The following is a 141684-nucleotide window of genomic DNA, read 5'->3' on the forward strand; positions in this document are numbered from 1 at the left end:
GACAAGTGACAGGACAAGAGGAAATGGCCTCAAGTTGTGCCAAGGGAGGTTTGGGCTGGATATTAGGAGAAATTTATTTACGGAGAGAGTGGTGAGACACTGGAACAGGCTGCCCAGGGAGGTGGTGGAGTCACCATCACTGGAGGTGTTCGAGGAACGTGTGGACGTGGCATTGTGGGTCATGGCTTAGTGGGCATGGTGGTGTCAGGTTGATGGTTGGACTTGATGATCTTACAGGTCTTTTCCAACCTTAGTGATTCTGTGATTCTGTGATTCAGTAAGCTTGAAAGATGTAGAGGAAGCGCTGGGAGAGGCCGGTGCAGGCAGAGTGTAGGAGTCTCCCTCCTTCCCATCTTGTCCTTAGGAGGATACAGCATGATCTCAGGAATGGAGAGACTTGCTTCCTATCCTGCTGAACAAGAAGTGTAGCTGCATAAATGGAACAAATTTCTGTTTGCTGTGCTCTCAAGTTTGAGTTTCTGGACATCCTTACTCTTGTTGAGCTTAAATCACTTGTGTTGACCTGTGCAATTTAGTTTCGTCTCTTGTGAATACTTTGGTCATCCAGCACTTACATCGATTAACACAAACCTCCCATTCAAAAATAGAAAGCATTCTTTTCCTAGAGCTGCGGGGATTACCTTTCCATGTGGACCAGTGCAGCATAGTCTTTCCTGAAGCCTTGCCTCAGCAAGCTTGTGCTGCTATAACATTACTGTTAATTGTTGGTTTCCAAACCTATAGTCATACCTCTACTTTTGATGTAGTTGTAAGGAATAACTATTCCATTCCATTGTGGAGAAAACTCTATTGATATTAAATACCTATAAACTGGGACTCTCTCCACTTTTCTACAGTTCTACATATAAATGGTTTCGGTTTATAAACCAAAGTAATGGTAAATGGTACAAAGAAACATATGTAGAGTAGCCTTTGGGAACTTGCCTCTGAAATTATTTTGAGAAGGGCTAATGTCTTTAATGTCTCTCATAAGCTAACTCTGAAGACTTTTGCTGACAGTTTAAGCATTCTTATTGCTAGAGGATGACTTGCCAGGAAAAGGATTTTAAAAATCTGAATTTCTGCCCATTTTTGGGGGTATCTTTGTAACTATATTGTCTTGAAAATTTAATTTCCTGGAATAGCCAAGGTAAAGAGTCTTTTAGAAAAATCAGACTTCTTCAGCGCTGGGCACTGTACCGGTTTCACTGTTTTGTTTTTGAAAAAACAGAGCACACCCTCTTCCGCCCCAAAAACAGTGGAGTTTACTGGATGCAGAAACCCACAGGTAGATCCATGGGTTCATCCCCCTCCTTGTCCTCTACTGGTTTGTCCTTTTACAGTAGGAGCAAAGAACTTGTCAATTGTGTTTCCCCTTAAGAATTTATGGATGAATAAGCATTAGATTTATAGCCTCAGACATGTTGAGAAAGTGAATGCTGATTAGCTGAAGGGGGAAATGTGATATGATTCAGACTGCTCACATCCTCATTTTTTTCTTTTTCTAATATCTGGTTGTCTCAAAAATGTGTCAAACCATTGGAAGGGAAGTTCTGCCACTAAAGATGCAACGTTTTCACCCCATCCTTTAATGCCTGGGAAAGCCCCTTCTCTCCTCCTCAGAGGACAAGAAAGGCAACACCAGGCATTCCTCATATTCATTAGATGAATGCTCTTAAAAAAAAAATAAATCAGACTTCCTTCACTCTAGTGAAACAGAAAAGGACCAAACCTATTTTTTTCTTCTTCTTTTTCTTTTCAACTGTTCCATGTCTGATTTCTCCTAAGGAAGGTAACCGCATGTCTCAGTGAATACATATGTGGATGTGTATTCCCACACAAATAAACTGTCAGTATTAAGGAAGCAGAGAAGTGGGATTCCTGATACTGCTTGGTTTTGGACACCTCCGTACATAGAGTTACCTTTGGAATGATTTTTCTGTGGATAAAAGACCCTCCCCCCAAAAAATTGCAGTAAGGAAAGACATGTATAGGTAAAATTCAAAAATACATAAAAAACAATTTGTGAACATCTTATGGGTTCTACCTTTCAAATGATTAAAACATTGCATAGAATTTGATAAACTTTCCAAAAGTTCTCACACACTTTGCTTACTTCTGCCAGGTTTTGTACAAATGTAACACTCTGCAAGTGGCAATAAAGCAGTCCCAAGGAAGTGAGTCCGAGCCATTGTTCGGTCTAGGATAAAAGCCGAACTGTGTCTCTAACATGGCAGGTATCTGAAAACCTGCGCTCGCTGATATAAAACCCCTGGGTGTTCTAAACAAAACTGGCTGCAAGTCTGAGCTCCAGGATGAAGTCACGGGCCAAGAACAATTGCCGCTTTCCAGGCTCTTTGGTGCCAGCAAATGCTCCATGGGCACAGTGCCCAGCCACGTGTTTGTGTTGCAGGCATTTGTGGTAAAGATACTCCCGTGGTTAAGGACAGGTAGCTCCAATGCACTGGAAGGAGAGGAGAAATTTTTCTTCCTGCAGCCAAAAGGAAAAGTTTTCTCAGGTTACTGCTTGCTCTGTGTGCTGCATTCATTTGAGAACTGGCTTCTCAAAGTCTGGGGTAGGAAGAATAGGGGAGATGAACACAAACCCTGAATAAAGTATAGGACATGGAAGGGACCTTTGTGCTGAGAACAGTCTGGAACAGTCTGTTTCAACAGTTGCTTTAATTCTCTAGGGTTGCCTTTTCAAATGCTCATATATGAGCATCTGAGTCAGTGAATCAGGGATTTAATGTTTTATTGTCACTTTGAGCCATATCTGGACTTGTTTCTTTCTGTGCTCACCATAAACCTTTTGACTTTATGACAAGCGTTTCCTACGTGCGCTCATGTTTGTGTCAAATAGATTATGGGCAGATTCAACCTAGTATGAAAGAAGACTAATTCATTTCCTCCTTTGAACAACCATGGGCATGGCTTTGAAAGTAGTGCCAGTTGTCTGTGGCTTCACGGGCCGCAATGGAACTTGCTGTTACCAAGGTTTTAGTCTGGAAGCTGATCGTGCCATGAGCAAAAGAACAGCGCCTGCCCACTGTTATCAATTCTGCTGTTTAGAGCTCTGTGCCCACCTGTGGGATCCCACCCTACCCAGTCGCCATCACGTAGACAAGCACTACTATCAGTTAGCACCTGGTAATAGGGGAGAAAGTTTCTTGACTGGGAGTTCTGGGAAAGGGTTGTTTTGGTGGTGCATGAGAAGGTCTGGGTTTGGTTTCTTGCTCTGCCACAAGATATCCTGGATGATCTGGGATTGTCAGTGTCTCACATTTCCAGATACGTGTAATAAGGATAGAATATCCTCCTTTTGTCTTGCCCCCTATGACTGCAGCTGCCTGAGGTGGGGGCTGTTGAGGGATGTGCTCAGTGAACAGTGTTTTGTAGTGATTTGTTAAAAACTGTTGAGCACAGCTGGAATTCAGATTAAAGCCCAGTGCCCTCAACGCTGAGCACAGGCTTTCTGGTGTGATGCAGTAAAGGTGGCTGAAATGTGCTCTGTGCATGGCAGAGCCATCTGGCCAAGATGGGCAGTGCTGTCAAGCAGAGGTGGGTTTGGAAGACAAGCAGCAGGTTGGTTGGATGCTGTGGCGATGAGTTAGGCCAGCTACGTATCATGCAATGTATGGAAAGATTTTAACTTCTGCCTGAGGACCCTGTGGTTCTGATACCAGTTCTCTCTTCCACCCAGCTTCATAGTTTACGAATCAGACTGGTGAGGTACTACACTTTTTGCAGGAATCATTGTCTTGATGACACAGAGCTGAGGCCAAGGACCCAGAAGCGTCACATCCTTAGCCAAGCTACTTTAGGCAGCACAGGTGAGTTGTGCATTCACCAAGGGCAGCTGTTCTCCTGCAGTCAGTTTGCAAGCCTGATGGTTGGGAGAGCAGCAGGGCAGGTGAGATTATTTCGGGGAAAACATCCACAATTTTCTGTGTTTGCAAAAGTGAGGTTTGTTTTCTGGAGGAGTCTGGTGCCCCTAAGCCCACACCCAACTCCACCATGAGTGTCCCTGTGCTCTGCACTAATGTTCTCTGTGTCTGGAATTTCACAAGTAGAAGTCGTTGTTTGTGTAGCAAGTCCAGTATTTCCAGGAAGCATGAGAACTGCTTGTGCACAGACAATCCAGTGCTGTCTGGACACATCAGACATGCTACAAAGTCACCCGCCAAGTATGCAGAACATGGGCTGTAGGTGTAACCAGCTCCATTCAGCAGGCTGTGTCTCCTCCATAAGTGCCGGCAACTCACAGCATAGGTAATGCTTCTTGGAAGCCCTGAACTTACCATGTAGAGCTGTACAGCACTGGGGATACAGAGAGTAGCTTTGAACTGGCTGCTGTGAGCCTAGAAAGGTGCCTAGATAGGTGCACAAACTCTTCAATGCCAGCCTGGTGACACCTCTAAGTGGCCAAAAGGAATGAGTCCAGGAAAGTCCATCTGGACAATAACCCTACCTCAGTCAAGTCAGCCTGCGGTGTGGTCCTGGAAATCATGTGGGTCCTAGAAATCAAGCTCTCCCAAAGGAATGGACACATCTCAGTGGGTACTTGGACAACATAGTGCCACACACTGTGTGATGAGGTGCTGTGAGCTTTCTCTCTTAACCCTTGGAGATACTGAGCAAGGCATTGTGGAAATGCACTCACTGATAGCTTAGTAATTGTCACTGCCAGCATAATACACCGCAGCTGGAAAGCAAGAGGCTGCTTGGGTTAAGCGCTGTTCCTAAGCCTTGTAACGTTTGTTGCATGGGAATCCCCAGAGGGTAAGAGGGAGGGAGAAGCAAGGGGGGGTGTTTGCCTGGAGCAGTAATGAATATATTTTTAGTGGAAGGGAATGGACAACTCTAGTCGTGGGATAACAGCTGCACAATTTCAAAATTCCTCTGACAAGATGTAGCCAATTCCAGGGCTGCAGGGTTTTGAGGGGTTTGTTTTGTTTTTTGTTTTTCCAAGCTTCAAGTGCCTTCAGCCAATCTCTTGCTCCCTGAGTGTACTTTTCAAAGCACAGATGCTGTTTTGCTGTGTTGATGAGGTCTGAACGTGAGCAGTTCCCTGCTACCATCCATGCCATGCCCTTAGCATCCCCGAAGCATTCAGCAGGATCCATTGCTGGAGAAACCTTTTTATCTCTCAAAATCAGCTGAAGCCCTCCCTCATTTCTGGAAGGAGGATTTCAGTGTCTTTTGGGTACTGGGAATTGTGTGGTTAGCTCCCTCACCCACTCCCTCTTTTCTGATTTTTGAAATGCAACTGAGGAAGGGAGACTCAAGCCTGCCAGGTCTTGTGTGGAGCCAGGTTTTTTCCAAGGCCCATTAGCAGGGATTTAAAGCACGTGCAGGATCTCCATTCTGTATTGTGCCCGGCAAAAGCAGCTTCTCTCCTCCCCTGTCTTGAACTTGCATTGGGATAGGAGCATTAACCTGTGGGAGTAACTATTTCATTGAGAGATGGAAAGATTTCTATGGCTTGTTGGATTATTTATTTTTTTGACGTTTGTTTGCTGAGAGAATTCTGGGGACAGAGGGAGCAGGAGCATTGCGTAAACACTGGGAGCCCAGTGCTACCATTCTGTGATCACAGACACATGGGGTCAAGTACAGTGTGGGACCCATGTGGGACAATGTGGGAATCCGGCCATCTACTTTCTATGCTAAGCATTACCAAGGGAAGGAAATTGCATTGAAATGTTAAACTGTTGCCCTGATTCACATTTTCAGAGAGAAGAACTGGTGGAGTCAGCTCAGGACTCACAGTAACCTGTGAGGCCTTGGGAACCGGCCGATATTTCAGACAAATAACGGTCCCTGGTTGCACTGTCAGGTTCTTACCATGTTGCTTATTGTCTCTTTCAACAGATCTTGGAGAACTTACTGCTAAGAGCACTGGCTTCAGCCAGGCATATCAATACCTCCACCACTGAAGTCCCCTTTGGTGTGTGCAGTGCAGCCCACAGCACACTTGTAGTCAGAGCACTGTCCTCAGCTTAATTCCTCCTTTCTGAGAAAGACATGGGGTCAGCTTAGCCGGGCTGGTGAGGAAAACTGCTGACTTGTCTCAGTTATTTAAGGAAGGTGGTGGTGCTGGCCTTTTTGAAAGTGCCATTGTAGAACAGAGTGAAGTGCTGTGCAACGGAACGCCAGCCTGGCTTCTGCAACTCAGTCAGCAGAACTTCCCTGGTGCACACCTGAACATGGACACAGGGCTGATGGCACTGTGCCTCCAAGTTCTTTTGTGCTTTTTGGCTTACGGATTGACTGCAAGACAGACCTAGCAATTCCATGTTACAAGGCTGCTCCTTTGCCAGAAATTAGGAACTACCTCAGCCTTCGGCAAGAGAGCCACGGTGGTCTTCATCACCAAGAGTCAGAGCAGAGCTGTTGATTATCCAGGCTGCAAGGTCTATGTGCATGACCAAGTGGACCTGTGGGGTGAAGGAACACAGATGAAAACTGTATTAATTTTCATGTTTTTCTGTCACCTATTCACTGCCTAAAGGAAAGGGGAGGGAAACAGGTGGCATACAATGTCACCATAGAGTCCTTGCTGTGCTGTGTTGTGCTGCGTGGGTTCTGCACAACAGGTCAAAGGCCCATCTGAAGAAGCAGGTGCCTTTCTTGCTGTCTTCTGGGCCATTGGGAAGTTGCTTGGGTGTCAGGGGCTTGCTGAATGATACTGATGTAATTCCCATTTCCTCTGCTTTATAGGTACAATGGCTTGGTGACTGGCTCTCGAGCTAAAGGTATCATTGCCATCTGCTGGGTATTATCTTTCATCATCGGCTTGACACCAATGCTAGGGTGGCACAATCGCTCCCAGATCGAAGAGCTGGGTTCCAATAAGTCCTCTCCCATCAACTGCAGCAACAGTATGGTGGCATGTCTCTTTGAGGCTGTGGTCACCATGGAGTACATGGTCTACTACAACTTCTTTGCCTGTGTGCTCTTGCCCCTCCTTCTCATGTTTGGCATCTACTTGAAAATCTTCATGGCAGCCCGGCGACAGCTCAAGCAGATGGAGAACAAGATGGTACCCGGGGAACGTTCTCGCTCCACTTTGCAGAAGGAAGTCCATGCAGCTAAGTCTTTAGCCATCATTGTTGGGTTGTTTGCAGTCTGCTGGCTTCCACTACATATTATTAACTGCTTTACCCTTTTTTGCCCAAATTGTGCCCATGCTCCCCTCTGGCTGATGTATCTGGCTATTATCCTGTCTCATGCCAACTCGGTTGTAAATCCTCTAATTTATGCCTACCGAATCAGGGAGTTCCGATACACCTTCCGTAAAATCATCAGCCAGCACATCCTGGGCCGGAAGGAGCCGTTCAAGGCAGGAACAGCCAGCTCTAGGAATTCCACTCATGGTGGGGATGCAGAGAACGCCAGCATACGAATCAGTGAGTATGCATTAGAGGTATACACCAATGGAGAGATCCCCAGGGATCCTGAAAAGCAGGACTTAAACAAATGCAAAGCCAGCTTGGAATGGCACCAGAATGGAAATGCTCTGGACGTGGAGACAAATGGGCATCTCCCACATTCCTGCAAAAATGGGATTCTCTCAGATGCATGCATGAACAGGGAGCTTCACAGTGAAGAGCTAATTGATGCCCATATGTCTTACTCTGATCTAGAAAGAGCAGCCTTTGCGGCAGCTGATGTTTCCTGATGAGACATTCAAAGTCTTCCTGGTAGAATTATTTTTTTCCATTGGTGACCTCTGCCATGGCAGAAAGGGAGGTTGGGGGGCGGGGGGAGAGGTGTGTATTCAGATTGCTGTGGAGAAAGGGGTCCCTACCCAGGACTGTTGGAAGGACCCTAAATACTAGACTGGAGAAAAGCCAAAAGACCACTGAAACGCACTAAGGAAGGAGGGACATGTTACCCATCAATGACCTGTCGCCAAGAGCAGTGCCAAGGTCAGAGATGGCATTCCAAGTTCAGCACTGGGAGACTCTGCTGATGCAGGGCATATCATGACATTATGCTGTACTGTGTGTCTGTGGTTGTATGTCGGTTTTGCTGTCTTTACCAACAGAAATAAAAGCGTGGCTGGAAGTATTCACTGAATTGCAAAGAGCAACAGGGAGGGGCCTTTAGTACTTTGGCCCTGCAACAAATGGAAGGGGGATAGCAACATCTATTGGTCAGGAAGAATGCCAGCAGCTGCTTGGATAGGGAAGGAATTTACCTGATGGGAACTCTGGATACCTTCAACCATGGCATTTTGTCTTTCAGTTCATGTTTTTAAAGCTTATACTGCAACAGGTTGCTTGAATGTTTTTTTTTCTTGTCTTGATAAGATAACTTTATATTAAGTTATAAAAGATGGGCAAGAACTCATATCCATTCCCTGAGCGCTCAATGTTCCAGATGCACAAGACAAATATAACCTCATAGCTCTCCACTTTGTCTAACAAGTAATGAAAACAGAGACTGTAATATGGATTTCCCTTAGCGAAAGGGCTGTTAGCAGGACTTGGTGCTGCAGACAGCAGACAAGCAGCCCAGGTTGTGGTCTGTTCACCAGGGTGGTCGTGGCCGAGGTGTTGTGAAGAGCTGTTGGATGTGTGAGCAGTCTGTAGGCTGGTGGGCACTGTCTGCTTTTTCCCCCTATGTCTGTGCTTGTCCTTCTGGGCTCCTAGAATGAAAATTCTTTCCATGGCCCTAAATATGTGTGAGGGGAGCTAATTTTCCATGTTTTGGTTGTTTTCACCCTCACTCAAAAGGCTGTGGGATTTTTTTCTTCTTTCTTGGTGTAGGGAGGAACACACACACATACCTAACACTTATTTTTGAAATTCCAGTGAGCTCTATTTAAACATCCTTTCTCCTGTGATTTCAGTTTTTTCCTGATGTGCTTTACTGTGAAACTCAATGTGTCCCTGTGGTGCAGAGGCCAACAGATCTGGGTCTGTCTGGTTAGAAGATGCTCCTACTCTGAAAAGCTGAAAGGTGTCAGTAGTAGTGGAAATCAGCTTAGAAACTGCAAGTAGTCTGTCTGCATAAGGGAACAGGCAAACCTGTGCTGCAACAAGGGTATGCACTGATGTGGTTTGTTGTAGAGGTGTTTCACAGCAGTTTGATAATCTTCTGTATCACTTATGAAGCCTGGTAGTTCAAGGACAGCAGAATGCCACATCAGCTTGAATTCTACCTAAAGATTGTCTGGTCTTTGTTTTCCAGACAAATAATCCATGTCCAATACCACCAGCCTTCTGGAGAGACAGGCAGTAATGGTCGTACTGGAAAACTAAAAGTCTGGTAATTCCAGGGATCTGAAGCTTATTCCCTAGCTGAAAACATGAGAAGTATCATCCCCCAACCCTGCTGGCTCCTCGTGTCTGTCCGCTAATATTTCAGAAGCCAAATAATCTCATTTTCAGAAAGGAAAGGGGAACTGGATTTTTATATTTGAGGAAGAGCAGGTTAGGTTTGTGTTTTCTTATTCCATGTTTATTTTAAATATTGTGAACTATTAAAATGAAAAGTCAGTTTTATTTGAGGAGAATTTTCTTTTTGCCAGTCTCCCTACATGAAGGTGGGGAGTAGTTTATAATGCTGAATGTGTTCAAGTATGTAACTGCTCTAGGCTAGCACAAAGCTTACTGTGAGACGGATAAAAAGATGTGGTTGCCACAACAATCCTTAGCAGAAAGACAGGCAAGTTTGTAGAACAATAGACTTCACAGTTTAATTGAATTGCTGCTTTCTTGGCATGGCTCTTCCACGTAGTCTAACGTCAGAGGAGTGGATTATCACCCCAGCACCGTTAACAAACACTAAGCCATTTCCCTCTGACTGACGTCATAGGTAGTTCCTCTGTAGGGTGACTTGGGATCTTGTTACTCTTGATCTTTCTGGATGGAATATTTCTGTAGGTTATTTGTGGGATGGCTCCTCTGACCTCCTGTAATAGTGGCAGAGGAACTCAGTCAGGAAAATGGGGGTCTGATCTCTTCAGGCCTCAGTTGGGAGCTGAAATGTTTCTAAGAATAACACAAGATTACATCCGGTATTCACGTCAATAACAATTAGGTCCACAAAGAAACAGAGCAGGGAAGGAAGTGTGGGAAAATACCAGCATCGCTCATGTGCTGGAACACACATGAGTGCAGAAGTGTCTCCTATTGAGCTTTAGTTGCCATTGTAAAGGGATGTTTTATGCCGCATTGCATCAGACTTTCAACAGCTGATGTGGGCTGGTTGCTTTCTATTGTTTCCTGAGTGTCTTCACACTCAATTATGGCAGCTTCTTGCTTGGTTGCCACAAGAATCAAGTTGATCTCTGTTGATGCAACAAACTTAGGATTGTCCCTCTGGAAAACTTTCCTGATCAAACAGATCGCCATGCGAGCTTACTGAGTTTCCAGATGTCTTGAAATTAGCTTTTCTGTTGCTGTTTGAGATGCCCCCCAAGTGTGTCCAGCCCCTTTCAATATTAGTGATCCAGATTTGAAATGAAGAGGGTGTGTGAAGGGGCCGGAGGATGCATGCAGGAGGAAGTGCAGTGGGGGTAAGGAGGCAGCGTGTTTTATATAGAATTGGAAGTCTGTAGTCACAGGAAGGAAGGGATGGCAATTGCACCACATGCTGTGTGCCTTCTGGCAAACATATGTCTGAGATGGACCTTCAGAAGATGTTTCCAAAGCAGTTGTTGGGGGGAGCATGAGCCTTTTGACCAGAATTTTGGACTTCTTATTTCTTGTTTCTTAGGGATCGTGATTTCAAGGCTTTCTTTTTTAAAAAGAAAAAAAGAAGCTTTAGGGTCCCATCAATGAAGTGTGCTCTTTCCTTCTCCTGGCAGTGCTCTTCACTCTTGAGAAAAGTACCTGTCTTCCAAACTGCGTAGGGCAGGGATCATTACGTAAGTGAAAGTTAAATAATTTTTTCCTAACCTCTCCACTCATCTCCTCATTTTCATTCCAGCTGGAGAATGTTTAGCTGTTGAAATATAGCTGTTCTGGATAAACAAAGATGGCACCAAGACAAAGGGAAGAATGAGGTGATCATCAGGAGAGGCTGGAGAAGACCTCCTTGGGAATCCAAGGTGCAGTGGGTCAGGGAGTAAGAGCTGGGGTAAGAAGAGACTAATTTCATTGAACTGGATGTCTTACTAAAAATTGCTCAAGACCCATAGAGAGATGCGGTCCTTCATTTGGCATGAGGGCATTTCATGAATTTCACCATTCCCTGGGGACTCTTAGGCTCCAGACTTTATTTGCTTTGTAGGGTTTTGGAGAAAGTTAAGTTTGATCAGTTGCCAGGAGTAATTTTATCAAGAGTTCTTCTTGGGGCCCTCCCCTCAATAGGGCACTGCTTTTTGTGTGTGCAAATAAATGCACTTCCAGCTTTGTCCTGCAGAGTTTCTTTTGGATCAGTAATATTTCAAAGCTCTGTGCAAGCTTGAACTGCAGCTCTTGAATAGAGAAGCAATTTGACATGGTGGAACAGCTAGGGTTACTGTAGACAGGAGGGGTTTGCCACTGATACCAGTTGGTGCTTGGAAGCTTATTGTGCAGATGGACTTGGGAGTTATACGGAGCAGTCTGAATCTTTGATCATTCTTTGAAAAGAGGCTCCAGAGGATGCTGGTGGATATGGAAAAGTCTCTAAGGTGTGGGAGCAGACTGGAGAGTTAGGGTTAGATGGGAAATCTTGGCGGTGAAGGAATATTTGTAGGGTGTTTGGCAGGATTTCAGGGGAGCAGGAATGTGCTGGGAGGTGCTAGGGATTGCACAGATGGTCTCAGAGGAGTGATGCTGGCATGAGATCAAGGTGTGACTTGCTGAGGAAGGAGTCTGGAAAGGATGTACATCTTACAGCTCTCCTGGGATCACTGCAGAGGTGCAACCTTGCCTGATGTGTGTGGAGGGTTGACTTCATATGGTCTACCTGTGACTGGGGTAGAGATGGTTTTTATGGATTATCTCCTTTTCAGATGCATTGTCTCATTTCGTGAGCATGTCCAGGTGTAACAAAAGCCCTTCTGCTTCATGAACATGAGCCCTACCTAAAAACAAATCAATCCAGTCATGTTCTGTGGGAAGGACACACATGCTGTAACAGTGCTGTGATGCATTTAAACTGTAGAATAATCTCTAGTGGTGTTTGCTAAGTTTAGCTGCCTAATCGTCGGTTCTCTCCCAATTTGTGTGGGGCATCAAACTGCACTGAGTCATACCAGAGAGTTTTTTTCTTTCTAGTCCTGAGCTTTTGGCCTTCTTTACAGTAAAACACATCAGGAGTAACTAAAATCACACCAGTTCCTCATTTGCATGAGAGGTGACTAACCCTGACAGACTGAGAATCCCCAAATTGGGACAGTGTTGTGTGTAACTCCCTGTCTTATTTGCCTGCTGGGACTGTTCACACAAGGATGTGTTGAAATCAAGACTGGAACCTGTTGATCTGAGAACATCCTTTGCTTCCCCCACTCTGTCTCAGGAGCTGGTGTTCCTGCCCCCTGTCCGGTGGAGCGGTTGTCTCTGTGGTCTGCAAGCCAAGACACTACGAACACCCTGCTGCACACGCTGTCACTATAAAACAATTACTATTTTAATTTAAATGTTTTATGAATATAGTTGTTGTTTTCCCTCTGTTTGTCAGTTACCAGTGGGAGGGGAGGGAGGGGGGTGGGAGAGTTTGTGCATGCAAATGTATTTAAAGTGCGTTGACCAAAGTTTGTTTTTTTTTTGAATCTGTGAAGTTTTCATATCTGTGAAGTCATCAGACTGCTGGGCAGTGAGGAGCCGCTGGTGCTGCTGAGTCTGTCTTGGTTACATTTCTTAATAAGCATTAAAATAATAAAATATATTTGTAAAAGAGAGTGTGAGTGCCTTTGTCCCAGGAAGATCCAGCTGGCTGGCCCTTTTTTGTGCAAGTGTTTTCTTCTTATTTTATTAGATTTTTCCACAGACTGATCCTTCCGGAGAGCTCTCTCCCTGGTGCTGCCTATTCTTTTGCAGAAGATGTTAGCACGGACTAAGGTGACAGACCCAGGTGGACTAGAAGACCCTTCACATCTCTGACACCCTGACATCTGTCACCTTGGCAATAAGAGAAAATGTTTACAGCTGCGTACTGAACACAAGGTAGAATACTGTATTTGCCCAAACCACTGCAGCGTCAGGAACAGTGTGTTGCATAGCAGGACCTGAAGAGTCCATAACTGGACCATGAAACAATTTTGCCAGCTATGACTGGAGCATCCCAGCCTGCTGGCTCTCCTTCCACATGGCCCTGCCAGTGCACCTCAGACCTCCTCATAAGACCATCACAATTTCAGACCTCTGTCCTGTTCTGCCAAGGCCACTCAGGCTGAGCTAGCCCCAGCCCGATGTCAGCCAAATTAGTCTGGAAATGGAGGCAGTGAATCTAGATGCTACTGTGGTGTCTCTCAAGCCAATTCTGAGCAATGTTGATAGGATGAAGCAGGAATAATTTCCAGCTTTTTCCAGCTGGCAGCCACTGAATGCGTATGAAGAGGTTAGTGAAAGTCTGTACAATCCAGGAGCATTTGGAATTGGGAAGTGATGAAATGAAAGTTCACCAGATAACCATCAACTACTGGTCATTCCCTCTTCTGGTTCACTTTGCAGCTGGGCTAGAGGCCTCGCTGGAGGCCCCAGTTTGTGGAGAGGTGCTGGCACCCTGGTGCTCTGCGGCCAGCTGTGCCCAAGCTGTTCAACCAACTGTGTAATTGAAAAGTTTTTTGATTTTTCCCTCCTTTCACAAACACTGTGCGTTTTGTTCTGCAGCATCAAAGCCCAGGAGCTTGGAGGAACAATGGGTGTCTGCAGGAGCCCAGGGAACAATGGCCGTACCTGGCCCCAGGAAGAAAGCGAATACTTGAAAGAACAGAGAGAGCTCCCAGTTTAACAGCACAATTGGCCTGATCAGGAAATCTCTGCTCAGAGATCCACACCTTGGCTTAGTCACCCAGAGAAACTAGACTTTGCAGGGCTTTTGCTTAGGCTAAGAGCTGTCTGAGGATAATGTAGCTCAATAGTGTAATATTTACTGCAGCACTGGGGAACTGATGACATTTCTGAATGGTGAAGTAGGATGGGGCTGTGGAGGATGGTGTTTTCCCTACAAATGGTTGGATAATGTTTTTGGCTAAAAATTTTTTCACAGTATTTAAAGCAGCAGGATCTTCCTTGTCACTTCTGCCCCCAGACAGGAAGCCTTTGCTGCTAAGAATAGTACATACAAGTGCCGGCTGTGCTCTTGATCATCATGTGTTTCAAGGAGAAGTTTTGGGGAGTTAAAAGCTCTGAGCACCTTTTCTGAGGTCCTGTGGACCTCACAATTTACTTTCACAGGAAAGATTCCCACTGTCTCGCATTTGACTGAAGTGACCATGTGAGGAGTGAGGTGAGATTCCCCATGTGTTCATTCAGGGGAGGGAGAGAGACTTCTGCCAGCTCAGAGTGGTCCTGGGAGGAATCCACTTCTCTCATCCCACAAATAAGCACCTCAGGTTATATGATGTGACTCACTGCAGGTTGGAGTCTTGCTGAATAGTAAGCGGAGCTGTATTCCTCCCTGACTTCCCAATCTCCTCTTCAGTGCTGTTCCAAGAAGAAAGGGGGACACTTCTGAATATTGGAGATGTTTCCTCAGAAATGATCCAGTGGATGGGACTGTTGGAGGGTTTTTGGCTGTAAGATGTGCCACTCTTATAAGCACTATCATTTCTCTGCTGTGTGACTGCAGTAGTCACTGCTGAGATCCTGCAGAGTGACAGGGAAGTACTACTCAGATCTCAGAAAATCAGAAATTAATTTCAAGAATTGTAGTCCTTGCAACACGTCAAATGATCTAAGCCAAGTTTGGGTCTGAGAATAGCATGGTGATTTTTCAGCAAGTGAAAGGTGAGGACTGAGAAAAGAGCTTTCAATCTGCAAGTTCAGAATAAACTGTATAAAGATGAGGTTATTTGGAGTGCAGATCCATACTGTGTGGTCTGAGCCTGTTGTACTGAACTCCAAACCTGGGCCTGTGGTTTTTGGGAGTGTCCAGCTGCAATCCAGAGAGGTGACTGCAACTTCTACAGAGCCCAGGGCAGTCTTTAAACCTGCTAGCTTGGACGCTGACAGCACTTGGAGCTGCAATTGCTCAGGCTTTGTTTGCCAAGGATTTACCCAGAGCCCTAGGCAGCTCTGATTTTTTGCCTTACCTAAGGCAAGGAGATTAGATAACAGCTCATAATGAGAGTGAAGAAAATCCATGTGCATGGGGTATCTTGCTGCCTCAGCTGTTGATGAGGTCATGAGGATGTCTTTTGGGCTGGTATTAGTCCAGGATATTACTTCTAAATGGGAGTTAAGCATATCTCAGTTGGATACTTCATGTTGCTGGAGAACTTGCAGCTGCATCATTTGGGCGTTTGGCATCATCTGGGCTGTGAAAGCTTGTGCCTGTGCTTTGGGGTTCCCAGGGATGCAAGGCTCTTGTGCAGTGTGGTGATTGCATTCAGGGGAAAAGAAAAACAAAAGTCCTAATAAAGAGAATTGAGCAGCCTGGATCGGTTCTACTAAGAATGCAAAACAAGCCTGGGCCATCTCAGGGTAAGCTGCATTCATGGTGCCTCTTGAACCCATGTCCTGTTATTGTTGGTGTGGAACGTGAGGGTCTGGGCCAATGAAAATAAGGAAGGCGGCTTGACAGACACAGATTTTATCTTTTGAGATTCGTCATGACCTTTCTAGTGTATAATAAATAAAGTTGACTCAGGAATTGGCAAGTGCCCTATAACATGCAGTCCTGGTGTTGGGACTCAGCAGAATGTTCTGCTTAGCAATGCACTCTGTTAGCTTTGTTTGCCAAGTTCCTATTTTGGAGGTGTGCTGAAGGGCTGAACGGTGGCAGATGCTGAAGCCTTCTGCAGGGCAGGTGCACTGCACCCGGCATCTCTGACCATACTGATCCAGGCTGGGTGAAGGTCATTTTGAATCCATGCTGATACTGTAACCTTTTACCATTGAGCCATAAAAAGAAAAGAAATGTCTTGCAAGGGAAGAATGCTGTTTGCAGTGGTGTGAATCTTGGGGCAAAGAGGACTCCCATCCTTTCACATTACTGTATAACCCATCAAGCATTTAAGTCAGCATTGAACAGTATTGCTTCCTGTATTGCCCTGCCATGCACGCTGGATCCTGTGATATTAAACAATTCCATCATCCAGAGGTTGTGGCCAATTTTGCAGGTGACAGGAATGGTAGCTCTGAGACTTGCCTGCTGCTGAGTGAATCACTGCCATACCATCTCCTCTCTTAACCATGACTGTGAGCAATCACAGTCAGGTTTTCCGAGCTAGCCCTGGTGGCAGGGGCTGTGATATACAGGGCTCCTTTGCAGACAACTGGGAATCACGTGCTGCTAAACTGAAGCTGTTCTGTGATGGTAACACATCAGATTGTGAAGTTATTCTGCAGAGCCAAAAGACACGGGGGAGAAGAGGACTAATGTTTGCATTCCCAGCCCCAGAGAGGCTACAGGGGGAGAGCTGCAGTTAATTCACAAAGATTGTGGCTGATTCAAAGGCAGAGTCTCAAGAGGAGAGCAGCCAGCACTGGCACTGGGGTGCTGGGCTACATGAGCGCTCAGCACCTTAAAGTAAAGCACAACTGGCTGCCTCATTTCTGAGGTGTCTGCCATTTGGCAGCAGTCCAGTATTCCAAGTGTTTCCTGCCTTTCTTTATTTTCATGCCAAAAGCACTAACAGAATAGGGTGGAGACAAAAAATCTCAGACCCTCCTCAAGATCATCCTCTAATTCCAGAAGGATCAAAATGCTAAAGGTTGCATTAGAAAAACAGAAATAGTCTTTTCTCCCACCACTGGTAACTCAATGCCACAACTAAAGCTGAGAGTCAGCTGCTTGTTCTACAGCTGTGTCCTTTCTGAATTCATGAGAAATAGCATTTTGATTTCCTTCCAGAGGAAATATACAGTAATATCCCTAACTTGCACTGAGGCCTTCCAGTCTGCAGAACTAACCCATGTAACATTCATCTGCAACTAAATTAAACGCAAGATCCCCTGTTCCTTATGGATTGAGCCAATGCTTGGGAATCAAGGCTTTTAATCAGAAACCTTTATAGCTTGCTTTCTCTGAGCACTTGCTTCCAAGGTAAGTTCCCTACCATCCTAAGTTCTGCATTTGCAGATGATCCCTCCTTTCCTGCCATATGATAGACATGGGAAGCACAAGAAGTTTATCTGAGATGCAGGGGCTGTCTGTCCCTTTCCGTGGTTCAGTACCTGGACTTTCAAAAGAACTGTAGCAACAACGCTCCTGTAGACTTTAACTGTGTGGCTGGAGGAGGAGACGTGCTCTCTGCATGCTAGTCTCTAATCAGTCTCCAATTCCCTTGCAGGAGGATCTTCCAATCAGCATTTGATTTGGAAGCGCTGTGTGGGACATACAGTCCTCCCAGGGAGAGTTTAATGCTTTCTTCCCATCAAAAACATGAGGCTGCATCCTGGGGTCAGCATGTCAGTGACATGTGGGTGACACCGAATGCTGAAGCCTGCGTGTCAGTCAGGTCTTGGAAGAGGCTGCGTTCTGTCTGCTGCACAGACACATTCACTCTCTCTGAAGGGAGGTCCTTGTGCACGTAGCCATGAAGCTGGTGTTTTCCAGGTGGCTGTGTTCTCTCTACACCGGATGAATCCCAGTGCTGTAAAACACGTGTCCCTGTTCTGCTTCCTAAAGAGATCCATCTGCTGATGTCAGCTTCCAGGTACGACACACAGGAACCTGCTCTCTCTCAGCATCTGTGGCCTTTGGCCTCTGCTGGTAGTCAGGCATCCTAAGGAAACTAGAAGTGACCTAAGGCTATTTTTTTGCTAATCCTTCGTCAGTGTTGCAGATGGAGAAGTGATGGCAGTTTTCCAGCAGGTGAGACCCTCTAGGCCAGCTAGCCAGACAAGAAAAATAAACACAGGAAATAGCTTCCATGCAATAAGATAACAGAGAAAGGAGAGGCTGGGAGAGCTTTCTACTGCGTGTGTGTCAGAGCTTGGAGCTCTCACTAACAGGAGCAAGTACATATCAAGCCTTAACACCAAGGGAGAGGTTACTGCCTGGACAGAGAGGAAAGGAGAAAAAAGGAGGTGAGGTTTCTGCTTTGGCCAGACAGAGTAGCAGTTGCTCTCCAGGGTACAGGGTCTGTGGAATGAAGATCTCAGGTCTAGATGTGGGGTGAGATAGTGCTTTGCTCAGGGCAGCGACTCTGATTATCTCTGCTCCACCTGGATGTTATTCTTGTCTTTCTGTCTCAAAAGCAGTTCTGAGGGTCTCTGTGTTGGTGGAAACTCTGCTCTGTCTCGTCTGTGAAACCCATTCCCTGAACTCCTTCTCTTGGCCTCTGCTTTGTGTCCCATCCCCCCAGATCCTGTGGGCTTATCAGAGCCTCCACATTGCTCAGTTTATTCCTGATGGTATGGCTGGGTAGTATTGTGGCAAAGCATCCACTAGCTCCATCCCTGTGCTCAGCAAGATGGAGAAGCCACCTGTGGTGCCCAAAATAGCCTCTGCCTGGGCAATCCAATCCAAATGGTGTTGATAGTGATGGGGGATTCCCATGCCTCATAAAGAGGCTTTTGTTGGGAGGATCTAAGCTGAGCTCCAGACCTTGCCAGCTGTGGAGAGGAGCAGATGGATCTGCAGTATAAAAATAGACCGAAGCAGACTTGTTCTGCCTCTTTTCTTCACCAGCTCAAAGTACAGTCCCAGAGGTGCCTGGTCAGCTGAACCAGAGCGGAGAACTGGGCGCTTTGCAGCTGCCAGTCTGCCTGGAGCCCATTAGCTATTGTCAGAGACAGGAATTTATCTCTCTTCAGTCCCATTCGCCTTACAGCTGCTGTGTGGACAATCTTGTTTGCTCACAGCTGTTGGCAGCATGTTACATCCCATTTCCCTGGGGCAACACAAGCCGGAGAATGGGGCATTTCTGTGAAACACCATGTTCCTGAACTCTGCTATACCTTGTCTTGAGAAGCAGAGGTATTAGTCTGTGGCTGTGTCCTCTGGATGAGATCTTTGTACAGCACCTGAGGAAATGTGCTGAAGACATGCACCAGTGTGTCATGGGCACAGTTTCAACTAATTGATTGGTAGATTTTGCAGCATTCAAGACCTCTGTGTATTGCAAGTGGAAATCTCACCTTTTCCCAACCCCAGCTACAGGGGGAACATTTTGGAGTGCTATGGTCTTTGTTGTTGCTCCAAGTGACTTGGCTGCTTGTTCCAATGCCATAAGTTCATACCAAAGCTCTGAGGTTAAAACACCCTCCAAAGGCATCTGAGGCTCATTGTCCTTGGTCTCTCATGTAGATGAAAATGGGATATCTCCTGTGGATACCTCCTGGCCCAGTTGTTCATCCCAGCACTTTCCATCTAGGCCTGGAAATTTTTCAACTCTAAAATATGATGGGTTTGGTGCACAAAACCAATTGTGAGGCTGCATCAGTACTCTGAACAGAGCAGGCAGGATGTGGTCCCTTTGCATTGTGCCTGCAGAGCGCTGCTGGCCCATCAGTCCTGAGACACGTGTTTGCATAAAACCCCCTTCTCAGTTGGCATCCCCACTCCATCCCCTCCTGCTAACTGAATAAGGATCACATAGACGTTTCCTGAACGGGCTTTCGTAAGGCACTAATTTGATACAGTCAGGGCATCTTCCTGTAACGAATGTTCCTGAGGTAATTAAAAGTGAATTTGCAGGGGGTGGGGTGGGGTGGGCAGGATGGACAGGGCAGGACTGCTGGCAGAGATAATGGGAGCAACAGAAGAAAACCCTTTTGTTCCCATAAATCCTGAGTTTCTTGTGTCTGTCTACACTCCCTCTCTCCCCAGCTTCTACCCCTACTGTTTTGAAAGTGGCTGTACTCTTCCTCTCCTTCTCATTTTTTGGGGTATTTTTTCCATTTAATCTTGTGCATCTGTTCTGCTGCTTTTTCATTTTTGTTTTTTGTTTCTTTGCTGGTTTCTTCCCCTCTGCTCTATGTTCTCTTGCTTCCTGAAAAGCTGCATGCTGCGGTATGTGAGGGAGAGGCACTGAGGCTGGCCATACCTCTGCACACGCATCCCAGGGTATACTAGCTGATTCCCTGCTATTTCTTTGAGGCAGCCATATAGGAGCATCAAGGAAAGCGGGAGCAAAGAATAGCACCATTGGGAGAAACCAGGTCAGAGACTGAGAAGCTGGGTGAAGAGGTGGTGTGCAGGCAGGCAGGGCCCTTTAGATGAGACATTTCCAAGAGGCTGCAGATAACAGCTGTGGAGATGACTGCTCTTTCAGTTGATTCCACGCTCCTCTTTGTGCTTTGCACTTCTCGAGTGCCACTGAGGTAGTTTCACTTTTTGACTCAGACGCTGCCTGTTTCTTTGTACCAGAGGAGTCTTTGACACAGAAAGTCTTTACAGTTTGTAGACACTTATGCCACGAACCTGAGATATTGCTGTTATGGCACTGATACAGCAGAGGGGCCCAGGGCGGGATGTGGGATAAGAGCCTAGGCTTATTGCTCCTAAGGTTCATGCTGGAATCACAGCCGTGGTACGTACAGTCCTGGGTCTGGACTCTCCCAATGCTCTGCCTACATTCGCTGCCTTGGCAGATCTGCTTTCCAGCTCACGCCTACTCTTTCTGCATTTTTGTTTTCAGCCTCAGGGAAGTAAAAGCTTTGTAACCTTTGCCTTCCTGCCCTCTTCTTTCTTACCTTCCACCTAAGAAGCACATCCTAAAAGGTCTGCTCAGCCACCAGCATTAAAGCACTCATTGGTCCTTGCCGACAGGTTCCCCATGTCATGGCAGCCCCAGCACCCACACGGTGCCATTCTCCCGTGTGTCCAAGGTCTGCCGCCAGCTGCCCTCTCCGTGCTCCCTTCCAACTGCTCTCTGGTGCAGCTGCGTCCATTCCATCAGCACATGCCAGTCTCAATAGATCCTTGATCCCAAAAGTCACCCTGACTGTCTAAGTGCTCAGCAGATGGCTTCGTCCTAGATTTCCAGGTGCTACCACAACTTAAATCTTCAGTACATGCAGGTTGCTTTAGCCAAGGAAGAAGACAGCACTGTTGTTCAAGTGGAGGGAAGGCCTCCAGCCTCGCTCCTTCTATGACAGTTTCTCTTTGGGAATATTTTCCTTGATCACAGAACCCTGTGCTCTCATTTGGTGCTGGGAATCAGGAAATAGCGGCAGCACCGAGCCTTTCCACTTATTTTCAGCATTTCCTTCTGCTCGCCGAGGAAGCAGAAAAGGGCTGTCTAAAGGGCTTGGTTTTTGTCTGAGCAATTTGGATTTGCAGAGTAGAGGCAATTGCTGATCCTCTAACTTGGGAAGCACATGGTGGGGAAAAGGTAACTTCTGGAGCCTGGGGACTCGGGTTTTTCCTCACAGATCTAGAAACCCTGCGTTGTCAGAACTGCAGACCCCAAACCACCAGTGATGTGCCAGTAAAAAGACTAGGAAGCATCTGCCTTGCATTTCAATAGTGTAAACTTGACTTTTCACCCCTGACTGTTTCTTTCTTTAGCCGTCTTCCTTGACGTTTGGTATTTACATAAATGTTTCAGCCACTAACTTGATGGGATTCAGCTCACAAAATGGCCATCTTGTCTCTAGTGACTGCCATTAGATGTCTCCGTGTTTCACAGGAGAGCTCAGTGTCACACCCACATTCAACAGTTGGAGAGTGTCATGGTGCAGAGGTGGGAGGGACCCTTCATGGGATTTCCAGCAACACAGCAGAAAAGGTGGGACCAAAACTGGTGGCTCCAGCAGTCCAGCCCAGACCTCACTTTCATCTCCGCATCCCCAGTGAAACTCTAGATACAAACCAGACTCTGGACTAAATGCGTGTTTTGATCGCTGTTTTGTGCTAGGTGCAGGCTGTTAACGGCCAGGCTGCACAGCAGGGGAAACAACCTCCAAAACACAGCCCTTCTTAAGGCCCAGATTTGCGCATCTAACTTGGTGTAATAATTCAGCAGTGTTTGTACTGCAAGTGCGGCGTGTGTGTAGTTGTACCTCTCTTTTTTCTGATGATCAGCGAGGGTAATTTTTACTTTTATTTTTGGTTGTTAAACTGACAGGATGCTTGAGCTGGAGGACAGGGAGCAGGGAGAGCTCCCTCTGCCGTCTGTGAGCTTTCAGGTTCCCAACTAATTCGGTCCCCACTCAGATTAAATGTTTTGCCAGGATGGAGAGGACACTGGAAGCTGTTCAGCCTATAGATGACTCTGTAAAGGAGTCATATCAAATACAATTATTGCTGTTAATATGCAAGGCGCAGTGCATCTCACAGCACCCTGCGAGTAGCTCTGCTGGCTTCTGTGGCACAGTGGTCACGGCCTGTGTGCGAACGTGAATTCAGGTTTGGACCCAGTGTAATATACCATTGAGAAGGGATGGACGTTACGGTTTTGGTATTCAGCAGAGGATGGACTAGACTGGGGGACACTGATGCAAGAGGTCTACCCTGATTAGGTAACATCTGTGCTGTGTCATGCTGTGAGAAGACAGAAGAAATAAAATCCTGCTCAATTTTGGGTGGAAAGCTCAGGTCTGTAAAGCAGCTTGTTCTTTTGACTTCCTCAGTCATTTACTTCAGGCAGGTTTCCCCACTTTTAAATGAGACAATGATGGAGACTCAATTGTCTTCACCAGGACACTCCTTCCCAAGGTGATACTACTTGACTCAGCAACACCTCCTTAGGAAGGTGCTAAGGAGTCAGGTGAGAATGGGGCAACCACAAAGGATTTTTAAAAGCAATTAAGCAATTTAAGAGCAAAAGTGCCTCTAAATTACCCTGAATGTTGGGCTTATTAAGGTTATTAGCCCAGGTCCTTATTTGTTCTGGTGTAGCCTGAAAATGTTCTGACTAGTTGAACCGGGCAATACCTTGCTAGAGCGCTTGCAGCAAGCTGGGTGGCAACTCTTCTCTTTGCCTTGGACAGCTCAGTATGGCCTCTCACCTCATGTTTATGAGGTCTCCTTTTTCTTTTGGAAGGTCTTCCCCTTTGCTTGCTCGCTTTCTGGTTTGTGTGTTTGTTTTTTTTTCCCCAGCCCGCTCTCTCTGCAGAACACATTTTGGAATTGTGCTCAGGAAGACATTCCTGAGTTTCTCAGCTGTAACATAATCGATCCTTTGTTATGGTATTTCAGTTAGGTGCCCCTGAAGGGTGAGCAACTCTGGTCAGGAGCAACAAGACTTTCTCGCTCTGACTGTTCACCGGCCTGGCAATTCATAGAAGTGCTATTTTTCTTCACCTCGGTTAAACTGCTAACGTGTCCCAGCACGCACAAGATGCGCAGGCTCAATAAACCCAAAGGGCTCATTGTTAAACAAGGTAAGTCATCCTAAGAGGCTGGGCATTAGATGGTTTTCAATGCTTCCCTCTGTTGTTTGTCAAGGATCAGACAGCAAGGTGATGTGGCAGAACAGTCCATAGCATGAATGGAAAACACTGTATTCCAGTTTTCTGTAAAGGACCAAGAATAGCCACCTTGGTGCTTCCTGTGTCTGGCTGATGCTGAACCATCAGAGAGACATTTTCTGTGGGTTAAAGTGAGCTCTCTGCTTCTTAAATATTTCTTTTGCTGTTAAGTTTGGCCCTCGCTTTGCTAGCAGCTGTACACATTGAACAAACTAAAAAAGAATACAGTGTAAAAAACTTAGACATAGAAATAAGATAAAGGAGTAACAGAAACAAGCACTGATTTGATCATGTGTCTGAGTTCATCCAGACCATATGGAAGCTGTGAATTTTAAGCAGGCAGCTGAGAGACAAAATGGTAGTCATTTTACAAGTTTTGTTTGAGTGTATGAAAGTAAGTGAGAACATACTTACAGGTCAAGCATACATGGGTGAGGGAAGCTGAATCACTGGCAAATCAGAGGCAGGAGGAAAGAATGGGATGCAGAGGTCTAAACTGGGAAGAGATATTGCCTGGGACATAAGTATTTTGTCTAATGCATAAGGAGATGGAAAGGTGAAGAAAGGCCACAGGCATACTAATTATTTGCAAATTGCACGATGTCCTCTTTCCCTCTGCCCAATTTTAGCCATTGTTTGGTGCAAGCTGCAATACATGTGCATGCTACATCATCCATCTTCATGATAGCTGGGTTAAATTGCACAATCATTATGAATACCATTTGCAGGCAACTCTTATTGCTGCTCCCAGCCTCTGTCCAGTAATCTGTGGCTCCAGGGTCTAGGCACTAACATTTTGAAACTGTGGTTAATTGGAGGGTATTTTTATGCTGCTGCTTTTGTCACCTTTTTATTCCATCATTCTGCTAAATCACTGTGTTATAAGTAAGCATTCTTCTAGGACTGGTAATTCAAGATCTTGTGATTCAACATGACTAGAGAATGGTTCTTTGTACCTGTAAGAAGTGAGGAATCCTTCCACTAAGATTTTGCTTCTAGCCCTGGGGAGAACTTCCGCACTGAAAACTACAGCTTTGTGTACACAAAGCTTCCCAGGTAGTTTGGTAGTGGTTTCTAAAGAGGGCTTGCTTACGGTGGAAAATTACACAATGTTAGAAGGAAGCTTTGAAGACCTGTAATAGTTAACATGAAATTAAGCGCATAACGTGAATAGAGAAGCATGGACCAGCAGGTGTGATAGTGTATCATATTTTTGTACACTGAATGCAAGGTCCAAGTGAATCTCAAAGTGTTGCAGTTCCTCAGGACCACAGCCTAACTGATGTTTTGCAGTGCGAGCAGCCCTTTGGTATAATTGCCTCTTCCCTCCCAAAGCCTGAACATCTGGATTTATGGTGACAAAAGCAATCCAATGAGGCAGGAAATGAAAAATGGTACCCCTGTGTATTAGAAAAGAGGCTGGGTATGGTCTGAGTCACAGCATATGTAAGAGACACTCTGGCGTTCCCCAACTGTCTCGTCCCACAATAACAGTACCTCTGCTGGGAACCACTGCTCACAGAGACTGCTTCTCAGCATAAAATCTTTAAAAGCCCCTCTGCCATCATCTGTAAATGGTGATCCACCAGCCACTCTCAATGGGAACTACTGATGTTAACCCCTACCATTCTGCCCTAATATCAGTTTATTTGTTAACTTTCTATGTTTTAGGTGCATGCCTGTTAATTTTCACCTACTACTGCCCACCTCTATGGGGAGAACGTACAACTCTTCTGTTACAGAACCCTAAAAAAAATGTAGCTAGAGGGGATGCAGTGGTAATAGAGATGAACACTGTCTTCCTGGGACAATTATGAATTTTGGTGCCTCTTGAAGGATCTATATAGATCCTACTCGCACATTTTCACCTCTGCTTGAAATGCCTGATAATGGTCTGCTGAGTCAGGGTGAGGAGGGGAAGGTGGATCAGTAAGTAAGTGTATATGTGCTCTTCACTGATTTTTCTGATTAACACAGGAGGAGAAGGCTGTGCTAGAGGAACATCCCAGGGCACAGCCTGGCTTGATGGAGGCTTTTTAAAATTGTTTTATTTTATTCAGTTCCTAGAACTGAGCTGATGCTGGTGGTTGTCATTATGCCAGACCAGGAAGAACTGAACTGAGCGTCAACATGTTTGAGTGACATGCTTGTGACTGCTTCCCATTGTGGAACAAAAGATGTAAAACGTGAGTAAGCAGGTAGTAAAACACGGATATGAAGCCTTTGCAGACTCCCTTTTGCTCTGAAGACTGAATCAAGTAGTGCGTGTGTTGGGGGAAGATGTGCTGTAGCATTGCCTTTTGCCAAGTAGTGCTTTTTTTTCTGCTACCACTGATAAAGGAGAAAAGAAAAAGCTCCTGTATTGTCACCAAGTGCCGCGAATAGTCTGTCTGATCAGTCAGACATTTGATTTGGTAAGGAGGCTCTGGGCTGGCAGTTTATGGGACAATGTGCTATCCCAGCTCTTTATCCCTGCATGCCCTAGTTATCCATCACACAACCCTACCAAACTCACTCATTCCCTGCTCTCCTCTTTCTTATATCTGTGAGTGGACCATGTCTTGCAGATGATCTGTCCAGGGAGCGTGTGTTACGTTTTCCTCCAGTTCACGTGACTCTGGGGATGTCTGTTCCCTCACCACTTATTTATGAGATCCTGTGAAAATGTAGGGCATGAGGTAAGTGGAAATATCCAGGCATGCAAACGAATGTATTGTTTCCAAAAACATTTATTTATGGATTGTGAAAAGAAGAAGGGTCCTTTGCTCAGGATCTTTCTCACCCAGAGTTGCTTCTTGGAGAGAAGCAAGAGCTGGTGCTCATATTGTTGCTAGTGATTTTGTTAAGTATTCCCCCAGGAGATCCTACATATCTTTGATGCAGACTTGTTTGTTTGTGTATTGACTGCCTCCATCCCCATCAGTGGTGCTTTCTCCCTCTCTCTTCTCCCAGTGCCTTCTACCCCTACCAACTTTAAATGGCATCTTTTGAATAATCTTTGCTGACACAAGCTGCCTTAGTTGTAGTTGCTGCAGGGGTTGGGAAGCCTCCTCAAGCAAGGAATGTTCAGTCCTTGGGGTCATGGAAACCAGCCAGGAATTTCTGCTCTCCCATTCCCAGGGGCATGAGGAGCTTGCAGAGGAAAACCAAAGGCAACCATTTCCTCAGTTTAAATGTCGTTGACCTGAATTGGAGATGTTTTCCATGACTTTTTAAGATCAAGAGAGCGGTTTTGGAAATATTACTGATATTTTGATGGAGAAGTGATCACTTAAAACTATAGAGTCCTATAATACAATATAGGAAATTGTCATTTGAAAAAAGAAAGCATCAGACACTGTCTCTTTCAAGCCTTCAGAGCTTTTTTTCCAGCCACTTTACAGAATCATTAAGGTTGGAAAAGACCTGTAAGATCGTCAAGTCCAACCATCAACCCAACACCACCATGCCCACTAAACCATGTCCCGCAGTGCCACGTCTACATGTTTTTTGAACACTTCCAGTGATGGTGACTCTACCACCTCCCTGGGCAGCCTGTTCCAATGTTTCACCACTCTCTCAGTAAAGAAATTTTTCCTAATATCCAGTCTAAACCTCCCCTGGCGCAACTTGAGGCCATTTCCTCTCATTCTACTTGATGTATGTGGCTTGTTCAGTGAGAGAGCTGGATATTAAATGGCCACGTATCATTTCTTGCATGTATGAACACAAAATATCAAGATAGGCTAAAAAGTTAGCTTTATGCCATATGATCACTGAGGATAGTGTGTTATTTGGAAGGAGAAAGGAGGTGACAGTGGGACTAAAGCTGTCTCTTTTCCGTAAGACTGATATTTTAACAACTCTCATGGGAGGAAGGACATGTCCAACCTAATAGGATAATGGAATAATATGTTGAACATATCAGCTTTGACACAGACCAGCTGGTGGCTTTAGACACAAATAACCTAAGGAAAACAAATTTGAAATGCTTCAGGAAATGGCTATATGCATGCAATGCAGCGGGGGAGCAGGAGGGTGCCCTGTGTGTGAAAGATAAAAGCCCCTCTCTTTGGCTGTGGCAGGAGTGTCTCACTCATTCCTGGAAAGGACTACGTTCCATCCTAATGATAGTTGGGGCTATAAATTTAGTACTGTCTTTTCCTCTGGACCCACAGAACTCTGCACTGTGAGGTTGGACCAAAGGTCCAGTATGGAGTCTTGTTGGTAAACAGAAAAATCCCCAAAACCAAACAAAAAACCCTCCTACGGTTACTGTTAGAAATTGCCTCAGAAATTATTGGTACGGTAACTATTGCTCAGCAGGAAAATTATCTCCACCAGTAAGTCCTCCACAATCTCTTCCCCTCCGTCCTTCTGCTGCCTTTGTGTTTCTAATCCATCTTGTCTTTTCATCTCTGTCCAACTAGTTTAAATACCAGTCTCTGCAGACTGCTGTCCAGCAATGAAATGGTTAACACGGACTTTTTATTTCTGTCTTTTTTTCCTTCATAAAGCCAGTCTTTGAGTTTTGGAGCCCAGTGAGATACCTAGGTGGAAGGTAATTACTCTTCTCAGAGCTTTGATTTCAGGCTCTATGCAGACTTCAGCAGAAGCTATTTCAGCTGCTCCATTCTATTCATGCGTGAATTATTTTCTTTGAAACTGTCAAAGATAGAAATGTACTTTTCTTTCTAAATTAAAGCTCAGATCCTGAACTGGAGCATGTCAGGCAAACCACAGCCAGTTGGTGGATGAATGCACAACCATATAGGTAATATGATTCCTTCAGTGCCTCTCTCAGGTCAAGAGTTACGTATTGTATCTTCAGGCAACATGCAAGTCTGTTCTGTGCTTACAACCCAACTGGTATGTTTTGTGACAACCATAATAGATGACTCCAGATTCACTCTGCTGTGGCTAGGAACAAGACAGGAAAGACAGTATCAGTGATGTAAACTGCTAACGAGCCTTTGAAGAGGCCAATCAATCCTCCCCTTCTCCCCTTGGTCACTGCAGATCCACTCTTTCCCTGGCGCGCGTGCACTCCCTCTCTTTTAAAAGACTTTAGCTCATGCCATTACAAGTCAGCAAGAATTTGTATGTGCTCAAGCAGAAGGATAGTGGAGTATGTTACACTCTTCATAAATGCAGCTTCCTTCTTCCTCATTTGCCAGCAGCATGTCAGCAGCAAGTATCACTTTCTTTTGCAAGAATAGCTTTGGTAAAAGGTACACTAACAAGATACACTCCATTGATGAGTTATTTCTGGCACAGACAGAGCTGGAAGGAAGTCAGCATTACACACACTCTTTGGCCTGGGAAGGTCTGAGAACCCTTTAAATACTTGGCTCAGAAATTGCTCTTTTCCTTTTATCTAGGAGATTTTTGCTTTCCTGTTAAGTTAATTAAACTTCTGTTTTGTCTTCCTCATGCCCTTTTGCCAGCATCTAGCCTTTTCATGAAGACACTAGTTCAATAACCATCATTTATGGTGTCAAGCTTAGGTTACTACTGTTTGCCAAGTGCAGCTGCAACAGTCTGCCCAATTTCACATATTGCTGTGAGCCAGAGATATTGGCCTTCACTACACAAATCTGCTGTTGAGGCCTCACAGTGTCCCTTCCATGAGCTGTCCTTAAAAGATGTCATGCTTTGTCGTCTTCCCACTTCTCTGAAAAAAAGGACTTGTTTACAGTGGACAACTGGTTTGGATTGCAGTGGAGTCTGCAGTTCAAGTGAAATATTACTTCTGGTTAGCACCTTGTATAGATACTCTCACTTTGGAATAACAATATGTTACTCAGAAATAAATTCTAAAGCAGATCAAATTATTTTGAAGCAGAAGTTTCCAGGCTGGTTGTCAATGTAAGTCCTCATATATAAACCCCCTGAATGCCTGAAATCTTGAGAAACTGGGTTCCTGAGTGTCTGGGGGTGTGCATCAACTCATTGGACAAATTCAACTGAAGGGTTGAAGCCCCCTTTCCCACTTCTTAGCACAAAACGCTGCTCACACATCATGTTGCAGCAGAGTGATCCCACAGAATCTCCTTTTTTCTTCCCTTCCCTGCCACCCAAATCACACGGCAGCCCTAGTTATTTCTGGTCTGTGTGAGCCGTGAGTTGAATAGCTATGGTGAAGCATTTTAATATGTTCTGTCTTTGGGTCAGTCCATGCAATTTGCACTGGAAGTCCTTTTTTGACAGTGCTTGTATGTAGAGATCTAACAGGTTTTCCATAATAATCCTAATGGTAGGAAGGGTCTCATCCTTTGCGAGGGACAGGCCTTATTACAATTTCTTGGTTCACAGATTGAATGCCTTCCCAGAAATGCAAGATGTTGACTTTTAGTGGATGTTGTTATTCCTTTTGTGCTGCCAAGTGTGAAACTGAAGATTAATGTAGCCCTTTATTGACTGCTGTGTGCAGGCTTCGACCTGCCTGAAGAATATTCAATGCCTATCCTAAAAGTTACCCATTAGGCATTCAGTTCAGTGGGCAGGCTGAAGAAACAAACCTCTTCAACCTCCTTGTTGAGTTGTTTCAAATAATGTCAAACCCAAACCCATACAACTGAGAGCCACAGTGGTGTATTGAATCATTTAATACTACTTTGTTACTGGCCAAGCTGTTAGCCAAAGCTACCTCACCTATAAAATAACGGGGTTTGGGCCATCTAATAAGCTCGCCTGAAACAATTTACAGTTTTTGGCATGAAATAATTTTTCATTTATTTTTTTTTTTTTTATTTTTTCTTAAGGGCAATGTAAGGCTCCTGTATTCTGCATTTGTTTTTCACTTGGATAGCTCTGAGGTAGCTTTTTGGGATTACTTTACACTCAAATCCTTTGTAGAGGGCTAAATGACTGAAAATTGTCCTTTTCAGAATTTCAAATAAGTTCCCATTACTTTCTGTGATATCCCTATCAACCCTATCAAACGCTTTTTCAAAGTGTATAGAATTCACATAGAACCTCCACTCAGAAGTGAACTCCTTAAGGATTTACAAGTTAGCTATGAGATAAACTCAAGACCACCTTTGTCAAAACCAGATTATTCAATCCTAAATTAGATGTCTGTTAATTCCATTCTCTAACAATATTCTTGCCAGAAATCTGGCAGTATGGAAACATCATGTTCGACTGCCTCATCTCTCCAGCTCTTACACTTTGAAATATCTAATTTCTGCAAGGATTGAAACAAAAGACCCTTCTCCTGCTACGAGGGGAGGGACATCTTCCTCTTCCCAGATTATACCTAAAATTCATTCATTTTGGTATAGACTACTACCCGCTTTGATGAAGGATTAGAACACTCTATTTATAGTAGATGCTCAAAGACCGGGCTTCCTGAACCCGTGGAATACAAATGTGCCAGATTTTATTCTTTTGTTCTTTTAATAAACTGTCCGTGAGATTCTTCCCCTCCCCTCCTTTCCTGCTGGTTTACTTGCATTCTTATATGTTCGGTGTTTTTCTCTTCTGTCTTTGTTCCAGTTTATCAGCAATTTACACACAGTTGTTTCCCAGACTCCACGATTTCAACAGCAGAAATAACAGTGACCTTTTGAGCCCATGAGCAATCTTGTTGGTGGTAATTTAGCAGAAAGTTACAGTAATGAACAAGAATGCTGCTCTTAAATGTGATATCATTAAATGTGTTTTATGAATGTTTATTACTTTTTTAATGCACTTCCTGTGCACCAGGGAGATAGCCATATTCCAGGGAAGAATGAAGTTTTTAATTGACAAAAGTGGTCAATTTGTGACTCTCTTCTGATTTAAAGATACATTTTCAGGTGTGATTTAGTCAAAGCAAGCAAGGAGGATGTTTCTAGCTAGAAAGGCAATAGCGCTAACAACAGAAGGACTCTTCCAAAGGTACATTAACTCTTTGAAAACTGTGAGCTGGGCTTTTCCTACAGGAGGGAGGGAGGCGAGGAGGGAGGGGAAGGTGACTGAAAACTTACACTTCACTCCCCAGACCTGTAGCTGTTTAGGGACTGCTTTGGTCCCAGGCATGCCTGAGAGCAGATAAAAATGTATTGTCAACAATAAACTTCCTCAGTTTTCAGCCACTTCCCCTCACCCAGCCTTCAGAACGGCAGGAAGCCAAGAGCAGATGACACAAAGCCAACTATATGAGGTTTAGAATTTGGCTTTCCTACTCTATAGATGATTGTACCTGTGGCTTTTGCAGATTACATAGGAAAGGCAAGGGAATCTAAATGGAGACTAGAATTTTCCATCCACATCAAAATCCTCAACTTCACTTTGGCTTAAGTTTACATACAGACTCATTTCTAAAACTGAGAAGAATACGTGTAAAGATTTAAGTAGAATTAGGAAAAGAGCTCTTTGTCTATAACGAGTGTAAAGGCAAAAAATACCCAAAAAACCCAAACCCCCCAAATCCCACCAAAGTTAAGTGTTATTAGCAAAAGGTCATGGTACAAAGCGTGACTTTAAAACAGAATGTTGGTTTTCCTTCATCACAGCACCCTTAAAGCTCATTTGTCTCAATGTATAAACCAAAGCAGGACAGAAAGGAAGTTTACCGTCTTCCTTCTTCTAGCTGTGTATTGAGGAGCATGCAGCTAGTGTTTTGTCTTTCCCTGGTATTTTAGACCTGTCTCCTCTCTTACAACTTTTATTATGCTAATTACCTTTCACTGCCTGTCTCTTACATTTGACATGTTTTGAATCAGGTATGTTCCAAGATAATTTTTTTATATCCCCATATGAAGCAAGGGAATCTGTATTTGAGGCAAAGTAATGTAAATATCTATTTCAGTGATCTATTTTATAGTACAATTCAGTACTTTATTTTGTGGCCACTGGAAAAGGACTGTGTAGGAGGTCATTTTAAAGGGTGTTGCAGCATGTAGAAAGCAAGCTTAGTCAGAGCATCAGTATCATGTGGCTTTGCAGGACATGTTTGCGTCCACGTCCACCTAAATCCCTTGATAGGTGTTAATAACAAGCAGCATGACCCTGTGGGTGATCTGAGACAGTTATTGCATTAGGGACACGAGTTACTAATTTATTTAGCTGCTCTGGGGAACTCTGTGTGACCCATTTCAAGGAATGACAGCAGAAGAAAGTGTCTGGAAACATGATTCACATGACAGTAGCAGGGTTTGTAAGAAGCTGGGTGTTTCAGAGGGAGTGTATGTACATACTAACAACTTAGGAAGGAAAGACAGAAACGCTGCCTACAATCCTGCCTACTAGCTCTGATACGTGATGCTGTTCAGCCTTTGCTCCTATCTTGGGTTACAGTGGAAAGATTTTGTTTGTTTGTTTAAATATTTTCTTGGGCCTTTCCCAATTTTAGCCTGAACTCTAGATATTTGGCTCTTAAATTCAATCTCCAGGGTGCTTTGACTAATGCCAGGGTGCTATTGTGGGGTTTTACAGGAACTCTTGGGAACAGCCTTGCAGCCCAGAGTGTGTGGACCAGTATTATCAAAACCTAGTTTTAGCTCTGAGATGGTATCTGTGCAACACAGGGTTTCAACACAGAAGCACGCAAGAACTGCTTTCTGTACAGATTACACTGTGTGGTCCTGACTTCTATATCTGAGTTTCTGGACCACCCTGACTGAGGGCAATAGAGATGAAAAGCATGCACATTTCAGAACTGTTCTGTAGGAATTTTCCCTTGTTTTAAAGAATTTTTGTTCAATGAAATACTTATTTTCCTCTAAACCATTATTACAGCCCGGGTTCATACCAAAAGGTTCAGCTATTTCCCAAAATAATTACTTGATCCAGGTAATGCAAAACTGGGAAGAAGTTTAAATACAGAGGTTTGAGGAAGTCAAAACCAGAGCTGGGATCTGGATTCATCATACTTAACAGATAATTGCAATGACTGAGGTGGAACATTCAGACTTAAATCCAAGCTCTTTAATATGCTTTGTCTGGGATATGGAAGGCATCTTCCTTTATTAGGTTACTTTCCTGCTCAACATTAACATTTCATGCTTTGAAGGTTTATTGTGTTGGCTACCTTTATATACGTGTAGTCCCTATGGAACAGCCTAATCTCCTTTCATCGTTATTAGTAATTCTAGGCTTGTGGTTTCCTATTCACGCAGTCTGGACCTCACTGCGTTGTTGCAGGATGGTTGATAGGGTGCACAGGAAATGCACTGTTTTTTCAGGTTTCGACTGTTCGTGAGTATTCTTTTCAGGGGCTTCAGTTTTATTGCCATGAAGACCATTTCCTACATGTAGTACAATTTACTAAATTACAAACAAACAAGGCACCAATAGAGAAGTCAGTGAAAGTTCACACTAAAAATAGAAGCTTGAAGAGAAAAGTTCAGTTATGTGACCTTCTTCAGGAGCTGGATACAAAATAGACCTGCTGTTTTTCCCTTTAATTTGCAGTCCAGGCAGAAAAGAACTTGAGCAGTTCCCAGAGAAACCCAGGCCCTTCTGTTTGTTTCTATGAACCCTCCAGAAATGCTTTATCTGTTAGTTGACATCCTGAGTATGCTGATATGGAAATGAACTTACTTGGTCTCCTAATTTCCCTCCTGTATTGTCAGCTGATTTTTGCATTGATCTCCAGTTCTGCAATGTTTAAAGATCTGCCAGCCATGAACAGAACAAAATGTTACCGATATGTACCTTTAAAATTGGCCATTAAAGCAAATTAGGATCATCAAATGAAAAATACTATATAAGCATCAGTCACTGCTTATTATTGCCCTTTAGAAACATGTTTGGGAAAGAAAAATAATTCCTAAGAACAGGTTTTTGTCACAAACAGGGAGATGCTACACTGATGAGTATAGGGCAAACACACAATGTATGAGCTATCAAGACTTTTTAAAAGTTCCTTCCTTTCAAATGATGGCTTTTTTCTTCTCCTTCATATTCACCATTTTTGTTTTATAGCATACTCGCATCCCTACTTTTAGCTTATCTTGAAAATTCCCCCAAAGATTAAAGGATTTTCCCAATTGCTCTCTAAAGGAGTTAGTCTGCTCTTTAGGACTTACTCCTAAGAGTTCCTGCTGCTAACAAAGCAGCAGAGCAGCGCATGTGCCCTGGTGCACTTGGCATACAGAGCATCGCTGCAACTTCTTGGGTTAAAAAGGGTGGATTAGATCGAAAGAATCACGTATCTCAAAATGCCTTGATGAAACCAGACTACCCCTGGACGCTTTCTGTTTAAAGTTAAATATTAGACACTCTCTCCCTGACATTCTTTATTTATTCAGCGTAAAAGGCTTAATATTTAACTCAAAATACTGAACAACTGCAGATGCTAAGTGCTGAATGTTGTTCCATCCTCCAGAATACACATAAAGCAGTGCTTAAACTCAGTGTGACAGATTTAGACATGTGTAGCCATCCCTGGACTTGGTCACTGGTGTTCTCATTCAAATGAAACACTTATGTTCTGAATTTCAGCTGCATTTTGAAGCAAAAGGTACAGCCAATATTTCAGTGGGAATAACTGGTTTAAACAGGGTGTCTGCTTGGTACCTGCAGAAAGAAATATCCTTTATTGAGATGCACGTACTTCTTTGTCCCAGATCAAGGTCTTAATTTGTTTGATCCTGACTGACTGACATTAACTTTGGTTTTGGGATGAATTCACAATTATACTGGGCCCCAAATCCATGTTGAAGACAAAAATAATTTTTATTATGGGCTCCTTTTCAAAGTCTTATTGCAACTAAAATGCATATCCATGAAAACCATTGCCATTCCATGACCTCCTTCAACTTTTTCTAAGCCTTTTTGTTGAATGGTATCATTATAAACAGCTCCTAAAAACGTTCTGCTTTTAGATGAGTTATTTCTGAAGCCGAGGAGTTAGTCCACAAGTGGCAAGTAACCGGGAATGGCCACATCCATGCCTCTTTAACCCTTTGGGACATCTCAGGGTTAGCCACAGGCCGCACATCCCAACCAGCCCTGCGACAACTGAAGGGGACCGGCCCTACTGCTGCCGCCTGCTCCCGCCCAAAGCCCTCCGTGTGCCGGCCGCCAGGGCCGAGCTCCTGCGCGGCCCCGCAGGTGAGCCGCGCCCGCCAAAACCCCTCTGAGGAGAAAGGGGCGTGTCCCGGCGGGGGCCGCCCGGGGGTAAAGTTCGCGGAGGCGCGCGCGTGCTTAACGGTGAGCGCGTGCCTAGCGGTCTGCGCGCTTCGCCTCGTTCCTCCCGCGCTGCGCCATGGCGGGAGGCCTGGAGTCGCTGGAGTCGTGCTTGGAGCAGCACATCCCACCCGAGGACCTCGCTGAGGTGAAGCGGATCCTCTACGGGGGCGAGGCGAGGTGCGCTGCTAGGACGGGCTCGTCTCCCTCTTCCCTGCGGGGGAGGTCGTGTCCCGGCTCGTCTCCCTCCTCCCCCTCGGTCTCCGCGATGGATGGCCGGGAGTGAGGGGGAAGGAGTCAGTTTGAGGACGGGTGCGCTGGACACAGGGCTGGGCTGAAAGGAAAAAGAAGGGTAGGTCCGGTGGTGCTTGTGGTACTGCGGTGAGGTTAGGCTGTGGTGAGATCACTGGGGTAGTTTGGAGGAAATCCAAGTTTGGGAAGCAGGGCAGCAGAGAGGTCGTATGAGAAGGTGGCTGACTGGAACGAAAGACCTGAGGGGGATAGGGTTTGGAGGGGGGCTAGGGAGGTAGCAGCTTCGGGGTGAGGGTGCTGGAGAGGTGGGGAGCTAACAGGAGGAAAAATACGTTGGAGGGAAAGTGTTTATAATCTGGGGGTGGCAGATGAAAGTTCGTACGTATGTGCTCCTTGATTTCTGTAGCAAGGTAATAGTGTCTGGAAGTCACAATTACAGAGGAGGAGACTGGGAGTTTGCTGCCATGGAGGAGAGCAGTGAGATTTACACATGACCTGGGGCTACTGTCTGACTGTTCCCTTGTCCAATAGTTGCATGTGGGGGCATGGGAGCTTGGGTGTCTCTGCAGGGGTAGACAGTATTTGTGGTCCTTTTGATCTGTTGCATTCAGAGCAGAAAAGGAGAACATCTCGTCTTGAAATGTCTTTGTCTCCTGTTCAATCCAGAAAACTTGATTTGCCAGCTGCTGCTCTATCAGCAGCTCAGGAAAGAGATTTTGAGCTACAGGGCTATGGATTTGAAGCTGCTCCAGAGCAACTGAGAAGGCCACGTATTGTTCGAGTAGGACTGGTACAAAATAAAATTCCACTTCCTACAGACACAGCTGTGACAGTCCAGGTACACAAACTGGGATCTGGGCTGTTTGTGTGTAACTCCTCTTCTACTGGATTGAGAAATAACACACTTCGGTTGTTGATGTCAGAAATGCCATCGTGAAATTGCTGATTGTCTGGCAGTATGGGACCTATCACTATCTTAATACAGCATACTGTAAGAAATTTGAATGACACATTCAGTTTTATTGTTTCTCAGAAGCATCTCTTCTGTCCTTTTTACCTTGTGAATTGCCCAACCTGTTTGCAGTTTTTCCAAAGCTAAATATTTAGTCACTGATTTTGTACATGAAAAGCTTTTGCCTCTAAAATGAAACAAAAAATCATTTACCTGAAATCAAAAGAGATGGCAACCTCAGGTGCAGTTCTTGTTTTAATTGAGAAATGTTCCATTATAGGAAAATCCATTAGAGTAAACACAGATTAATAAAGCTGTGTTCATTATTCTTTGTACAGCAGTAAACGAAATCTTATTACAAGGTGACCATCATCTTCTAACATCTTGGACACAAAATCACTGAGGTGACATATGTAGAAATAGCTTCCTAAAAGTATCTTTAAAAAAGTGAAAGACAATAACCACATTTATTAAATGTGGAGTAGTAGTTTTGTACAGTGACAGGAGAGAACATTTCTGAGGTAATTTGTTCTGGAAAGATTACCTGTCACAGATGCAAGTAATTAATTCAGTATATGGATCAAGTTTGTGGATTCTTTGTAGCATCTGTTAAAAAGACTACCAGTTATATTAATATTTTACCTTATAAATAACCAGTTAACTATTTCTGTAAATCAATGTACAGTTGTTGAGTTCGTAGGTCACTGTTGACCTGTCTTGCATCTTTTTTTTTTATTGACACCTGAAAGTATCGATGCAAAGTGCTACAGCTATGCTTATTTTTAAGTAGAATACTCAAGAAAAAAGTACTTTGAAACAATGTTTCTTCACTAATTAATAAATGCTTTGCTGGTTTTTTTCTTGGCAATAATCTACTTAGCTCTTTGGACAGAGGGATTTAGAAAATAATTTGGAGTTAATAACTTCTAGAGTGTCCCAAGATCCACATGTGTGAGCAGGGTTCAGAGATAACCAAGGAAATGGACTGTCCTTACCTCATATTTTAGGATTCTGAGTACTTGACTTTGAATTCACATTTACTTAACATCGTTCTGTAGGTTGTTTACGATAAGCAGCAAAATTATAATTTTTGCTGATTCTGTTAAGATTTTTAGCTATTTGCAAGTCAGTCAGCAATGAGTTGTCATATATTTAAATGTTGTAACCATGGAATTAGAATTCCATTGGATTGCTTTGTCTATTTTCAGCATCTAAATGCTTCTAAAAATCTGCATCTAACTCTTTCTGTTATCAGTGCTCAGGAATGATAACTTCTTGAGTTATTCCCTCCTGAAAGCAATGGGGCTAAGAATAGAACAAGATAAACTTAATGTGAACAAAGTTTGTAAAACCAGGCTATTAATATTCAAGTGAGTTAGAACATACAGCTTTTTTTATAGTGTGACACTTCTCGCAATCAGGTGGCTGCACTGCACAGACGAATTGAGGAAATTGTGGAAGTAGCTGCAGTATGTGGGGTCAACATAGTTTGTTTCCAGGAGGCTTGGAGTGAGTATTTTCTGTGATTCCTTCTAGTTTGTCAGAGGTCAAGTTCCTTCTATTTTAACAAGAATCCTGTAGTAGAAGTATGTCTTGTAAGTAAACAGCAGAGATGCTCAAGATGTAACAGTTGACTTTACTGATTTGCTTTCTAAAGGAAACAACAAAGAGTCTTAGTTAGCAGAACTGTGTGGAAGATGTATGTGAAGTCTGTTATATTGAAGACTGGTGTATGCTGGAACAGTGATACTTGTAGGTGTGCTCCTTCTTCATGTCATCCTTCGTGATCCTTTCCTCATTTTTTTTTCTTCTAAAACTTTGGTTTATTTCTAGACAGATATTAAAATTTTAAAAATGTAATTTTAATTGAAACGGAGTCTTTCAGGCTTAATAGAGACAAAAACCAAAATGAAGGCCTGAGTTGTGAAAACAGGTTATTCACAGAAAGTGTACACTGGTGACTGGGGTGTGTTTTGTGTTTTTACCTCTGGTAAGCCTTCACTAAGTGCATTCTTTCTCTTCTGCTTTGCTCTGCGTGGGCCTAAAACTCCTTGCCCTTGCTAAAAATATTTTTAAATAGCTTTTGCTTTTAAACAAGGAAAACAGTTGAATCATTCTAAAGTGTTTAATTTTTTATCTGTGTTCATGCAAAACAGCATGTATTTCTTGAGTGGCATGAACATTCTTGTAAATTTTGTCTTGCATTGGTGTTTTCCAGCCATGCCCTTTGCTTTTTGTACAAGAGAGAAGCTTCCTTGGACTGAATTTGCTGAGTCAGCAGAGGATGGGCCAACAACAAAATTCTGTCAAGAGGTAGAAAAACAACCAAGCAAAAAAGACCCCCACATCCAGCCTCCAACCCCAGCCCATAACTGCCACTAGTTAGCATGGATTTCTTCTTTATGTACCGGTCTTGTACCACTGAGAGAACTGAAATAATAAAACATAAATTTTCACCTTGCTTGAAAAATATTATGCTAGTGAGTGAACTAGAAATGGACAACGACAACTGTGCTCACTGTTTATATTTTAAACTACTTTGCATTTATAGACTGCCTTGTAACATGGAAGGCATATGAAACTTCCCATTTAACTATTCCTGAGTTTTACAAGGGAGGAATGATTCTTCATACCAATATTTTTAATTTCCATTTAAAAGGTGTTTCTTGCCTAGAGCAGTTGAGCATTAAACGATGCTTGTATGAAGGTGTGAGAAGAATAGCTAGCCTTTTCTGAGCAGGGAGCACTTTCACACAAATCTTTCGCATTTCCCTGTGAAATGATACAAAATGTAGGGGTTTTTTTATGGACCTAAGGAGATTTGTTATCGTCTGACTCTTATTTTTCCAGAGACTGTTGGTTACAAGTGTGGCAGAGTTTATTTTTGTTTTCCGACAACTTCTTTTTTTAATAAGGAATTTCAATTATTTTCTTTTACAATGAAATTAATGGCACTATGGAAGTTTGGAGAAACAAAAGAAAGAGAAGTGATTTGAAGGAAAAGACAAGTAAACTGGCAGTCAGAAGTTGCTATATTTCTTGCTCATACCTATGTTATTTAACATTTATAGTTAACGTGGAACGCTGTTTTTTTTTTTAAACAGTTTTCAGCTAGCCATGGGATGGGATCTATCTGCTCATATACCTGTGAATAGATAGAGGTCAGCTTTGTAGTTCGACCATTTCTGTTAGGATGTTGTTTTTTCCTGTTGATACCTTGCATTTCTAGTTGAAGGATTCAAATGGAAAGGTCTCTGTGATGTATTCATCTTTGAAGAAACTGTGGCGATGTGGGTATGCCTGTGTGGGTTAAGCATTAGCCCTTGATAACAGTCAGAGTAATGTACCAGATGTAAACTTTTTTAAATCCTTCTTTATGAGTAAAAAATGAAAATAATTACTGCAGGCTTGTATATAATAGAATAACTGTGCTCATTTGTATAGCTGGCAAAGAAATACAATATGGTTGTGGTATCTCCAATCCTGGAGCGAGATGAAATACACGGGGGAACTCTGTGGAATGCTGCAGTGGTCATTTCTAATTCTGGAGCTGTCCTTGGCAAAAGTAGGAAAAATCACATTCCAAGGGTTGGAGATTTCAATGAGGTAAGATGCAGTATTGTGATTATCAAGCTAGTTTTGCTTTGCAGCTCTTGTTTGTGTCAGCATGTGTTGTATCAGAGTCATACTGGCAGGAAATGTAATGTATTTCTAGACAATGTGGTTCATTAAGTGTCAAATCAGTTTTTCTGAGATGAAATTGTAGCAAGTTAATACAGCAAGAATAGAGAGTGATGAATCAAAGGACAAATAACATTGAGTCTTTGTCATGTACTCTTCCTTGGCCTGATGGAAACTACAAAAGTATCGAGGACCTTTAAATGAAGTTCTCTAAGTCACAGCTTTGTTATGTTAGTTGTGCGTGATTGGCTCAGATAGTTTTTGCATGTGTGAGTGTGTTGAGCTTAATTTGGAGGGCAATTGTTTCATGGTTCAGGTGTGAGCATTATTTATAGTCTTGGTCTGTTTCTCTGTGAGGTTGTCATGGAAATGACAGTTCTTTTGCTCATGTTTCTTTGAGCAGAATCCTTTAATTCATTATGTTTCTGACTGAATAGCTGGTTTACAGTATCTTCTTTTTACTAATCACATTACTTCCCCTGAAGCCCCCAGCAGTCTTTGGGCCGTCCTCCAGAATCAGCTTCAGAAACTGAACTGGTAGTAAAGGCAATGTCAGAAGAAAACTGGTAGATCTGAAATGTGTTTATCCATCCATAGAATTATCACAAGCAAAAAGATCAGGATTAAAAATTAACCAAAGTCTAAAAATACATTGTCTTACCTAACTAAATCTCTCCTTGTCAGCTAAAGTGAGTAATTAACAGAGGCATTTCTTCTAAGCACTGGGGGCTATATACCTGCAGTTGCTTTTGTTCCCTGTCCGAATGTTCCAGTCGCTAAACTGGGGCTTCAGAATCCAAACTCCTATTTTATTAATTTTAAAAGGGTTTTTGTGTCTTGAAACTTCATGTTCAAAGACCTCTGGAAGTTTTGACCTGGGCTCCCAGACCCAAACAGACTGGTTTGTGTTTCTTCAGAGGAGGCTGTTAATAGGTTTCTATGCAGTGGATTTCTGGCACAGGCCTGTCAGTCACCAGCGTTGACTTCTATCTTTAACAATTATTTTGATACTAAATATTATTTTATCAGCTCTGTCTTTTAGCTAGAAAAACAGTAACTAACAAACCCATATAAAATACAAGCACTAAAAAAAGGAATTCTGGTTACTTCCCACATTCTTGATTTGTTCCTTGTGTAATCAAAAAATAAATTCCTGTTGCTTGTGCTAAAATAGGATGTCTTTCAGTTTTCCAGACAGTGTTCCGTGGAGCATCAATGATTCCAAGAAACTTTTTGTTTCCAGCTATGAAACTGTAATGAAAGGCACCTAAAAAAAAAGAAAATATTTTTACTTTTCCATGTGAAGTATAAATAGAGTTCCGTTAAGAATTTTGCATAATTCCTGAAAGGCATTAGTTCTTATAATACTAAATGCCAGAATTACCACAAAACAATTGTGTTTATATCTTGCAGGTATGCTATAATGATTTGACATTTCTTGTATCTACCTCATTATAGAAACAAGTAGTATTTACCCAAAACAGTGCTGTCTTTTTAGCTAGTTTTGTTAGTAAAGCATTAAGTCCATTCTTCTGAGCTGAGCAATTCTGATAAAGGAACTTCAGAAACCACCAAGACTACAGGGAAGGATTATGCTCATCTCTGTTACTTTAATGTTGTTTTCTTTATCAACAAAGTCAACCCCCAAGGAAGGGCTGAATTTTAAATTATTTTTTTGTGGATTGTCTCTGTAGAGCAGATGGGGAAAGGAGCCTTGTTAAAATCATCCTCGTTGAATCGGTGAGAACTAAATGAAAAGGGGAAGGAGAGTGGTCTGTAACCTATTCAGCCATGTGTGGGAGGGCATATAAATAAACAAAAATCAATCCTTCTTGAGACATCACAGTTTGTTGCTGTGGAGATGATTGTGACCTCTGGTGAGGAATAAAGAAATAACTGATGAATTCCCTGAAGCAACAGCATTTTTATTGTTCTTCTGCTATTGTAATAAAAGAAAACTGAGAATAGAAGAAAAAATTGAAATATATTCAATCAGCAGAATTGTTTTGAAAAAGGATTGTGTGAGTGCCCAGCATGTATGCTCTCTACAGATGTGAAAGGAGAGAAAATCAGTGCCCAAGGGAATATGCAAATTTATGAGACCTGATAATAAATGAGAAACATGAGATGTCATATTTACTGGGCATACTGAACCTCTAGTCCTCCTTGGTTTCAGAAGATGATCCCCCTGTATCTATTACACCATTCTCCTACACTTAGAGGAGACCCTAGTTTGTTCTTCAGCTGTAGCTGTGCTTGCTTTAGGCTTGATGTGGTTCTCCTTCCTTCAAGACCAATGGCAGTGGTTGTTACAATGGACAGATAGTTTCAATAAAAGGGAATTGTTTTACAACACACCTTTCTTGCATGATAAGAGGCACGCCCCATTGGGTCAGGCTGGTGGATTATGTACCTTGCTTTTCTGTCTGAGATAATCACAAAAAGGTACTATTAGGAATAAGTCTGGCCACTCTGCAACTTTTGTACTCCCTTGGTATCCACAGTCATTGTATTATGGATGTTGGGTGGCATGTTCCTGTCTGTTTCGTTTCTGATCTGTGGTTCTTTTATCAATGACTTTGTCTAATCCCTTCTGAACCTGGTGATAATACCTGCTTTCACAAAGAAGCAAATTATCCACTGCCTTTGTGATTTTGTAAATCTCAGAATATCGCCCTTGGCCTTCTGTCTGTAGATTGAAGAGCCTTTTTAGTTGCTCCTCACGAGGGAGCTGCCTCATTTCCTTCATCATTTCAGTTGCCTTTATTTACTCCATCTCTAGTATATCCTCATTGAGATGCAGACACTAGAATTGCCCAGAGTACTCAAGCCACGGGCACACAGAATTCTTATAAACCAGCAAAATGATGTTTTCTGTTACGTTTCAATACCCTTCCTGTTGATGTCTGAGATTTGCTTGGGTTTTTGACTACCACTGAGCACTCAACAGGCAACTGTCGGTGACTCCACACATACCCTTTTCTTGTATCTGGGAAGAACCATTTCTGTATGTTTCCTTTAGAATATCTCTGTGAATGTTTGTCTCTCTTGACAGCTGTTAACAATGCCCTATCCTCTTCACTAGTGCCTTTTACAGGAACGAGTGCATTTCTAATTGTTTAGAAATGTTTGATATGATAAGGTGAAAGTTTGCAGCATATGGTAAATGGGATCTTTTAAGCCAACAGTTGGCTCCAGTTTCTTTGGGGAGTGTTCTCTAGATTTATCCTGTGATTTTCCTGGTGATAATTTCAAGCCTTCCATTTGTTTAGAGCAATAGGCGTGTAGGAAATTTAAATAACCAATCTTAGCTATACACTGATATTTTCTTACAGCATTCATAAAAATTTAGCATTCATAAAATTACTGCATGTCATTACGTAGCAGCTGAATGTAAAGGAATTCTGTGTTCTTTAAACAGTTTTCATCATCTCTCTCTTTAATTAGAATCAAAGGATCGTGATGACTTAGGTAAATTTTCTTATGTGGTGAAAGTACTAGGAGAGGTGCCTAAAGTTTGGCAACTTATGGATCCCTCTTCAGCTTCTGCAGAAGTTTCTAACATACTAATAGAAGTGTTTAAGTCAGACAGTGCTTAGGTGTAGTGTGAGTGAAGGGAAACAAACGGGCTTGAATTCGATCTCAGCAGCCTAAGAGAGGCACTTCTTGCTATATACCCACTGTAGTGCAGCTGTGTACTAAATGAAAGGTGTTGTCCTCACTCATGGTCTAATGACTTGAAGGTAGTAATCAGAAATTGGGAAGTGTCAAAGCAATGTTGGAGGTACTTCTTTTTGCTTTTTTAAGAGGTCTGCATTTGTGGGTTTTTTTGTTTGTTTGTAGTCTACTTACTATATGGAAGGAAATACAGGACACCCAGTGTTTCAGACACAGTTTGGAACAATTGCTGTGAATATCTGCTATGGGCGCCATCACCCTCTGAACTGGCTCATGTTTAGTATGAATGGAGCAGAGATCATCTTTAACCCTTCAGCCACTATTGGAACGCTCAGGTAAAATACAAACTGATTTAGGGCGTTGCATGCTTTCTGGGTCAACTGAACCTCTGAGCCCCTCACTGGGGCCTCAGGGATACCTTCTGAGGTCTTGGAACCTGAGGTATCACCTCATTGTTTCGCCTTCATAAAGGAATCTGCATTCTTTTCCATCTGGAGTTTTGGGCTACCAGTCTGCTGTCGTCACTAATTCCCTTCCAGAACTTCAGTTGTATGTCTGCAGGTCTTTTGTCTCTGAGGCAGAGTTAACCAGCATCCAGCTGGTGTTCTGAAAACTAATGAGAGTTTATTTAGATTATCTATGTAATATTTTTGTTTTATGATAGGCAGTAGTAATTTACATTCAGGCTTAGCTTGCTAGATTGCATCATCCACCTAGGAGCCAATAACTATGGTATCAGATTGCAGTTTTCAGAGCCAAGCTGAGAAACCCTTTTCTCAGAAACATTTTTTTTTAACTGTTGGCAATTTTGTGATTATCAGGCCTCTTGGACCAGACTGAACCAGTATAAACTATTTCCCTTGAGATTAATCTTCTGCAGATTGACATTAATTGCACCCTACTGACTTGACTTCCTAAAAGAAAACCAGTGCAGTGAGCTAAGAAAATACACTTCTTAGCTAGCCCATAATGATTAATTTGTGGATTAGATCTTGAATATTCTTTGCCTCTACATTATCAGCATCAGTCACATTTCAATATAATAACCTTTGAATGTGCCATGCTTCCAAAGCGTTGTCTGACACAGGCTGTCTATTGCTTGGGATGCTATAATGTGATGCAAAATAGCTGCATTTCTTCGGGGCCGGTGGGGGGCTTTCTTTAGGTAGAAACCTTGTAGAAATGGTTTCAATGATTCTTTATACCACTCTTCTTGACAAAATCACCATGCCTTCCTTTCATTTTCATTGTATTCTGTTCTTTGCTGTACTACTCAATTCTTTCAAATTCCAAATTGGCCTATTTGTAAATTGAGGTGTGGGATTCCAGAATGTGTCTACACAACAGCTTAACACATGATAGAACAACTGTGCTTTTTCTTTTTGTTTTTTCTTTTTTTTCCTGATAACAGTAGGTGCTGAAAAGTAACTTAGTGTTGTATAATGTTTACATACATAGGACTGAGGAAGTGATGGTAGTTTGTGCTTAATTGTAAATACTGATATTTTTAACCCTTTTCAACGTAAGTGGTTAGCTTGGTATGGGGTGGGGGGGAAGTGTGGCTTTGCAGAGTTCTTTGGAACAAAACCATTTTCTTTGTGAATTAAAAACCCATATTTTGGGCTAGCTGAACTGTCTTTGAGTTTGCAGCTCCAAAGATAAGTTTTAGGAAGCTACCAGGAGCATATTTCATTGTTAGTGATGATATTGTAATACAAGTAAAAATATCCAGTAGCAAACAAAAAAAGAAGACATACTGATCTCTTAGAATACTAAAAATTCTTTCTTATTTCTCTTCTCTGTCCCTTCAGCTGGGCTTGTGTGCATCAGCTAGTTGCAGAATACTGTAATTTTTATTTCTTTAGACCTAGAGGAAGAGATTTTTCCAGTGTCAGTTTTGTAAACCTTATTGTATGAGAAGTTCAGGCAATATAGACTTGCTAACGGGGTATACAAGATGATAGGAGAGTTAGAAATGTAAGACAAATACCTTTTTTAGCATTTTCCATTTCTTCAGGATTCACCCAATCCCCTCTCTTTACTTGTTTAATGTAAATTTAGAGTTTTTCTGTCTCTGTAACAAGGTCCAAGAATATTCATCCAGTTTTTGTTGCTGACCAGCTAGAAAATTCTGAGGACATTGAGCATTCATAATAGGGCAGAAATGGTGAAAAAAAGATTAGAGGCATAAAATTTTCATATCCACAGCCAGTTCAGATGCAGAGAACCATGTATTTACAAACCTGGAGAGTAGAACTGTAGCTTAGATGCAGTATTCTGTCATTCAAACTGCCTTTAATAGTTCTTGGTATGAAAGACAATTTAGGTTGAGTAATATTGGAAAATGTCCTTTGAAAAGAGTTGAATGAATGCACAATGCTTTTGGGGCATTTATGTCACTACTAGAATAATATTTGTGATGTTTGTCTACTTATAGCCCATTAACAGGAGAGCAAACAGAAATTACCCTGTTGTCATACAGCACTTCATTGGTACTCTCTCCTAATTATTGGCTTTCACTTGATGGTTTTTAAGCATATAATTTTTTTTTTTGCAGGAAGAGGACTCCTGAGGCCCATGTAAAAACTGTCTCTGGGGTTGCTTCTTGGCTGTAGCCTTTTTTTTTTCCTGTCTCTCCTCTTCTGTGAAATTGTAATTTGCTGGAGCTTTTCAATAAAATCCCTTTTTCTTAGAAAAGCTGGCTGCCAGACTCAAAGCAATTGAGAAAAGAGGCAATAAACCAAGTCCTTTCAATCAGTCCAATGACCGTCTCTTAAGATTCTTGAGTCTGAGTAGGAGATTAATGAGTCAGATGCTTGCAACCTTGTCCTGGTACTCAGAATCTGTCTGGGTACATGCTGTCATAGGAGTGTACAAATGGTATCACCTTTGTTTTGGACCTCTGAGTACTTCCAGACCTCCTATTAACTAGTCTGATCCCTGTGTATCAAACTATTTAATAGAAAGAAGACTATTTCAGTTTTAAACATCAGTCAGAATTGAAATCTCCTTTGGAAAAGAGGTAGAGGCTTGTAAAAGAGAAGGAATTTTTTATTCCTCATTTCTTGTTTTTATGTAAATTGTTTTTATGTTCTTGTTTTTATGTAAATTTAGTGACTGGTTTAATAATAATTACTGGGAAATTATCAGGATGCTTTTGTTAAACATGCTTTCTTTTTCATCAACCCACCGTGGGAAAATGACTTACTGGGAAGTGCTGTGAAAACTGTGGTTGAAGTAACAGAAGTAGGAAATCTTGATGGAAATGCATTTTTCTTTTCCTTTCATTTTTTTATTATTCCCATAATTGATTTTTTTCATTCACTGCTGCAAAAGCCTCTCCTGGACCATTTGGGGAAAAAAGGAGGCAACTTGTATGAATCTTTTACAGCTTTACTGCAGAATGAAGTTTGGTATATTGAAAGTTAATGGAATGAGAAAGCACGTGTGTAAATCCTTTGCATAATTTGGAGAGTAGAACATTTTACACTTTAATTGCTTTGAAAATCTTGAGATGTATTAATTTTTTTCTTTTTTGTTTTTCCATGACAAAGCCATATTTACCAGGTTATCAGATAGAATTGTTTATACCTATATTTGACCAGAAAATAATTATAGTGCTTGGCTGTATCTGGGGGGGAAATTTGTAAGAGCAAGATCAGTCTTAGCAGCTAACTTTGGCTTATTTGATAGAAAATGTACAGTGTGAGACAGTCATAATCTAAATTCAGCTCTGAAGTAGACAAGTAGTGAATACCTGCCTTCTCTCTTGTGTGTTGCAGTGAGTCACTGTGGCCAATTGAAGCAAGAAATGCTGCCATAGCTAATCACTGCTTTACATGTCCCATCAATAGGGTAGGAACGGTATGTATCTTCACCTTGTTATTTCACTTCATAATTTAGGTTTTGTAGTGTGAGTTACTTCAAGGTAATGAACTGAATAGCACTAGAATGCATAGATGCCTCTACTATGTAAGTACTGTATTAGTGTTTATAATATGATTTGAAGATGGACAGTGTAAAGAGATTGAGAGCTGCCTTGTTGCTGGCAGCCTCCTTGGTTGCAGCTGCTTCCTGTTCTTCAATTGCTCTCTTTGTAATAGGCACCCGCCCTTTTGCTAATTCTCCTAGTTTCTATGGTGAAATCAGTAGTCTTTTAGCCAAAATGACTGAAAATGAAATATATCCTCAAGTCAGTGGTACGCAACTGGTTGCTGTTGTACAGATACTGCCTCTTTCTGGATGCCGAAATTCTGTAGAGAAAATCAGTATTGCACACAATAGGTCATTCTTGCTTTCAGATTAGTCTAAATACCCTACATGAGTGTTCTTTTATAAGGTTCCCTGCAAAAATCCAGACTTGTTCTTGCCATTGTGTGAATATATTTGCCTTCTTTTGTGATCTGCAAAGATGTGTTTGGTTAAACGTCTCCTCTTTTGCCTCTTCTTTAGACTTGTGAAACCGATACGAGACGTGTTCCCCAAAGTGTACAAACAACAGGCAGTGATACAAAAAGATCTTGTTTTCTAGCCTATCCATCATAGAAACGAGGCCCCTCTGATGACTCCCTTCAGACAGTGCTGATAGTATGCCAGAAAAAAATCTTAATAGATTTATATAAACTTCCATACTAAATATGGTAGACTAGCAAGGATTTCTTGAATGAAATGGAATTATACTGCCACCTATGGATTCCTCTTATTTCACAGGAATACTACAAAAATGCCTTTACTTCCGGAGATGGTGGAAAAGGTATGTGCAGAAATAACATTCAGTGGTTGCTAGTAATTGTTAACTAGAAAGACTAAAGAAACAGTAGCTCTCTTGCAAGTGTCTATCCCATGACAGCTATGGTAGCTAGTGACTGCCTTAGTTAAGACTGCTGTTTTGTAAGCTGGAGAGAAGCAATACTTCCTATTAAAGGTGGTGGTACCATGGTATGTGGTCACCAGAAGTTCATACCTAAGGTTTCTATATGCTTTCAGAGGACTAAGAGTTTTGGAGTCAATGCGGTATTGTAGGATTGGAAGACAGAAATCCCACAAATTAGCCTGTGTTGTCAGTGCATGCATGACATTTTATTTGTAGTTCTAAGTTTATTAACAGTAATAGCCCTAGCTTGAATCCCTGGCCAAGCCATTTTGCCCTGTTTCACAGATTTGCTGGAAGTTAAAGAAGAGAATGCTAAAAGAAGAGCATTCTCAAAGAAGAGCATGAGATTTGCTTGTATGTACTTCACTTGTATGTCGAAACACTGTAATTTGTCCCGTGACAACCATGACAGCTTCTTGCTTAATCTGGAGTGGGCCTGAGCCTTTTTTTTAGCTAGTTTTGAAGCTAAGTGTTTGTAGCAGCTGCATTAAAAGGGTGAGTGGTATCTGTTGCTTAGTAGTACAATAGATGTGGCTGATTTTTGGCACAACTCAGAATTGTGCGATATGAAGTAAGTTTTTTTTTTCTTTTTCCGTGCCTCAAATCCCACTTCTGACTTTGTATTGAAAATTGAATGGGTGCATCTCTATCAGCTGTTTTGGAAATGTATGATTTGACAATTAGAATTCATTTAAATTCTAAATAAAAAGCAATGAAAGCAAAGCCTTTACTTTAGTTCAGAGACTTAATAATGGGAAAGCATAATAATGCATTATTTAATAGGCAAAGCAGTGAGTTTTTTCCTGTTAATTTGATACATTTGAAAGCTGCACTGTGCATGAAGGTAACTACTGGTCAAAACTGCAGTTACCTTAGGATGGTGCTGTGACTCTTCAGGATGATATCTTGCTTAAAGCACAGTGAGTAAGCAACCACAAGAAATTGAGCCAGGTTTTATGGGACCACGTTTTATGCATGCTAAGTTGTATACTTATTTGCAGATGGCGTTACATGCTTTTTAAAAATTTCTTTAAGCACACCATGACTTGGGCCATTTTTATGGCTCAAGTTACGTAGCTGCACCTGATGGCAGTAGGACCCCAGGGCTCTCTCGCACTCAGGATGGACTTCTGGTTGTAGAGATGGATCTAAATCTTTGCAGGCAAGTCAGTGACAAATGGAATTTTAAGGTAAGCCTGCTTGTAAAGAAACAAACTGACATATAATATTAGAACAAATAAGCTTTCATAATGATCATATAATCTTAGAATAGTTAAAAGGCAGCCTTGTGGGTTTTTAACAGTCCAAAGCTTAAATTGTTGAACTAATTTAACAGGATGTTCTGGAGGCCAAAGGCATAAATGGATTCAGAAAAGGAATAGTCAAATTCAGGGAAAGTAGGCCAATAGCTTTTAAATGAAAGCCTTAGTCTTTGGTCATTAAGTGCGGATTGCCAGGAGCTCCAAGGACTGCTAGGGGAAGTGTGTGCGGTTTCCTTATGCATGGTACCTAGGCATTTGCCACTGAGCTAAGATGGGCCTTTGATCTGATCTAATATGGTAGTCCTTTATATTCTTACAGGCCTTACTTGTCAGTTTTGGTGAAATGTAGTGAAAACCCAAAACCACAAGAATCTTTAAGCTTCTGAGAACTTTCTGTGTGCAAACTTCTTGCAGTGTTAACTCCCTGAATTTATGGAGATGTTGAAGCCACAGAGGAAGAACTGTGTACATTTATCTCTGAAGCATCCTAACATACTCTTAAATTAATCTAAATCAGATTAAGATGACTGCAGGCCTCTCCACATGGCTTTAGCAAACTTACTACTATTTTTTTGCATTTTGAAATAAAGCTAATTTGGATCATCTGTCCTGAGATGTAATTTGATTTAATTTGTCCAGCAGCAGTGCTGGTTTAAGAAATTGCCACCTCAGCACTGCAGTTTGCTAAGCCTGCAGTTGTGCCAGTACAAGTTATGTGGGGTGCTATATTGTATGCTGGTTTAGTGGAGTGACCAGAATTTTTTTAAACAAATAAACAAATGACGCTCTTCTTTTACAGAAGATGTTTCTTCTTTTAATCTGATCAATTTTATGGCAGGCCCCATAAATATTCTGTTGGAACAATACAGGTGGCAAGCAAAAGGAGAAAAGATATGGCAACTTCTTAAATAGGCTTTGTTGATGAAGAAAACATCTTGCTTACTTCTGTGGAGACAGGTCTTTCGTTCTAGTCCTCAGTACTGCTAGACACTAGAGTTTTTTCCTATCCACTCTTAAGATCAGCATGATTTGAATCCTAACAAAGTAGACCAGAACTTCTGGCTAGCAACCATCACAATATATTTAGGTTCTTCAGTGATAATCTAGTATTTAAAATAAGTAATGATTTGCAAGGAGTGCTGATTTTGCACATAATGTTACCACAAGCAGACATTTGTTTTATAGAGCGGGTTTATTTGGAACCACCTTGTACATTACAATATAGTGCAATATATAATGTGTTTTGATTTCAATTTGATGTAAAAATACAAATTTTCTGTGGATTTGAAATGCTGAATAAACTTTTAATTAATATATAGTTATTTCTTAGCTAAAGCTGAATTTCTTTGGTAATGCTGCCAATCCATATATAGGGACTAAAGGCAAAAAGTAATTTCAGGTTGTCTTGTGGAAAGAATTGCATTTGTTACTTTACAGATGCGTGTGGTAGGTATATGGTTGTTGACATAGTGGAATTAAATTGTGCTGAGAGATTCCCAGTTGTTTTTTAAGTCAGGCAGGCATTTAGTTTTGCTTTCCCACCAAAATCTGAGGCCCTTATTGCAGAGTAGGGGAATAGTGTGTCAGGAAGCACATGGAGCATTGCTTACAACAGCTTAGTAGGGGTATCTGAACAAAAGCAATTGTATTGATTAGGAAAAACAAACAGTAAAAGCAAAACACTGACCTTTAGGTGTTTTGTATAGAATTGCTTATTTTTTGTTGTCTTCAATCTTGTGCTTTCAGCACCTTAGTTCTATGCTGATGGTGTGGATTGCTATTGTTGGTCTTTTGGCACATAAGGCACAGCTGTGGCTTTTGTTTATATGACAGGGGATATCTATTTCCTTTTCCTCCCATTTGTGGCCAAGACAGAGGTAGCTCTTGATATGAGGCGGGTGAGGAAGTATGAAGTCATGGTTTATCCACCACTGAAAACCCTTGATAGCAAATAGGGACCTATTTAACCTGCTCTGGTATCTGCATTTTGCATTCAGTGATGCCTGAAAGGGACATTAAGTAGAATGTCTTTGCTAAACTTACAGCAGCAAAATAGTTAAAACAAATTGTCCTCATTACACTCTGGCAAGAAGGAAGTATTTTGCCCCTCTCGGAGCCAGTGTTGTAGACTGTGCACTTCAGAAGAGGATAGTGCGCTACGTAAAGTGCTATATTTCAGCCTCCTAGCTTACTCTATCACCCAAAGCAATGATAGTATTACATATTATTAATGGATAAAGTAGGAGCAACCCAAATACTGTCAGTGGCACATGTGCAAACTTATTGCTGGCAGCAGGGTTCATCAGTTGTCAAGGACATAATATGAAGACATAATTACAGATACACTCCTTTGCCTTCATTGACATAACTTACTTAAAAGAGAATATTGTTGATGCATAAGGAAGTAAGTCCACCTTTCACATTCAACTTTCAGCTGTCTGGGATAACCAAAATAGCCTTAAATAATTAGTCAGCAGATGTGACTGTCAGTGAAGGAGAGCTGCAAAGCAGGAGGGTGTTCATTTTGAAGTTTTACTTTTTAGAGTGGAAATGCACTTCTACTCTTTTTTGGGTAGAAATACAGTTTTAGACAACACAATGTCAGTTCTTTTATAAAAGTATATTAGTTTGTGCTAAGGCACTGGGGGTCTTGCATTTTGAGTGAATTATGATTTTATTGTTTGGGGCAATTAAATAATATGTAGTCATAAAAAAATGGTGGATATAAATATTTTCTACTGAAGTACTTTCATAGCTCACTAAAAGAACTGAAGCTTTGATTTTTTTTTTTTTCTTCCAGATGACTGGTAGATATGAGATGTACGCAGACAAGCTCACTGAAGCAGTCCAGCCTTACTTTATACCCAATATAATCAAAGAGTAAGAGAGTACATCTCATAACAAACAAATGTTACATAACATATTAAAAGGTAGTTGGATGATAGCTTTACTGTGGATCTCAAGTTGTTATTTTAATGTTGTTGTTTTAATTTCCTGTAACCAACTTTTAAATAACAGGATTCAAAACGGTGTGAAGTAAAATAATTGAAAAATGGCTTCTTGGGTTTTTTGTCATTACACTAATGAGTCCAAACTTTTGTTTCTTACTACCAATATATCCAGTAGGAATACATTGATATAAAATGATGATGAAATTTATTCAGTACTCTGTAGTGTGATATAGTTTGGAGATGATGAGTTCAGAGGACATAAAATTTTTACATAAGCTTTGCATTGTGTCTATTTACTTCTGCTTTCCATTTTTACCCTCTACCCAAATGCAAAATTTAGGGAGAAAGGAGGCATAAATTGTTTTCATCTGTTTTTTTTAAATTATGAACTATATAATGCAGTTCTGTTAGAGCTAAGTAATGTCCCAGACACATCCTAGTTGTTTGAAGGTCTGTGGCTACTGTAAAGCAAGACCACTTTGGTTCTATTTCCCTTTACACTACATATTACAACCACTGTTGGACCAGTGTCTTTGATGGGCTCCTTCAAGGTGCAAAAGTAGTGCTGCAGTCAGATGCTTTTAGTATCTTCAGAAGCTCAGTGCTGTGTTGTGAGGCAAAAATAGAAACACTAGCTAAAGCATAGGCAGGGCTGGTGCAGTTGCGTACTCTTCATTGTGAACAGAAAGCCACTGCTATTAGGGATCAGGGTGGGTAATGAAAACTGCTTCCCTGGAGCTGCACTCCAGGAGGATACTCAGTGGTTGTGGAGTACACAAAACAGCTGTTGAATATAGATAATAACAATACATTTTCTATTCTCAGCTACTAGGGTATATTGAAGTTTTGTGTGATGCAGTAGGTGTTCAGGAAGCGCAGAATGAATACAATTTACAGCCTAGCGACTATGAATTTATAGCTGAAATAAATATTTGAACTCCTATTTTTTTTCCCAAATTACAATTTCAGCTGTGCCGTTTCCAGTTAAGTATATAATACATCCTCTAAAGATTTTCCAACATTCTTTGTAATAAGCTAATTAATAAATGCACTTGCTACATTATGTTACGGGGTTATCTGTGACTTTAAACCTTTATTGAGAATGGCTTAATTACAAATAAAAATATATTTATGTATAAAATCCCTGCATGTAAAATACCCCTTCCTTTGCTATTGACATCATGAAGGAAACAAAGTGACAAAACATCTTCAGAATGAGTATTTTGATAGACAATCTTGTAATGGGAAACAAAGTTTCAGAAAACGCGGATGTTCTGAATGCTTGCACAGTGAGCTTCTTTTTAATCTGAATTTGTGTCATATAAATACTCAGTCTTTTCACTTGGCTTTTGCTTCTTCCTTGTGTTGTCATCTCTCATAGCTGTGTTCCCTTTGGTGGCTGTAAGAGATCCTGTTGCAATGGTGGAGCTCTCCTTTTGTCTCTATTAGCGTAAACAGCTTTGCTTCTTTATCTTTCAGTTCTCTTGAAGTATTTAAACCCTGGGTACCAAACATTTAACAGTCAATATTGTTAAACCTGTCTGTGCACTTCAGAACACTTAGCCTGCCCTTAAGTTCATGTTTTATGTATAAGCTCAAGTTTCACATTTGGATAACTGAACCAGTAAGAGGCTAAATGTCAATTACAAGCCTTTTTGTACGAATTGTTTTTACTTAGCTAACCAAGCCTACTCTAAAATCCTGTGGCAGTTTAATGGTATTGAATGAACTACCTACCTGAAAATGCATGGGTTAAGGAAGTACTCTATCAACCTGTAGTTTACATACCTGTTAATTAGTAACATAACTAATACAGTTCTCTCTAAAACAAATATCATGAATTTGGACTTGGACGTAAAAATTCCCAGATCAGTGTATCAGCCTTCTGGTGACTTACTTGAGAGGAGTCGGAAGGCATTACCTATAATAGGTTTTTGTACCTTTTTTCTGGGATTCTGCTGGTGGCACTAATGTACTAGTTCTACTGCTCACAAATCACATCCTAATTTTTACTCATTTTGCAAATATAAGTGCCAGAATGTATTCCAACTTCACCAATGATAAGCAAAATTTGATACACTGAAAATTTCTTGCCACATACTTTTTGTTCAGAACTTTTAAAAGGCTACTGCATTTTAAATGTCTGTTACTATCTTTAGCCTTTGTACAAAGGAGCACTCTTGATTCTGCTAAGCATACTTATTGAACACTTTCCAGATACTTTTCAGTAAATCAACAACTGATAAAGAAAATGTTTTCTCTTTAGAAAAATTTTTTACCATGCTGAAAGTAGATTCCTATTTATTATTTCCACCACTAAATAACAATGTCCTTTTACTGTTATTCCACACAATTCCAGAACTTGGACAGTTCTTTTCCTAAAACCATGCCAACGGTATGGGATCTCTGTCTTAAGTGCAAAGTAAAATTTTGCTAGCTTTACATCAGTACTAACATTGATTCTTCTACCCACTTCAACATAGGCAGGACTGGAGATCAAGACTCGTAGGAAATTGCAATGGATGAATCTGAAATAGGTGGTTATTTCTTATACTTTACAGTGCTCCTCAGCAAAGTAATTAAACCCAGGTAATACATGACAGGATCATGAATGGGCTGCTAACAATTTCACTTGATAATGTCTGAATACAGTAAGTCCAACTTAATCCAATACAGCTGTAGTGCAAGAGCTAGAAAATATGAGTTCCTGCCTTTTTACTTGTAGCAAAGAGACATTTTTATTCCCTCTTCTGAATTGATTTCAGCTCTTCTTAGAATGTCACTGAACTAATACCAGTAGCAAAATTTGGCTCAAATTATGATTCAGCATTTTAGTTACAATCCAGTATGTGCTGTCAGATATTTACAATTTACACACAAAATGTATACCATTAGTGTGGATGATAATTTTCTGTATTTGCTTAATAAGTTTAAAGTTTGTATTTAGAATGGATTCTGCAGAAACTGGCACATGTGGGTGGCATAATGTTCAGAGGTTTTTGAAAAGAGCAATAAAGGCTTCTAGGTACAAATAAAATATCTTCACTTAAACTTTTGGGGAAATACAGACCTCTGAGCAGTCATCCTAGAAGACTTAGCCAAAAGAGATTGAGTTTGTAGTACAAGGGAACTATACCAATAACTATGATTCAAAATTTAATGCAGTGGCATAAATGCTAAATCTGTGTAAGATGAATTTGGTACATGGGAAGTTTCCTTGAGTAAATGTGTTTCATTCCTACAATGCAGACAATACTGATGAGCCAGCAAGGCATTTTTTGTTAAAGTGGTTTAAGTTGTTGTTTTTTTTTTCCTTCCATAATACCCTGCTGAACCTCAAATCCCTAGATTTAGGATGAAGATCAGACCTTGATGCTTTGACAGAGAGAAACAGGTATTTTCTATTTTTTTTTTCCTGGTTTTGTTTACCTAAACCTATGCATGTACTAGCGAGTGTTACAGTTCATAAATTTGATGCTTTTTTTCTTATGTGTTTAATTTGAAAATAAGCTGAAAGTAAACAGGCTCTGGGCCTGTATTGTAAAACTGGTGTCCAATGTGCATTGTTGAAAATGAGGAAAAAAAATGACAAAAAACTGAGACATACATTGCAAAATCAGATACATCATCAGGAAAAAAAACCGTAAAGACAGCATTGCAATATAGTCCTATCAACGTCTATAAAGCCTCCCTTGTTTAAGATCCCACTGCAATTCAGGAGCAAGGTCTCTGCAGGGGGAGTCCTGAGACAAGCAGCCAGCTGCCATGCAGGCTGCACAGGAAAGGACCAGAAGTACCAGGTGTGGATGTCAGCTGTCTGTGTAGATGAACAGAATATCTTCATCAGTGCCGTAACTTGTCCTGGCTTCCTCAAAGTTACTGATGCTGGTGCAGCATGTTCCTGTTAAGGAGGAACAAAATGTCACTAAAAATTCAGAAGTTTGCCTGTGAAAGGCTCTTAGGCTGGGTCTAGCAGCCTCTACAGAGAAAAGTAACTAGTATACAGAGATATAACTATATATACTAGTATACTAGACCTATCAGCTTAGGTTACAGCTTTAGTCAGGTAGATCTTGTCAGCTCAAAGGCAGTGCTCACTGAAGTAATGCTGTGAATAGGTACTAAGTTGGCCATCCTTTTAACGGTCTGAACAACAGTTCAGCATCTCTCACTAACCCATCTGAAAGCCGAACGAGTTTGCTAGAATGCGTATCTCAATGCCTCAAGTAAATCACAGCACAAAATGCAGCACTGATTTAATTAATGTGGCAAAACCCCTTCTGACAAACTGGTTAGTGATGCTTGAAATACATGCACACTATTAGGGGAAGTCCAGCTGTGGCTCTGTATTACAGACACATTAGTAATGCGGTGGCTGAGCATCCACCCAAAAGGAACAGGCCACTCACGGTCAGCATAGGCAGGGTTGTTGTAGTAAATGCTCCCTGAGGCTTTGTTGTAGCCACATAACACAATGAAATGGCCCTGGTAGTCAGGATTCCTGCAGAAGCACTTCTGTCCAATGGGGAGGAAGCAGCAGTATTTGACAGGACTTGAGCAAAGATCACACAATAGCAGGACTGCATTCACTAAGACGATGGCCACATGACCTTGGGACAGGTGGTTTTCGATGTCTTGAACAGTTACTGTGCTGCAGAAAAAAAGTCAGACATGCTTATTAACAAGTTTAGGAAAGAGACTGGTATACAGTGAAGTATGTGATGATGGACAGTACTTACAACATGCAGCTGGCATGTTTATATCACAGGTACAGTTTTTTTGCTGTTAAACCCTTCAACCATTGCTACAGACAAAGCCTGACAAAACCTCTGTCATTCAAGGTCTTTTGATCTCATTGCTGCTACTGAAGTGCAGAGCAACAACTCTGGATTCTGCAGTAATATAAATGTAATCTCAGAATGTATCAGATGCCCCAGAGAAGAGTATTAAAGGAGCTGGCAACTCTTTCAGTAACTTGCGAGCCTTCTGTTATGGGAAAATCATAACTGAAGTGTTCTCTCCTGCTCTTAGAAAAGCTTATCTCTGAAGCACCAAATTGATTGTATAAACACTAACCAAATTAAGGCGTGCCCAAATTTGCCTCTGTCACACAGGAGTATGTTTCTCCCAGTTGCAATTTTGGACTATCTGATGCTCTTGAGGCTTTATTTCTGTAGTACCTCCTACAGAGAATAAGTGTTAACCAAACATAACCTATAATCTCATCTGTTAAAAGCTGCCCTTCATTGAGGCAGATGGTGTTTCTATTGCATATGGAATACTCATCCCCTAGACACCTGGGCTGTGTGCACTACCTAACTGAACTCATGTGCGTTTTAATCTTTTCCAGTGTTGCTTCTCCTCTTTGATGCCCCAGCTGCAGTACTGCATAGGTAGATATGCCCTCTGTCCCTGCCTTGATCAAGGCCACGATCTTAAGATTGCTAAAGCAAGATGGACTGACTGTTCCTTCTGTCCTGTCACAGCTCTAGCTAAACAGATGGTACCATACAGACTCCATGTATGTTAAAAAGGACACTTAACGATTCTGCTAAATGGAAGTTGCATTGCAGCATTCAAATGCTGTTGTGGCTGCCCTGTGCCCTGTACTCTCTCTTATTTTCTTACTCCTAATCATTTACCCCACTTTAACAACAGAGATCCAAATCCACTATAAAAAGGGATACAACTCAAGTTGATCATGGATGCTTAGTTATCTCCCATGTAGAATATCAATGTTGGTTATGAAACAATTCTGCAGTTTTTCCCCTTCTTCTGGGTTTGCAGTTCTTTCATAGAGGTTCCTTATTTCATCCGCCCTTTGGCAAAAGTTTGTATGCTAGGTTTTTCTTCGTGCATCTGTCTAGGAACAGAGAGCTATAATGTTTGCTTAGCTCTGGAAACAATGGGTTGTGTGCCCATGTAGCACTCTACTTAATTCAAACAATGACCAATTGGAGTGCTGTAGGCACTCACTACTGGGTAATTTTAATAGCTTATCAAATTCAAAACATCAACAATAGCCAACTCCTGTCAGCATTTTCAAATCACTTATTCTGTTGTTACTATTTTTCCTCAAACTTCATTATTAACTCTTGATGTCCACTTTTTTTTTTTTTTTGAGACAGATATAGTCGAAAGACTAATTCACAAAAAAGGCTCAGGGCTTGATTTCATTCTCTTTCACCAGTTTAGCTTGGTGACTCCAAGAAAAGCATGGGGCCCACAGGATCTCCAAAGAGAAAGGAAAGAAAACGATAAGCTTACCACTTCTCTACCAGCACCTTGCAGGCTTTGGCTTGTGCAAAGAGCTGATTCACTCGATTCTCTTCTGTGTCAAAGTGCTTCCTGTAAAATGACTGTGGAGATAATAGAAGTTATAAACTGGAATCATGTTTACCTTAAGTAATCCACCACTTAAAATCCCTGCTAGTGAGGGCCTGCATAAGTTGGAGATCTGGCTATGGGATAAGAGATCTCTCCCTTAGTTCACTAGTAACAGGATAAGGATTCCTGCTCTAAATTGTAAGTTTAAATTCATTCCTGGTCAGTTATTGTTGTAATTTCCATCCAGTGGCTATTCAGCTGCCTATGTGAAAGAAGCCTGTCTAGTTTGTACTGGGCAGGAGCTTGCATTAGAAAAGCCATTGCCACTATAGGCCCTCACTGGCCCCCTTGTTGGCAATCTTGAAGAGGCCAAGCTCTCAACGGACATGGAAGTTGAGTTCCCCTCTCACCTCTAGAGGAAGAGGTTCTTCCAGGTCAGCGCTGAGGCACGGTGGTGGGGAAAGTGTGGAAGCTAGCACTGCTGCTGCCCAGGCTGTACCTGTTCTGTAGATAAATAGAGGGCTTCAGTCTCCAAGGCTGTCAAATAGGCTGGAACCTTTCATGAGCACTACAGTAAAACTTTTCAAAAAATTCATATTATGGAATCAAAGATGTAAAATATGTGGGATTGTATCTAGCCTCGCCTTTGGAACTGATTTGTGCCAGTTTTGGCAATAGGCAAACCTTGTTTACAGTAACTGTGGTTAATTGTCAGTAACACAGCAGAGCTTTTACAGCGTGACACACGGGGCTTTTAAAAACTGTCTGCTCTCTCTCAGTAGATAAGAATACTAACCTGATTTTTGTAGCCCTTGTCCACTCCAAGCGTCTGGGTGCAAAATTTATGCTTAACACCAAAGTGCCGCATTAGGTAGGCTAGGTCAATAGTCCAGATACTCTTTGTTAACTGGAGTTCCTGGATGGCTTTCTGAAATTCATCGTTGTCCAAATGATTCAAGTACCTATGGTATTAGGAAAGGCAGGGGAAGGGAAGCACAGATCTTAGGAGAAGCAAAATGTGTGCTGTAGCCCAAGCCTCCACATCACAGGACGTAAAAACTGAAACAATGGGCTTGACTAAGAAATAACCAAAAAAAACCAACCCACAAAGGAGCCACAAATTTAAGGGAAGGGAATGGAGTAGGGAATATTTAACTGGATTTATTGCTGACTCTTCAAAATTGGAAATGTATGGGTATCTTGACTGTTTTATAGTGCTAGAAGTGTACAGGTGCTGTACAATAGGGAAGCTATACTAAGCAAGTATGGAACTCTGTCCTGAAGGACTTACAGTCTAAATGTACAAGCATATTAGAGCAAACACAGAAAGAAGTGTTAAAGACTAAAACTTGCTTCACACAGTAGATGGATTTCAAAAGGAGGAACTGTAAAGGAAGTCGGTAAACATTCAAAGGAAGCTTGTCTTGGGCACTGATGGTACAAAAGGCAATAAAGGGGAGATGAAGTCAGGAGGAAACTTGGGACAGGTTGCAAAGGGGTGGGGGGAGGCAGTTACAGAGAGTTCTGGAAGTCAGAAAACAAATAGAAGTAAATGGAAAAAAAAAAGGACTGGAAGTGAGGATGCAGGGCAAACAAGGTCAGATCAGCAGGGTGAGAAGATTAATCTTGGAAGCTGAGTTTTGGGCAGACTGGAGTGGCAAAGAGGTAAAGGGAATAAAGAGGCAGAGGTTACAGTAGTCAAGATGGGAAATTACCAGCACACGGACTAACGTCTTGGCAGAAGGGATGGAGAGAAATGAAAATCTTCTGCTTCATATCTACTAAGTGGACATCTAAATAGGTATTTCTCCTGCACCTAAGCTCATGTTCCTCTGTGGAAGGAAAGAGGAGTTCAGCAGGACAGCTACTAGTTCAAAAAAAGAAAAACCAAAACCAAACCAAAAAAACCCCAAAGGGCAACACAGTGCATTGTTTTGAAGTTGAAACTATGCCTGGAACAAAAACATTCATCACACGGATTGGGGGCTCAGCAGGACAGAGGTAGTATATACTCATAAACTGAGATACACCTACCCATCACTTGAAAACACAGAAAGGAATTAGGTGAATTGCTGTGCTAAGTACCAGTTCTGAATTATAACAACAGGAAAGAGGGGTAACTTTTTATTAGCTTATGCATGCCAACCTGCAAAGTTCTTAGAGCTGATCAGGTATTTTGCATCTGTCAAAACAGTCAATTATTCAAAAGGGTCTTAAGTTCATTTTAAGTTTATATTTTCCCTTACTCCTGCTGGAGAGCTGTGCCAGGTCCAAGCAGCAGTAATCTCCAAGGGTACCTGAGAATATGTGATCTCGTAAGACTAAGTTAAACTCACAGCTTCTTTAACACACCTCTTCTCCCTGGACGTTGCTTCCCGCTACCCCTCTCCCATGGGATGGGATTTCCCACCCGTTCAAACCAAAACAGTCACTTACTGAAGCACCATCCTGGAGCAGGCTAACCCACAGTCCCAGTGGTACAACTGCTGAATGACTGGCACGTTCAGCTGGATGCAGTCAACTGTAGTGAAAACACCCCATTGTCAGTAAAACATGAAAGATGTCAATCCGTACAGGAATGTTTTTTCCATACCTCAGTGTTAAAAGTCAGCCTGTCCTCAGCACTATAGTGGCAGAAACTTAGAAACATTTTTTTACTTTATCTAATTGGCAGGTATTTTTTTCTTTATTAGGGGAATGTAGGTTTGGTATTTCTGTACAGTTAAGCATTTGGTTTAATCTCGTACTCCTTTATTGTTCCACACCTGGATTGCTCTGCTGTACGGTCCACCCCCTTTTCCTTGGAAGTTTCATTTTATTCTTTTTGATGGGGTGACAGACCTGCCAGCCCCTAAATATGAAGCTGCATCCCCTCCTAAATAATAGTGGGTAGGGCACAGGTATTCGTCCATTCTCTCGTGTCTGAATGTATTTCTGTGCCACAAAAGGAGTTAAACCAAACTGTCAGAAAACAGACACAACCACGATCTCTAGGCATTGATCTCTTACAAGCCCTACAGATTTGAGCCTTTTCTACAGACATCTTTTTCCTCAGGGACTGTAAATTACATGAGTAATTTTAGGTTAACAAAGCTCAGAAATGGCACCAGTTGGCCTTTTGTATTAACTCCCTCAATAACCCAACAAAGAGGGAAAAAGAACAATCTCTACCAAAAAGTGCCAGAATACAAGCAGCTCCATCCCTCTGCCTCAGTTTTTATTTTTATAGGGTTGGCAGTGTGGTTTCAGTTTCAGAAACGCCCTTACCACTTGCAGGACTTGAAGAGTCGTTCCTGTTATTGCTACTTGAACGTTGATCACAGTGAGTTAATCATAAAGGGCTTTTCTCAATAACCTTACCTTTGGTCTAGAAAAGACCTTTGAAAAGCTTTGCTAACAGAATGTCAAGTACATTTTAAGATGGGAATAAAACTGCATTTGACATCACGTGGACTGGTCTAGTTTTGATATAATTGTCTTTATAAAGCTTTTTAGATGATGATGTTTGTAATCTTGTATTATTTTTAACAAAGCTATAGCCTACTGTAGGGACACGCCAATACAGATATTGTGGACTCTTTCTGAATAGTCTTTCACAGTTGTGCCACTGTTTAATCATGACTTTGAACACTGGCATACCCATAGGTATATTCAATCTTTTAAATTAATCTGGTTTAAGGGGCTCTTAAGTATCCTAAAGAAAAAATTAAACCCCAATTCCTAGATTCTCAAAACAGGACCTGTAAGAATTTTGTGGCCATTTTTTTCTTGGCATGTTATGGTTCTGTTCCCTTTTTGTTAATACCCATGGCCTCTGTCAAGTCCCAAGATTAACCAAAGAGGTACATGTTTTCTACGTGAAGACTTCAAAGGGAAATAACTTTAATTTTCTTGCATGTTCAGCTTCCAGTCATCCTGCTTCCCAACACACCCAGACTTCTTCCGTGATGACTGTCACTGAAGACACAAACCAGTATATGGTGTGGCTGTAAATAACACTGAAAACACCTCTCCGGTTTGCCGGCTCCTCGGCGCAACGAACTTCCAGAGGAAGCCAGTAATTCCACATTGCTGCTGCTGGCGACACCTGCAGCTTCGCGGCTCCGGGAGGGCGGAGGAGGCCGCCGGGGCCTCCGAAGGGGATGCAAGAGCCGCCCGCTCCCCGCCGCGGGCAGGGCCCTACCGCTCCCAGCGCTCCCTCCCCCGGCCGGAGCCGGCGCCCAGCCCGTTCCGCCAGGGCCGACCCCGCCGCGGAGACCCCGCAGCCCGATCCTCCCCCCCGCCGTCGGGGCGCCCCGAGGAGGGCTCCGCCCGGCACCCACGCGCCCCGCGCTCCCCGGCCGCGAGCGGCCGCCGCCCGCAGCAGGAGGGCTGCGGGAGGCGGCCGGGGCCGGCCCCGCTGCAGCGGCAGGGCGCACTGACCTGGCGGCGGCTCCCCGGCCTCCCGGGGGCTCTTCATGGCGCCGGCGGGGCCTGCCGCCCGCTCACTGCCGGCCCCGCCGAGCCGGCCCGCGCGGCGGCTCGGCCCAGGGGCCCGGCATGCCTCGGCGCGGCGCTGGCTCCTCCCGGCCCCGGGGGCGGGGGCGGAGGCGGGGGCTGCGGGGGGCCGGGCCCCGCGGCGTCTGCCCCGCGGCGTCGCCGCGGTGGGGGCGGCGGCGGTCGGGTGTGCCGGTGGGCAGGGGCATGACACGGCGGACGGGGGGCGCGGGACCGAGGGCCGGGACGCGACCTGAGGCGGGCGGGGAAGCGCGGGGCGCGCCGGCAGCCAGCCCTGCCCCGAGGGCGGGGCACCGCCGGCGGGATGGGGCTGCCCCCGGCCGGCGGGACAAGACTGCGGCGGAACCGTGGTGCCAAGGCGACGCGGCCCAGCGGCCCCCGGCGCCTTGGCGGTGGCGGGAAAGGAAGGGGCCGTGCCGCTCCCGCCGCCGCCTTCCGGTTCCGGCGCGCGGTGCACGGCGGGAAGCTGGAGGAGGCCATTAGGGGGTGAGCGCGGGCCCGGGCTGAGGCGTTTGGCAGGCGGTGAGTGGTGGCGGAGCCGGCCCGGGCCCCGGGCGGGGTTCCTGGGTGTCCCCGGGAGCGACAGGGCCCTCCTCGCTCTCCGGGTGCTGTGGGGGAGCATCCGAGCTGCGCCGCATCCCCCGGGGCCTGTGGGGGCGACGCCGCGGTGGGGCGGCTGCTGGCCTGCTCAGGCCTCGGGGGCTCTGCTGGGCCTCCCCGGGGTGGGCCTCCCCGCCGGGCTCGGGCCCTCCTCTGCCCCTGGGGCAGGGCTAAGGCTGGGGGCCTTCAAGTGAAGGAGGGTCGCGGGGCGCGCTCGCCAGCGCTGCGGTGTGTGCGTGCGTGCGGGCTGGGCTGGGCTGGGCTCCCTCGTGGTAGAGCCTGTTGCTTAGGTGATGGGGTCTGCGAGCGTGGCAGTGCTACCCGCAGGTCCCGCTGAGCTCGTGGGCGGTCAGGCGGGCTGTACCCTTGTGGGCTGCACCGGGGGCTATTTCCATTTGAGGTGCACCTGGATGTACAAGCGGCCCGTTATCTGGTATTTACAAGTGAATTTCCTAGGTCAGGAGAGACCTGGAAAATACTTACTTTTGCTGATCTTGTAAGTCTTTTCTCATAGGCATCTTTCTAGGGAAGTTTTAGTAATGCATTGTCAAAGCATATGGTGTGTTTGAGTGAGAGAGAAATTCAGTGCTTTACGCTTGGAAAGATCATAGATTGTGTAGGAAAAACCTAGTCTACAACTTTCTTTTTAATTATGTCCTTTGTCTTTTTTCTTGTCTCAGGTGTAGAGCCACAGCACTGCAAACATGTCGATTGGAGTGCCAATTAAAGTCCTGCACGAGGCTGAAGGCCATATTGTGACATGCGAGACCAATACAGGAGAAGTTTACCGAGGCAAACTTATTGAAGCTGAAGACAACATGAATTGTCAGGTATACCTGCTTCGGAATGATGGAGGGAGGGTTCTCTGATCTGTGCCTGGAAAGGCTGATAGCTTATTGGCAGCTTGATTAAAAGACTGTTGCGTTTAGTCTTAGGATGAAAAAAACTGTACTGCTGCATGTACACTGTCTTACCATAGTGAAATGGATTCAGGATTACTGAGCGCTCCAAAGAGGCCAGAGCTTATTCTTTTGGGTTTTAGAGTCAGACTGGGCATTCCTATCAATAATATCAGAGTTCTTAAGATTCTGTTCTGTGAACAATGCTTCTGCTGGAGTTCTTTATTTAAAGCCACGGAGCGTAAGAATAAACAAACCTTGATTTAAGAAACCGAAGCTTTTTTTAATGTACGTTACTTTAGTCATCCTGAGAGGGCTTAATTTTTATTGACTTTAGGCAAGTCATTGTTGAAATCAAAATGCTTCCTTAATAGTTAGGACTATAACAGCTTTATCAAAACTGATTCAATATGAGAAATCGAAACTAGCAAATCTGATAAAACTGATTTGCAAACTGGGGAGAAAGCAAAAGTCCTGAGCCTGCTTGAATAGTAGCAGGCTTAGGAGTATGTTTAAATGTTCCTGGATGCCTTGTGTTACAACTCCAGCTGAGAAAGCAGTATACTTGGAAAGTCGTTGGCTTTGGTATTTGAATCCTGGCTGTATATTCTGCAGGTAAGAGAAGCAGGAATACAGAACTGTGTTAGAGGACTCTATGAGCACTGACTGATCTTTACTCTCCAGATGTCCAACATAACGGTGACATACAGAGATGGACGAGTGGCACAGCTTGAACAGGTGTACATCAGAGGTAGCAAGATACGGTTTCTCATTTTACCAGATATGTTGAAGAATGCTCCTATGCTAAAGAGCATGAAGAATAAAAACCAGGGTTCTGGAGCTGGGCGAGGAAAAGCAGCTATTCTCAAAGCTCAAGGTGCGTACAATTTGTTTATGGTCCCACCCCCCATTTTGCTGTAGAAGAACTGGAAAACTGTCATCTTTGTCACTGAGGAAACATAAGCTGTAAGAAACTGAAACATTACTGGTTTATACATTGTTTTTCTGTATATTTCATCTTATGGTGGGAGTCAAGACTCAAACTGCCCAATTATCTGAATGTGAAATATTGATGCTACAATAATTTAGATACAGTGAGTAGTCTTCTTAAATGGAGGCTTTATATAAGACTTCTGTCTTCTGTTTTTCAGTAATTGTGGCCACTAGCTGATTGGAATACTTAGGGAAGGATTCAGGTGTTCTTGTTAAGCTTTCATAGAAAAACAAATTCAGATATTAAGATGGTACTTAAACCACTGGGAAGCTGTAACTATTAGCCGTTCTGTAGTTCACTCTCTTGTACCTTTTTCAGGGGAACAATCTAGTTAAACAAGATTGAGTAATAACCATGGGCCGCGAAGTCCTTGGTTAACTTTAGCAAATGCAGTAAGGTTACTCCCCCACGTAACATCTGCTGAAACGTACTGAGTTCTGTTGTAAAACCATGGAAGAGTGTGGGGTTTTAAATATCTGGGGCTATACAAATTTGTGTGTCGGCTTAGAAGGAACACAGAGTGTGTGAATATTCGCTGCATCGGTTCTAAGTAGCAAGACTGCATAACCATTAGCTCTGGTTCTTCTCACAGAAAACTTTTTGCTGTCATTATCACTTCCTGAACTTCATAGGACAGCCTTGCTTCCATGTTTCTAAGCAGGAGACTTTAAGTGTTGTTTATGTTTTGCTTGTCAGTTGTTGAGATAAATATGCAGTTATGTCAAATTCATGTCATCCCTGGTGTTTTCTTTTTTCAGTGGCTGCAAGAGGAAGAGGCCGTGGTATGGGCCGTGGCAACATTTTCCAGAAGCGAAGATAATTTTGGTCTTGACCCACATGCTTTTTTTTTTTATTAGGGGGTATTAACTTGACTACATGTGCATTGGTATCGGGTTTGTTTAATAAATGTTTCTTAACAAAAACTTGTCTGCTCTTACATGACAGGATTCCTCTTGGGCAAATACACTATAGGTTGATTTCAAACTTAAAATAGCTTTGTCTGGAAAATAGTGGACTTGATATTTAGATTTGACTACTTTGTACTAGTGTGATACATTAACTTTTAAAGATCATAATTTTTCCTTGTGTAGCCCTGTTATTCATTCTCTAAAGAATTAGAAGGCATTCTTGATGAAGAATTTTTAAATAGTATGTTTTAAAGTTGTATTAGCAGCTGCATTTATGGAAAATACAGCGAAACAGAGGCAGCTTCCTGAGAAGCAAAGCACTATGTTCTTTTGCTTTATCTGTGTCTACAATAGGTAGCACTCTATCTTCATGTACATTGAGCTTGTATTCTTGCATTTATTGTTTTTTCTCTTTTGGATACAGGGAGAATTTTTCATTAGGAACACAGAACTCTGATAGCCTGAGTCTATATTTGCAGTGAAAAACTCTGTTCTAACTCTCTTCGTAGTTTTTCCCTCTGCCTGGGAAAAGAAGACAGAATATAAAATAGGCATTTTTCAAGGATAAATCTGAAATGTTTTGTAAATTAGTGCAGGTGTATGGGGAAAGTCTTATAAATGGTTATCCATTATAAATACAACTCCATACAAATGCTAATCTTTTGAACAAAACTTAGGATCAGCTTTAGCTTTTGGTCTTAACATCTATGCACAGTCATACAGATCATCAGCTGACCTGCAGGAAGCCAAATGTAGTTGTAACTTCAGTTTATTTTGCTAAAAGTATAGTGTAGTTGTTCTTACTGACTTAAATGGTTGAAATGTTTAAATATAACACTTCTGTACCTAATCACGTACTTGCATACAATAAATTATCAGTCTGTACCTGTATAAAATAGCTAGTCTTGCTTTTCTGCTCTGATGCTGTGAAGACTCTCCCCTGTGTGCAGACATGAAAGTTGAACTAATGTATTAATTTGTTGGATTGTCTGTAAATAAAGCTGTATTTGGTCTCATATCACTAGAAAAACACTGCTACATGTTATTCGGGGTAGTGATGATCCTGAATATTTGCATTAGAAACCTCCTTAAAATGTGTTTAAGATACGCTTGAGCTTAGCTATAAAAACATTGTAGTGTTGTCTTATGTCTAGACTGAGGAACTTGTCCCAAAGCCAAGACAGTTTTCACAAAGTCCTGCGTCAAAACTTGGCATGCAAGTCATGTTCATGTAGCAGTAATGCTTTCCTGAAGACAGTATTTCCAACTTAAAATGAGCAATTTGGGGCTTTAGTGAAGATACTAAACACTTCCTTGTGGAGTTGCGTCATTCTTCAAATCTGCATTAGTCGGAAGAGAATTGTGACTGATACCAGTTGATCAGGTCATCTCCCTCTGAGAGTATTTGTGTAAGATACAGGCAAGTGAAACTGCACTGATCAATATGCAGCTACAGCCTTCCTAATCACTAGTAGTAACAGCTGTTTGTACTGTTTGGAATTCTTTAATAATTAGTTTGGTTCTAGCTCTTCCTGTGGGAGAGAAGACATTTTCACAGAACTTTCTCCCCATGCTTAAGTAAAGGCTGAATCTCACAAGACTGTTTTGAGAAAGACCATCTTAAAATCAACATGAAGCTGAACTCTGAGTCTTTATACTAGATGCCCACCGAGACTGGCCTTTTTTAGCACACAAAGGAGAAAAGAATTCCATCCTGTTGCTGTACTATGAGCTTCAGGGTAAGAATTGAACTGTCTGCTTGTAGTACCCCGTGCTAATGCCTGGAATCTTTGGGAATGGGTTGGTACGTAAGAATAGATATTTCTGTTGACATCCACTGGCTTTGCTTGTTACATGGTGGTATACAACATGACCACTTCCCTAGTGGGTAGTATGGCTATTTGAAATAACGTCTTTTATTTGCAGTCTGATAACTGGGTTTTATTGCTTTTTAATACATCAGGCTTGTGATTGTGTTGCTAATCAAGTTGGAATTTTTGTGCAATGGAGTTACACTACTATCAACAGGCGGAACAGGAATGGCACAATACATGATTACTTTCTGAATAACTTGAGTCAAGTATATGGTGCAAGATTTTATGGGATGCTTCTTCAACAGCTAGAACTGCCTTCTCTTCCAAAGCAAATGCCTAATAGAAACCTGAGATTGATTAGTGCAACAATTAATTGCTATAAACTAGTATAGCACAGAGTGGGTATGTGTTGAAGGATGGCAAGCTGTTCTGCTTAAAGCATGTCATCCTGGCTGTGGCTAATGTACACTGAGTGACAAAGGAAGTTACCGTTACCTTGTTTAGTAACAGGAGAGACGAGGCGTGCTTGCAGTTTGAGCAAGAGAAATCACTTTGCCAGGACTTCTTTGGGTCTGGCTTCTCCATAACCTTCCCTGTAACCTCTTGAGGAAACTAACAGTGAGGATTGCCACATCTTTTTTTGTCAGGACTATCCGGTACTTCCCAGCCCTCAAATCTCTGTTGCCTTTTCTTGTAAAGTCTCCAAAAAGAACTATTACTATGTGGCAAAGGGAGTAAGCCACAGATGGGGGACTTGACCAAAAGCATTTTTGGAAGAGTTTCAACATTTTGGCAAGGCTGCAAATCTGTCCCATTGGCTTTGCGTCTCACTGTTTCCTTCTGGCTGTTAAATAGCATGTAGCCTTTTCTGAAGGTTAGATTCTAGTTTCTTTTGCAGAGGGCAGTGAGAAATGGCACCATGTTTTGACCATAGACAGCTACTGGAATGGCAAAGGCTTTGAAACACCAAGGGGAACCCTACAGAGTAAAATGGTTAAATGCTATTTAAGCAAATTAAAACTGCCTGGCAGTAGTAGGTTTGTTGGTGATTGTTTCCACTAACGATGATTGGCTTACCTTTTCTACTGTTTTTTAAAGTTCCTGTTCCTCCTTCCTGTGCAATGCCAAGCTTCTGTTCTCTCCACTGAGGTATCCCCTCTCTTCTTTGAAACAGTTGGATGTGGCATTCAGCAGTACTGAGGGCAGGGGAAAACCACGGAATTCAGAAAGAAACAATAATCCTCCCCAGTAGGTTTGACAGACAGAACAAACTCTGCAATGTATCTGCTTTAAGAATTTTCTACCCCTTCTGATGTTTCTCACCCTCTATATTTGTGACTGCCCACTGAGCACACAGCAATGAAACTTATCTTAACTTTTTTTTCCAACCAGTGTTGCCTTAGCTTTTAAGCTTGATTTAAAACACGTAACATCTCTAATCCACATCAGCTTTGAAGAAGATAGTAGATTTTGCATAAATGTAAAGCTTTGCACTATGAATTCAGGTTGAGGCTGAGTCTAGGACTGTTTACCCTCTTCAGAAAGATATTGTAAATTAGTGTTGAAAAGTTTGAAGTTTCACATTGGTAGGAATTTAAGCCACAGCCAAGACAAACATGTCACTTAGCAATTTCTGACTAGACTGACTGATGTGCTAGTTTGTTACAGGCTGCTTTGAAGATCCTATGTGCGATGTCTGTATTATCCTCACTTGCAGGGTGATAAATCAGAATTGCCTTCTAACAAATGAAGTCTTATCCACTAGATGGCTCTGTCGGTAAGAGAATGAAATACAAGAAACTAGAACCCTCTGGAAGGGAAAAAATGCAAGAAATGTGACTTCTGCTATAAAATCCATAAACTCAGTGCCATTACAAACTCTAGCATGAAAATACTCAGCTTATTTTCTTTCTTCTTCAGTGTTCCCAGAGTGCTGGCTTCATATGCACCCAGGTTATTCCAGCTGTTGCTTGATGCTGTGTGTTTCCCTGGTACTTGGCTAATTGGGTACACGCACTTAGGTAGGTCATGCAGATTCCTCGAGTTCAGCAACTGAAGTAATCTGTTTCCCTGTGAGGGAGGATACTGTGGATAGATGCAGCTGTCTAACATCTGCCCTTATTTGTCACCTTTTTTTTTCATCACAGATTGCAGCATTTCTTTTCATTCTTTGCCATTGCTTTGTGTGTGGGCTTGTAAAGCTCTTCTTGTTCAGTGGGTTCAGGGCTCACCGTAGCTTCCCGCTTTTGACAGAGAGAGATAAGCTTCTGGCCTGAAGCTTTGACATGAACTTGCCCCTTTGATATAATCAGTGTAGATGCCTTTGAAGTACTCATGTGGGACGCAAAAGCTACATTGCAGCCATGCAAAATGATGTGTGGAGAAGTGCAGGCAGAAATTCACCCAGTCTTCCCAAGTCAAAACCGAGGCTGTGCAGTGATGCAAAAACAGAGGGGAGACCCTGATGACAGCAGAGAAGAGTTAAATGGTTGGAGAAGGCATCACTTGAAAAAATTGCTTTGCACAGAACTGTAGGACTTTTCCTCGCTGACCAGGTGCTTTCATCCCATACACGTGCAGTTCTGCTCTCCAGGTGTGTCTAACATACTTGATCCTAAAGCTGTGCTTTTCTTTAGTTCATTTTCCAAGGGTACTCTGCAAAATATCAGTCTGCAAGGTATTGTGTTATGACTGAGAGAGGCTGGGGAGGGATGCTGTGTAGGTGAGGTAAGTGGCAAGCTATGGTGTCTCTTCTCTGAGTGTAATTACATGCCACATTGTAAAAGCCCTGTTCTCCAGGGTAACAGAACTTGGTTTACACCAACTCTTAAAATTGCGGGAGAGGCAGCAGCCTCTTAATCTCTGCCAGTGAAAGGGATGTGGCCCCTAGATCTCCCATGTCCTCCAGAAAACCTCTTCTAGAAGGGCAGAATGGCATGGAAAACATGAAGTTCTGGTGCTGGTGGTCAGGATGACTGTCCAGTCTCTATCTCTTTGCTACTTAAGCTTCACAGTGAGCTTTCATTTAAAGTAGAGATGTCCTATTTCCTCTTGTCTGTAAAATGTGAGCAAGGATGGAAGGCTGACATCCCAGTGGAGTAATGATTTGGTAAGGTAGCAAAGGGTGGAATTCTGTGGTCTACAAGAAAGTGTCAATGATTTGGTTGCTTATTTCTCAGCCACGGATCAAAATGGAGGAAGGGTTCTTCCAGGATTCTTTGATGTTTCCATCCTGACAGAGGCAAATATTTAGATCTGGACATGCACCTTATTGCAGCTAAGCTGGTTTCAGACAGTAAGACCGGGTCTTCCTCCTCTCACATTAGATAATGCTAACTTTAAGGGAGCCTCCTGCCTTCAGTGTTTCTTTGGGGGGAAATACGGATACACCATATTTAAAGCATAGTCCAGAATAGCCTTGAAACAAATGCTGATATGGGCAGTGTGCTGCAGATTACTTTGCAAGTAAGATGATACTGATCTCCTCCTTCTCATGTGCTCAGGGACAGATCACCCCTGCAGACAGAAGAGCTACCATATGATTACAGCATGCTGGTGCCTGAAGTAGCCAAAGCAGTACTTGTCTGCAAGTACTTTCCCAGATCAAGTTGCATTTTAACTGCTTCGCATGTCCTGTTGTTGCCTGGTCCTGTAATAATAGTTCCTGACAGTGTCAAGAGTACTTTGGAAATAATGAATAAGGAAGGTCCACCCTCCTCTGCCCATACTAACTGTTCCTCAAAGACTAGGGTGTGGAATTATTTAACTCAGCATGGAGGCTGACGTTAGTGTGCAGTATGACCAAAAGGTTTGGGGTGTTTTTACTCCACCTAATTCAGACATTTAATGAGAAAAGTATTTTGGTTTTGTGTGTGAATTGGTTGTTCCTAGTAGACAGGCTATTATTCCTGGCACAGGACCAGTCATTGCATAAGCAAGTATTGTGCAGCTCCCTGCTGCTCAGCAGAGACTACCAGAGTCTATGAAAAGTGGAGATTTTCCAGTATCATTAATTCAAGGGAGAATGTCGAAGCCCTGGCAAAGAAACAGATTGTATCCCAAAGATGTGTAGTTATGCTGGGAGAAATGAAAAGAATGGCAGAAAAACACTATTATTGTTCTTTTGTTTAGTGAACTGCTTGCAGCGAACATTTAATTTGTTCTTCATTTTCCCCTGCCTGGGGACTTAAAATCTGTTGCCTGGTTGGGGGTTTGCCCTATTTCCAGCTCAGCAGGAAGATGCTGGTACATCTACTCCAGAGCAAACCACTGCTTGTTGTGGGCGAAACTCCTCACATTTTGTCCCAGAGTGGGACAGAGCACTCAGTGAGAATATTAACAGCACTGGGCTGGTCATGCAAAGGGAAGGCAATGGGAGTGCCTGGATTTGCAGGGAGATGGTGTGTTAGACAGCACTGTCCCTTTAGCTTGTTCATGGCTCCATGCTGCAAAGTACCTGACCACTGCTTTCATGTGCTCTTCTTTACAACACTGTTACAGGGTATAAAGACATTGCCACCTTGCATTCCACAAAGGGAGATGGAGACCAAGCCATGAAGAGGTTCAGACCAGGATTTGAAGACAGATTTGGGCCCACAGCTCCTGCTGAAACCAATGAGCTAGACACCTAAGTACTTTTCAAGACTTACCCTTAAGTGACTGCCCTAACAGTGTCCCTAGAGCTCAGGGGCAAAGTCTCCAGAGGCCCAGTGAGTGCTCTAACTGCTGGATCATCCCAGAAGTGATGGTCTCTGAGCATTATGTCTTCTATCAGTCTTTTGTTGAACAGTAAGCCACTTCTTGGTGGCTTATTGGAGTGGATGCTTCTTAGGATATTCAGGCTGCTTTGCTGGAAGCCCCTTAGTGGCATCCATAAAAGTGCAGTTTTGTTGTTTCTGTTACAGCTGTTTTACACCCTCTTTTCTGATTTCTCTGCTCTCCTGCAACGAACATCAATCCTCTTTGTTTGGCAATTCCAGTAAGGCCTGCTGAATCTGTGCTATCTTGATTTATTTTCATCCTCCTTCTTTAATTCCTCCCTTAATATCATCCTTTTTAAAGGACATGGACTGATGTTCCGTTCTGGAGAGTAAGAATATGTTACCTGTAAGTTCATAACAGCTGCAGGTGCTGCTGTGGATTCTTGTGCTTCTGGCAAACATATTTACTCACTATAGGTAAAAATGAAAGTAAAAAGTGAAAAATGTCTATATGGAGAAGCGCTTTCAGGCAAAGACATGAGACTGAATTTGAAGAAGAGGTTACAGTCTCTGCCACTGTTCTGCAGGTCTATAGGTAAGTTGCTTGACAAGATAGTACTACTTTCCTTGCAAGGATATGGGGAAGATAAATCACTGATCAAATGATCTTGGTTACTGTGGTAAGAACACCTTGCAAATCAGTCTGCCCAGGTGCAACCAAAGATGATGATTAGAGGATTAGGCTTATTTATAATCCTCCTTTCAGGAGTCTTGGTTCTGTTTTCAGGGTAGAAGCCTCTCCACCCCACTTTGCAGAAGAGAACAGACCTCTGCAACACAAATGTGCATTGGCTTTGTATTCCAGTTTTGAATGTGTTGAGTGCAATTTATGTCTATAAATAACAAAGAAGGTATTTGTTGTTTAAAAATAGGAGCTGTCAAGGTGGTTGTGTTTGGGCTTTTTGGGGAGACAGGATGAGTTTTTTGGGAGGTTGGCAGTATTTAGCCCACATTAGAGACACAAGGCAGGCCACAACTGTTACGAGCCCACAGCCTCAAAGAGGTTTTGGAATACTGCAGCTGATGGCCCTCAGCAGACATGTTATGAAGCTGAGAATGTGATAATGCATAGACCCATGTGGTGGCATTTTAGGTTGCTTATTGATATCATTACAGTCTTCTAAAATCTCAAGTAAACTGCAGGGTGAATAGCTGGTTTTTTCCCTGACACAATATCCAGCTGAGAAACAGAACTGAAGTGTGGAGATTTTTACTCTTCTATAACAAAAAGATGTTGCTGTTTGTTGCTTCGCAATTGAATGAGCTCCTTTCTGCATGTCTCACATCTCTCTGGAACAGCTCCACAGCAAGCCTTTTTTTGCAAAGCTCAGTTGTTAGCCAATATTGTTCCTCTTTGAAGACCATAATATAAAAGCACACATCAGAGACATCTTCAGAACCAGACAGCAGTGTGTCATTTTGCCTGCAGTCTTGTTCACCTCTTGCTTTTGTGGGCAGTTTGGTTATAGCAGTAGGGAGTGCTGTGGTTTGGGAAAAGAAGGAGTGAATGCATATAAAGGAAATGTTGCTTCCTCCTTTTCTCTGGGCATTTGTTAGGATGTGCTGTCTTTATTTTGTCTTTTCACTACAACCTTTTTTTTCCAGTTAACGAGACAAATTTGACATGGAGAAAGTGGATGAAGCTCTAGGGAACTTGTTAGAGGTTTTTCATGTCAGAATTTGACTCCAAATACGTGAAGTCTAATCTTAAACCTAGGTGGAGATTTATACCATGGGATGTGCTGAAGCCTCTGGGTAGAGACTGTTGGGTGGGTCCAAGTAGCAGCCCTCACTTTACCTCTGCAGCCCCATTTGAGTTTTGGTTTTAGTGTTTCAACTTTCTTTTTTTTGGAACATGATCCTATCCTTAGGCTGAAACTAACGCTATGGGACACACCAATCCCTAAGGGTTACACCGGGAATCATTCTAGCAGCAGCCCTAGCTTTATTTTGACACTCTGATCCCCAATCTTACCTTGGCTGTCTCTCTCTGAGCCCCCACCCCAGTGATGGCTCCAGTTGTTTTATCTAGTGGGGGTCTCCTGGACATGTGCAGGGCATCCACCCAGCCACTCTCTCGTTCCCCCCTCCTCAACAGGGCAGGGAGAGAAGATGGAAATGGTCGTGAGTCAGGATAAAGACAGGGACATCACTTACCAATTACTGTCGTGGACAAAACAGACTTGACTTGGGGAGAAATAATTTACTGCCAGGTAAAATAGGCTTGGATAGTGAGAAACAAAGACAAATTACACCAACACGTTCCCACTCTCACCTTCTTCCCAGGCTGTTTCCCTCCTTCATCCCTGACTCCTCTGCCTCCCCCAGGGGATGGGGAATGGGGGGGTTGTGGTCAGTCCCTAACAGGTTGTCTCTGCCGCTCCTTCCTCCTCACACTGCTCCCCTGCTCCAGCCTGGGGCCTTCCCACGGGTCGCTGTTCCTTCAGGGCTGCCCCCCTGCTCCACCACGGTCACCCCAGGGGCTGCAGGGCACTCTGCTCTGGTGCCTGGAGCACCTCCTCCTCCTCCTCTTCCTCCTCCTCCTCCTCTTCCTCCTCCTCCTCTGGTCTTGGCCTTGCAGGGCAGTTTCTCACACTTTTTTCCCTCACCCCTCACTGCCGTGTGGTGTTTTGCCCTTTCTTAAATACGCATTCCCAGAGGTGCCACCAGCTTCAGAGCTGGGCTCAGCTGTGCCTGGTGGTGACGCCGTTGTGGAACCGGCTGGAACCGGCTGGAACCGGCTGTGCCCAGCAGGCGCAGCCTCGACCTCTCCTCACAGAGGCCCCTGCAGCCCCACTGGCAGCCCCTGGGCACGGGCAGCGCAAGCTGGGCATACCTCAAAGAGCTGTTCTGGTGGATGCATCCTGCTGTCCCCTGCTTGTAGGAGACGAGTGACCGCTCAGCTCCAGACCAGCTGTCCCAGGATGGCAAAGTGTCTTCCCTCCTACGGGACAGCTGAGGTTAGTGGTTAGGGATTGCGTATTTCTGGCTTGGCTTAATTTCTGCTTAGTGAGGGACAGCAGGAACAGCAGGTAGGAGCCAGGCATTGCCAGCCTTCCTCCTGCTTTAAAGAGGGTCCTTCTGCGTGTTACCACAAGGGACTCTTTACTACGGCTACTTCGGTCTTCTGAGAACAGCCAAAGTCTGGAAAGTCAGTGAGTGCCGCCTGTTTAGAGGCAACTCGGTGAGCTAATAATATTGTTAAGGGGCAGAAACAGCACAGGCATTCGCAATGCAAAAACTGAGCTGATGCTGCCGCCTTTTCTGCTCCTCACCTTTCAGTTCAGAAGGTGACAAAACAGCCGATCACCCCTGTTGTCCTCATGCTGTTAGCAGTGGGGAGGCAGGAGGCTCGGGGGCTTGCACAGGCACAGGGCACTCCTCTCTAAAATACTCATATTCATACTGGAGCTGAGGGATGGGCCGGTCCAGGGCTGAGACCCAGGCGAGGGGACCTTACAGCTGGAGACCCTCTGGGCTGTTGCCTCTGAGTATCTGGTTGCATGTCCAAGCTGTTCCTTTGGTGTCCTCCATTTTGCTCTTTCAATTGTAGTTTCTGAAAAACTAAAACCCCAAAAAACGGTTGGTAAAATGAGCAGTTTGGTTCTGACTTACTCAGTTATTCAGTTGCAGCAGAGTTCAGACAAAGGTGCACACGTCAAACTGTTGGCTCTGCAAACCAAAAGATTTCAGGGGATCAAGAACAAAGCTCCGCTCAGAAGTCTGATATGGAGACCCAAAGGCAGCTGCTGCTGCTAGTCTGGGAGAGTGCCTTTTTCCCGTTTTCTGTGCCATGCTTGTGCTTGATGAGACCACATATGTTTCAGGGGAGTTACACAGGTTGACTAAGGCCCATGTAGTTGTTCAATAGCTTTCCAAATGCTTCCCATCATTGTAACCAACCTGAGGCAGATTGCCTCAAAAATGGACTGGGAGGAATAATCCTCCCAGAAGTGGAGGAACTGGCTGGTCAGTGAGCAGCAGGTATCTATCCTCCACCCTTGTGACACGCCCTGCATGCAAGCTGAATAAAACTGATGCTGTAGAAATAAATGTCAGTGTTTTTGCGGCTTACTTGCTTTTGAGGCCAGTTTGGATGCAGCAGGGGGAGTGCCGGGCTTTGGGAAAAGGAGGAAATGCATGTGGAAGAAAAGCTGACTCCTCTTCACTCTTCTCCTGGGGAAGAGTTACTGTGTGGTTATTGTGTTTTGTGGCTATTCTGGTTTTGAACTGGCATCACTGAACTGGAATACTATCAAGTCGGAGAGGAACAGAAGAGATTCATAATTGAGTACTTAGTGTCTCAAAGTAGATCAAGATGCAGTCATGGCTTCCCGGAGCGCTGGCCTCAGCTAAGAGTGTTCCGGTCTATTCTGTTTTGTGAACTACCTCTTGGCAGCCTTAAACCAGCTATTGCATCTATTTCAAGGGCACTTGTTTAATGCCAGTAAACTGCAAAACAGATTCTCTTGTCCATTGATAATCGTCCCCAACTGCTCAGAGCTGGGGTGGCTGGGCTTTCTGCCAGCTGCCCTTGAAGGCTGTTGTACCTTGTGCGCTGTCAAGGTAGTGTAGTGATAAGAGTTCATATTGAGACATACCATTGCCTCTTCTGAGCTGTGAAACAAGTGTGATCTGGTGGTGGATAGAGTGATCTCTAAAGGCAAATGTTTAATCCTCTCTTGTTTGCTTTCTTAAGATGAAACATTTTATATTTTGGCATCTTTGTCAGCAGCTGTCCACTAAGGACCCTGTCAGCTTGCCCCACACAGTGCAAACTCCTTTATCTTCCAAGTGCTTGTGATGAGGAATGAGTTATAAGTTGAAAAAAGAGCCTTGGCAGTGCAGATGAGAAGGGTCTTGACAGGTTTAGAAGTGCGTGAAACAAAAATAGATCAGATAAGCCTGTGCTTCCAGCTGCTTTTTGCATCCTTACCTCAACCAAATGATTACCAGTTATTTAGACAGAGTCACAGGAATGAGCGAGGCTTGTGGTGACCTCTGTGCTAAGCATATTGCTACCTGGAGCACGCTAAAGATGGTTACCCTGGGTTTTGTGGTCAGAGGCTGAGGTAAAAGAAAGGATGGAGGAGTGAGGAAGGCATTGTTCAGTTAGGTAGAGAGGGAACAAGTGCATTTCTGTTTGAGTAACTGAAAAGGTCTGGCCTTTTCCTTCTTCCCTCTGCTCTCTGGCACCAATGGCTTCATTACCTGTGGTGCTGCTCAGCATCCCCACGTGTGTGCACCTCCCTGTGGCTGGGCTTTGCGGGAGGCTCTGCTAGAGCTCTGTGCTGCCTGCCTGACCCCACGCAGAGCCCCAGCTGACAGTGCTCACCAGCATTTTCAAGTCAGATGCTGCAGTTGGCCCTGGGAGCATGCACGAGGATGTGCTGTGCCAGGTAGGAAACTGCCTGCTGTGAGGGGTGCTGGGTAGGAAGCTGCTGTCGGCATAGATTGGTGAAGATGGGAGTTTACTGTCTCATGCCCTGCCACTATGTGAGTATAGATCTGAAAAGGGACCAAGCAACCCCAGGAGGAGGAGAGTTTTCTGGGGGTATTTTATAAAGCCTGGGAAAAATAAGATGGTGGGGAGGTGTGGCATGGCTTTGCACCTGAGGTCCTCCTTCCAGAAGACTACTTTTGAAAGGTGTGTTTAAATGTCTCACTTTGAGATCTACTATGAGACTGATCACCTGGTGGGAGATCAGGGGTGGGGAAGGGGCTGTAATACTACCCTGTGCAGCTGCAGCTTCCTCCCTGCTACCTGACATAGGTCCCATCGCAGGCTGACCACCTGCATCTGGCACGGAGAGGGAGGGAGGGAGGCTGTGAAACTGCAAATGATGGAGATAGCCTGGTGTATGAGTCTTGATACTGAGGTGTGTGTGCTGCTTTAAGTAGCTGAAGTTACAGCCCTGCACCAGCAAGTATGGTATTGAGGAGAGTATTCAGTATGTCAGGGATCCCTCTCTCCTGCTGTGTCACCTAGCAGGAGATGGAGGCTCACTGCAGGGCAGGCATCCCCTGATTTAGGAGCATAACAAAGCTGGTCCCTCTGGGTATCAGTGAGAAGACCTGAATTAGCAGCTCATCCCTTTAATCCCCTTTGAGAGCCCTGAGCTTTCTCATTCAGTGCAAGGAAAGGCTCATTTGGGTTGTGTTATCCTCTCTGGTTTGTGAACTCGGCTTTTATGAAAACAGCTTCCTCTGGATTTGGGGCTGCCAGGCCTGCTCCTTGAGCATGCATCTCATCTGTAGGGGGGTACTGGAGCACTTCACGGCTCTGGAGCTGGATGCACACCACTGTGCTCCCACAGAGTCCTTCACCTGTCAGTGCAGTCAGGAGCTGGCAGGGAACAGCTGGGTGTGCTGATAGTTTCTCCACAGCTAAGTTGCGGCCCATCGGAGTTCATCCAAGAAGCAGTGGCCGTTTCCTAGGCCAGGACCTCATAATTTGCATTTGCATGTATTTATTCACAACCAGTTCTCCATGGGGAGGAGGTTACTATGGCAAAGCAACCAAGCGCGTATGGAGGAATAAACACGGATCCCACAGCTGCTCAGCTGAAGCAGTCAGTTTCAAGCCATGCTTTATCTCCAGCTCCTGAAACTGCCAACTGGCAGCCAGGCATCGCTCGTGATTAGCACAGAATTCCCTTGCAAGGGACTGAATGTCTCACCTCCATCCTGCTGATTAGCACAGCTCAGACCAAAATCACAATTTTCAGCAGGGCTGGAAACAGGCTGCACAGATCCTCCCTGGGGCTGGGCCAGGGACTACAGGGAAGAGCTGCATCAGTGGTGGGCTGCATGCTGGGGGTCTTGCCTCATTTTGGGGTGGGTGCCACTGTTATGCAAAAGCTGTGAAGATGGCTTGATGCAGAGCCTTAGAGACAGTGCTCAGAGCCAAAGACCGAATGCTCAGCACCCCTGCTCCCTCTTTCTAGATATGCCACTGACTCACCAGGCGGCTCCAAGCCTTCATTTAAACGCTTCGTGCTGGAGTTTTCTTATTGGCACAGAGTGCTGGTCTGCTTAGACTGTAAGAGTTTAAGCAGATCTTGCTGACATTTGAAATGCTTTTCACTTTTGCTGAGAGGTATTTTGGAAGGAAAAGAAGAAAAAGAAAAAAATTAACGCCATCTCTTCCACAGCAGGGGAAGAAACAGATACCACACTGGGAAGGGAAAAATGAGTTGTGAGAAGAGAGGCAGGTGGTGACCTCGGGGAGCAGCACAGCCCTTCCCCCAGAAACGGGCATGGCCACTTGAGCAGCTCTGTTTTGCCTTTTGCAAAACAATCTCATGCTCCCCAAATACAGTCTTTGCCATAGAAATGACTCCACTTCTCCAAGTTCACTAGAAGGGCTAGAAAGTGGGGTTTGGTGACAACAGTGCAGGGGAGCACATGCTCCTATCCCACCTTGGATTGTGCTGGGGCCTGGCTACATTTGCACTCCCTGTTCCCCATCTTCCTGGCCAAACATCATATTCTGCCTATCTCAGGGCCTTTTCTCTCCCACCTCCACTGCGATGGGACAGCTAGCACCTGGCCCTAGCTATATTTGCTTTACCTTGTTGTATCTTCTGCTCTTTTCAGTCAGCAGGACAGAGACTTTACAACACTTCTGTTTGCAAGTTAACAACATGAAGGTTACGAGGTCCTGCTCCAGTGACTGGAGTGCGAACAGGACTGCATTTGCAGCATCAGGTTGTAATACTCAGCACAGAGTCTCTAAAGGCAGCTTTCTTCCTCAGGGGCCTGGATTTATTCGGGGCTTTTGGCAGTTGATCAGACACCGATACCTTCCAGTGCCCTCGCACTCTTGGTCCAAAGGGGACACATCACTTGATAAATATCGCCGATTTGCTTCTTGCAATGTCTTGTAAAATCAGCAAGGAGCATGAAAGGTGTTTCTATTTCCTGTGGCTGGATTTGTGTGGCTTAGTATATGAGCGTTGCTTATATGTGTTGAGACTCCCAGAGAGAATCAGCACAGGAAGGCAAAGTTACCATTGTTAATTTAGGAGGGCCAGGATTTATACGGGTTTTTTAATATGTCTGATTCCTTTAACTTTTAACTCTTTCAAAAACATATCCACTCTCTGAATTCCTGTGGGGACAGATAATTAAGCGGACTTGACTTACCAGCTAAAGTCTGATCAGTTTATTTGTATCAGCACCTTGCAACACAAAGGGCGGCAGCCTACCACAAATGAACATCCATGTTTCACTTTCCTTAGAGGAATGAACCACTCTCACCAATGTGAATGGTATCTGCTGATCCTCTCCCACACTGCTCAGGCACTGCAGGAGGACTCCTGGTCTATATTCTTGCAGTGTCTGGGCTGCTGGCTCGATTTGTGAACAATCCAGACACTAAGACTCCATAGTGCTTCACGCTCATGTCCAAGAGAACTGTTTATTATGTTTACATAGAGCATGAGCAATGTGGAAACCACTAGAAATATTGCATCAGTGGTTTGGTTTTTGGACAGCATTGGAAATGGCGATGCAGCTGCTCACGTCATGTCTGTATTATGAGGTATGCAATATGCCATGAGGAGCCAAAGCTTTGCGCTTTAGTTTGGGAAGTGCCCACCTCTGGCACGTTCACTGCTTGCTCCTCTAGTGCCACAGTTATGCGCTTAGCTGTCTGCTTTTCCTCAATTTCACTTGGAACTTGTAATTTTAGTACAAAAGCACAGTTTTTGAAACCAATCCTGCTAATCTGTAAGACTGTTCCCCCTCCCTCTCCTCCCCCCTCCTCCCATCCCATCCCAACTCATCCCATCCCCCATGCTCCCACCAACACATACCTCCTTCCCCTCCCTCTCACCCCGGTCACACAGCAAATATCCTGATGCTGCAGTTCCAAGCCATGTGTCCGCCCCAGCCTATGCAATCCAATGGTCTCTGACCAAGTCCCTTTGTTCAGACATTAATACAAAACACACAATAGGAAAAAAACAAAACAAAAGGAGCCAGACACAAGAGGGAGACACACTGCCGGGCTCCAGCTCTGGCCTCTGAGCCCTTCAACTAAGCTCCACAGCAGCTAGGCTCTTGGGGTACCTCCTTTCACACTCAAGGCTGCAGGTCCCAAGGTTTCCAAGGTGCATAGGAAAAGGAAGAAAGGAAGTAAACTACAAGCCTGTTTCTGTTTTAGGTTCCCCCCCATTCCTTTCCCTCAACCCAATGGCTGCTGGAGGATATTCTTGACTCCGACAGGTCTTTTCCCGTCTTCCAGTGAGACCCTGCCTGGGGACCAGGTTCACTGTAAGTCACTGGTTCCTCTCTGGAACGTGGGTGATGGGTTTTGCAGTGAGGGGAGGGAGCGGAGCACGTTGTGGGGGGACGACAGGCTTTTGTCTCACAGCAAGTGGGGGGGGGAGATGTCAGGGAAGGCGAGAGAAAAGAGCCAAAGGAAGCCGGTAAAGCTGGCCCTCCGCTTGATGCTTGTACTCAAGACTTCTCCTTAGGGTGGCTTCAGTGTGCCAGCGCCGGCCTGTTGTCCAGTCACCTCTCGCAGCCCTGCTGAGAGAAAGCACGTGGCGGGGTGCTTCCTGCTGCTTCGTCCTCTGGCTGGCTGCCCTCACGCCCGCTGGAGATCTCCGAGTCGCAGTCAAGCGCCTCATAGATGGTAGGCAGCGTGGTCTGCTGGCTGAGGCGCTTGCGCAGGCCCACAAGCAATGGTTGCGGCATGGAGGAGACATCCACATTGTTGCCTAGGTCAACCCAGGCCAGGCAAGGGAACTTGTTCATGTCCTTCATGGTGTCAGTCAGCTCCTTCATGGTCGCTCGCGTCAGTCGGTTGCCATTGAGGGAAAGGTGAGTGAGCTTGGGTAGTGCCCAGAGGAAGGGCAGCAGCAGGCGTACCATGTCGTCATTCAGCTCGGTGAAGCTCAGGTCCACAGAGGTGAGGTGGTCCCCGTTGTTCTGCAGGTAGTAGGCCATGCGGTGGACATCCCGCATGGTCAGGGGGATCCCTGACAAATCCATGGAATCCTGGCTCACCTTCTTCTGCAGGCTGGTCTTCAGGCTAATGATGGAAAGGTGTAGAGAGAGTGATCACTAAGGGGACTGGTCTCATCCATCTCTCACCCAAGTGACAGATCACTTGGGACAGGGGAGAACTCATTAAGAACATGGGCTAGAACATTAAGAAAAGGGTTAATGGAGCTCATTTGGGAAACAAACACAAGGTTTGCACCATGCCTCTGGGCAGACTGTGTCCTGGGGCTTTCCCATATATTCTCAGCACTTACACATAAACTTTGCCAGAACTGGCTAAACACAGGATGCTGAAGTGTCTTCCACTAGCGCATTTCAAAGGGTTTGTCTGTATGTGCATGTACAGATGTTCATGCATGGAAAGCAAAAATAACCAAGGCAAGCAAACTTTCCAAGTGCACTGGTTTGCACTGTGTGTGGGCTGTTTGTGTCCCACCTCTCCAGGTGAATGCCAAGGTCTGTTGCAAACAAACTGTGCTGCAGGGCTACTGCAGAGGACAGCAATGTTAAAAGGCTGAGAAATGGATATTTTATCAGGAAAACAATCTATAGGCAAACTGCACTCCAGGAGTGGATTTACTGCATGTCCCTTTAAAAGCCTTCCCAAGCAGCACTTAGTCAGTAAGCAGCACCAGTGGCTGCCTATTTGGGTCTCTGTGGTCAGCAGATCATCTGGGATCTGCTGCAGCTGTGAGGAGGCGGGGAGGGCATAAGGGTGCTAAAAGAAATCTAGAGACATGGTTTCAGCCATTTCTTTTGCTGTCTGCCTGGCAAGTGGAGTGAGGAGGAGGTAGGCAAGCTGTACAGCAGGCAAAGCTGTGCTATGGGGCTGTTGGGTATGCAAAAGGAGTGGGATGTGGAGTTTTATGATGGACTGTGGGTTTGTGAGAGTGCTGTGAGAAGTGGGAGCTGTGGGGCTATAGCAGCTGGTGGGGATATGTTGCAAGACTGAATAGAAATGTGTGTTGGTGTAACATAGGAGAACCTAATCCCTTAGTGTTGGTGTCTTTTCAGATATGTTGAGCTTTAAGGCTATGGGAGCCCTAGTAGGACCCCCACTAGTGTCATTAATCATGTGCTCAGTGGGTCTGTAAGTGCCTTGTTGAGCTTGGGAGGAGCAGGGTGGGTTAAGAATTAACCACAATTTGAAGGTCCCCACTCTTCCTATCTGGCTCTCTGTAGTGTCCTGCACACCTGTGGCACAGCCAGTCCCTGAGAGCAATGGGTACATGGGGACATGCAATTTCCTCGGAGGAAGCTGCAGCACCGCAGGAGCTCCCATGGCAGGTGAGAATGTCCCTACAAGCCTCAGTGTTGCCAGGCCCTTCCGCAGTTGTGGAGAGGATGTGACGCTGCCTCTATAGCTTTGCTTTATATAGGCAGTTCATGGCATCCTGGGAATTTCAGTCCTTAATAATCTCCGATGAGCATGTGATAATAGAAGTGGATAAGCGTGCATCAGCGCAGGCAACAGCCCTTCATGGACACATTCTACACTGGCAAACCTGTAGCTGTGCTTCCTTGTAGGAGTGTGAGGTGGAAGGACCTCATGGCCGGCCCTGTCAATTCTCAAGCCTACAAATTCCTGCTCTAGGTTTAGCAGCACTTTGTTCAGGCTACTTCTCTGTGTCCTTGTGCTTCCTGTGGGACTTTACTGTACAAGGCTGAGGTTCTATCAGCATTTGAGCTAATGAGCTCTCATGGTAGAGAGGTAATAACAGCATGGAATAACTTCTATTTGGCCCTAAAGGTTTAAAAGAGCCTTATGTATTACTTACTAAATGTTTACACTTTACATGACCCAGACTACTCCTCAGTGGATCACAGGAGGGGCAAGGGGAGCAGTGCTTGTCTGTCCTGTCAAACAGCAGAGTCTGAGGTACTGGTGAATTATAATTGGTCTGAAATCCCACAAGGAAGTTCTCCAAAGGGCCTTCACTTGAAGATTCTCTCCAATATCAGGGCCCCAGAGGCAGGATTGTGAACAGTTCATCAACCATATTGCTTGTAGCAGCAGTGCAGTTCTCTTAGCTCCTGCAATAGCAGTAGGAGTTGTGAACTGTGCATGCTGCAGTCTGGATGGCACTGGGCTAGCCTCCCTTTTCCTGCTAATCCAAGGGATGCTTGCTATCAGCCCAGGCTGCCTGGGAGCTGTAATGTGTGCTTTTTTTTTTTGTATAGTTTGTCACCAAACACTGGTAGTGGTGTAGCACAATCTACCACAAAAGAGGGTTCAACTAGTATAAAATCTATCAGGAGCTGGCCTCAAAGCTGGAAGAGTCTCGGGTCTCCCCTGGCACCACATTACCCTTTTAGCTGGGCTAGATGTTTTATCTGGGTATTTGATATGGAGTACCTGTTGTTCTAGCAAAACCAAGCATCAAATGCACAGTGGAGGTGTGCATTCATATTGTTCAGATTAAGCAGGGAGAAATGAATCTTGAGCGTAAACATGACTGAATAGGGGAAATAGTTCCCTATATCCAATAGGGGCTGGTCCAAGAGATGAGGCAGAAGCCTTCTCTGGCCTGTATTGATTTAGAATAAGACTTTGTTGGGGGTGTGGAGGAATACAGGATAAACAAGCATAGAAGCAATCCTGTAATCACTTCAGTGCCTGTTTTGTGCAATCACAGCCTGTCGCTCCTGGAAATTCTCTTCCCCAGTGCTGTCAACCCATGGCAGGTCCTGGGTGGGGAGCAGAAAGGAGATGGAAACATAGGGCCACCCGCCTCTGCCCCAAGCCTTATCTGAGTCTGTGCAAAGCCTTCTCTGACCTTCCTATTGTAAAGCTACAAGGAACAAGCCTTAGAGCTCCCAGTTTGGGATGGGAACCAGGCTGGAGTGGGGACCACTGGAGGGCATGTCTGAGCCGGCACCGCGCTCTCTGCCGGGCCTCAGTGTTCAGGTGCTGTTTTCCCTGCTGCGTCTGCAACAGCGGCTTTCTTAACAGGAGACAAGTTTGAATGGCTCTTGGGGTTCTCTTTTGAGTGACTTGCTCTGAGTGCAGACAGTGATAAGTGAGGGGAGATGTCAGAAGGACAAAAGCAATGTGCTTGTCTGTCTCTGCCTGTTAAGCCTCCTCTCCTGTTGACTGCTGTGCAGGGACTGCAGTAATAAGTCATGGATCGTGCTCTGACCAGAGCAGGTACCTTCTGCTCTCCCCAGCAAGAAGCCAATACCCCAAGGAGGCCTTAATCAAGCAGACAAATTATCTTCCTGTAATTGATTCTCCAGACTGGACTGCTCCTGGCTGAATGTGCTTAAACGCTCCTGCCCTGTGCCAGAGCCCTCCCTCCCTCCTTTGCTGGCTTGTTTTTCTTTCCTTTCCTATGTTTTTTGTTGCTTCCTTTTGCCCTTGCTGTACCTGCCAGGGTGACTCTGGGCGTCCTGTCCAGCACTGTGGGCTCCTCCTGTGTTTAAGTTGTTCTCTTGCCTGTAAAAATGCCTCTTGTAGGGATATGGCTATAGAAGCCTTGCACTGGTGGACATAGCCCCTAATGCTGCAGCCAGGCCCTCAGCTCTCCGGTAGGTGCTGAAGCATGAGACCTGATGCTCCATGCATGCTTTGAACCCTGGCAGCTCTCCTCCACACCTCCTTGGTATTCCTGTGCAGCTCCAAGAGGTGCAGCTAAATACCATCCCTGGGGCAGGGCACAGAATAGCTGCCCACTCCTCCTCTCCTGCTTTAGAGGTAAATATATCTGCTGTCAGAAAAGGGACAGGGAGTTGTGGGTAGATGCTTTACTCTGAATTATCTGGCACTTTGTGGTTTTTTTTTTTTTGAGCTCTGCTAAGCTCTAATTCTCTTGGGATGGGGGCGGGAGGGGACAGATATGTTACAGAGGACCCCAAGCTCTCAGAAACTTGTGCAGCAGCTGAGAAAATGCCAGGTTTATTTCCAGGGAAATGGGTCATCTATTATCCCCTAATTTCTGCAAGTAAAATAGGCTTAAAGATTGCTTCAGCTGCAGAAGCCTTTTTTTCTTTGTGTGAGACAAAACAGCTACTTGGTGACATGGCTCTTGATATCCATGGGACTTGTGGGCAGAGGACTGCAAAGCACTGGAGACTGGATTAACCTAATGCTACCGCAACTGGTGCTGTGTGCAGATTTATAATTGTGGGGATTTGCATCTAACAAGGATCTGGACCCTGGATGCAGGGAAGTGGACTGCATTTGTATTATCTGCAGCAAGCTTAGAGAGGAAATAAGCCCCCAGCCCCTCAGTTGCTGGAGAAATGGCTGCAAGTCAGAAATCCTGTGAAACTTTGAGCAAGAAGCAAGGGCAATCAGCAGCCTGTCCCCTACTGCCTGCCTGGAGCTAGATGCAGCATCCAGTGAGGAACGGTGTCTGCCTGCCCTCCTGTGTATAAGGGATCAGTTCCCTCCTTGCAACCCTAGTTCAGCCCTCCTGAGGAAATGGGAGCTTTTCTAGGTACATCTCCTTGTTTCTCATGTGAAACAAGTTGTTCCTTGTGTCGTTCCCAACTCTCTCCTTGGGGTCTGGCCTTTCTCCCACTTATCCCTTCCCTAGGTGCCAACTCTACTCTTCAGTAGGCATTAGCCAGTAGTCCCCAGGCTGCACCATGAGCTTGGCCATGTGACATCCACCCAGGATCAGTCCAGCCAGTGTAGGGGTCTGAGGGACCTGCAGGTGTCGGGAGAAGGCTTTCTGTCTCAATCAGGAATGTGGGCCGGGAAAGGGATGAAACATCTCACGCCTCCCTTGGCTTTTTTTCTGGGATAGAAATCTTCCTCTCCCCATGTAAGGCCCAGTCACTGTTCCTGCCTCCTGGAAACTCAGCTAATGTAAGCAAATTCAGAGCTGTCTTGAGATGAAACAATTAGGAGACCTGAAATTAATTGCTAGTTGTTTATCTCCAGGACCTGTCCCAAGGGGCCTAACCCTTAGGTCCTCTTCCAGGTGTTACTTTGAGTCCATGAAGTTGAGGGCTCAGCACACTTTTTTATTAGCACTAAAATCCCTTCAACTTCTTGCTCATCGGCTAAATTCTTTGGTGGCTGCAGGGAAGGGGTGTAATGACTCCTGATTGTTGCTCTGGTGGGACTTGCAACAGCCACAGCAGTGCTTGACCTCTTGTTAGCTTGTGGGGGAGCTTGTTCAGGTTCCTGGAGTCCCTGCCTCATTTTCTTGTCTCCATGCTAGGGAGAGAGGCTGGGAGGAGACAGTAAGAGTCAGATAGGATTTCAGTAATGAGGGATGCCCACTACCCCCTGCCTGTCTCTCCGGGGAATTACCAGCTTTCTCCCTCTCTTCCTCTTATTACATTTAATTTGCCTCCAAATTGAAAATTTTCCTGATGCCAGAGACTCCCTTCAGTGTGCATCCCCTCCTTCATTAATAGGCACTGCCAGTAGTGGCTAATTAGCCATGAGTCGGGTATCTGTTGGCTGCTCTTCCTTGCGTAGAACCTAGTGACAGGCATGTTTGGATGGCTTCTCTGCTTTGAGCAGTGATTTAGGGGATGCACTCCAGGCTTTTTAATCGCCTGCTTAGCATAATCTGCTTTCTTTTCTTCCCTGTGGCACAGGGTGCTGCTGTGCAGGGCTGGCCTTAGCTGTGTCTAGTGAGACATGAAAAAGGAAAGAGAAGTCTCAAAAGCACTGACCTAGACTAACCCAGCCCAAGCCATTCTGAGGCTGGGCCCAGCACCTCTGTAAAGGTGGAGACAGTGCACAAACAGGCCACTTCCATGAGAACTCCCTTAGTCACATCTCCATCCTTGCACCCAAGCTCTTTTGATCAACTATGGGGAGATCCCTCACTGTGGAGTGAAGGGAGTGCAAAGGTGGCCTTTCTCCTACCACCCTCCCTCTGCAACTGGGATGGGACATGGTTATCTGTAGGTGATGATGGAGGTGAGTGTCTCTCCTCCTCCTGGCTCTGCTGCTATCCTCACTCTGTCCTTGACGGTGCATTCAAGAGAGCTGTGAACCCTTGGCCTTCTGCCTGCTGCCACTTGATCCATCCCAGACCTCTGGTTGTTTCCCCTCATTAATTAGGTCTCTCCTAGCAAAGCAGGGAATAATGCTACCTCCTCACTGTAAATGTCAGGTATCAGCCTATGTCCTTGTCAGACCTTCAACTGTGTAAGAGTCATGAAGGCACAAGGTCTCTGCTGATTCCTTTTAGCCACCACCTGCCACCCAGCCTCCATTATTTCACTTGTCTATCTCTCTATCAAAGTGTCCTACTTCTCCTGCCTGTCAGTCTTGGACTCTTTCTTCTGATCTCCAACAGGGCAGCATTAAACTGCTGGATGACCCTTTCTACCATCTCCAACAGCCTTTGCAGATGTACCTGCCTCCGTACCTGCCTTGGGACCCCTGATCATGGGTAGTGTTTGGGTCTCTCTGCACTGTAAGATGAGGGGAGAGGACAGTTCCTGCCTCTCTCCGCAATTTATTCACCAGCTCATGTCTGTCCTGCTGACACCTCTGTGAGCAGCAGCTTCTTGAAAACTATGTGGGGCAGTTCCTGTACTCCCATATGACTATTACCATGTGGTTTTAGTTAACTGACCGGTATTCTCTAGCTTGGCTTCTTATCTCTAAAGCAAGAATGATGATGCCTATTTACCCTGTTGCATAAGGGTGACATGAAGCTCTAATTAATATTCACCTCATGCCATGTGAAGGCTAGGATCTAATCTGCCAGAACTGTCATCTGCAGCCAAGTGACGTTTTCAAGGAGAAAAAAAAACACACAAAGATCCAAAGCCCTTTAGAGCCATTTCCTTGCAGTCTTCTAGACACAAGTGCTTTCATTGCATTTTAAAAGTGCATCTAATGCTGCAGTGTCTGAGCAATGCACATCAATATCTGAGAAACAGAGCAATGAGCCCAGAAGGGATACTCTGTTCTCCACCCAGCTTTGCATTAGCCAAGATGTTTCAAAATGAAATTCACTCAGAGGAGCAAAGTAATACTGTGGTGAGACTTGTGAAAAGGAAAACATACAGTTTGGAGTTACTAATTCTATGCACACAGCTGCCTTTGCTCTTCCAGGACCAGTCTCTGTGAAAAATCTGGGGTTTTTTCTGTGCCAGGAACACCCTGCTTGTAAAGATCACTGTGTTTACTGCCTGCATGTTTTGTGGATTCAGGGTTGATCCTTTGCACTCAAGAAAGGAAGTAGTTGTACGGAAGTAGCCAGCTCTGGGGACAAAGCAAGTGGAAGATATCTTAAGGTTCCCTGACATGGCTTTGCCAAGACAGCTCAGTTGTAATCCACAGCTTCTTGATTGCAGTACTAGGCTGTGATCTAGCTCTCCAGACAAACACTGCCTTCATCTGGTACCCTTCTCCCTCTCCACTCTAAGCTGCAGTCCAGTGTGGCTTTGCCCTCAAAAAGTAATACACCCACTGGATTCAGGGATGCAGATGGTGGCACTTGCACTAGAACATGTAGTTATCCTGCAATGCTGAATTAAGGAATCATCAAGACTTCTGAAAAAAAAAATTAATAACATCCAAAAATTCTGCGTCTTTCAAAATACCACAAAGTGGTGTTGATAGCCTAAAAAGCCAATGTCTGCAGAGAGGAGCATTTCTTAATCTGTTACTCCTTACACTATAAATATCTATTTAATGAGAAAGTGAAGCTGGAGTTATACAACAATCCAGGATGTATTCTGCTCATTAAGTGTGAGTGATCTATACAACTGTAAAATAGTGCTAAAACTGAATTGCCGTTAGGATATAAGGGACTGACAATTGTGCGGTGAAGTCATGCTGTGCCTGCTGTGGAAATCTTATCTTCCAGCTTTTGAGTTTTTAGTTTTAAAACCCTCAATAAATCCCCCAAGAGCCTGACTTCCCTGTTTGGTTAGGCAGCCAACCCAAGCAGGGTCGGCTGTAAGGTGGGGTGCAGGCTGTTGACTGGAAGCTGCAGGCCTGAGACAGGATTTTGCAGGAAAGGAGAATTGAACCCTTTGCTTTCAGCGTGGCAAACCTGTCCGAGTATCACCTGGGCAGATGAAACAATCTCTTTGGGTGGCTGCACAGCTGACACTGCTAACCTTTCATTGTACAAGGCAGACAGCCACTGTCAAGAACCCACTAGCGTGGATGCAGAGGGCAGACTGCCTCTCAGCATCACCTTTGACAGTTCAATCAAGCAGAGCAACCAGACACAGCCTGGGCTGGATCTTACTTCCTTGCTTCAGCTGTTGTTGCATTGAGTCCACTGTGCTGCAATAAGCTTTCTCCTTCCATGTTTCTGTACGGACTCTGCTTCTGGCCTGGGGCATTCAGCTGACGATAGCATGCAGCCTGATTTCTGTCCCAGACTCAGGGCCAGGTGCCATATTACAGTCACTTCTGTCAATAGCTCTTTGGAGGAATGGCTAAACAGGATAAACAGCAGCCCACTGTGTCCTGTGCAAGGCACGTTGCACCTTTGCTGCAGTCATAGCCCTGGGTTGAATATATCAGTGTTTAATGTGGTAGTGGAAGCAGGTGGGACCTCTGGCTTTAGTGGGGAATGGGTTTGTGGTTAAGGAGGTCTAGAGGAACCTATCTGTGTGTATCTGGAGGCTCTCGTGTTTGATGCTTTGCTAACTTAGTCTATTTGTGAATATTTAGTATCTGGTTGGGCTCTATAGCATGAATAGCATAAGACTATTCCTGCTTGGTGGAAGTATGATCGTCTCTTAATAGAGTTACAGTTCCAGATGTCCTGGCATTGCTGTGTATCGAAAAAAAGATACATTTCTTCAAGCACTCCTATCCTTTCTGCTTTATGAGTTCATGGGTGGCTCAGGTTTGTACTTGCTGGATGTTTTGGGTCCCACTGGGAGTAGATGGGGACGTAACTACAGTTTGTTCTGACCCACTGGTTTGCTATTTAGCAGTGGGGGGGAACACCTGATGCATGATCCAGCTCTAGTACTGCAGGTCCTTTCCATCTCCCATACCACATCTCCATAACAGCCCGAACATAATTAAAACCTGGCAGATGCTCTAGGCTCTCTGTATGGCTGGGCTTGTTAATTATCTCCTGGACCCATCTGACATGCTGCCAGAAAGCACATTTCAGAAGAGAACAAGGGGGTCCTGCATCAGCTCTGTGAAAGCCAGAAGCCAAAGCCCAGGACACTGCAAAAGTGAGAGGAGAATTCAGTCCCTGGAAAGTAGTGGTCTCCACACAGTAATTCCTCCCTGCTGTCCCAAATCCCCACTAGATTTTAGAAATGCCTTTGAAGTATTGCTGCTACCCCATGCTTTTCATAGGACCTTGAAGGCAGGAAGGATACAAGCCTGATTCAGGGTTGTTCTTGTTCCGGCACAGGTTCAGAGACAGAGATTATAGTAAAATACTCCCACTAGCAGTCAGAGGGAAGTGGAGAATTCAGATCAGGTAAAAACAGCCTGACTGGGCAAAATTAGGCCCTGATATCTCCAAATGAAGCAGCTACTTCTTGCCTTCCTGCTACTGGCAACATCCATTTTCTTGCAGCAGCCTCAGATGCCAACTCTGCAGATGCCTTTTGCCGCAAACTGCAGACCAGTTCCTCTCCAGTCTTAAGAGGAAGCTCTGCTGTTTAATATTTAATCAAAATTATTTTGTGCCTTATGTAACACCTTGCACCCATTTTAGACCTATATTTCCCTCCATTGCAGATTGCCTTGCTGTCCTCTTCCTGCTTGTGCTCACAAATGGTCTGTACCTGGCCAATACCTTGGGCCTGACCCCTCTGTGTGGCATTTGGGCTCATGGGGCCCGGGGCTTTTCCTCTGGCCACAGACCTGCTCTGTGTTGTTAGTAAGTGATGTGTTTGCAGCAGGCAGCCCTCTGTTCTTCCCAATGAGAGGGAACAACTTTGACTCTCCAACTGGAGAAGAGGTTTGTTCTGCCTGCAAACAGGAGTGTAGGGGCAGCGGGTTGAGTTAGGTAGTGGCAGGGAGGGATTTCTCACCTGGAAAACCTGAATGAGGCTGGGTTTCAGGAAAAGGGAGCTTGGAAAGGAATGGAGACAGCCACCCCCTCCAAAACTCTCCCTGTCTCCAGCACTTCATATCTTTAAGCCTCTCTTCTTTATCTTGGAAGGGGATGGGAATGAGGTCAGACCTGCTTTCTGCATCCTGCATCTCCAGCACTCTGCAGCATCCCATAGGGAAAATGTCATCTAACTGAATGGGTCTGGAGAAGGATTTGCTCAGCTCTGACCCCTCAGTCTTGTTCTGTGCTGTGGTCCCCACGTGCAAACTGGCACAAACGGTCCTACGCTGTGGGGCGCTGGGGATGAGAGCATTGAAAGTCACTGAGGGCTCAGATTCAGTGGCAAAGTGGGGCTACAGGTTTGAGAGGCAGATGGCCTGGAAATCAGTGTTAGGGATGTTATTTCTTAAGATGTACTGGGGATCTGCCTTGGAGTCAGAACGAAAGGTACGATGGAAATGTCAATTCCCATGGGGGATTTTAAGTTGTTGGCACATGCATCAAAGGCTCTGACAGTCTCAGGAAAGCCCAAGGCCATTCTCAGAGTGATGCCAATTTTGCATTTCTTTTTGCCCAGTCCTGCATTTATTCCTGTGAAGCTAATGAGGCTGACATGAGCTCCTCTTTTCTTAGTCATTTCTCTGTCTTTTTTTCTTCAGCACTGGTGATCTGTGTCACAGGAACAGGCTTTGCCTGAAGAAAATGAGGAGAGAAGGGGTGGATTTAAAAGAAGTAGGGATTGCTTTTTACCTGGTTAGAAAAGCCAACAAGTGTCAAGGAGGGAACAAGTGTGGGTGACTGAAAATATTTGTAGTAGTGGAAAGCAGCTGCCATCCGGTAGCTGTCTGTGGCCAATGTGCCTTGAGTTGGGTTCCCTGTGCATGAGGCTCTGCATCATCTCTGGTCCCTCCCCTGGTCCTGGCAGAGAAGTGGGAGGTAAGTACGGATTGTCACCTCTCTGCCAGTCACTCCAAAGTGATTCCTACTGAATGGGGTGATCAGCTTGCGGTAGTGCCTCATAATGAGAGACCTTCCCCGCAGGCAGGGAAGTTATACTGAGAGAGACAAAGTGGGATGCAGAGCTGGGTGTCGGCTCCGCTCGGCACATGGGTGTGTGTATCTGCAAGGCTGCCAGCTTTAGCCATGCTCCTAGGACCAAACACCCTGCAAGCCCTGCCGGGAGGGTTGTCTGTGCTGTGCAATCACTGTTTCAGTGGGATTGATTTCAATGCGCTTGGGAGAGGTTGAGGAACTGTAAGACTACATAAAAAGGAGTAAATAGCAAATTAGGTTGGGGAAAGGGGTGTTGGCACTGACCCTGCACCATTTGGCTGAGGTTTTCTAAGAGACTGAGCAGAGGCTGCCATGCAGGTTTTCAGCCTTGTCTTTCTCTGAGAAGGGCAGTAGTGGCAGACTGGAATGGTGGTTGGCTGCAGCACAGTTTCTCCTGGCAGATCCCCCTCCATGCTCATCCACGGTGTCCCTGCCAGGCTGCTTACCACACTTGGGACTTCCTCCGGGGCATGCCATGCCGGTGCCATTTCGAGTGGGGAGTCAGGTGGTAAATCAGCTGCCTGCAGATCCTGTCCGAGGATTTCCAGGGGTCATATTCCTGAAAGCAAAGGGAAAACTTAGCCTCTGCGTGCACCACAGCAGAACAGGAAGCAAGGGGGAGGACAGAGGAAGATGGGAAAGGATCAGAGGTGGTAGTGGAGCAGGGGAATATATATAGGGGAGGAGATGAGCAGAGGAAAAAAGGATGAAAGAAGAGGCATGTGGCACAGAGGCATCTCAGGCCTTCTCGCTATTCCATCTCCTCCTGGGGTGGAGGAGGAGCAGCAGGAGCTCTGCACTGCCAGGAAGGACCCCAGCCAGCATGTTCCTGCCCAGAGTAGAGCTACAATTTCACACCCTACCAAGGAGCAAGTAGAGCTAAGAAGAGGGGGTTATCTTCTAGAGCTGTGGCAGAGGGTCCTGCTCTAGGCCAGGCAACACCCAGGAAGGCAGGGGTGGCTGACAATGTGAGAAGGGCTCTGTGCAGGGACCCCCATGCCCTTTTCTTCAAAAGATCTCCATTTTCAAAAAGGCCCAATGTGGGGACAGAATGGGTGTCTCAGCTCCTCACTGCTGTATCCTCAGTAGCACCCATCCCCAGCTGGGCAGACAAGCTGCCAACTCATTGTGTTATGGGACTACACTAAATTTCTATCAATTACCCTGTTGCCATGCTTCCCAAACTCTAACTGCATACTATCTTTGGACTGACCATCTGTTCCCTTCATGTGGAAAGTTCAGCCCCATCCCCAGGTGCTTCTTGCTGGGAGAGATGTGCCCTGGGACATCCCTGCTCCTCCTGCAGCAGCACCCTGACTCTGTTCCCTCCAGTGCTCCAGCTAGGACATGGAGCCAGCAAGTTCCCCATACTCCATCTTACTTCCCTGCAGTCCGTTCTGCTCCTGGAGGTTTGAGTTTGGGAGTTTCCCAATGCCAGCAGTTCCCTCCAGCCCATGCAGTAACTCATCAGGAAAAGATGGCACCAAGATGGTTGCTACTTTCCTGGGTTTATTTTTGTACACATTCTCTATTGCCATGACTTTGAACAGCACTTCTCTTCCTCTGGTGAAGCAGAATGGCAAATGGCAGCTGCTGAAGGCTGGGATTTCTGTCCCCTCTGTCATATTTTCCAAATGCTGATAGACACCTGCATTCCCATTCCTCAGCCCTCCAGCTGTGGTGCAACATGTGCATATAGGGATTTGATAGGTAAACATATAGTAAAGCTGTCAGGGAATATGCTAATTTATTCTTTATTGCAAGCAGTTAAAGTGCTGTACTGTGGGCCAACAGCTGCACTGTGACTTTCCTAAGCAGTCACTGAATCAGCTAAACTCCCCAGGGATGTGCTGCCAGCATGTGGTTCTGCTGTACCAAGTGGAGAGGGATCCCAGCCTCAGTGCTCAGCTGAGCAGCTCCTGATCCCTGTCACAGCTCCCCTAGGAACCCCACAGGGACTGGCCCACACCCTTGGGGTAGGCACCTTGTTCTAGACTACTACTGTGCTGGCAAGGCAGCAACTGGCACCCTGCTGTCACCTACAACAGCAAACCTTCCCAAGTGGGTGCACGTGCACACCAGGCTTCAGCACAGGAGCTGGCACAATGCTCTGCAAGCATTTGTTGGCTCACAACTGAGAATTACCCTCCTGTTCCTTCCCGTGTCGTCGCTGATTTAATTTCTACTGACAGACTGGGAATTGCACTCAGCCTGCTTGCCTGTAATGCAGTTACACCCACCAGATGCTCAGCCAGGGTCGGAGAGGGGATGTGGTCTGCCAGTGTTTGTGCTGGGAAAGGTGCTGGTGCTGCAGGGTGCTGAGTATCTCCAACCCCTTAAAATCCTGTTGGCTTTGAGGGGCAGCTCAGGTGCTCAACATCATCCTTAGAAATGGGGAAAATATTTATATATAGTGGTACGTGTGTCAGTGCAGATAAGCATGTGCATCCATAAGACATGAAAATGGGGGGGGGGGGTATATGCAGGTATATAAAAATTGCCATGTGTTATCTGCTAGGCACCTGGGTATTGGAGTAGGGTAATGTCCCCTCATGCTGCCTCCCCTTAAGGGCACTGCACAGCATGAGGTTGGAGATAGTCTAGTAGAACAGCTAGAGATGAGGGCAAGAAGTGAAGTGTGGTTAAGAGGTACTACTGCTGCAACCCCCACCCTTCCTTCTTAGATGCTTATAAAATTTGCATGAAAATTACATTTGAAGTTTTTTTCAGGCTGCATTGCAGCCCAATGATGATCATTAAACTTTGGCTAAATGTAGTTTGGCTATTGAGACCCGACTGGTTAATTGTTATCAGAGAGCCTCAGGAGATGGCAGAACAAGGTTAGAAATGCCACTAATCTACACCAGCCATTCAATGTATTCCCTAGGGTGCCACTGTTTGCTCTGAGCTGTGTGTACTTAATATCTCTCTTTGAATAAAGAAATTCACTCTATTGCTCTCCTAAAGCAAACGTGACACTTGCCAAGCCTGATGGATGTATTGCAAATCCAAGTATTTGTGGTAGCAAAGGGTAACAGAAGTAGATGGTGATGTTGCAGTGGGACTGTGGTATCTGTGATGTTTGTCAGCACTCAGCCTTGCCTTTCTTTGTCTCTGCTCTCCTCATTATCTGAAGGAAAGTGCCGGAGTAGTGCAGGGATACTGTGCACGTAACACATTTGCTTCTTGAATCCTGAGTTACAATATATTCCTACAGCACCATTCTTTACTTGGAGATCTGGGAGGTTATGGGGGGGATGTAATGCTGGGTTAGGGAGGTTACATATGGCAAAGAGCCCAGGAAGACAGGTTCTTGCCCTCCTCCTGCAGAGGCCCCAGCCTGGCCAGAGGTGTGGAGATATCTGTTCCCCTCTGCAGCCCCATAAGCTAGCTGCTTTGAACCTCTGGGACATACCAGTGAATATGGCACCACCATTCACCCCATGTATTTTTGTTTAGCCTGTACCCTGTCCTCAAGTTTGCTATTGGCACAAAAAGTAAATTCCCGATTTCTGTGCACATAACTGCCCCCTCCTTCAGTTGCATTCATGTTCTGAGGTAATTTTAACTGATTCCTACACAAATATGCACAACAATCTATATGCTACCACTCCAAGGGCATACACTGGCTGGGTCTGGAGGACTGCAGAACACCACCCAGCACCAGCCACCCCATTAGGGCTCTCTTCGCATCAGTGTTATGTCGCAAAATGTCCATTGAGCTGAGGGAAGGGTTCACCTTTTTGGGACACTGCAGATCTCTAGCGAGGCTCATCAGCAAGTCGTGGGAGATGGGATCCACCAAGTTGAGGAAAGTTGCATTTTTGTAGAGCACTTCATTGAGGAACGTTCCTTCCAGTCCCAGGTCCTACAAGAAAAACATGGTCAGTCAGATACATGGGCTCCCTTGGAGCTATAACTATGAGGTGTTTTGAAACCAGAAAGTAAATCCCATGAGGTCCCAGCTGGTTGCTCAATACAGGAAACTATCCAACAAAGGTGAAGAAGCTGTGTCTGACCCAGCATTACTGTGATGGGGGATGTGGACAGGCAGAGAGCTGAATGAGATGCAGAGTTAAGTTGAGCTAGTCAGCCAAGGGACTGACCGCCTTGTTTCCACCTACCACAGGAAAGTGAGAGCAGTATCATTTCCAGGCTGGCTGGAGCCTAGAGAGAATTAGCTCCAGAGAAACTCACAGTTTTGTCAGCTTCTATGTGTCAACCTGCTGAAGGAGCCGAGCAGGAAGGCTGGCTCTAAATCTCTAATCTCAGCTTTTCTGGAAGAATCAAACCTTTCTCAGGTATTTAGATACTGACATACACCATGGTGGTGGGTGGCTGAGCAAAAGTCCTGCCCATCAGTATGAGTTTAGCTGTGCTTTGAAGTTCTCACTAAGTGCTAAGCGCTGGCAGTATTGCCTTTTAGGGTGTAATGGTAAATTTACAGATAGCTCTACACAACAGTCATGGGGAGTCCTCTTCCCATCTTCCACCTTGTGAGATAGGGGAATATCTGTAGTCCATGCAACTTATCTGCACGGGCCGGGGCATGGGGCACCTTTGGACATGCTGGAAGAAACCTCAGCATCCTTAGGAACAAAAAGCCTCCACAGGGGCCAGATGGGTGATACTGCAAAGAACTAAGCTGTTTCTCGCTAAGAGGAAAGCTAAGGTCTAATATATGACACAGTTATTATGATCAGGAGGTACCACAGAGCTGTGGGGGGAAAAAAAAAAAGTATCTGGGAAAGAGAGACCCCATATTCACATGAAAATACCCCGAGGGCAGAAAAAAAATACCCCAGGAGTAGAAATGTAGAACAAAAAAGCTCCCTAATAGGGATAGTGCTGGATTTGATTCAGTTGACAAGGAGGGCTCAGCTGAGGGAGGAAACAAGTCCTATGCCCATTCTGTATACAGCTGCCAGGAGAAATGAATAAGCAAATGGGTGCCCCATATGTTCGTGCTGCTCCACTGAATGTGTGCCTCAGGCACCACCCAGTGAAAGATGCACTGAGAGCTCAAAAAAAAAAAAAAAAGAGAGAGTGAGAGGGGGGAAAAAAAACAGCAAAAAAACCCCCAAACAAACTGGGTGTACACACATAGATCACCAGCAGGGATGGAGCCATAGCGAGCAGAGGTGTGGGATCTTAACCCTAAGCAGCAATGAAAGCTAGTGCTGTATGCACTCTCTCCTGCTCTGAATATGCTTGGATGGAGCAGAGACTACAATACCAAAGACACCCTGGCTACAGATCTGGTGGAGAAAGGGAGAATATGCTTTACAGCCCCATCACTGTGTGTACACAGTTGATACCCATAAGCAACCAAGGAACCCAAGCAGTGGATCAGTCCTGAAGGACAGACAGCCACAGACACAGCTGGATGTGAGCCAGAAGCGTACCAAGGCATCATGCCAATGTCTCCCTTAACTGTAAGGCTTCAGGGAAATGGAGCCTCCTACGCCAAGTGTAATAGGCACAGATGAAGAAAGCTGCCGAGAGGATGGCACGGCTGGGCACGCAGCAGTGGATGTCAGAGCAGTAATTAAACTCCCCCGATTGGAGCTATACCATTAAGATGGATCTGCATTCCCATTACAAATCCTGCCTGCAAGGGTTTTATAAATAATATATCTGTAAATATTCACTTCATGTTGATAGTCCATAAATTCTTAGCCCGGGGCATTTTCTGGTTCGTCTTACTTGTTTCCCTCCCTCTTTCTCTCTCTCTCTCTCATTTCTTGGAAAATTTTGCACCACCTAAAGGGTGGCTGCGGGCAGCAGAATATTATAAGTCTTGCCAGTTCAGTTGGCTTAGTGCTGTTATCTTAAAAATGACACTTGGCCATTGTCTCAGCACAGGGAAATCAGATTGTACCAGACTTTTTGCTGGTATAAGTCTAATGTCTCCCTGACTTCAGCTGAGCAATGCCCACTTAGACCAGCAGGAAAGCTGGTCTGTCTTTTGCAGATGGGTATTTCTGAGGCTGGTAAGATGATACGCAATGGAGCTGTCCAAGTGTTCCTGTACAAAGCAAGTGTACATGAATGGACACCTGTGGTTTGCAGTTGTTCTCTGTGCAGTCTTCTAAAATGCTGAGATCTTGCATCTCTCTTAGTGGATTTGTTTCTGGCTGGCTTGCTTGCTTTACTATATTACATCCTCACAACATCCTAGGAGCAGTCCACAGCCCTTTGTGGTCTGCAGACCACAGGTCAAAAAAACACCGGCAGATACAATTACATCCTGTGGGGTACATCTGCAGGGCTGGACAAGGTCCGTGCCTGCTGGGAGCAGCAGGCTGCCTTGCAGCAGGAGACATGCATTGGGACCCCATGTCCTCTGGTCTGGCTGAGCATGTCAGCTCGCTTGGGGAGGCTGTGATTCTGGTCTCACTATTGCTCTGTCTTCTCTGGGGTGTTTGCACCCTGGCCTGAGGCACAGCGATGAGGTATGATGTTAAATATCCTCACTGTCCATTAGTGTGAACAAGGTATCTCTCTTTTTACAGGTAACAAACAGACCCTCACCTGGGACGCATTAATCCGTGACTCCTGAGAGTGTGTGACTGCCAAGGTAAGCCAGTTTGTGTAAGGAAGGACATGCTGGGGAACAAGCTAAGGGCTGAATTTAGTTGAGGAGTGAGGGAAATTTGTAAATGAGAGGAAACGTTGATCATAGTACTCTTTGAAGCTCACATTGGACATGTGAGGAGGACTGGTTCTGATTACATGACCCCACCTGGCTGACAGTTGTGTTTAGTTGTTGAAGGGTGCCATACGCGTTAGCAGTGTAGCCCTCTGTCTCCGAAATCTCTGTGCATACAACAAACTGGAGGCTTTGGGGTGGTGTTGGATGGGTTCCCATCTTACTTGGCAGAGGAAGGCTGTGTTGTGACTACAGGATGCATGTCCCACTGCTCTGTCGTGAGCAGATGAACAGAGGGTCACTGTTTTGACATGGACAGGCAGAGATGGGGACTGGGAATGACAACGGGAACTGGACAAAATGTGAGTGTTCAGGACGTGGTAATTATCAGCGCAGATGTGGGGAAGCCAACTGTTTAACTGATCCTGAAAGGAGCTGGCAGGCTGCATTGGAAGGTGGGCTTAGAAATGACCCTCCATTCCAGATGGCCCTGTGACTTAGCATTCAAACCCTGACTGTTCACAGATGGACCTTCTGGAGATCTCCAAGGTCTGTGGGGGATTTCAGTGCTTCAGTCTCAAGGAGAGGTGCTGAGCACTATAGAAAATGACATTCTGTAGTTCTGGCCTCTGTCATACCCTACAAAAGTCTGTTCATGTTACATCGCCATGTTCACAAAGTGAGTGGTTGCCTCTTTTTCTTCACAAGCTTCTTGTAATATTGCTTTTCCTAAACTGTCTTTGAAATCTTATTCAACACCTGTCTGCCATACTGGTGCACACATACAGGCTTTCTGCTGAGTGTTTATCTACGTATATGCATGGCAAGAACGGTGTTTGTGGTGCTGGTAACAATCCTCATGTGAACACTAAGGCAGTGGACAGGAAAAGTAGAGATGTAATTTTTGGTCCTGTAAATTCTTACTCATGAGTGTGCGACTTGCTGGCAGCCTGGGGCATCAACCACCACTGTTGGATGTGTTGTAAAACCCAGGACGTTCAGAGCAGAGACAGGGCTGTTAATGCAGCTCCCTGCAGCTGGTAGTAGGGCTGTGCGAGCATCCCAGCAAGCCAGTCCCTGCTCGAGCGTACTCACACCCAAAGGTTACTTGCCACTGTGATGAGAAACTCAGTATGTTCCCAAGATGAAGTAGGTCATTATCTAATGAAGCAACATGATAAGCTAAGAACTGATGGTGTCTTACATCCAACTTAGAGGGAGGATTTGTCCCCTGGGCTACTGATTGCAGAGTTGCCTGCAGTTTGGGTGAGCTGAGTTTGCCTGGAAAATGATGGTAGCACTGAGCGACAGAGGAGATGGCTCTGCCCTCAGTATCAGTTTGGCACCACGCTGTCTGCACACTGGCTTTTCTGTTCCTGAATGGCGGCAGACAGAAACAAGCTCCCACTGATACACTGACCCCTTTACCTCTCCTCTCAGCCTTGGCTGTCCCAGAGGTCCTCTCCAAAACCATTTTGGGTGCTCCCAAAAGACAGATCTTGACCAGCCTGGCTGGGCGGGTGTAATAGGATGTGGTGGCAGTGGGATGACAGTGGCTTTTCTTTGCGGGGCATCAATCCTGAGCACACCCAGGGGCTGGCAGGGAGGGCTGGGGCTGGGGAGAGCTGAGGCTTGGACACCCCTTTTCCTGCGTGCAGCACAGCCCTCCTCCCAGCTCGCTCTCTCCCTGCCCCCAGGCAGCCGGGCCAGGTGCCCCTCGCCCGGGCAGGGACACGGGGAGGTGGCAGGGAGACAGGGTGGGTGTCGCCTCCCCGCAGCCGCTCCTGCCTGCCGCGGCGGGGACCGAGGGAGGCGGCTCCCGCACCGCCGGGGCACGGAGCGGCGAAAGGCAGCACAAAGAGCCCGGCTCGCCCCGCACCGCCAAGGGGGGCTGCAAACCCACACCGCCGAGGAGGGGGGCTTGTAAACCCCGGCTCCCTGTCCCGTACCACCGGGGAGGGGGGGCTGTAGACCCCGGCCCGGCCGGCACCGCCCGCGCCGCGCACAGCCCTTTGTTGCCTGCCCTGCCCGCCCCTCCGATCCCGCCCGCGCTGCCCCGGAGGTGGCGGCCCCGGGGCCCGGCTCACCCGCAGCATTTACCTTCCTAAGCAGCCTGAGGATGTGCACGGCATGCTCCCGCTTATGCTCCCGGATGGTGGCCTGGATCTCCCGCAGCCACCCCACCCGCCGCACGTAGGGCGCCGGCGAAGCTTTCCGCAGCACCCCGGGCAGCTTCTGCGGGTGGAGGAGCAGGGAGGAGAGGTGGAAGTCGCCCCGGCCGCCCTCCAGCCTGCCGGCGCAGGGCTCCTCGGTGCTCTCCTCCTCCAGGCTGCTCTGCCGGCTCAGCCGGGAGCCCATGGCCGCGCTCCGGCCGCGATGCCGCCGCGCCGCGCTCCGGATCGGGTGGGCACCGGGCTCTGGGCCGGGGGAGGCGCCGGGGGAGGCGGGGGTCCGGGCCGCCCCGCCCGGCCAGCCCCGCCCCGGCTCCCCGGCTGGTGGTTCCCGGCGCTCCCGGAGGAGCGACGCCCCAGGGGTATTTTATTTGCTCGGGTCCCTGCCCCAGCACCCGCCTCCCCGGCGGCTGGGCAGCCCGTGCTGCCTCTTCTCCCGGAGGCGCCTCCTCCTCCCGGGTTTGTTCTGCGGGAGATGCTTGGTGGAGAAGACAAAGAGAGAAGCGGATGCTACCCGGACCGCTCCTTGCATTCAGGCATTTTGGGGAGCTTTTTTCCTGGGCAAACTCTTTGAACGCTGCAAAAGGTTGTCAAGATTAATAGTGGTTCAAAACACGCCATCTGGCTGGGACTGCTTCTGTGGGCTGTGTTTTCTATCAGTCTGCTGTTGGACCCAGGGGAGGTGTTTTTATAAATGTAGAAAGTGGCAGGAATTTTGCCCACCACCAGTTGTCTGCAACTGATAGTACGATGCTGGCACCATTCCTTACCTGCTGTGGGTAGAAGTGTTTTCCTCGTATGCATCCCTCCCTTCCCCAGCAGTGCACAGCAAGTGTAGCACATGCTTTTCCTCAGACAAAATCACTGCCGTTCAACAGGATGGTAAAAACAAAGCCTGGATCCCATCTCCAGCCACTGAGATTTTGCAGACAGCTGAGTCATGCTCCCAGTATAACCAGTGGCTCGGCCTGACCTTCCACATTCTGGAGCTGGAGCCATGGGCTCACTTTTTTTCAGGACTATCACCACACTGAGCCCAGGTGCCCATGATGGACTGCAAGTCCTGCACGCAGAGCAGGAGTGTCTGGTATCTGTAGTGTGAGGGCACACAGCTATAGTTCTCACTGCCTTGTGCATCCATTAGACAAATATCAACCCATGCATCTGCAGAAGAATCTGTTCTTGGGGCCATTGGGTCCTCACTTTGGGAGGAATGGGGATGGCCACGGCTCTTTGCTGTACAGAGCCAGCAAAGTTCATTTTCCTTCTCAGCGTTCCTTGGAGCTGTGAATGGGGATTGAGATGTGAGTGCTCTGCAGCCTCTTTCAAATGTTCTATGGGTGACCTGAGTCTGGCTTGAAGAGACAGGGACAAAATGGGGCTGGACTCTAAAGCAGCCTGGCCAATGCATCAATTTTGTCACAGTGCTTACGCGGGTCTCTAACCATGATAGGCCAAATTTTGACCGCCCTTCTCAGAGCTTTACTCAATGTTTGATCAGACAAAAGCCCTGACTGTCCATCTCCCTGTTACTCTGCTCCCTGCTCTAGCTAAGCACCTGCAAGAGAGAAATTAGCATCGACAGATCCTGAGATATTGCTGAGCCTGACTCAGGCTAATCCCATTTGGAGGGAGTAGATGCTGAGTAAGGACTTCAGGATCTGGTTGGGGAGCTTTGAGAGAGGCTGGGTCAAGAGAAAAATAACTTGTATGGGGTGCAGTATTATGGCTGCAAGAGTGTCACTGGGAGCAAAGGGAAGGACAAAAACTGCCTGGCTGGATTGATGGGTAAAGGTGTCAATGGAGGGTTGCACGGTGGTCTTTCCCTACCCCTGGCAAGTGAGCAGGCTGCCTTAGATCTGTGCTTCTGCCTGCTCTGTTCTGCAAGTGCTGCTGAACGGAGAAGTAGCAATAGCAGGGTTCGTAACCAAAGGATCAGTTTAACAGCAGAATTGTTTTGCATGGCTGAATTGTCTCACACCTTATCTCTGAGAGTCAGAAGAAGGAAACATAATCTGCAGTTTCTACTTAGGCAAGGATGAGACCATGTGCATTGTTGGAAGGCGATGGGAGAACCAGGGCAAGCAGCTCACAGGATGGCACTGTTACCAGGATACCTTCTCCTCTGCATGTGACTTGAAAATATCCCACCACAAATCAAATCCTCTTAACAAACAAACAGTTGCGGGAGCAGTTCAGCTGTCTCTTGTCTGTGTGCTTTAAAACTGGAAACACTACAATAGCATGAATAATAGGAGCTAATGGGAAACACACCAATGCTTCACTTGATTTTACTGAAGGAGAATGGTTGGCTGGCAGCTCTTTATAGATGAAGAGATAACCCTGTCCTGTCAGTGTGTGCACTTTCAAAGGGCACATGACATCGAGTGGGTGTTATTTCTATAGCTAAGATGGTCTGCTGCTAAGGTTTGCTGCATATAGGGGGAGGAGGCAGGAGTTTGCTTGGGAAGAGTAGACTGTCAGAGACTGCATCTTCTGGTCCTATGCAGCTCTAGGAGAGACTGAGCCAGTAGGTGAGGATGCAAGACCTGAGGGACACCGATCTACAGGAGTGTCCTCACCTTCCCTTTTCTCTTTGCTGTGGTGGCAAGGGCACCTGGAAATTCTCCAGGGAGGTAGATCAGCTCATGAGCTTGTTGGGTAGGACAGAGTGGGGACTGCAGAGACTCTCACAGTGACCACAAGCTGTGGTTTTGAGGCTTGGAAAGAGGATTCCTCCACCCCATCCCAGTGGATATTAGCACCTCTCAGAAGGATATTAACTTACTCCTAGCCTGAACACAGGTGCTGTCAGCTGCAACTAGCTGGGTGCAGCATGGCTGAGTTAGTTTTCCCAAAAATCTCTCCTAAGATGAGAAATGGGAAAAATAGAAAGCAGAGATCCTCTCTCTATTCACTCAAACTCTGTGCTGTAAGCACATCTCCTTGTTGTCATCCCAGTGTCCAGTAATGGGAACATTCCTATCTCCTGGCCTTTAGGGCAAGTAAGGAGAGCTCAGGTCAATGCCAGGAATAGAAGAGCGACTGTGCTGGATCAGACTGCAGGTCTCTTTCCCCCAGGATCCAGAATTAGCAGAGGTTAGTAGAGGATGCCTAGCGAGTAGCATAAGAACAGGGGGATGCAGGTTTGGTGTGTTCCGTAATACCCTCCTCGCCATCAACCATCTGTAGTTTGGGAATTTCCTGAGGTGGGGGTATCTGCATTTGATAGTCCTTTATGGGTTTTTCCTAAACCTTTCTTGAGCCTTTGCAAATTTTGGACATCCATAGCATCTTGTGGCAGCGAGTTCCACTGTTCACCTGTGTGTTGTGTGAAGAAATATTTAGTTTGGTCTGAATCTGTCACTTACTGTTTTCATTTGATGCTTTGTAGCTTAAATATTGGAAGGGGCAGCAGGCAGTCATTCCCTATTCGTTTTCTCTAAGCCACTCTCAAATGATAAATGTCTGCTATGTCCGCTCTCAGGTTTCTGTTTCCCATGCTGGAGTCTTGGTCTTGTACAGAAGCCATTTCAGACCTTAGATCATCCTTAACTAGCTTCCTGCCCCTCCTCTAGTCCTGCTGTAGCCTCTAGTGAACCGGCACAACAGCCATGGGGATGCAAATGCACCCTGGAGCTATCTGATAGCCCAGTGAGGTTTGTGGTTTTGCTCTGTTTGTCTCCTAGCACTCACTTTGCTTTTTTAATTGCTTTTGAGCCTTAGGCTGATGCTTTCATTGAACACTCCTGGCTTGCTCTTGATGTCACACAGCACACTTAGCCCCCCGTGACTCAGTTTGCCCATCAGTAGACTGGGGAAGGGATAGTACTTCCTTACCGCTTATGATTGCTCGCCCCTTATGAATTCACACTGGCACCATGGTCAGAGGTTGCCAAGGCCTCTCATTTTTTTATCGTCTCCTCCCTATAGGGTCTGTGGCATATGCAACGCTAGGCTGGGAGATCGGGCTCACGTGCTGTGGCTGGGAAGGTTGTGGCTTCCTCCCTGGCACAACTGGAGGGTTGTCTTGAGTTTGCGCTGTATAATGTGCCTCTGCCCTGTTTGGGTAGTGCTCGGTGCCATAGCACTCCCTGCAGAGCTGGATGGCTGCAACAAGAGCTCGAGCCACAGCCCTTTTCCTTGAAATACCCTGTGGTGCTCACGGTGTGGCTGCAATTCCAATTGCCCCTGCAGTTGGCAGGGAAGTGGAGGAACCAGGGACACACATGCATGGGCACATACGCACTCATGCACCCTCACACTCACTGAGGCTGTTCTGATTTGTATGCTGGTCAAGCTGGATTTGAATGACAATCCTAATTATGCTTGCCTTTTATATGATGAAGGTTACATTTTTGACTGTTGTTGCTGGGCTGGAAATGTAATTGATTAATTTAATGTTTAAGAAGGGAAAGAGGATTAAGGCGGTGGTGAGGCTGTGCTGCCAGACACTGCATTGACTGCCTCACACTTTCACAGCTTCAGCTTTTGTTTGCCTGCAAACCAGCTTGTTTGAGCTCCCAAGTTGTTATTTCTCATGGCTCTGAGCTTGTTGGCAGATCCCTCAAAGTCAAGCAGGGAAGGGAGCTGTAGCCCTGGAGAGATACGTGCAAAGAGCTAGTCCAGGCTCCACGTTTAATTCTGTTATATCTGGGGGCAACTGCACTTGCTGTTTGGCCATGATCTGTCCGAGGGGAAACGTGTGTGGGGAGCTTCATAGCCCAAACACCTGTAAACTCTTGATTGAACAAAGCAGCACAGACCTGGAGAAGGTCCACCTGTCCATGACAGCATGGTTTCAGGGAAAAAATCCCCTTAATGGTTGTACAGAGTACATGGATGTGGGGAGGTAAAAGATGAACACAGCATCAGCTGGACTGTGGTCTTAGGGAGTTCCCGCAGCATCAGTGCTGGCAGTAGCAGCCGCATGCAGACAGGCACTGCTGAGACTCTGCACTTGATGGATAAATGGTAGCAATATCCCATGTAATATTAATTAGGTCTTAAGCCTTTTGCTTCTTGCAGCTGAGGCTCTCTTTGCAGCCCATGAGGTCCCTTGGTGGTGTTCTGGGTCTGAGGCATGCATCTGTGCAGTGATGGGTTTTAGAAATGACAGAGTTATGCTAAATAATTACGGACACTGGTCTGCTCATTATTGGGCAAACTAATCAAGTTCTAGCAGGGCCCATAAAAGCAGATTTGTGGGCCTGTATATTGCCTGCATAGAGAATCTTAACAACCTGTGATCTTGTGGTCACGGTTAGATGGGACAACATTTCTGCAAGCACAGGGAAGGTCACCAGTCCTCTCCAGTGATGCATGGCATTATCTTGGCTTCTTAGCACAGGAGAATACTGAGCTTCCACTACTTTCCTGATGAATTAATTAGGTATCTGAGGTACATGGAGGATTTCTGTTACCTCCATTCTGGGAGCACGCTGCACCCATTTAATTTAGATTAATTTTCCCTTGATTAAATTAAGCTGGACTGTGAAGCTGGATACTGTGAGGTTTGGACACACAGTCTTGTGCTGAACTGCTGCAGTGGCTGTAGTGCCTGGCAGAAAGGCGGAGCAAGCGCCTCTGAGAGCACCACCGCAGACACCCATCACACCTTTGGAAGCATTGGGGCCAGCCAGGCTCTACACAAAGGCCTTTCCCTTCCTATCCTGTGCTGTCCCACTCAGGAAGCGTATCACACACCTCTGGTGTGGGGTATCTCTTCCAGCCCTGTCTGGGCTTTCAGAGGGAGGTGGTGGGAAGCCTTGACTCTTCCTGCATTCTGCTCCAGGCTCGCACTTCCCTGCTCTTTCCCTCCACCTTTTCCACTTCTCCATTGCTGCCTGGCCCTGCATGTGCTTTCCAGACACCTTTTCTGTCCTCCCCAGCAATCTGCTTTCCCCTGGCAGACCCACAAGAAACCCTGCAGAAAGGGAAGGCACAGTCACTGGGACCAGCAGGAGGCCTTTTGAGGCAAGAGCACAAGGTCCCCTTTATAACACCTTGTGCTTTTGATCAGCCTGTAAAAGGGGGCAGTAAAGTAAAAAAAAAAAAAAGCAGAGCAAATGCAGTTAATGAAGCAAATGCCGGGAAGTGGCACCTCCAGGGGCAGACCGTGGTCCCAGAGGTCTGTTTTGCTGTTCAGCCACCTGCCTTTGGGGCACAGCAGTGGCTGCTTGCCTGCTGATGCTTTCACAAGGCTGATGGGAGGTGGAGGGGAAGGCCCTGGGACCTCTCTAGGCATTACCATACATTAGACCATTTGAGAGGCTGATCTGAGACGGGAGAAACAGTGGAGGAAAGCCCTGCAAGGACTTAAAATGCACCTTGCCATGAGATGCTCACATTTCCAGCCTTTAAGAGGCAGAAACATCTGATCTTATAGTATGTCCCTCTGGGATCCCTTTTTGTGTGTGTCTCAAAAATATTTCTAAAGAGCTTTTAGAAAACCTGGCTTAGAAGGGATGTCCACAGTTTAAGGCTATGAGCTGGAGTTAGTTTCATAAAAGAATTAAATGATCTTAAGCCCATACAGGAGAGGTTGAAGGCAGCGCCTGGTGCTGTTAAGCTTCTTTTGGAGTTTGAAACCACTAAGTGCGCAGATTATATTGGCTCTAAGCATCTTAGCAGCAGTGCTAAACCGCTGAGAGCAACCACAGGCCTCCAGGGGAGTATGTGGACCAGGCGCTGGAGGCCAGGCAGCCAGACTGTGGGGGTCTGACCTGAGCAGGCACAGTGTGTGAAAATGCTGGTGGCTGGTTTGAGTGGTGTCTGCACATGAAGCTCAATGCACTCACCATCACTGGCTCTGGCAGAGTGAAGTGAGTCCAGCCATCAGGATGACACATAAGATGTCCTCCTGCTAAGGAGGATGACACCATTGACTAAGACTTTCATGTTGTCCAAGGACCTCAGCACTTTTTAAAAAACTTGTTTACGTTTCATTGCAGGACTAGAAAAGTGACCAGCTGGTTTTATTTCTTTCCAGCTTGACTAGTTTTTCTCCAGCTATATCCAAAGCTAAAAAGACATGTCTCAGCTAAAAAAAACCCCAAGTACTTAAAGAGTAGTAGAAGAGCACAGGAAGCAGGGCTCGAAGTGGCAATTGGAGCATAAAAACCTTCTCTGAAGCATTTCCTCCTCTTCCTAGGAAGCTTTCAGAGCCAGGTTGTTACACGCCAGTGACCCAGCATTTAGACTTAGATGGGTCATCAGAAGCAGGTCCCTAAGTCTGTCGGTGAAAGCCCAATGTTGAAGGGGCTTCTCTGGCTGTTCTGTACTGCTCAGCCAGCCTCTGGATACTGGACTAGAGCTCCCTCCTGGAGCTAGCATGAGTCTCCCTCCAGCTTGTGTCCTGGTCACCAGTGTCACCCACTCCAGCCCACTCAGAGCCACTGAGCCAAACTGACTTACTGCCCTCCTTACACCATTGATGAATTTGGATCTTTCACTGCTGGCATCTAATTTATGTTTTGTCTCTCACCTAAGACACCCTGAGGGATTCACCCTGTGGGGTTTGAACTTAGGTGATCCCTAGACCCACTTCAGTCTGCAGCGCAGTGCCATGAGCAGACAGGAAAGGGTAGTGCTGCCCGCCGTGATCTTTTCCAGGGGGCTGCAGCGTAGCCTGTCCAGTGCTGCTCCCTTCAGCAAACAGGCTTTTCCTAGGAGTCCTGTCTGTGTCATTAATACCTGGCACCACTGAGCTGCTCAGCACAAAGGCTCTTTTGGGCTTTGCCAGGTTCAGGTTTGGTTTGGATAACATCCATGTGTGCCACTTCTGCCTTGTGCATGAAGCTTGCTGCTCGCCTCAGTGCCATCGTGCACGCACTGTCCCTTGTGCAGTGCTACAGATGGAGCCTTTCCAGACAGGCTGTCAGAGCCTATGATCTTCACCAGATGCATTAACTGTGTTAACCTTTGAAGTAAAGTGAATTTCTAATGTCAGAACAGCAGAGGCCAACATACAACCTTCTACCTTCCCTTACCTTTTTTCTCACCGTGAAAAATACTTTGGCCTTTTCTGTGCTTACTACAGCAGTTTTGCCTGGCTTAGCCCATGTTTGCCTCATCGCGTCAGGCCACACAGTTCACTTGTAAGGAATTTCATCCACGCCTTAAAGAAATTGAGGAAGATGAGGTTGGGAAGGCTCTGAGGCACAGGTCCTGCCTCAGTGATTGCAGGCAACAGTGCTGAAAAGGAAGAACACCAGAGGGAAAAGTGAGCTTCTTTAGCGGAGCTTACCTTGTGAAAGATGCTTGTAAGAGTAGTGACCAAGTGCTTCTCTCATTTGCACCATCTTCCCACAGAGCAAAGGAAAGGACCACTGTGACCACTGATGGGGTACCCAGCCCTTGGCACCTCTCCCCGCGCTCCCTGGTGTCAGGTAGTATTTATTATCCTGCAGGCTGATGCCCAAGGTGCAGCCTCACAGTGAAACAGGACAGTCGATCCCAGGGAGGATTTCCCCCCTCTTTTTGATGCAGTTTGAGCCAAATAGAGGGCTGCTCCATGAACAAGGTGTTTGCGTGCCTGAGGCAGTGAGCCTGTGCTTGGTGAGGAATAGCAGGTCATGTCCAGGAGGCAGAGGCACAGTTGCAGGCCACGGCCCTTGCAGGGCCATCCAGCTTCGGTGCAGCTCAGGTGACCTTTTGGCTGGACAGGACAGGATGCTGAGGGGATGCAGCAGGGCAGTGCCAAGGGGGGCACCCCATGGAGGGGATACCCCCGTAGGATGCTGCTGCTGGCAGTGCATCCCCCGTGGCAGCCACCTCCTTTGAACAACTGGCAGAGCCCCTTGTCCAAAACGCCACAGATCGCAGGCTGGCTACCTTTGAATTTCCTCCCATCTGTGCCATCTAGTGCCCAGTACAAGAACTGGGACTGACCCAGCCTCTCACCCACAGGGGAACAGCCCGGCTGCTCTGGAGAAGAGGCTCTCCTCTCCCTGGGCCAGGCGCCAAGCCCTGGGCCAGGCAGGGATGTGCTGGGAGGACCCCTGAGATGCCGCACCGCCTGCATGGAAAATCCCACTTAGCTCCAGGTAGGATCACAGCGCGCAGGTGTGTCTGTGGGGTGGATGGAGCGGGGAGAGTGACTCTGTTCGGAGGCTGGAGGTGAGATGAGGCTGAGTGATATTATGCTGCCAGAGGGTCCAGGTAGGGAGAGGAAGGCTTGAAGCTCTCGGGAATCCTGCCTTTGCTTTTCAGGCATTGTGTCCCCATGGCATACTCTGACACTGCACATGTGTTTTAAGGGACGAAAATACTGACCTCTGTCAGAACTGAAATTGTCCTATTTCTATAGATTTCAATGCCGTTCCAAGGGGAGCTACAGTTAGCTTTACTTAAGTGAACACCCTAGACCATAAACCACTTTGTTTTTCAATATAAGCATAGGTTGTTGAGTATAATCTTTGCGTTACACTGTTTCTTAGGTAAGTTCCTTGTACTAAGTTATTTTTTCAAAAAGCTTCTATAGCTGTAGCTTGATTTGCCAGCTTTGATTCTTAACTCTGTCTCTGTCCTCTTTATCCTTTTCAAAAGAACACTTTTTCTCTTTAGAGACCCAGTTTCATTTATAAGCTCTAAATAAGAGGGCATGAATCAGAAGCTAACAAATTCTTGCTTCCTTCTTGCTGCATTTTTTTCACAAATCTGTATAACATATTTAATGGTGGTGAGAAGAGCTGCTAACTCAAACCCATCAGTATATATCTATCCTTCACATTGGTTTATCACAGCCAGGCATTACATATTTCTCTATATTGAATTTCATCTGCTCTTATTTGCCCTGTTTCACAGCTGTTTCCAGGTTTTCCACAAGCTCTTTGAAATTTTCCTGATGTCCTTTGCTAGCTCCATATGTTGTCTTCTGCCACTTCATTACTGGGCCACAAGTAAATATATTGAACATGCTGCCTCTAGCATCCATAGAGCACCCCACTCAGCTTTTTTCCACATGAAGTTTTGATCATTTGTTCTTTGCTTGTAACTTGCATTGGATTAAAAATTATTATCTGATATCTGCTTTCCAGAACTTCTTATTAGCAACTTCAGGGAGTTAGTAAAATCATTTGAGGAGCAGATGAACACATTCTTGTTCTTGGAATCATATCCAGGAGTCTGTGAGCTCTGCTCCTCTTTGCTTGTAAACTGTATCTGCTGGTTTGCCTTTCCAGGATATATTGCACAGGCATGTCATGCTGTTTCTGAAATGTAAATTTTCCTACTCCCTTATTTTTTTCTTGGTACTTAAGTAAGCCTGATTGCTTAGGAAGTCTCAATAGCCTTTTCAAATGTGAAAAGGTAGAATTGCCCCTTAGCACCTGATAGGTAACTGGCTGTAGTTATAGCTCAGCGGTTATGGAGCTGGCATGCTCAGAGCTCTCCTGGGGCTGCTATTGATCTTGGCATGTTATTGCTTTTGAAGGGACTGATCTTTGAAACCGGGGCTCCAGGAAGTCATTTAAGGATGTGTTTCCATCCTGCTGAGCACTGAAACTGTGAGGATTTCAGTGGGAAGGGAACTCATCTTGGAACAGATGCAGTGTTTATCTTCTTTCCCTAATTAGCACTGCATCTTCCTGGAGGTGGTATCTCCAAAGCATCCCCTCGGCAGCAGGAGGCTGCAGGAGGCCAGTGCTGGTGTCAAGCCCCCACTTGCCCGAAGCTTAACTGGTCCCAGCTGTGCCCTGGAGAGCTCTATTTCTGCGGCGCCTGAACTCAGGGTAGGTGTTCTGCTGTGCTGCCCGCACGGCTGTTTGCACACCTGCAGTTGCTCTTCTCCTGAGACTGAGTGGTGCAGAGGCAGGGCTGGTTCTCCAGCAAGCTCCTGGCTTCTCACAGGTCTGTAAGCTCCTTTATTGCTGTCTCACAGTTCTTTGGGACTCATAGTCTCTAGGGCTTCACACCTACCCCTGTGTAATTCAGTCCCAAGTCTGTTGGTGTGCCACAGTCTACACGGGCTTTAAAGTGTTTGTGTGAGCTGGGTGCCAGCAAGAGTCCTTTCTACAGTTTGTCCCCAGAGCGCCTTAATTCATAGGGAAGCCCAAAATCTCTGAGACAGGCACTGTGATTTATTGCAATCATTTAGCAGCAGAAACAGGAGTAAACCCCCTTTCACTCCCCAAGCCCCAGCAGTGTAACCCCAAGGCTATGTGTTTCCCTTCACCCAGCCCCTGCCCATGCCGCAGAGTCAATGCGGGTGCCCAGCTGTAACCTGGGGAGGTTTGGAGCAACAGGTTCCCCTGTGCTGAGGAGGTGCTTGGCCTTACATGCATCATCTTCCATTGTGGTGTGGCAGCAACTGTGCCTCAGTATCACAGGGGGTCGAGGCCTGGGCAGGGCTGAGCTCATGGCAGCGTCTGAGCCTGGCTCTGGCCAGCCTGTCTGGTTAGAGCGGTGCAGGGAAGGGGTTGTGCGACAGTTGGGCTCCCGGTTCCCCAAATGTGCGTCCCAGCTTTAATTACAGTGACACTGCTGCCTGGGTGTAATTAGCAATTGAGAAACTCTGAGTGTGATTTTAATAAGCTGAGAGTAATGCAATTTGTCTTTTCTATAAGAGATGCTTTGCAAACAAAAACTGTAATTAAAAAGCACACACACAGGGCAAACAGCGACTGTGCGGTGGGTGCATTACTGCTGTATGTGCAGCGCATCTGGCACGTGGCCTGACCTGGCACAGGGGTCCCTCTTTGGGGCAGTCTTTATGACAGGGCTCCTGGGGGACCAACATGTAAAAACTGCAGGATTTGGCTCAATTGAGGATTTTACACAAGGCTCTTCCCAGTCTTCACAGATCGCCTTTGATAGAATGTTGCTCCTTGATAAGGGTGAGTCTCCTGGGTGTTGTCCTCCCCCCCTTTTCATTCCTGTCACCATTGTGTTTCTGTGCTCTCCCCCACGAGCCCAAATTAGCTCGAGGCTAGTGGGATATCTGTGGCCGGCCAGCGAGGCAGCCAGGGTGGCATGGAGGGAGGCAGGAAGCGCTTTCAAGAGCAGCCAGCGTTTCTGGTAGCCTCAGATCTGAACAGTTGGACCAAGCCCTGGACTCTGCCTCTCTCCTCTGCCCCTTCCTGCTCTCTTTAAAAACAAAAAAAGTCTCTTTTATCTAGTCTCCTGTCTCTGCACAGGCCTGCCCTGCCCCACTGGAGTTCAAAGTTGATTTCTTTGCCACAGGAGCTCTCACGCAGGAGCAGCCCCATTGAGTCCCCAAGGGGCTGACCTCACCAGCAAATCGTCCCTCTTCCCCAGTGCTGCGAGGCAACTGTGCAGGGGACAAGGGGGGAAACGGAGGCACAACAACTATCAGAAAATGGTTATACCGTCTCCCCAGGCATCAGAGGGCCAGAGCTGGGGATGTGCACCTGACATCTGGGGGAGGGAGGAGAGTGGGAATATCACCCCAGCCTGTGGGAAGCCCCTTTGCCTCCATCTGCAAGAGAAGGTGAGGGACTTTCCCTGGGGAGGCCACTTGCCCCCCTGCAAATGTCTGTTTGTGCCTGATGGCACTGGCTGCTGTGGCTCTTGTAATTTAGGGGGTGCCTATGTTTGTAGTACCCCTCCTCTTGATCTGTGGGAGACACTGTGATCTTTGAGAGTGCAGAGCCAGAGAAATGCCTGTGATTTCCCATCTGTTGCCATTTCTCCCTGCCAGGGAGCAGTGGTCAGGAGTCCCAGGTTGATAAGGGGGGCTTAAAAGCAGCTTGCTCACTCATATCCCTTTGTGCAGTGCACTGCAGGTGTGACTGGCCTGCTGCCTGCTCTGGCAGCTATGCAGCTCCGGCACATTGGAAAAACAAACAAAGCCATCCCCAGAGATTGGGTTGAAACATGGTAAAGGGATCTGTGGTTCCCACTGGCAGTGGAAATGGCAGCAGGTGTGGGCTCAGCGGATGGGAAAACATCCTGCCTCTGCCCCATTCCAACACAGAGAAACTGGAGCAAATGCAGAGCAGCCCATCTGTGTGGGATGGAAGGGGAGAGATGACTGGGCCAAGCTCATGTGCAGGCTCGGTCAACGTGCAGTGCTGCATGTCCAGCCTCTGCAGCATGCGTGCTCCTCCAACAGCCATGGCAAGCAGGTCTTCCCAGGAGCCATGCTGGTACAGCCTATGCCTCTCTGCCTCTAGCCCAGCTGGCCCATTCACAATTCCAAGATAGGTTGCAAGTGCTTTGAGGCAGAGGCTTGTGATTCTGATATTTCAAAAGCAGTGGCCATCTCTGGTGCCCTTTGCGGCACCAAAATAAACAAGCCTAAAGAAGGCTGGGCAGGGGGCCAGATAAACCAGACAGGGACTCTTTCTCCCATCTAGGGCTTTGTGACCTGTACTTGAGACGTGAGCCTTGTTCTCCTGGTAGCAGGTTGCCTCTCTCAGGACAGGAGATCTGTCAGTGTTTGAGCACTTATCCCTTCCACAGTCCTATGTTATGCTCTGCCCAGAGGAGGAGATGATGCGAGCATCAGACCTGCCAGGTTTTTGCACTCAGATGCAGAGACCCTTCAATACAGGCTCCTGTATCTGTGGTCTTCTTTTGTATGAACTTTGTGACCACCATCCTGCAAAAGCACAGAACCGGACAGTGATTTCAGCATACACCCTTGGGCTGGTGGAAGATGAACATACTTGAGTGCTTTGCTGAAGCATGGGCTGCCACAGGAACCTGCCCCATTGTATGGTAGTGTCCATCCCACATATGGGCTATGGCTCAAGGATGTTCTCACCAAGACTAAATCTGTACCGTATGTTTCCCTCTTCAGGTCAAAACTGTTGGGTTGCAAATGGCCACACAGACATGAACTGTATTACCCAAACCTTAACTGGACTAACTTTGAGCCTGAAGGTATGACTAGGAGAGTACTCGGAGCTGCAGGGAGTGACATCTTTAGAAAGGAAAATCCATGTATTTCCCAAGACTGTCATTCTGGGGAGAAACAGAGAGCGGGAGGTGCTGAGAGCCGTTGGAATAAAACAGATATAAATCCAGATTATCACTTACAGCATGAGCTGTCTGGCATGGTATGTGACCTTTCTGTGTAGTGCTATATGAATTACCTGTGCTGCTGCTGACCACCCTCCTCGCCTGCCCACAGCAGGGAAAAGTGTCCTGGTGTAAATCAGAGCTTCCCAGCCCATGAAACCAAGTGGCCCCACAGTGTGCGGTGGTGGAGGCAGGCACCAACAGGCCTGGGGACGTGGGTTGGCAAGAGGAGACAGAAGATCTGGGGAAGGCTGCACTGCTTCTTGCCTCTGCTGCTTTGCCCCATCCATCTCTGAGAAGCACGTGCTTCCTGAGAAGCATGGCTCTCCTGAGGTGAAGTTTGGGCAGGCTGCACACACAGATTTCCGTGGGGCTGAACCTCAGGTCAGTGTTCGTTCACATCTAGGAATAACTTCTGAGCCTCATGTCTCCGAGTCCCACTTATTCTTAGGCAGAATGGAAAAAGATTTGTGGAGGTCTGTATAGTGGACCTTGGCTCTTCCTGGGAAAAGTCCTTGTTCCTCTGGTTTTAGGGCCCTCTTGCTTTGGTTAGACTTTAACGGCAATTAGTCACCCAACAACTTTCTATAATAATTTGCAAGTTTTCCATTAAGTGGTAAACACTTTAAACTTCTCCCCAATTCCTCTGCTGCAATCTAATCTGCTGTCATTTTTCACAAGGAGATGGAGCTACCTTCATGTTTTATTCATTTCCTGTTTACAGTGGGGGAGAAACCAAAGCCATTAGAAACAGTGAAAACAACAGCCCCCGGAGCTCCAGGCACTGTGCAGTTAGATCATTGTCAGCCTCTGCACTTGTCATTTCCAACTGCGTCTGGATTTACTGTATATATCGGACACATGACAGGGAAGAGAGGTGATGTCTAGCAACATGCTTAAAGGAATATGGGGGGAAGATTCCTTGTTCCAGTCCGGGCACTGACCTGCTCTGTAGCCCTGAGCAAGATTGTCTCTGTTGCCATGTTCTAAAGTGGGGATATGAATGCTTTTCTCATGTTAGCCTGTAAGGCTCACTGGCCCTGATAGTAGCTTAAAAATGCTGTTAAGTAGTAAAAATTTTTGTGGTGATGATAAGAATTTGGCAATGTGGACAGGTTATGGAGTTTGGGGATCTTCCTGTAGATGCAGCGTGTACTGGAGGCTGTTATCTGGGAGGTGGTTTTACACAGTCTCCTGTGTCTCTCCCTCTCTTACCATGAGTATCAGTGGACAAATAGGGGAAGGGACCTATTGTGACTCTGTTCTTCCTCTTTGTGCTTACAATTTGGTTAGAGCTCGCTCTGCCACCCAGCTAGCATGTTTAGGCTGTCTCCAAACTATCCTGTAAAGACATGCTGCACCTTGAGCAAATGGGAAGCTTTCCTTGGGATGGATGGGGACTGCTGCAGTTGTGGTCATACTGAAAAATGCCTGCCAGAGGTGCAGATTTCTTCTTTGGATAAGGATATAAGAACAATTCAGTGTTAATAGTTTCTGGTTTGATCCCAACGGTTCCAAAGCCAGGCCCTCTCCAAAGCAACAGAACAAGAGGGATTAGTTTAGTGAGATCATGTTTATGTAATTAGTAGGAGACTGCAAATATAGTGAACAAATCTTACATATGTAAGAGAAAGCTAGTTTGTCTTAGATCTGAAAAAAATCTCTTATGCAGCCTTCCTAGCAGTTAGAAAGGGATCTCACTCAGATATGTATCTGCTTTTGAGTCCCTTGACACTATCAAAGCAAGCCCATTCCTTAGGGTAAATGAGATTCAGACCATGATTTGGGGTACAGGAACACTCCTTACAGTGTTTTAAATAGCTCCCTTACTTAGGCTGGCACAGCATCACGTGAAGAGGACAGGGGACATATCTGGCTGAAAAATAACCTGGGAAGAGGAAAAGGTAAGATTGTTCTCCAGTCTAGTTCACTATGCATTGCACAAGCAGCTCTGCTTGCAAGAGTCATTCCCACATCTCCCTTCCCCACCCAAACCTAAGAACTAGCCATAGAGGTTCCTGTCAGTGCGGGATTTTGATTCCATGAGCTGGTGGCATTTATTTGGCTGCTGTTGCATGATCCTGCAGATCTTGGTGCCGTTTCTGGTAGGTGACTAATTCTATGAATTCCACTTTGTGAAAGCCTGGGCTGGCTCCTGCCTTTTCCAGTTGCCTCAGCTGAGAAGACACACACATCTTCTGTTAGACTTGGCATCTCCTTTATACAGCTATTCCAGAGATACTCAACCAATAATTTCTAAGCTCTGAATCAGTCAAACCTTGTCCTAATGCATGACATGGCTTTTGATGGGCAAACAAGCCCTTCAGTGAAAGATCAACAAAACTGTAACGAAGGAAGTTGAAAATGAATTATTTTCCCTTTGGAGAGCAACGGTACATCCTTGGGAGATTTCCTCTCCATTCACAGGCTACAAGACTTCCTCTGATGGAGAAGGGCAGGATGTGCCTCTCAAGAGCTTCCCAGGTCAGTGTCCAGGACACCACCTTTTATGGGATGCATGTTCCTTCTCCTCCACAGAGCTCCCAGCCCCTATGGCCATGGAGCTGGGCAGTACTCCAGCATCAGCTAACTTTGAAGAGTGCAGGAATGGGATTTTCCCTAACAGGGTGGGTATGAGAGCAACAGTGCTCTAATGCAGAGGGTATCCTTGCTGTCAGGGCTTGTGCCACGGGCAAAACCAGCAACTGGCAGAGCATTGTTCGATGCATGAAGAAAGGGAAAGAAACAACTTTGCCAGTACAGATTCACTCCTGGGACTACCCAACATCAAAGTATTGTCTCCATTCAAGTCTTATCTTTCCTCATTCTCCACCCTCTATGCTGTTCCCTTTACCGTGAGAAAGTACGGCACGGAAAGTGTCTGACCACTCTGTTCTCAGCTTGCCCTGTGAGCCAGCAATTCAGGGGCAGGGAGGGGGAAGGGTGGCATGCCTTTACTGCTCGAAGATATGACTTCATTACATCACCCTCCCTTTCTGACCACTCCCATATATAAAGTCTTGCTGCCACTCGGCTCTGTGTGACCGATCTTGCTTTTGAAATCCCTGCTTCTGGGAACCCTTGAGGAATAAGGGGCAAGAGACCAAGGCAGAAGCGCCTTCTTTTGGTGTCACTAGCAGAAGGTGAACTGCACCCGGGGACAACAGAGCCTTTAAAGTAGTGAGTAAACAGCGTGATTTTATCTGATCATCTCTGTATTTTGGTTGAATTGGGGTGTGAAATAGAGGAGCTGTTTCTTTCCCTTTATCACATACTTTTCCAGCTCTTTATTCATACTTTATTAAAGTGTACCTTTGTTTCACAAGCCTTCAAACTCAGGTTTGAAGAGCAAGTGTTTCTCTTTTGTAGGGGTTGCCAGGTCTTGATCTGCTATGTTGACTTTGGATTCTCTCAGTTAATGAAGGCCAGGTCACAGGCAGCAGAGTCTCTGCCCAGGCAATCTGAACAGCTGCTGATTCACCCTTTAGGGGAGCTGCTTAATACTGTGGCTTGATAGGGTCAGCATTACATGAACTGATGCTTTCAAGAGGAATTGGGTTTTCTGACAGAGGCTGAGATCAGAGAAAGGAGCTGGAAGTCTAGTGACCTGGGATCTCAGTTAGGTCACTGGGTAAGTTATTTCACCTCTGTATGGCCCATCCGACCCTTGAAGGTACCCTGGCTACCACCCAACTTGATGTTGGTCTTCACTCCTTATTGGGTTGAAAAGGTCTATGGAAAGGTTGGTATGTAAGGTCATAAGACTGAGTCTGAATTTGACCTTGGTTTTGCAGGTAGTATTAGTGACATGGCATGCTGATAAAAGAAGTGCTGCTTTAGCAATCAAACGGAGGAAAGACTCAGAATCACAGAATCACAGAATCAGTACGGTTGGAAAAGACCTGTAAGATCATCGAGTCCAACCTGGGGGGGGGAAAAAAAAAAAAAAAAAAACCACACAACATCAAAAATCCACAAAAAAAAAAACAAAAAAAAACCACAACACAACCACTAAACCCACGCCACACAACAACAATAACAAAATAACAAGCCACAACCCACCCAACACCACACAGCACCATGTCCATCAAGCTACATCCCACAATGCCACATCCACACGCTCCTTGAATACCTCCAGGGAGGGTGACTCTACCACCTCCCTGGGCAGCCTAAAACTCAAAACTACCAGAGAGGTCAGAGCTATACAAACACTGGAAGGCAGATTTCATGGGGTCCTAAAAATGAGAAATTCTTACTTAAGTCAATGTCCTGCTAGCAAATAGTCCTCTTCAGAGAAAGCTGGGTCTAAGGAGTGGCTGAAATCCATAAATCTTGCATACCTCTTCTTTCCATATTGTTCTGTGCTTCTAAGTGGTAACTTGGAAAATGCAGACCCTGTTGGGATGGGAGATCAAGCACTGGCAGGTTTCTTACCTGGCAGCAGGGGCGAAGGCCAGGAGGCAGGTGCATAGCCAGCAAAGCTGCAGGGACAATGGGATGATGCTGGGGGTGTCTTCCAGAAGCAGGGTGGAAGGGCAATGCTGTGGGAGAGAACGGAGCTCCTGACGCAGAGCAGGGAGAGCACTCAGCAGAGTGCATGTCAGGGGATTAGTCATATATGGGAAACTGGCCTGTGAAGCAGAAAGAAATGTCCTGAAATAAACCAAGCAGGCCACATTTAGTTCTTTGTAAAGAAATTTCTGTTGCAACTATCAAGGGCGACTGTGTTTGTGTGAGAAGGAACAGATTCTGCCCAGGAAAATGAGTATTTAGACACATGAAGGACCAGAACAGCACCCAGGAGACTCTGTGCTCATTACCAGAACAAAAAGAATGACCCTCCTCTATGCGTGCTTGGAAAACAAAGACCTGCTCCTGCTCTTGGCTGTTTCTTATGCTATGGTATCTCCATCTCATGCTGATTACCAAAGCTGAATCCAACAGCTCTGGTTACCTCTCTAGTGGAAGAGGTACAACATCACCCACTGAAAATCCACTCAGTCCCCATATAGCTGTTTTGTTTGTGCTGAAGCCCTTCTAACACATCAGAGGTGGGCTCTCTCAGACCAGGGCTCTTCTCTCTAATCCAGCACAAGATCCCAGTCCTGGGCTGCATTTCCTGATCTAGCTGTCAAGAACAAGCAAGAGTCAGCCATGGCTACTCCAGGAGATGCAAAGTTATTCAAACCAGCTCTATTGCAATTAAGATGCTCATCTGTCTTTAGAGTCTTGAATTTAGCAAAAGCAGGTGAATTTAAGCAGATAGCTACAATTTTTTTTTCAGTTGGAAACTGAACACTTTTCCAAGTTCTGCTGAAGTCTGTGGAAACATCTTCAGTGGATGCAGTCTCAAGCTCATTTATTATTTTGGAATCTAGGTTTTTTGGTTTGGTTTGGGGTTTTTTTATTTCCCCTGTCCAGGTGCTCTACAGTCTATAAAATAGTTACCTGCTATGGCAATGACATTAAATACACCCTTCTACAGAGCACCAAGAAAGTCCAAACTTCATCTGTGATCTGAGAGCTTCAATGTGCATGTGAAGGATAGGTCCAACTGCAGCAGTCAGGCTAAACTGAAGAAAGCCTCTAGCCTTGAGAGTGGGCATCATTTGTTTTTTCTCCTTTAGTTTCCCCCTTTCCTACTTTTTAGCCTTTTTTGTCCTCCTATCTGCCTCCTTCATTCCCTCTGCCTCTGTTTTTCCCTTCCACCAGTTTAGGTTTTCTTCTTTCCCCCATGTTATTCCCTCTTCTTTCCCCTTCTCTTCCTTCAGTAGACCTCTCCCCTCTTTTATTCCAGGATGGTGAGGTTGAGGGGAAGCCGTGTGGGACTCTGTTGTTGAGCTGATCGCTGGCTGCTGTGGGGAAAGGCAGGTCTGTTAGCTGCAAGAACACAGTCCCTTTGGTGTTCTGGTCAAAGGGCTTTGCAAAGATGAAAGGGCTTCATAAAGCAGATAAATAAATGGTACAGATTGGTGTAGTTTTTGGAAACTGTGGAGCTTGACATAAAAAAATACTTATGAGTAAAGACTGTGTCTAGGTAGCAAAGATAATGAATTGAGGAAAAGTGATAAGACAGACCTTGAACAGAGGACAGTCACCCTTTTCTGGAAGGGAGGAGCTGAAGGTTTGCATTTATCGTCAGATAGGACTTGAAATGAGATAAGGTTTAATGGATTGGTCCTTGTTACTGTCATTATGCTCACTTTGGCCTACTGAGTTGCTATAGAAAGTCATTTGGACAGAAAATAGGAAATAAGGGTTAACAACCTTTATTATCAAAATCAAGAAAGTGCTCTTACAAACTAGAATACCACTAGTAAGCTGTTACTTCTTTCATGCATACATACTCTTTATCTGGCAGAACAAGGTGGCACAAGATGTAGAAATATCCCTTCAAGGAAAGCTCAGGAAATAGCTTTTTGCGCTGGCACTTCTTATAACTTAAGCTATATAATGTACATATCAGTACACCTGTCATAATCCATTTGAATATCCTATACCACTGTCTAATCATCATCTCCTTTAGATTTCTATCTCTTCTATATCTGGAATATCATTAGGATTACAATCACTTTACAAGAATCAGAATCCATTGGGACCATAACTATTTTATTAATATGCCAGTGACATGAATCCTTGATGTAAGAAAAGTTCAACCTCAAAAGGCTTTATCAAAACTTTCCCCCTTTAAACACATCCCTGTGGTCTTTGTTGAAGTTAAGTTGCTGTTCCTTTTGCACAGCAATCAACAACGCCTCTGACCACCAAGCAGCCTCCTCACACTGCAACACTGTCCCAGTGACACTACTTCAGCTACCTGTGTGGGTAGAAGAGTATAACCAGAACTGGGCCATGTGGCTGGCAGGAAAGGGTTAAGAAACCTCCCCCTGTACCACTTATCTTTCATTTTGCTTACCTTTGCCTCAGGGAAGAGTGTGCACCTGTGGATGATTATGGGAAACCAGACTTCAGAGCATGTGGGTTTAGTGGGTTCCCCCTCTTTGAGCAGGTGCATTATAGTGGAAGCAGCTCTCACTGGAGGGGAAAGAGGTGCTTTGGCTGTGCACAAACATTTGTTTATTTAGTTTCAGCTCTGAAAATCAACTGTTGTGTCCCTGCTCTTAGTCAATTTGACCTATTGCATGCTAGGTGTCTTTTCCAGTTCCTAAAGTACCTTTTCTCTTAAGAGTCTCCCCTAGTAACTTGTTTTCCAGGGCTTTTTCAGCAGTGATTTCTTTTTTGTATCAGTGTTTCTTATGTGGTGGTTAGCTTAAATTAGGACTGCCTGCTACCCATGCAATTGGTACTTAACTTCTACTGGTTGCCCTAAATGGGGGAGAGTGGAGCAACGGGTCAGAAAGGAAAGTGTTACTTAGTGGGTATTAACATCTCTGTGTTACTGGGCACTCAAGATACTATTTGATGCTTATGTTCAGGTAGTATTGGATTGCAACCTTGCTCTGTTAGAGAGGAAAGACCTCCTCATGGAAAAAATAGCTAACCTGCAAAATGAGGACATGTTGTAACAGCTTCTATTCCAATAATGCATTAGTTAAAACATCAGGAAATTGAGACTTTGGATTGCTGTTCTGCCATAAAAAGGAGGAGTCTGAACAGTAGATGTGGTTGTGTGATCCGTGTTGCGTCAGTAGTTGCTAGTGTTGCTTCATGAAATTCCTATGGAAAGAATCAATAGGGGGTGAGGGAAGAAACAAAAACTACCCAGAAAGTGCCTTCAGGTTGCCTGATGCTCTTCAGTATCTGCAAGTTCTGTTACAAGAGATGTAAAGGCATTGCTTCATACACTGATGGATGCACTCCTTTAGAAGAAGGAACAAATGGAGATTTCACTCTGTTGCTCATCTTTGAATGTAATAGTGTATGCTAATTTTTGGAGAATGTTGAAGATGACCATGCCGTGAACATCACAAATGGAAAGAGGTGGCAAGCCCTGCAGGAGGTACTTTTTTTTCTTTTTTTGTAATGGGTTGAGATGTTGAGATTAACAAGGCAGCAATGTACCTGCATTAACTATGGTATTTCTGTTTGAGGTGTGGCTTTGCTGCTTGAAACATGCAAGGCTGGGTTGTAACAGGACAATCTATTAGATTAATGCCTAGACAGAGATACCTAACAGTTCCCAAAGACTATGTACAACTGAAATGAAGTAGTTGAGCATAGCACAACCTGTGCATAGCAAGCTATTCACCTATTCCAACCAGAAACACTAACTTCAGGTTTCATAACTTTCTCTGACCCCATCCTCAACTCTACTTGTGCATAAGTGAAAGAGTAACTTGACGAGCAGCATCCAACTCGTTTCAGCTCTGTGCTGGTAAGAACATGCCACAGATGAGACTGCGTTGCCCTTGAAGAAGGACATAGGAATTTGCTTAATTTTGGTGGCTCACTGTTATAAAACTCGCCTTTCAGCAGTGGGGGCTAAGAGTAACAGTTGGATAATTATGATTTAGAACAGGGGTTTCTTAGGGCTAGAAGCCTTTCCCTGTCACCTCACAGCCTCTGAGACAAATGTGGTGATGGGGAGACACTCTTCTGACCTAGACCTACTTCAGGGACATAGTTTTATAGTTCTAAAGTTGCTATTAAGCATAAAACCTGGTACCATCACACCTATGGGGTTAGTAAATTGAGGAAAGGGTTTCATTCAGTAGATTGCATCTTAAATTCCCCTATAAAATATTCATCATGTAATATTAAAGGTGTAACAGACTGAAAGTGTTCAGTCTGCTTGGGGCAGAGAGCAGATATCCTTCCACACTGTCTGCTTTTTCGGAGGATAGTTGTTTTGGAACAGCTCCTGTCATAATCTTTTCTGTGGAGTATCATGAGTCTCATATCAATAAATTGGATACAGTGAGAGTGGTATGTGTTACTGACTGAATATGGCCTGGAATCTGAATGTGTACTTTAGATCGGCCAGCAGATGCATCAAATCCTTCTAAGTCTGCAGAATATTTTCTGTGCCAGTACTTACTTTCCAGAAAGCTTCCATTTTTGCCCAAGATCTCTTGGACATTAGCAATATAATTAAAGGGACCTGCCCTCTTGATGCAATGTCTTGAAAGCGGTATTTGAAAGTCCTTTTTGAAAGATGGGAACGTGCTAAATCCCTTCCAAATATCTCAAGGCTCATGTTTTATAATACTGATTTTACCAAATGTAAATGTTAAACAGAACTCCATTTTGTTGCTATTACAGAAAAGAAGATGTACTTTTAAGCAGAGGAAATATGGCTCATGTTCCCAAAAACTTTTACTCTCGGAGCTAGGCCAAACTTTGTTAATGAGTCATTGTAGTATAGCTTCTATCCTTTTGAAGTAAGTAAAGATCCGGTGTATCAAAGGTTGGAGTAGGGCAGAGGGACTGGACAGGTTTGGAATTGAGACATTAACCACTTGACTGCTCCTAGTAGGTCAAAAGATAACATCTAGCAGTGCTGACTGACATCCAGGCAGACTTTGCTTCCAGGACAGCCTGCTGGCTAAAAATCAGGCTTAGGACTTGTGGACTTGAATCCTTGCTGTGCCCAAGTTTCAGGCAAGCTGTGATTTGCCTGTGCTGTATTCTGGATGGGCATTCAGCTCTTGTGTTCAAAGCTGGGTCTCAGGTTTCTAGCAAGCCATGGACAGCAGCAATGTCATAAGCTTTAGTAGCTGAGTCCTTAGAGTCCAAAGATAGTTTGTGCAGCTCATCACCTTGAATGTGGGTTGCTACTGGGGTTTATGCTACACTGTTCAACAGCAGGTGATCTGCAACCTTTGAGCTGCAACTGTGCTTCTAGACTTGACACAAGCAGACATGTAGGATTGTTGCTTAAAAGCCACACTAAGGTTTAGTGATGGAGGGCAGGTTTCTTCATCCCTGTCTTCCTGCTCTGCCATCCTTCCTGACAAAAGATGCTGCTATGGGAGCAGTAGTGGCAGAACAGGCATTGCATCTTCTCATTGCAGCTGGAGTATTAATCCGAACTAAAACCAATGACAATCTAAGATAGTGTGTAGCTGTGATGGCTGAAGAACAGGTATGTGAGCTGATCAGGTGCCCTTGCATTGCAAGCAGTCGCTCACACTTGGCAAAGAGGTTACTCCCACCGAATGTAATCACAGTTGAATTTGTCAGGCTGTCTGGGTTTAAGCTGCAAGGTACAGACACACTTAAAATCCAGTCTCTTTTTGAACCACAGGGGTGCCAGTTGGTTAGGCAAGAGGGGTGTGAGGGTACATGACCACGTGGAGATGGGAGCAGTTCTACTTAAGATGACCACATATTTGCTCAGTTGCTTAATCAGAACTTAAGAGCTAGTGATGAGATGTGGGAAAACTCACTTTTGCACCATGTAGTAACTATATGCAAGAACATAGAATGATTCTGCTGGTGATACGCAACCTTTGTGGATGCTAAAATATGCATTTTAAAAGGTGTGGGTTCTTGACTCTTCACCTAGTCAATGATTACTTATGCATTCCTCTGGTACTGTGAATTCAAACATAATGAATTTCAATGGGTTAATACCCGTGAGCAGAGCAGTACAAATATCAAATACTATGGTACGCTTCACAGAGTTTTTAAGGGAAGATAAGTGTTTACTGCTCCTGCTACAAGGATGTGTTGTCCCTAGAACAGGCTTCACTGCTTGAGAAAGGATATTCAAAGGGTATTGGTACATAAAGATCTGTGCAAAAGGACAGAATGGGCTTGCAAATACTCCCAAGAGGTAAGGGGGAATTAGAAATCACCTTCATTAATCCATTCCCCTCGTTCTGGAAGAGCTGTGTGGGATTTCTTATTCAACAGAATATGGGACAATGTGACTTCTTTTAACATATCAGATGAAAGCTTGCCAAAAAAGAATGATAGGACCTTGACTAACCAGTCTGAATAAGCTCAGGTCTAATAAACAACTTCTAGTTTAAAGGCAGAAGAGCATCTGAAAACATCTTTTGCAACAGTTGGGAGACTAGAACTATTTTCATGAAACATTTTGATTTTAAATTGGGAGTGAATATAACAGTGATGTTCTGAATAAGTTTATAAAACTTTATTTTAATAACTTGCATTTTTGAGATTGAGTTTGCCAGTTCTGGATTTCTGGGAGGTCCCCAACTAGAAAACACTGTGGAAACCATGTCAAATCATGTGTTTTGCACTTATTCCACCTTTCTGCCTTTTTTCACTTCATAGTTTATGCTGAAGTGTCTTAAAATAAAAAATGTTGGATTTGATACTAAAATTTCTGCAGGAAAACATGAAAGGTTTTTGGGGAAAAAAGTTGCTTCAAGAGCAAATTATTGTCTCTTTTTCAGTGAGCTTGAAGTTTACTCTACATTGGACAGAATACTACGTGCCATTAGGCTTCAGAAAACCTAATGAGGAGTTGCAAATCTTGATTACAATAGCTCTCTTTGTGAACAGCATACCTGAAAGCCAGCTGGAACAGCCTGCTTTATTCAGGGACTTTTCACTCAGTTCTGTTCAGTGTTGATTATCTCTGGCTTGTCATCACAGTAATAAGTAGGGACCAATGATCTGCGCTAAGGCCTTTCTCCTTAAAATTGATCTGTATGCTCATGAGCCCTCAATGCCAGGCTTAACAAAGAGGGTGCTAAAGGCTTCTAACCTGTATCTGGGTGGAGGAAGGCAGCGAGTCACACAGGGCAAAGGCCAGCCAGAGAGGAACCAACATGGAGGTGCTAGCTGTGAGGAAGGCTTTTAAGTGAGTCCAGTAGAGTTACTGTGTTTCTCCAGGGACTGCTCTGTCCCCTTGCTCCAGGCAGGACCAGTGCCTGGATCTGAATTTAGAAGCCTCTTTGGACTTCTTCATGGCTGGGCTGAACTCTGCTTTAGTTCCCTTATCACTGGTGGAGATGAAGACTGCATAAGACTTCAACTTAAATATCTTGTGATGGCGAAGTACAAGAACTTCACAGTTTTAAATTCCAGCTTAATACCAGAACATATCTCCTGTCTCATTGTGTGGCCTAGAATTGACTAGACTGAAAATATCTGCTCGTTTTGAATTCCATATACTTCAATATTTGAGTCACAGTTTTCTACAGAAATCTATGTAAGACTTGAATTGGGAATTATTTCCTTAGATACAAGAGGTGGTTGTTAATAACTTGTTTAAAGCTCCTAGAAGGCATCATGTGGACAAGGTAGAAATAGTTATGGAAAAAATGCCTGCTACTCACCATAAAGATCAGTACCTGATAGGAGATTCTGTCTGCCTGCATGGTTGGTAGCAGAACCAGAGTTCTGATCAGAGGCATCCTGGTGACTACTACAATAAGTCATAGTAAAAGGCCTGAGCGGAAAAAATATTTAGCATATAAACTTGTAGATCAGAATCTCAAATGGCTTAAGTTCATGTCTTATTGCAATAACCGCAGGGCAAGGCTGCATGGCGAGGCTTATATGAGACCAGACCTTTGTGTGTGAGTACAGGACAGAAGGCACAGGGAAACAAAGCCTTTTCTTTTGGGACTGTCCTCAAAAGGAGAGTAGTCAGGAAGTGTATGTCTCTCCTAACAAAGCCGTAGAAAAGCAGGCATGAACGTATCGCTAACAAAGTTACCAAGTTTTCTGCCATTTGGGCTAAAACAAACCTGTTACTGGGTAGAAATATTGCATCTGAGCCATTCCAGTTCAGTTCAAGAGTAAAGGTATGTACAGCCTGCACCAGCTCACCCACCGCTACTTTGGGACGTTTGTGGTGAGATGCAAAGACCCCACTGCAGTTGGAGAGCTCTAACCTGGTAGGCAGGAAGCAGGTTTGATGTTACAACTATGTTTGTAATTTTTACACAATCCTTGTTGTGTAAGGTGTTTATCCCCTGGCCTTTGAGTAATTATGGCATATATTAGCCTGCCAGAACTTATGAACTGTCAATTGTGTAATGAAGGAGTGGTTGATGGAGAATGGGCAACATAAGCTTTCTATTTGGTGTGTGAGAAGGCATAACATACCCCTAGAAGGCATAACAACCAGTTTTAGTAAGAAAGGGGAAAAGACTGTACTTAGCCAGAGTCATACTAAAACTTACAGAACTGCTAGAAAACATGTATATAAGCAAAGTACAAAATGGATAACTCGGAACAGCAAACAAATCTTGGAAACTTTTCTCCCTTTGGAAGTGGAAGGAACAGCTGAACTCACCAGAAATAGCCATGGACAGTTCCAGTGTACTTTCTGTATTGGTTTTGTCACAATTTTCTTCAGTGCAAGCTCTCTTGGAGCAGATAACTGCAGCTATTTAGCTGCTGAGAGGCCGATGACCCTGGATATTCCTGCAGATGAAAGCAGAAGTTGCTGGCTATTGTCCTTACCGAGGGAATGCGTGGTTAGCACAGTTATACCTAAGGATTTAAATTGTCTTCTGGCTAATTGGGTGTGCACACAGACTCCTAGTGCATCTGTGCTCCCCACAGATGAAGGAATCATTTGCTTTTTTCATTACACTACCTTTCAGTGAGCTCCCAGTGAGAATGGAAAGCAAGGAGATAATGGTGTGGGGAACTAGCATCAGCTTGGTGATTGACAAGGACCCCCCCACCAGCCATTAGCACAAGGATGGATATAACTCCTTCACCTCTGAATATGGCCTGGGCCCCTGGCAGGATGCTGGGAACAGCCCTTGGGAATAAGTAGCCCATTCTGTCAAACAGCACCTACACCTGTAGCAAGGCAGGATGTCAGAGTGATCCCGATCCTGCATCCTGATCCTGCATACCCAATCCTGAAGTATGGTGTCAGCGCAAGTAGCTGTCTTAGTTTTATGTACACTTTAGAGATAGCTCTACCTGTGTGATCAATTGTAGGCATCTTCGTTAGGTTGTCACGTAATGCTGGATTGGTAATGTGACATTTGTGTGAACAGCCCTTGGGCCTCTGCTAGCAACCTGCTTCTGCTCTTTCAAGGCTTCTGTTGGCTTATACTCCTGGGGACCCTGTGGCGATCTTGCAGCTGCTCACTTTCCATACATTCTCACTCAAAAGCCACTGACAGTTCACTTTACACAACAGTAGAGCATGAAAACGTTATTTCAACTGCTTGTTATCAATTATTTAAATATGGCAATGTTATTGATATGGATTAGACTTTGAGTTTTATCAGAAGAGCATAGCCTGCATCCTGTGACAAGATTCAAGATGTCCAATCTATCCTTGCATAATGTGTGCTGCCTGGGGAAAGTAAGGAGGGATGTCTCAAAGCTAATGGCCAAGTATTGGCTACTGGGCTGGGGGTGTGAGTACAAGGAACTCTTAGGAGTGGGTGCTGAGGTATGCAGCTGTTGCAAGATGGGTTTAAAGCAGAAGCCTGTTTGGTTAAAGTTTTAGGTGTTGTCAGTGGATGCTTTCTTCACTACTACATTCAAGGACAAGGCAGTGCCTGACCATACCTGGACTCCTTTGTCATCCTCTGGTATCCTACTGTTCTCTCTCCCCTGCTTTCTGGCTGGTACATCTCCTCTTTCTCATCTTTCTGTCGTCTTTCCCTGACCGCGGCAGGTTCCTCATCTCTACGGCACACCCCAGCCCTCTTGGCAGAGATGTCAGACCATGTATCCCCTGGCTGACACTAGCTAGCCTGTTGCACTGGGGTTGTTTTAATTCAAAAACAGTGTCATGTTTAAATAAGGTTGTGAATGTTGTGACACATCTGAATACAGTTCAATGGGCTTGCTTGTACAGGCATAACGCTGCTACTTGCTGATCTTCCCCCTCTCACAATATAAATTAAGACAGGCTGTCAGGCTACATTTTAAATTCCATGGCTAGGGCTGACTGTTGTACCTTTGTAACAGTGAGAAATAATCATATTGCTTTTAATGGTTTTATAGCTCCTCTCTCCTGGAGATCTATTGCTGCTGCCAAGCAGCACTGTGTGACTGAAGTGCTAGCCGAGCTTCCAAACAGCTGGATTTGGCAGAGATCTGGAGGTTAAAGTCAGCTTGAGCAGACAATAGTTGGGGAGCCAGCTCAGGTGGCAGCACACAGCTGCTGCTCCGCTCCCAAAAATAAATCATAGTGGGGACTTGACTTCAGAGCTGAGGCTCAAAAAGACCGTTGGTGCAAAACCTCAGCTGTTCCTGCAGTGTGCCTGCACAGGGCAAGTGTGGAGAGGTGGGTTAGAGAATGGGATATCTACAGACTCCTGATCCATCTCCTGATTGCTGTACAGCAAACAAAATGCCTGTTCGGCTCTCTGCTGTGCCACAGCTGGGAAGGCGGTAAGGACTGTGCAAGGGATGCTTTCTTCTAGGGTCAGGCCTGAAATAGGTTAAGGAGCTTATGGGAGTTGAGCTGGCAGTTAAGGTGGAGAAGATTATTCTCAGCTGAGTTTGCTCTCTGTACTGTTGCAGAAGAGAAAGCTGCAGATCCTTAGCTCGTACATCTGCTTCTTCGTTGGCAGGATCAATCTGACAGATTGCACAGACGCACTTTTGTTAAGAGCATTCACTTTTTCTGGTCCCACTTGTGTCCCAGAAGCCCAGTCCAGAGGGCAACGTGGTACCACAATGCAGTGCAGGAGCAGTGCTGAGCAACCAGTGTCTCTACAGCAGTCTGTGTGCTTGTTCCAGGCCCCCAGTGGTGCGTGTCTTATCCTTGCCCCGGGGGCTGACACTGGGCCGGGAGCTGCGCCTGAGACATATGAAGTGGGCTGGAGGGCCCTTTTCAAGGTCTGTGCACTCACCAGGCAGCTGGGCACTCAGTGTGGAGCTCTTATGGGTCTAGGAGATGCTCATGAGTGTCATCCGAATCCAGAGAGGAGGTGAAAGATGAGAGCAGAGGTACCATCTGAGGTTTCCCTTTCTCCTCTCCTGCTCTCAGAACAACTTTCCTGACAAGGCAGTAAATCTTTATAGGAGCCTGGCAGTGAGGCAAGCAGTTGTGGAGGAGAACTGCACAGCCCCAACCAGGAGCCTATGGGTTAACACACCACCTATGGGGCTTGAGTCACCCCAGGCTTGCAGGACAGCCCAGCATAGAGCAGCCTTCAGAGGAAACAAAGTACCTTCTGCCTAGCTGGGGCACAGATAAAAGATCCCATGGCATTACTTGTGAAGCCTGGAGGAGACTGCCAGTGCTGAAGCTGAACTCTCTATGCCAACAAACAAAACTGTCTTTAAACTCTGAGGCTGTGTGTGAGCTATTGTTGGGGACATAATGGCTTCTCTGTTTCCCTGCACAGTCATTGCTCTGCAAACACGCCACTGGTCTCTTTTAAAAGTAGTTGAGTGTAAATCAAGTTCTAGAACCTGGAAAGAGGTTTCATCCATTTACCTTTTACTGCCCTCGTTTGACATTTGTTTACAGAACAGCACATACACTAGATTTACACCCTGGTTTGCGCTGCTTTACTTGGAGATGGACATGTTTAGTGCTCTGACTGAGACTCACAGATACAGGGCTTGGACAGCAAATGTATATCGCCTAATTTAAATAACAGGAGTGGGATTGAGGTTGAGGGGGCAGTGCTTGCTAATCTCCTCCCTCTGAGAAAAGTTTGGGTTTGGCTGACCTGGCCTGTTTCCTCTGGTTAGCTCAGTGCTGGCATACTCACTGTTCCCTGATCCTGCGTGTGCTCCTGCTGCAAGGCACGAAGTGCTGCTCTGACTGCTGGAATTTGCTTTACTTTGGGCTGTTTAACATCCACGGAGGGTGGGGTTGGTGGATTCACTATTCATCCGCAATGCCGTGGATTGGTTTATCTCTGAGGATGGCAGATGCTTCGGTAAGGTAAACGGTGTCTTGGCTATTGCGCAAGTACAGTAGTCATAGTGAAAACCCAGTGCTGCCCTATGCAGGAGGAAGTGGGTCCCTGATAGCAATATGATGAATTCAGGTCTTTTTTGCTGGAACAATCCTTTAACGGGAACGGAAATGGGTCAAAGAGTAGCTGTTCAAGCTGTGTTTCCTGAACTGTCAGTCCCAACAAGGTGGCAGCGACTCTCAATAGCTCTCAACTCATCCTGGTGTGCATCTGGAATATGCTTGCCAGAGAGGTCCTTGGTGTCCTATGCTCGCTCACAGATGAACTGTAACCCTGTGCACCCCAAGAGCAGCTGTGTGCAGGACCGGGAAACGTGGAGATATGAGCAGTGGTCATAACCCTCTAGAAGTGGCAGGCTCATTGCAAAGGTGCTCTGAGCAAGGACCTTGAACAAGAGGGGGTGCTGTGCTCACGCTGGGGTGTGCCAAATAGCTTTGGCCAAGGTTGCTTGCTAATGACTAAGATGTGTTTTGCAGTGGTCATTGACAACCTTCTGGACAGAGACTCCTTCACAGACATGGTATTTAAAAGCAGATTATATGAAGTTAAATTATTTTAAAATTTTTCCTCTGAAGATGATGTGAGTCATGACTAACACCAATTATGTTCTGCTCCTTGGATATCCCTTCTCACCTATGAATCTGCTGCTTTTTTGGTGTATGAGGTTGCCTACCTGCTGTAAGACAGGTTCTTACCCAAGTGATAGTTGCTGGTGTGGGGCCTTTTCATTGCTGGTACTGTAACACTTCAGAGCTGTTACCAAAGGGCTTCCAGGAGTCCCTGGGGTGCTCACGGAAGTAGATCATTCTGCAAATAGGATGGCAGTAATGGGTAAATGGGTAAAGGAGTTGTTAGAACAGTTGTTCTGCACAGAGATGGCAGCGGCATAGAGAAATGGTACTGGCAGTGTCCATGGAAAAGGTCTTAATACGAATGTGAGTGAGGAAGTATTTGGGAGACCCTCCCTGTAAGAGGTTCAGGGGAGGAGGAAGCTGTCCACTGCCCACAGCTCAGAACTCATGAAAACCTGCTAAAAAGCAAGCGCTGGAAAGATGGGAAGAAGTCATATATACAGCCTCGCTGTGTGGCTATGAAGTAGGGAAGAAGAGGTCAACACAGATGGCTGCTCACCTGGAGCCAGCCTGCCTCCAGGGTGTGGACAGGATGCAGTCCTTGACTCTATCACATTGCAAAGGAGGCAAAGGGCCTGCCAGCGTGTGTTGGAGGACAGAATCTAGTAAAAAGTCTCTGATTGGTATTGCTGACTTGATTTGGGAACTAGATCAAATCCAATCTGACAGTGGGCCACTCTCCTCCCAAGCAGAGCAGTAACTTAAATGCTTGCTAAGCATCTAAAATCCTCAGAGCATAAAGTCACAAAGAGCGGTTGTCCTACCGCCACTGAAGGGTAACAGCAGCAGGACATCTTGAACATCCCCTCTTGATATTCTACTTCAATTCAAAACAGAACATCACCCTGATGTAACTGTCAAGGCTAGAATTGGGCTCACACCTCCCCTGGCCACTCCTTCCCAAACTGCCCTTCCATGTGCAGAGCTGTCGGCTGCCGGGCGGTAGAGGAGAAAACAGTGGATGTTAAAGATGGTAGATGAAAAGACTGCTTTTGTGCCTGACCATCTGCTCCCTACTTCCCATGTGCCCCAGAAGCAGCAAGGTTGACGATCCTGTCTCTTCCCACAGGAAGATGAAGAAGCGCTATGTGGTGGCTGGATTCCTGACTGCAGCCCTGCTGGGGCTCATCTTGTTCCTGGGACTCTTCTTCGGGCTGCGCTCTGACTCAGGGGACACACACACTTATAAGAGGGCGGCTGTGGCTACAGACGCGGGGCAGTGCTCAATAATTGGAAGGTACCCGCTAATTGTGCTGTGACTCTCATTAGCTCTGGCAGCTCTTGTGCAAGACAAAACTGTTGTTTCCCCAATGTCCAGGTGCAAGCCTGGCACTTGCCCAGCACAGATAATCTCTAATCTCCCTGTAGAAAGAGGAGACCATAATAAAACCTGGGCTTTTACCATGCCTGACCAATGTTACTGCAGTTGCTGAAAGACAACATAGCAAGCAAAGATTCCCTAGATGCATGAACAATGGGAACAAGAGATGCTTTTCAAGCTCCTTTTAAAAACCTTTTATCAATCTGTCCTCCAGTTCTAGATGAAAGTGCTGCAGATTTCAGGCTCCTCAGAGAGTTGTCATTTCTCACGTGTAATAAATGTGGCTGGGATGCCTGTCCCCACACATACTTTGACACATCTTGGTCTTTTCAAGCTAGTTTGGATGTGTCTCTGATGAGGGCTGATCTGGTCTGCACCTAGACCATTGGGATCTGTTTTCTAAGGTGACAGAAGCTCAAAACTTCCTATTCCTGAGGAACCTATAGACTGGGTGTAGACAAATGTGCATTAGAGAATCTGTCGTAGCTGCTCTGACGAGATGAATCCACTGCTCACAGGTAGCTGAGACACTGTAACATGTCACCATACAATGCCTTCTCTTCTGCTGCACAGGGACATCCTTCAGCAAGGTGGATCAGCAGTGGATGCTGCGATTGCAGCTCTGCTTTGTGTAGGACTCATGAATGCTCACAGCATGGGCATTGGAGGGGGCCTCTTCTTTACCATCTACAGCAGCACAGGTAAGGGACAGGTCCATACACATATCTAAAGCAAGTGACTTATCCTGCCTGAGTGAAGGTAAAAGATTGACTCTCACAGCCTCTGGGGGAACATGCTGTCCTCAAAATAATTGCCAAGAAACCGGCTCACATTGATCAGGCTTCTTCAGCAGAGACCGTGCCTGTGTGTTGAGCCCAGAGCTAAACATCATCTTCCTTGCTCTGTCATTAAAGGAAAAGTGGAAATCATTAATGCAAGAGAGGTGGCTCCAAAAAGAGCATCGGAGGACATGTTTGGGAACAACACACAGCTCTCTCTGAAAGGTACGGCAAAGGCTGTTTCACTGCTTTGGGGGGACGACATAGCTCCAACATTAGCTACTACTGACATGTCTAAATGAAGAACATTTCTTACGGTTAGGTTCTTGCATATCTACAGGATTTCTCACCTAGAAACGCCCTCTACTTTACACAATCTGCAAACTCCGTCCTGACAAGGAAGCTAAAAATAATGTCCTTCAAACTAGTCGGTCACATCAGCACTTTCTGCTTTTCACTTCAAGAAAATCCAGGTGAATCCAAAGCACTGAGTATGACCTGTTCCATAGCTGCCATCTTTCCTTTCCACCTCTTTAAATGAATCTTTGTGGGTCAACTTAGTTCTTGTCAGTTCAGGTGTCCTCCCTAAATATCTTCTGTGGTGGCTTCAACTAATGGTTCAGGGGCTCCAGAGAAGAAGTAGTAATTTCCTTTCAGGGAAGTATTTTCTAATCAAAAACAGAAAGAAAGACTAACTAGTTCTCTTCATGGTCACTCCTGTAACCAAGGAGGAACAGCACCTTGGAGGGAGTATGAGAAGTGTGTTGAACTTTTGGGAGATGACAATAAAAACAGGATTGAAGCAAACTGCTGCATCACTGTGTAATACAGTAATCAGTCTATTGCAATTGTAGTTACAATGCTGCAACAAAGTTTTTGGCTTAAGTATGTACACAGTCTGTGTCCTCTCACTCTAGTGTGTTCTCTGAAGGACTGGAAACTGCAGGCAGCTATGATAGCTTCTGTGTTCTGAGCAGCTTTTCCTTGGTACAGAGCCTACTGAGGGGGAACGACCCAAAAACTTGAGTTACCAGCAAGAGGATAGAGGTGTTTCAACAGTTCAGAATGTCAGGCATAAATGTCAGACAGAATAATTCTGTTAGCATCGTATGCATAAACTGAGCTGGTCATAGTGTACGTAATCCCTGCCTAAAACCAGGGATGACAGAGAAGCCTGCTCTACCTCCTACTCCATTAATTGCTTTCTTTTCTTGCTATGGAAGACTAATACATTCCTTATCTGCTCCAGGAGGACTGTCCATCGCTGTTCCAGGAGAAATCCGTGGGTATGAACTGGCTCACAAACGTCATGGCAAACTGGCATGGAAAGACCTGTTTCTCCCCAGCATCAAGTTGGCAAGAGAAGGATTCCCTGTTGGGAAAGGCCTTGCAGCAGCCATCAAATCAAGAGAGGAGTCAATTGAAAGCAATCCCTCACTGTGGTAGGTAGAGAAGTCTCACTGTGGTAGGTAGAGCAGTTGCTGTTCTGTGCAGAGAAATTTGGGGTAACTGCATCCTAGATGAAAAGCCTCTGTGTTTGTGTAATGTAGTGTCTGTGAGGACTGTGCCTCCCCTCCAGTACCTGCTGATGGTATTCCAGCTACCTGAAGGTGCTAAATCATGTGGCCAATTTTAGGAATGTTCAGTCTTGACCTTTAAAGGGAGATAAATTCTGCTCTTAAAGTCCATTTGGCTGAGCAAAGATGGAATTAGAGTACATGCTGGGATAAATCTGTCAGATGGCAATGTATTTTCTGAATCCCCAGCTTTTCCTCATGCTGTAAGTGCACTAAGCTAATCTTACCTGCATTTGGGGCAATTGCAGAGTCTCCTTGAACATCTCATCTGCTATCAGGCAGTGGGAATTTGGGTCATCTCTTACTCTGCAGTCAGCTTTCCTCGAGCAATGCCTCTGATCATCCACTTCTGGCAATGACTATGAACATGAAGGGTTTTAAATGCTCCTCCACTTCCTCTTACAGCCAAACCCTTGGTGTCTATGTCCAGCCCTACTGGAGATCATGCTTAATCCTCTCTTTTCTTTAAAATCTCTGCCAGCTGCAGGTTGGTTTCCAATCCAATTGGGATGTACAGCCTGGGCCTATCTCCTGTACTTCCAATCTGGCAGGTCCACAGCCGCACATTCATGATGAGGGAGCTAGAGAGGAAACAGTCTACCTCAAAGTGCTCTGACAAACAGGGATCGAAACACATTCTCCTGGTCTCACTGGAAGCTTTGAGCCTCATAGCTTCATAGTCTGTGCTCTGAACAGAACTGTTTGAGTTCAAGGACTATGGCCCCTCCTGGCCATCTTGAGGGAGTTTTTGGCCCCTTGGGCAGGTAGGGAGGGTGGCCTACCTTGGTGAAAAAGATCGACACCCCCTCCTGCAGGCTTCACTGAGCAAATTCTGAGCAATGTGGAATCCCAGGTCAGAAACCACTGTTCACTTTTATGTCCCAGTGCAAGATATCAGGACCCCTGGGGCATGGCTCAGGCAGTTTCTCTTCTCTCCAAGAAGCCTCTAGCATGAACACTCAAATACTGTGTCAGCTGGTACAGGTACACATAGTTTTGAACTTGTCTCTCAGATCTGATCTTCTCAATCTCCTTTCTCTGTTAGCGAAGTGTTCTGCAGAGGAGGGAAAATTCTGCAGGAGGGCGATATCATCAAGATGCCTAAACTAGCCAACACATACGAGACTATAGCCAGTGAAGGAGCAGATGCCTTTTACACAGGAAGCCTGGCAAAACAGATCATCGATGACATCCGCAGTGTAGGTGAGAAACAGGACATCTGTCCAAAACAGCATGAGTGACCTGACTGCTGCGGCTCAGCATCCAGGGAGGAGCCGGTGACCTGCAGAAGCCTTGGAAGTGGGTTAAGCCTGCTGCCTGAAATGCCGCCTCTGAGATCTGTGGCAACAGGACACCCAAGAGAAGCCATTAGCACTTTAATGGATGCATTTGAAACTCAGTCAGAATTGGATAGTATATACTGTGCATTTCTGTACCACATAGTCTAGCAAGTCTATGAGTTTCTGGATATAGCTTAGTAGATACATGCTGTTTACAGAGCCTGAATCCAACAAGTTTCTACCTAAAACATTACATACATGGTCCTGTAAACTCTGAGCTTGTTTAATCTCTCGATGCCGCTAGATGGTGATAGTATCCTATCCTTACTAGCTAGCATTGGCTAGCTTCAGTCAACCTCGTATAAGTCGTTTATTGGCTTTATTTGTGATGGTTAATTACTGTCTTTCCCCTTCTGATAAGAAAGGCAATGGAACGTATAAATTACTCTGCTTGTGGGGTAGCACAAAGCATCTGCACCCAAAAGCTGCATCCTCCTCCCGTAAACAGGACTCTTAATGACGTTTTGTTACCTGACATTGCTGGTGTCCTTTGTAAGAAAAAAAGAAGGATCACCAGATTTTTGGCTGCTGTAAATCAGCCCAACTTCAAGCTTAGGCTATCTGAGCCTCAGCTGGATCTATCAAGGAATAATTTCATCTCCTGTGCACCCATCTTTGCTTTCTTTACCTTGCAACTTTTTGGATTTGTCTGTGTTCCCTCCTGTCCTTGCTGTGATGCATGGTGATGGAGTATTACCTCCTCTTCCCACCGCTGTGATGCATGGTGATGGAGTATTACCTCTTCTTCCCACCAGAGATCACATAAACCCATATCTACAGTTTCCTTCTCTTTTCCAGGGGGCATTGTCACACTGGATGACCTGCGGGACTACAATGCAACAGTGATCGAAGACCCCATACAGATCACACTTGGGGAGTTTACCCTCTACACGCCTAGTGCCCCCCTAAGCGGCCCAGTGCTAGCCCTCATTTTCAACATACTGAAAGGTGAGAGTGCCACTGAGCAGTGCTTTACAGGCAGCAGGAGCTGGGAGAGCTCCAAAGACAACGCCTTTTTTGGTTTGGGAGCTGGGCCTCCCTTGATATCCCTCCCGCAGGTGAGAAGTCTGAGACCGCAGGAGGGATCAGAGATGTGGAAACATTCCTCTTCTGCTGTAACTCAGGGATGTTGCCTTCCTACTTGAAATACAGGTGCAAGAGGAAAAATATGCTCCTGATTGGGGCACTTCCCTGGTACCTGCATGGGTGGAAACTAACTTATACTTGAGGCTTCTTTGGAAAACATCTCTGAAAGTACAAATCCTGCTGATGACTCCCACAGTGCTCAAAACTACCAGAGCTCCTGTGTTCTCCATGCGGAGATTAGGACAGTCCAATGACTGCATCTCTGTAGAGACTGGGCTTCAAGATTGT

General features: G+C 45.1%; 6 protein-coding genes across 7 annotated transcripts in view; 4 read left to right on the forward strand and 2 right to left on the reverse strand.

Moving 5' to 3' along the window:
• Positions 1-8620, forward strand: part of ADORA2A (adenosine A2a receptor) — a 10747-nt gene extending 2127 nt beyond the window's left edge. Inside the window, exon 2 of the mRNA XM_059827638.1 lies at positions 6724-8620. Coding sequence (XP_059683621.1) covers positions 6724-7684 — 961 coding nt within the window. The 3' untranslated portion in view covers positions 7685-8620. The remainder of the gene's footprint in view (positions 1-6723) is intronic.
• Positions 8621-35649: 27029 nt separating this feature from the next.
• Positions 35650-53152, forward strand: UPB1 (beta-ureidopropionase 1). The gene is made up of 10 exons (XM_059827780.1): positions 35650-35750; positions 36489-36660; positions 38196-38283; positions 38993-39087; positions 40219-40380; positions 44299-44468; positions 47916-47997; positions 48844-48886; positions 50042-50196; positions 53069-53152. The coding sequence occupies exons 1-10, from the start codon at positions 35650-35652 to the stop codon at positions 53150-53152; spliced, it is 1152 nt and encodes a 383-aa protein (XP_059683763.1).
• Positions 53153-54290: 1138 nt separating this feature from the next.
• GUCD1 (guanylyl cyclase domain containing 1) lies at positions 54291-64011 on the reverse strand. Its single transcript, XM_059827545.1, has 7 exons — positions 63969-64011; positions 61983-62067; positions 60343-60508; positions 59487-59578; positions 57629-57870; positions 57017-57120; positions 54291-54719 (listed from the first exon to the last, which is right to left on the reverse strand). Exons 1-6 carry the CDS (start codon positions 64003-64005, stop codon positions 57029-57031), a joined length of 714 nt encoding a protein of 237 aa, XP_059683528.1. The 5' UTR covers positions 64006-64011; the 3' UTR covers positions 54291-54719; positions 57017-57028.
• Positions 64012-64183: 172 nt separating this feature from the next.
• On the forward strand, positions 64184-68462 carry SNRPD3 (small nuclear ribonucleoprotein D3 polypeptide). 2 transcript variants are annotated; one of them, XM_059827775.1, is made up of 4 exons: positions 64184-64217; positions 65324-65473; positions 66227-66419; positions 67295-68462. In XM_059827775.1, the coding sequence occupies exons 2-4, from the start codon at positions 65348-65350 to the stop codon at positions 67354-67356; spliced, it is 381 nt and encodes a 126-aa protein (XP_059683758.1). In that variant the 5' UTR covers positions 64184-64217; positions 65324-65347; the 3' UTR covers positions 67357-68462. The 2 variants fall into 2 exon arrangements, with proteins under 2 accessions (XP_059683758.1, XP_059683757.1); XM_059827774.1 differs by lacking the exon at positions 64184-64217 and adding an exon at positions 64511-64565.
• Positions 68463-83537: 15075 nt separating this feature from the next.
• Positions 83538-104063, reverse strand: LRRC75B (leucine rich repeat containing 75B). The gene is made up of 4 exons (XM_059827868.1): positions 103806-104063; positions 98793-98921; positions 95500-95612; positions 83538-84060 (listed from the first exon to the last, which is right to left on the reverse strand). The coding sequence occupies exons 1-4, from the start codon at positions 104061-104063 to the stop codon at positions 83538-83540; spliced, it is 1023 nt and encodes a 340-aa protein (XP_059683851.1).
• Positions 104064-136366: 32303 nt separating this feature from the next.
• Positions 136367-141684, forward strand: part of GGT1 (gamma-glutamyltransferase 1) — a 10972-nt gene continuing 5654 nt past the window's right edge. The window contains exons 1-6 of the mRNA XM_059827750.1: positions 136367-136530; positions 137188-137315; positions 137529-137618; positions 138643-138835; positions 140016-140173; positions 141109-141258. Coding sequence (XP_059683733.1) covers positions 136367-136530; positions 137188-137315; positions 137529-137618; positions 138643-138835; positions 140016-140173; positions 141109-141258 — 883 coding nt within the window. The remainder of the gene's footprint in view (positions 136531-137187; positions 137316-137528; positions 137619-138642; positions 138836-140015; positions 140174-141108; positions 141259-141684) is intronic.

This window comes from Gavia stellata, chromosome 21, assembly GCF_030936135.1.
Source record: "Gavia stellata isolate bGavSte3 chromosome 21, bGavSte3.hap2, whole genome shotgun sequence".
NCBI lineage: Eukaryota > Metazoa > Chordata > Aves > Gaviiformes > Gaviidae > Gavia > Gavia stellata.

Bases quoted from the DNA above. Each gene is read 5' to 3' on its own strand.
- LRRC75B (XM_059827868.1), bottom strand. From the start codon at position 104,063: ATGGGCTCCCGGCTGAGCCGGCAGAGCAGCCTGGAGGAGGAGAGCACC. The intron at 98,922-103,805 runs GTAAATGCTGCG...TTTTTCTTGTAG, and splicing joins TCCTCAGGCTGCTTAGGAAG to GACCTGGGACTGGAAGGAAC. The intron at 95,613-98,792 runs GTGAACCCTTCC...CTTTGCTTTCAG, and splicing joins ATCTGCAGTGTCCCAAAAAG to GAATATGACCCCTGGAAATC.
- GUCD1 (XM_059827545.1), bottom strand. From the start codon at position 64,005: ATGAAGAGCCCCCGGGAGGCCGGGGAGCCGCCGCCAG. The intron at 62,068-63,968 runs GTCAGTGCGCCC...TTTTCACTACAG, and splicing joins GGCCGGGGAGCCGCCGCCAG to TTGACTGCATCCAGCTGAAC. The intron at 57,121-57,628 runs GTGAGTGGCCTG...CCTCCTTAACAG, and splicing joins CAACCCTGCCTATGCTGACC to GAACATGCTGCACCAGCATC.
- UPB1 (XM_059827780.1), top strand. From the start codon at position 35,650: ATGGCGGGAGGCCTGGAGTCGCTGGAGTCGTGCTTGGAGCAGCACATC. The intron at 47,998-48,843 runs GTATGTATCTTC...CTTATTTCACAG, and splicing joins CCATCAATAGGGTAGGAACG to GAATACTACAAAAATGCCTT. The intron at 48,887-50,041 runs GTATGTGCAGAA...AATTTCTTTAAG, and splicing joins TTCCGGAGATGGTGGAAAAG to CACACCATGACTTGGGCCAT.
- SNRPD3 (XM_059827775.1), top strand. From the start codon at position 65,348: ATGTCGATTGGAGTGCCAATTAAAGTCCTGCACGAGGCTGAAGGCCAT. The intron at 65,474-66,226 runs GTATACCTGCTT...TTTACTCTCCAG, and splicing joins AAGACAACATGAATTGTCAG to ATGTCCAACATAACGGTGAC. The intron at 66,420-67,294 runs GTGCGTACAATT...TTCTTTTTTCAG, and splicing joins AGCTATTCTCAAAGCTCAAG to TGGCTGCAAGAGGAAGAGGC.